This window comes from Oncorhynchus mykiss, chromosome 9 (genome assembly GCF_057628025.1).
Source record: "Oncorhynchus mykiss isolate SJ-2025 chromosome 9, ASM5762802v1, whole genome shotgun sequence".
In the NCBI taxonomy this organism is placed as follows: domain Eukaryota; kingdom Metazoa; phylum Chordata; class Actinopteri; order Salmoniformes; family Salmonidae; genus Oncorhynchus; species Oncorhynchus mykiss.
The window spans coordinates 30,909,468-31,053,646 of record NC_143030.1 but is presented as its reverse complement, the minus strand read 5'-3'; the positions used below and the strand labels follow the sequence as shown (position 1 = coordinate 31,053,646).

At 42.8% G+C, this 144,179-nt stretch overlaps 4 protein-coding genes across 23 annotated transcripts in view; 3 read left to right on the top strand and 1 right to left on the bottom strand.

Moving 5' to 3' along the window:
* Positions 1-22,112, bottom strand: part of ank2b (ankyrin-2) — a 252,259-nt gene extending 230,147 nt beyond the window's left edge. For all 18 annotated transcript variants that reach the window (XM_090183989.1, XM_090184002.1, XM_090184004.1 and 15 more), the window contains exon 1: positions 21,244-22,112. In XM_090183989.1, the coding sequence (XP_090040115.1) occupies positions 21,244-21,339 (96 nt within the window). In that variant the 5' untranslated portion in view covers positions 21,340-22,112. The remainder of the gene's footprint in view (positions 1-21,243) is intronic.
* An 8,524-nt stretch (positions 22,113-30,636) lies between these two features.
* LOC110531868 (zinc finger protein 16-like) lies at positions 30,637-43,950 on the top strand. Of its 2 annotated transcripts, none has more exons than XM_090183984.1 (3): positions 30,637-30,763; positions 41,284-41,505; positions 41,888-43,950. In XM_090183984.1, the coding sequence occupies exons 2-3, from the start codon at positions 41,286-41,288 to the stop codon at positions 42,592-42,594; spliced, it is 927 nt and encodes a 308-aa protein (XP_090040110.1). In that variant the 5' UTR covers positions 30,637-30,763; positions 41,284-41,285; the 3' UTR covers positions 42,595-43,950. The 2 variants fall into 2 exon arrangements, with proteins under 2 accessions (XP_090040110.1, XP_021471013.3); XM_021615338.3 differs by lacking the exon at positions 30,637-30,763 and adding an exon at positions 38,492-41,101.
* A 20,506-nt stretch (positions 43,951-64,456) lies between these two features.
* chi (myeloid cell lineage chitinase) lies at positions 64,457-69,474 on the top strand. The gene is given in 12 exon segments (NM_001124383.1): positions 64,457-64,519; positions 64,604-64,630; positions 64,874-65,078; positions 65,164-65,220; positions 65,339-65,504; positions 65,700-65,824; positions 66,215-66,338; positions 66,464-66,646; positions 66,733-66,849; positions 66,979-67,111; positions 67,225-67,483; positions 69,035-69,474. Coding segments are annotated over 11 exon segments (1,392 nt in total). The 5' UTR covers positions 64,457-64,494; the 3' UTR covers positions 67,455-67,483; positions 69,035-69,474.
* A 34,486-nt stretch (positions 69,475-103,960) lies between these two features.
* LOC100136672 (somatostatin receptor type 1 subtype B) lies at positions 103,961-115,861 on the top strand. 2 transcript variants are annotated; one of them, XM_021614367.3, is made up of 2 exons: positions 103,961-104,402; positions 113,006-115,861. In XM_021614367.3, exon 2 carries the CDS (start codon positions 114,142-114,144, stop codon positions 115,255-115,257), a length of 1,116 nt encoding a protein of 371 aa, XP_021470042.2. In that variant the 5' UTR covers positions 103,961-104,402; positions 113,006-114,141; the 3' UTR covers positions 115,258-115,861.
* Positions 115,862-144,179: the final 28,318 nt, after the last annotated feature.

The window sequence follows — 144,179 nt, the reverse complement described above, 5'->3', positions numbered from 1 at the left end:
CCTTTTGCAATTATGTTAGCACAGCTGAAAACTATTGGTCTGATTAAAGAAGCAATAAAACTGGCCTTCTTTAGACTAGTTGAGCATCTGGAGCATCAGCATTTTTGGGTTCGATTACAGGCGCCAAATGGCCAGAAACAAAGTCCTTTCTTCTGAAACTCGTCAGTCGATTCTTGTTTGGAGAAATGAAGGCTATTCCATGCGAGAAATTGCCAAGAAACTGAAGATCTAGTACAACGCTGTGTAATAGTCCCTTCACAGTACAGCGCGAACTGGCCCTAACCAGAATAGAAAGAGGAGTGGGAGGCCCCGGTGCACAACTAAGCAAGAGGACAAGTACATTAGAGTGTCTAGTTTGAGAAACAGACACCTCAGAAGTCCTCAACTGGCAGCTACACTAAATAGTACCTGCAAAATACCAGTCTCAATGTCAACAGTGAAGAGGCGACTCTATTGGCCATTTCTCAGACTGGACAATACAAAGAAAAATATTAAGATGGGCAAAATAACAAAGACACTGGACAGAGGAACTCTGCCTAGAAAGCCAGCATCCCGGAGTCGGTAGTGAACGGTAGTGTATACTGTATACAGTATATGTGCTAAGTGGGTCTGTGTGTAATGGTTTCTGTCTTCTATGGATTATAAGAAACATTATATTAGTTGTTAATATATTTGGTGAAATAAAAAAAGAACATAAATTGCATAAAGAATGGCAACTACCTTCTCGGAGGTAGTTGGCACCTCATCATGCTTGCTTTCGTAACAATATATTACACAACCAGAAAGATATTTTGTGATGGCTATACTCTCTTTTCCCTCTAAAAAGAGGCACATAGTCATTTATTGATGAGAGAGGAGTACTGTAGTTATATACAGTAGGGAGAAAATGGATGCAATTCACAGAGCCTGTCTTTTAGTGACATAACCCCATGTGTGTGTGTGTGTGTGTGCGAGCGTGCGGGCTTGCGTCCATCCGTCCGTGCATGACCTTGCATCCATGGCTCAGAGGGCACCCTGGATGTAAACGTCAGCAGTTAGCAGTTGGGCTAATTTCTGCCCTTTTTCGTTTGGAAAGCTTAAATTCAGTGATCCTCTAAATCAGGTTCAGCCCTGCATCTGATTTAATGCAAGAGGCCTAAGCCTCCTCTCCCCCTTTCTAGCCTACTAGGTTAATGTAAGTCTTCCAAACAGGCAACTGGACCTCTACTGATCAAATTACATCCATCTAAGATCTGTTATGTCATGCTAAGGAGGTAAAAACCTAAAGTCGGATACCAGCTCCAGAAGTGGCTGTATCCTTAAATCCTGGCTCAGCTCAGACTTGCACATCAATATTAACACACTCTCTGCCATATCAACGCTTTGCATAGCCTTTGCATTACAATGAGTACAACAACACAAATCTAGCAAATACACAGTATATACTGGATATACAAAGGCTGTGTAACATTTTGGTCACATTGATACGAACAAATATAGAAAAAGAAACGAAGAGATCTGTCTCTGTGTCTGTGACCCATAACATTCGTTGTTGTCTTGGGTCTGTGAGATGGCAAGCCAGTTTGAACAGGCTGCATATTTTTAATACAGTGAAAATGTTTTCTTCTTCATATTTCTACAATCAGTGCTGAGCTGCCTGAGCTGCCCATCCAAACAACTTCACTTGACAGTGATAACAAAGAGTCAGGACAAAGCGATAGACACATGGTTCTCATTTCTGAATTTCTGAGAAGCAAAGACCGCGATACAAAATAGCTTTTCTCAAAAATGAGTTTCACTCAGATGTCATCATGTTCAAACAAATTGAGACAGGGCCCGTCCTTTTTGAACAAATCCAAAAACACTCTGAAGAAAAAGAGAGAGCAGGAGATTTGTCATTTCTTCAAAGAACCTGGCCACCTGGGCAAGAATCCATATTAGAAATGATAGGATATAGACATCGGTCACTCTCAATCAGAGTAGGACGACTGCAATCACTGCATGATGACTTCTCCAGACCAGGCCCCAGATTCACAAAAACACTTCTTAAGCAAAAACTTAAGAAGCTTCTTAAGAAAAGATCTATAGTTAAGGAAAACATGGCAATTAAGAAGACATTTCTTCTTAAGAAGGTTTTGTTAATCTGGGCCCAGAGGTCAAGGTCGAAACAAACCAAACTACAAAGAGCTCTTGTATTTCAAACAGGGAGAGTTGGCTTTCTCACAAAAACACCTGTGCCCAGCTAGTGTTAGTGTGTGTTAGTGTTAGTGTGTGTTAGTGTGTGTGTGTTAGTGTGTGTGTGTGTGGACAACAATCCTCTCAATAGCAATAGAGAGACCAGAGACAATGAGGTACACAAACACACCCCTCTGTGCTCAGTGAGGGAGATGAGGGGATCAGGGCCAACTCCTGTAATACCGCTGAGTTAGCCAGCACGGACAGAGACACTGAGCCCACACACACACACACACACACACACACACACACACACACATTAGGCATATTACCAAACAAGGCACAAAATGAGGACACATACCAAACAAGCACGCACAAATTACATACCACAGCCAGACCAGAGACACAATCTGTACACCCCGTAAATATCCCTGGACCAGACAGAGAACACACACACAGCCCATGCTACTTGGAGTGGCAGGTAGCCTAGCGGTTAGAGTGTTGGGCCAATAACCGAAAGGTTGGTGGATCAAATCCCCAGGCTGACAAGGTAAAAATCAGTCATTCTGCCCCTGAACAAGGCAGTTAACCCACTGTTCCTAGGCCGTCATTGTAAATAAGAATTTGTTTTTAACTGACTTGCCTAGTTAAATAAAGGTTAAATAAATACTACTGCAGGAGCAATTACACCACGGGATGACTTAAAGCCTTTTAAACACATTTAATGAGCTGTAAAGCGTTTACATTTACAGTGTACTACTAGCCATGCCTGAGGTTGACTCGTGCTATGGTTCACCTCTCTGCTGTTCTCATGTGACCTGTCATATCACGTCAATTAAATACATGAGGATGTGATTAAAACAACAGCTGTAATATGAGTGTATGGGCACACCCAACAGCCATGAAATACCCAAAAACACACTTAACTGTCGTCGTAAGTCGCTCAAACGAATTATTCAGGACCGGACGTTTCGGGGAAGAACTAGTCTTTAACCTGTACCGTGTTGTACTGCAGAAAGCAGTTCAGAAAGTACACCACATGACCAAAACAATGTGGACATCTGATAGTCAAACATCTCATTCCAAAATCATGGGCATTAATCTGGAGATGGTCCCCCCTTTGCTTCTATTAACAGCCTCCACTCTTATTGGAAGGCTTTCCACTTGATGTTGGAACATTGCTGCGGGGGACTTGCTTCCATTCAGCCACAAGCGCATTAGTGAGGTTGGGCACTGATGTTGGGCAATTAGGACTGGCTCGCAGTCGGCGTTCCAATTCATCTCAAAGGTGTTAGATGGGGTTAAGTTCAGGGCTCTCTGCAGTCCAGTCAAGTTCTTCCACACCGATCTCTACAAACCCTTTCTGTATGGACCTTGTTTTGTGCACAGGGGTATTGTCATGCTGAAACAGGAAAGGGCCTTACCCAAACTGTTGCCACAAAGTTGGAAGCACAGAATTGTCTAGAATGTTATTGTATGCTGTAGTGTTAAGATTTCCCTTCAATGGAACTAAGGGGTTTAGTCCGAACCATGAAAAACAGCCCCAGACCATTATTCCTCTTCCACCAAACTGTACAGTTGGCACTATGCATTGGGGCAGGTAGTGTTCTCCTGGCATCCGCCAAACCAAGATTAATTGCCACGTTGAAAGTCACCGAGCTCTTCAGTGAGGCCATTCTACTGACAATGTTTGTCAACGGAGATTGCATGGCTGTGTGCTCAATTTTATACTCGTCAGCAACAGATGTGGCTGAAATAGCCGAATCCACTCATTTGAAGGAGTGTCCACATACCTTTCTATTTATAGTGTATTTACACCCCTTGATTTTTTACAACATTTTGTTGTGTTACAGCCTGAATTTCAAATGGATTAAAAACATATATATATATATATATATATATATATATATATATATATATACACCTCATAATTTCAATCTTTTTACAAATTCATTAATAATGAAGAGCTGAAATGTCTTTAGTGAATAAGTATTCAACCCCTTTGTTATGGCAAGCTTAAATAAGTTCAGGAGTAGAAATGTGCTTCCATTCAAGTCGCATAATAAGTTGCATGGACTCACTCTGCGTGCGATAATGGTGTTTAACATACAATTATCTGTAAGGTCCCTCGGTCGAGCAGTGAATTTCAAATACAGATTCAACCACAAAGACCAGGGAGGTTTTCCAATGCCTCACAAAGAAGGGGACCTGTTAAAACAGTTACAGTTTTTGAATGGCTGTGATAGGAGAAAACTGAGGATGGATCAACAAACAACATTTAAGTTACTCCACAATACTATCCCAATTGACAGAGTGAAAAGAAGGAAGCCTGTACAGAATAAGAATATTCCAAAACACGCATCTTGTTTGCAATAAGGCACTAAAGTAAAACTGAGAAGAAGAAAAATAAGGCATAGAAATTAATTTTAGGTCCTGAATACAAAGTGTTATGTTTGTGGCAAATCCAACACAACACATCACTGAGTACCACTCTCCATACTTTCAAGCATGGTGGTGGTTGCATCATGTTATGGGTATGCTTGCCATCAACAAGGACTAGGGAGTTTTTTATGATAAAAATAAATCAAATAGAGCTAAGCACAGGGAAAACTGGCTCAGTCTGCTTTCTAACGGACACTGGGAGACAAATTCACCTTCTAGCAGGACAATAACATGAACCCCAAGGACAAATATACACTGGAGTTGCTTACCAAGACAACATTGAATGTTCTTGAGTGGCCTAGTTACAGATTTGACATAAATTGGCTTGAAAATCTACATTAAGACTTGAAAATGGCTGTCTAGCAATGATCAACAACCAACTTGACAGAGCTTGAATCATTTTTTAAATAATAATGTGCAAATAATGTACAATCCAGAGGTTCAAAGCCCTTAGAGACTTACCCATAAAGATTCACAGCTGTAATCGCTGCCTAGGGTGATTCTAACATGTATTGACTAACATGGGTTGAATAATCAAGATAAGTTGTCTCTCTTTTTCTTTTCTTTTTTACACATTTTATTTAAAAAATCCCACTTTGACATTACAGAGTATTTTTTGCACATCATTACAAAAGCATATATAACCAACCGTAAGAGCAACATGAGTACTAGGCATGGCAATGCACTCGATTTCTTTTACTAATTGTGATTTACCTCTCTATGTCTTTCTGCCTCTCTCTGCTGCGGTATCAGCCATTCAGACTGAATATTGATGATGATGTAGGCTAAATCAAGTGTTATCAAGTGTTAATCACACATGATGCTGCAGTAGCAGTACTGTTGATATTTAAACTACGTAGCTACAGTTGAAGTCGGAAGGTTACATACACCTTTAATCCTAGTAAAAATTCCCTTGTTTTTAGGTCAGTTAGGATCACCACTTTATTTTAAGAATGTCAAATGTCAGAATAATAGTAGAGAGAATAATTTATTACAGCTTTTATTTCTTTCATCACATTCCCAGTGGGAAATAAGTTTACATACACTCAATTAGTATTTGGTAGCATTGCCTTTACATTGTTTAACTTGGGTCAAACGTTTCGGGGAGCCTTCCACAAGCTTCCCACAATAAGTTGGGTGAATTTTGGCCCATTCCATCAGGTGCAACTGAGTCAGGTTTGTAGGCCTCCTTGCTCACACACACTTTTTCAGATCTGCCCACACATTTTCTACGGGATTGAGGTCAGGGCCTTGTGATGGCCACTCCAATACCTTGACTTTGTTGTCCTTAAGCCATTTTGCCACAACTTTGGAAGTATGCTTGGGGTCATTGTCCATTTGGAAGACCCATTTTTGAACGAGCTTTAACTTCCTGACTGATGTCTTGAGATGTTGCTTCAATAAACCCACAGCACCCCCACAACATGATGCTGCCACCCCCGTGCTTCACAGTTGGGATGGTGTTCTTCGGCTTGCAAGCCTCCCACTTTTTCCTCCAAACATAACGATGGTCATCATGGCCAAACAGTTCTATTTTTGTTTCATCAGACCAGAAGACACTCACACCTGTGTTAACGAGAGAATCACTGACCTGATGTCAACTGGTCATTTTGTGGCAGGACTGAAATGCAGTGGAAATGTTTTTGGGGGATTCAGTTCATTTGCATGGCAAAGAGGGACTTTGCAATTAATTGCAATTCATCTGATCACTCTTCATAACATTCTGGAGTATATGCAAATTGCCATCATACAAACTGAGGCAGCAGACTGTGAAAATAAAAATTTGTGTCATTCTCAAAACCTTTGGCCACGACTGTACACGGGTAGAGCTCTATCTGAGCACAACATGCCTGGTACTAGGAAGACCACCCAGCAGATAGCGCACACACATTCATGAGGTTGTTCCAAAATGTTTGTTTGAAGAATTAATCTATTGCAAGAATGTTCCTAGAACACATTTTGTTATTACAGTACCTGTAAAGCTAAAAAATAACTGAATGTTCTGTGGTGGTTGTTATAGATGTTTTGCACATCATTTTAGTGAATGTTAGGAGAACATTACAAGGATATCTAATTTGAAACATATATACAACATTGTCTTATCAAAAACATGATTTGAATGTTTTTGCGATGTTATCATCCTAATGTGGATGACACCCTACACTCTTAGAAAAAACAGATCCCAAAGGGTTCTTCAGCTGAAACCTTTTTGGTTCCAGATAGAACACTGTTGGGTTCCATGTAGAACCCTCTGTGGAAAGGGTTTTACATGGAACCCAAAATGATTCTACCTGGGGAAAAAAATAGTTATTCAAATGGTTCTCCTATCGGGACAGTCGAAGAACTCTTGTAGGTTCTAGATAGCACCTTTATTTCTATGAGTGAAACTAGAACTTAATGGGAACGCTAGCTAATGCCCTGGGAATGTTCCCAGTTTGCTGGGTACACTACTACAGCCCTTGGCATCGAATTTCCACTAAGACAACAGTATGCTGACATGCAGGCCTACTTATTGTAAGTATTCCGAGGCAAGGAAACGGCACTAACTTTCATCTGAAAAGCCTCAAAACCTGTTTCCCTCAAAGGACTTTAGATTCAGATACCAAAGGCTGAAAAGCAGCTATTGAGATGTAAAACAGTGTTGTGCGTCACACAGACCACACTAAAACAGATTAATGAAGTAGCACACACAAAAGACAGTGTCCTGTGCCAGCATTGGGAAACAGTGGACTTGAGTTTTAGTCCACAACTCTACACACATGCATGCTCGTACACGCATGGACGCTTTGCGCGCACACACACACACACACACACACACACACACACACACACACACACACACACACACACACACACACACACACACACTATATCCACCAAGTTCTGAAATAATTTGTTTTTAACTGGAGCAACTGGACATTAATCATTGCATTCCATCCATTCCACTTAAACTGATACAATGGAGGAGAGAAAAAAAATTACTTTCAAATCCTCAGAGTCGTAATTTTATGCATTCAGTGCACAGAAATGTCCAAGTTTTCTGCCAAGTAATCCTTTACTGCACACACATCCCAGAACATACTCCCAGTTTGCCTGGCTACCCAGACTCCTTGCTCCAGCAAAATGCTATGCCACACCCACGGATGTTAGTTTCTTATCCGCAGTGAGTCTGGATCTGAGTACCTCCCCAATGCAAAGACATTCGGGGCCGTCTGATTGGCCCAGAAACAATTAGGTTGGGGCTAGGTTTGGGCGATATACCATTTGTACCAGGGGTGTCAAACTCACTCCATGGAGGGCCAAGTGTCTGATGGTTATTGGTTTTTCAATTAAATTAAGACCTAGACAACCAGGTGAGGAGAGGTCCTTACTAATTAGTGACCTTAATTCATCAATCAAGTACAAGAGTGGAACGAAAACCCGCGGACACTCGGCCCTTCGTGGTTTACATCATATACCGTGGTATTTCGAAATACCGACGGTATTGGGGGCACCCCGCCACGCGATGCATGCATGCTACTATAAATTAAAGCTGCAATATGACAATTTGTGTGCGGCCTGACCAAATTCACATGGAAATGTAAGTTATAGATCTGTCACTCTCATTGAAAGCAAGTATAAGAAGCTGTAGAACTGTTCTATGTGCACTATTTCTATGCTTCCTGGTCTTAAGTTTAGTTTTTGCATCTTTTACTTTCGATTTTGTACACCAGCTTCAAACAGCTGAAAATACAATATTTTTGGTTATTGAAAAGATATGTCACAGATGGTACAATTATTCTCTACACTATACATGCTTGTTTTGTCACAAACTGAAATGAAGCAAACTATTATAGTTTTCGCAACTAAATCAAATCAAATTTTATTTGTCACACACATGGTTAGCAGATGTTAATGTGAGTGTAGCGAAATGCTTGTGCTTCTAGTTCCGACAATGCAGTAATAACCAACAAGTAATCTAACTAACAATTCCAATTCCCTCTGCTGTTTCCTGAAGTCCACAATCATCTCCTTAGTTTTGTTGAGGTTATTTTCCTGATACCACACTCTGAGGGCCCTCACCTCCTCCCTGTAGGCCGTCTCGTCGTTGTTGGTAATCAAGCCTACCACTGTTGTGTCGTACGCAAACTTGATGATTGAGTTGGAGGCGTGCGTGGCCACGCAGTCGTGGGTGAACAGGGAGTACAGGAGAGGGCTCAGAACGCACCCTTGTGGGGCCCCAGTGTTGAGGATCAGCGGGGTGGAGATGTTGTTGCCTACCCTCACCACCTGGGGGCGGCCCGTCAGGAAGTCCAGTACCCAGTTGCACAGGGCGGGGTCGAGACCCAGGGTCTCAAGCTTGATGACGAGCTTGGAGGGTACTATGGTGTTAAATGCCGAGCTGTAGTCGATGAACAGCATTCTCACATAGGTATTCCTCTTGTCCAGATGGGTTAGGGCAGTGTGCAGTGTGGTTGAGATAGCATCGTCTGTGGACCTATTTGGGCGGTAAGCAAATTGAAGTGGGTCTAGGGTGTCAGGTAGGGTGGAGGTGATATGGTCCTTGACTAGTCTCTCAAAGCACTTCATGATGACGGAAGTGAGTGCTACGGGGCGGTAGTCATTTAGCTCAGTTACCTTAGCTTTCTTGGGAACAGGAACAATGGTGGCCCTCTAGAAGCATGTGGGAACAGCAGACTGGGATAGGGATTGATTGAATATGTCCGTAAACACACCAGCTAGCTGGTCTGCGCATGCTCTGAGGGCGCGGCTGGGGATGCTGGGGATTTTCTTTTTGTAATCCGTGATTGACTGTAGACCCTGCCACATGCCTCTTGTGTCTGAGCCGTTGAATTGAGATTCTACTTTGTCTCTATACTGACGCTTAGCTTGTTTGATTGCCTTGCGGAGGGAATAGCTACACTGTTTGTATTCGGTCATGTTTCCGGTCATCTTGCCCTGATTAAAAGCAGTGGTTCGCGCTTTCAGTTTCACGCGAATGCTGCCATCAATCCACGGTTTCTGGTTTGGGAATGTTTTAATCGTTGCTATGGGAACGACATCTTCAACGCACGTTCTAATGAACTCGCACACCGAATCAGCGTATTCGTCAATGTTGTTGTCTGACGCAATACGAAACATATCCCAGTCCACGTGATGGAAGCAGTCTTGGAGTGTGGAATCAGATTGGTACTAGGAAATGGCGGAGCGATTTCTGCACAGTGCATCTTTAAGTATAACTCCAATATAAGAAATCTAACATGATACATGATATCCAGCTCGGGGCTCCAGCTATGCATTTGGTTTGCTAACTTGCAAGCTGGGTGGTTAGATTTCAAGATCAAGCTTCTTGGTTGCAGCAGAAACAGTCAATCCCCTCCTGTTGGCAAAATTGTTTTGTGCATAAAAAATATTTATATATTGTGCCCCTTGTGTGCAATATACATTCGGTAATACCGTATTCCCCAGGATGGTACAAAAACGGTATGACGGTATGAAAATCTGGATACCGCCCAACTCGAGTTGGGCCAGAGCCTGAACACACGTGGGTAAAGCGGCGGATTGAAAATTCATTGGCTTTGATACTCTGATTGGTTAGAAACAATCCAATAGCTGATGACTTTGTTTTGTACAACGCTCCTCGTGCCCATCGTCCCCACAAACGACTTCAATAATGGCAGTCTCAGACTAAAATATGTATCAAACGACAGAGCAGTGGAAGAACTCCCAGTCGCCTTGGCCAAGCTCCAGGTATGGGATCCTACTACCACTCCATCAAAGAAGTAACGGAATGGGAGTGCTTGTCGGAGGTGTGCACTGCGTAGTGGTTACCCAGCTGAGATACTACACGCATCTCATCAGGTGTGCATCGATCCCTGGACCCCGTGACGCTCCAGAGAGCAGACAGAGAACCTCTTATAATAGATGCTCAAACACATTGGTCGTTCCCACTCACAACCTTCACTTCAAGGCCCATAACCTTCGCTTCAAGGTCCGCCACACGTCCATTACCACTCGCTGATATCCAGGGGGAGGGTCGTAAAATAACGCCTTAATACAGGGAGGGGTGTGTGCGTGCGTGTGTGTGCCTGTGTGTGTGTGTGTGTGTGTGTGTGTGTGTGTGTGGCCTTGTTGCTATTCAAAGGCAAAAAGGCATGCTGTGCACCTGCTCCTGTGATTGGGACGGTCAGCAGAATAGGTTCGGACAGATTAGCTGTACTGCAGCAGGAGATAATGGATAATGATGCAATGGAAAAGCACAGCCTGTACTTGAGCTTTGCGATGAAAAGGAAATAAACTGTTGGTGACATTCCAAAAACTGTTCACTGAAATCTAGTTGTATGGTTTATTGGCCAGTCCAAAGAAAACTGAATATGTTTAAAAGTAACCAAATTCTTCTGGTGTCTGTCTGTACTGTATGTGTTTTAATAGTTGTTTTTTTTAAAAACCTTTATATAAAGAGGGAAATTCCATTGAGACACAGGCCTCTTTTACAAGGGAGCCTTCACACAATCATACAAATTCACAATATGTACCGTTTTCAAGGCATTAAAAACACATGCAATTTCAGAAAAGTAACTTACAAAACAATATCCTGGAAAACCAACACATTCCACAGGAAAAAGGTCATCAACCAGCTGTCTGAACTGCCGTAACAGCACCATTCAACTTTAAGAGAATTCTGGTGATCATTCCACAAGTAAGGTGCAAAAAAAAAAAAAAACGCAGCTCTACCTAACTCAGTGGAAAGCGGAAGGACCTCCAGAGTTAGCCATCTCTGAGACCGGGTCTAGTAACTCATATAGGGTTAGGTTAACAAGGAAGATACGGTGGAAGTTTGTGCAAAAGGGCTTTATAATACAAAAATGGTGCAATGAATGTCGACTGAATGATTTCTACTATTTAACAAAAGTCACGGCCTATTTCTATACAGGAAGCCCATTTTAATTCTTAGCTTCTTAACTAACTCATCAATATGCTTTTTGACAGATAGACTTTCGCCAATCCATATACAGTATTTATAAGCAGGGACACGATCAATATGGGCAGTGGGCACCATACAATGTACATATGCATAAATCATCAAATCCATTTTTAAGCTGTTTGGACAGTAACATATTCTTAGTTTTTACCGGCATTAAGTACCCCTTGCAATTCAACAAAGGCTTTCTGCAAAGCGAAAAAAGAGAGCATTTTTGAAAGAACCTTGTCACCAACAGGGGCAACCAAACAGTTCAATCAAGGACTGTGAGCGCCTGGACTGGCAGAGCTAAGAGCATGAGAGAGTGTGTGTGTGTGTGACTTTTGAGTGATGCCAATGTAGTCTTAGCACTGATACAGGAAACACACACACAGGCATACCGATACACAGGCACACAGGCACACACACACACAAACACACACACAGTGCCCTTCTGTTTCCCACACACACTTCACAAAGTCATAATCACGTCCACTTGCTGGAGTCTGTTATGATAAGGACCTTTGCCAGCTCTTACAGCATGTGGAATTTCGAGGCGATCAATCAACTATTTCTGTAGGGCACTGCAGGATGGTTTTGAAGTTGCTTTCCTCACTTGCAAAAACCTCTGAAAGACACCATGTTGCTGTCAATGGGTTCCTATTAGCTCATTAGCATTGGAAGCTAGACCAACACATATTTCGACTAATTTTATCTAAGAACTGCCCTATATAGTTAAAAGTGCTGCCGTAGATCCAAAGAAACAGTACAGCATATCAGTGAACATGGAACTGACAGTTTTGCTAGGAGGACACACCCTACCTGATACATTACCAGAAGTCTACAGTACCCAATACCTTAAACCTTGACTGTCTGCTGTCTGTTCACCCCAGGCCTCCTAAAGGGCATGGAAAAGAAAATAGGGATGGATGACCCCTTCCCACTGATGGCCCAGATTCCTGCAGTCCACTTGATAACAGAGGCCTAATTTACAGTAGCTGTTGAAAATATGTTTAAAAGCAGCCAAATTCCTCTGATGTCTGGTATGGGTTATCAAGGTCTGCCAGGACTGGCAGAGCTACCAGCGTGAGATAGTGTGACCTTTGAGTGACGCCAAGGGAGTCTTAGCACTGACACGGTAAACACGCGCACTTCTGTTTCCCCACACACACACCTCACAAAGTCACTCCAGCCCACTTATTATATTGTAATGACAAGGACCCTAGCAAGTGGGGCTGGGACGATACCAGTATCGCGATACTCGTTAGTATCGTGGCAAGGCAACAAAACACGAAGAGGGTTTGACAGCCTTAATGTTGGAAACGAACACTATTATGTTGTCATCCAGAGTCACATTTATTTATTTTCCAACCTACAGCACACAATATTTTACAAACAGCAGGTGTTTTAAGGACCAACGAGTTTGGTCTGTTTCGTGTTTAAGTTATTTTTGCTATGGAAAAAAATATTGCGATACTGATATCGTCCTGGACCTGTTAGCAAGATCTTCCAGCACGTGGCATTTGAGGACTAATTTATCTGCTGCACTGACCTGGGGCTGTTTTTAGCACCTTGTTGTTCAGGGTAACCAAAGCAGAGCAGGCAGCCTTTGAGCTACTTTACTGTAATACTTATTATAGTGTTAGAGGCAATAATCGCTAAGATTTACTTATTTAACTTACAGACTTGAAGGCTTAATGTGGAATGTTGGGCTCTACTTTTGCAAAACTCCTTGGAAGCCTCTGCTGGTGCTAAGCCACACACACTTTACGAATAGGACTTTCGATGAAAACTGCTTGGATTCCATTCATGAAGATAGCCAACGCAAAGAGCACTTGATGCCTGTTCTTCTAAGCTAAATCCAACTAAAATCACCAGAAAAGAATTAACTCCACAACTTACACTTTTTAAATTACATTTGAAGTACGTAAGAGTCTGAGGTTAGACCTTTGAGGAGGGTAAGAGGGACTAAGAGACTGGCTGACCAGAGAGACCGAGCTGGACGGTAAAAGCCCTCTTTCTCCACACCAGCCTTTTCCTCTCCATGAGTCTAGAAACGCCAGTCACTGGTGGTTAAACCCAAGCTGTCAGACGTCCAGAAAACCCCAGGAGAATGTTTTCGAGGTCAGACAAAAAAAAACCTGGAGAGACTTAAGAAAAAAAGAGCTGTCCGATCAAATGCCTGATTGTATTTTATTGGGAAAGAGACAAACCCCTGGGGGGCACGCCTCTCAGCCATAAACACAAGCACTGTCTTTGTCCCATAGGGGGCTTCACAGGGGCCACATGCACACAGGCAGCCATTCAGGCACCGATCCACAAAGACACACACAGGCAGACACGCACACACATAGCAACAAGGGCCTCCGGTTCCCACACGATGCTATTGATCGTTGTTAGTGCATTCCGTAACATTGAACTCCCCTTAACATACCGCACCGTTCTCCACGTACACACACGCACGCACACACACACTGCAGCCGTCAGCTCTCAAGAGGGGGCAGAGCAAAGGCATTCTACGAATGTGAGAGATGTTCGGAACATTGTGCCTTGGGGGGTGGGTTAAATAGCCACTTTGATCGCACACCAACACAAATATGCTATTAGTGGTAACCCACAGGTCTCTGAGTGAATACATGAGTGGGAGAACAGGGTAGGAGCAAGCAGCAGACAGTAATATAGTGAATGTGAAGTGAATGGAAGTGAATGTGAAGTGAATGTGCCTCATAGAGGAAGCCCACATTAGACCTCACCTTCACCCATAACGGTATTCATCATAATCATCGTCATCCTCTTCATCTCACATCCCTTCATCCCATTGTCTAACCTGGGGTTTACCCCAGAATACTGTTTTATAGGACAATATTATTTGATTATTTTCATTCATTGCTCAGATGTTTTACTTTGGTCCAGTGTTTCTCCTACCTAAATGATTTAGGCTTCAATTGGTTTCAATTTCAATATTGGTGCCAGGGGTCCTGGATGTTGCTTTGGGGGCCTTCGGAGCCCCACCTAGAAATAACATTGGTCTGACGTTGTCCTAACTGACCCTCTGTTGCGGTCTCTCTCCCGCTCGCTCTTTGATCTTTTCATCAGATCAGTTTCAGAGTCATCATGCCTATTTCACACCTCACAGACAACTGGTCATCTCCTAGAATAGGAGGTATTTTTGTGTTTTTTATTGAACCTTTATTTAATAAGGAGAGAGCGAGAGAGGGAGAGAAATAGAGGAATGAATGGAGGGACGGATGAATGAACCAATGAATGAATGAAACCGATACCCACCTACCAGCTCTTTGCCATCAGTGGCATACTCAGTGGTATTGAAAATAGAGTGCGTGCTCCCTAATACGATATGAACGGGCAGCTCTCACTGTGTGTTCATAACCAAGGCTTGAGGAGTAACAGCACCACCACTTTAAACATTTTTTCATTTTTTATTCACCTTTATTTAACCAGGTAGGCTAGTTGAGAACAAGAACTCATTTACAACTGTGACCTGGCCAAGATAAAGAAAAGCAGTGCGACACAAACAACGACACAGAGTTACACATGGAATAAACAAACGTACAGTCAATAAAGTCATAAAGTAAAGTCATATACAGTGTGTGCAAGTGAGTTAGGATAAGGGGTGTTGAGGCTATAAATAGGCCATAGTGGCACAATTATTACAGTATGGCAAATTAAACACTGGGGTGATAGATGTGCAGAAGATGAGTGTGCAAGTATCGATACTGGGGTGCAAAGGAGAAAAATAAATCAAATAAATAATATGTTGAGGAGGTAGTTGGATGGGCTATTTGCAGATTGGCAATGTACAGGTGCAGTGATCTGTGAGCTGCTCTGACAGCTGGTGCTTAAAACTAGTGAGTGAGATATGAGTCTCCAGCTTCAGTGATTTTTGCAGTTCATTCCAGTCATTGGCAGCAGAGAACTGGAAGGAAAGGCGGCCGAAGGAGGAATTGGTTTTGGGGGTGACCAGTGAAATATACCCGCTGGAGCGAGTGCTGCTATGGGTGGGTGCTGCTATGGTGACCAGTGAGCTGAGATAAAGCGGGGCTTTACCTAGCAACAACTTATTGATGACCTGGAGCCAGTGGGTTTGGCGACGGATATAAAGCGAGGGTCAGCCAACGAGAGCATACAGGTCGCAGTGGTGGGTAGTATATGGGGCTTTGGTGACAAAACGGATGGCACTGTGATAGACTGCATCGAATTTGCTGAGTAGAGTGTTGGAGGCTATTTTGTAAATGACATCGCCGAAGTCAAGGATCGGTAGTATAGTCAGTTTCACGAGGGTATGTTTGGCAGCATGAGTGAAGGACGCTTTGCTGCGAAATAGGAAGCCAATTCTAGATTTAACTTTGGATTGGAGATGTTTGATGTGAGTCTGGAAGGAGAGTTTACAGTCTAACCAGACACCTAGGTATTTGTAGTTGTCCACATATTCTAAGTCAGAACCGTCCAGAGTAGTGATGCTGGACCGGTGGGTAGGTGTGGGCAGCGATCGGTTGAAGAGCATGCATTTAGTTTTGCTTGCAGTTAAGAGCAGTTGGAGGCCACGGAAGGAGAGTTGTATGGCACTGAAGCTCGTCTGGAGGTTAGTTAACACAGTGTCTAAAGAAGGACCAGAAGTATACAGAATGGTGTCGTCTAGGTAGAGGTGGATCAGAGAATCACCAGCAGCAAGAGCGACATCACTGATGTATATAGAGAAAAGAGTCGGCCCGAGGATTGAACCCTATGGCACACCCATAGAGACTGCCCCATGAGACAAGAGTAAAGCTGGGTACTCTTAACACTCAGCAGTGGTATATACCACACATGATATGACGAGTGAGTATGTGTCATCTTCAACAAACCTGTCACACCCTATGCTAATGTCTGCACCATTTTTAGTAACTTTCAGGCTAGTCGAGGCTTATTAACATAATGTCATAGGACAAGGGACAATCAAAGCAATTTTGCTGCACATCTGATGATATATAGCCAGGATTCTGATGAGGATGAAACAGTAAAGATAACTAAGACCAAAGGAAAAAAATGCATGCATTGTAATTTGCACCTTATTACCGTGCCGTGCACTGTACATCGTCTTGGCAACTGCTAAACTCAGAATGAAATGCTTTGTCATATCCACAGATTGGAGAGACACAGGAGGGAGCACACAGGGCTCCGGCCGCAGTAGAGAGAATTAACCCTTGAGCAAAGCACTTTAACCTGAGTCTGAACTCACTAAAGCTCCAGAAATATGGTCCAAACACGCAACCGTAGCATACGACGCACTCTCCCTCACGTCTCCTTGGATACGCAGCATTAGGCGAGCTGGAGACCAAAAACACAGATAATGACGTGACTGAAAAATGGCCCAGTCAGAAAGTATGGCCTCACACACTGATAAAATATACACACAAACATTGACACATAAACCCACACTCGTAGCATGGGTATGTGTGCACACATATGTGGAGTCCACTGAGCACACACACCCACACAAACACACACGTGTACACATAGTGGTAACTGCAGAGGGAAGCATGACTTTGCAAAACATCTACAGGGCAAAAAGAGAGGTAATGAGAGAGAGAGAGAGAGAGAGAGAGAGAGAGACAGAGAGCGAGACAGAGAGATACAGACAGAAACAGAGAGAGAGCAAGAGAGAGAGAGACAGAGAGAGAGACAAGGAGAGAGACAGGGAGAAAGAGAGAGAGACCAAGACAGAGAGAGAGAGAGAGAGAGCGAGAGAGAGAGAGAGAGAGAGAGACAGAGTGGAAGACAGAGAGTGTATTCACTAATTTAACCTGACACACAGCAGCACTGTTCTGTCTATACCACACCTGTCTGTCTGCACTCAAAAACTCTCTGACAAAATAGTTATTCCGATCATTATTGGGCTCAACTCCATCTGGAAAAGGTTTGGTTTCTACTTGCATTATGAAAAGACCTTGTCCAATTAGACTGACAGGAATTGAAATGGAATCGACCCTAACTCTGATCGAAAAACATGTCTTTGATCTTAATGACTGTTACGTTATAGCATACACCAATGCTATTCCATGTTGTCACGACTCCCGCCGAAGTCGGCTCCTCTCCTTGTTCGGACAGCGCTCAGCGGTCGACGTCACCGGCCTTCTAGCCATCGCCGCTCCACCTTTCATTTTCCATTTGTTTGGTCTTGTTTTCCCGCACACCTAGTTTACATCCCCTCATCACTCTGCGTGTATATTATCTTCTGTTCCCCTCCATGTCTGTGTGTGTAATTGTTCGTTACGTTTATTGTGCTGTTATTTTCGGGTATAGTTTTGAACCCGTTGTATTGTATTGTTCTCCTGCACCTGTTCTCCTGCACCTCTCCTGCACCTGACTCCAGTTGACCAGACCACCACATGTTCTCTGAGTTTTGGGCAACTGGAGATATTGCAAATACAGCTGATGTTCCATAACTGATTGCCAACCTGTTATGTATTTATTATGTTAAATAATGCATGGGAAGAAATATAATCTGAAGTAGTATTTATTTATTCCACATGGCAGTCTATGTAGCGGTCATGTTTAAAGACTGTGGCTGGGTGAGACGGGACATAGAGACCATGCTGTGACTGTTCTCTTGTGTCCCTGGTGGCTGTGTGGGGTGGTGACTGGTGGTGGAATCTGCGTTCCGCTAAAAGCATGAATCGACTCTGAGATTTCAATGACATCGTTTCAAAAGTCGTCTTGAGGTGAGATACAGACAAGGCTGTATCCTTAACCTCGCTCTCTCTATCTTTCCCTCCCTCCCCCTATCCATTCTCATCCATCACTTCTCCCCCCTTCCATTCCCTTTCTCATTTCTCTCCATCCCTCCTTATCAATCATGTATGCCTTTCTCTAGCTCCTTCCCATTCTCCTCATCAATTAGCCACTGAGGAAATGGAATCAGATTGGCTGCTATGGCGACCACGGCAAAACAACCGCCTTCTTTTCGAAAATAATTGATCCAGCATCACCAACACAATGATATTACCACACTCATCATAAGATATCTATCACGCTGTCGCCCCCTTGCCCTTGCCTCCTCTCTGTCCCCTTGTTTTATCTTTCTGGCTCTTTCTCTCTTCCCCCACACACACACACACGCCGCACACATACGTCGCACACATGTGCATGCACACACAAGAACACTCACACACATGTCACTGTGGCCATGTCCTGATTTTGTCACAATCTGGCCTTAACCGAGCCGGAAAGAGTGGCAGATGTCCTCCACATGAACAGATCTGGTGACAAACGTCTTTTACCTCCCTCTTCCGCCCATCCCATCCCGTCAGACAATCCTACTCATGGTGTTAAACGACCTACCATAGGGCCCTGGGTATAGGTACACCCATTACAATAAATGAATAAGAACAGTCTTATAGTATTTCTAAATGTGTGTGTCTGAGGGTGTGAGTGCGTGTGCACGCATGCACCAGTACGTGCATGGTGCATGTGTGCTTGCCTGTGTGCTAGTGCGTAATCCCACTGCCATATTCTCGACAGACTGCTCTGCCAAACAATCTGCTGCCATGGTGCTGGACAACTGTGCCTGCCCCCTGGGTGACACTGTGCCAGTTCTCTCTCTCTCTCTCTCTCTCTCTCTCTCTCTCTCTCTCTCTCTCTCTCTCTCTCTCTCTCTCTCTCTCTCTCTCTCTCTCTCTCTCTCTCTCTCTCTCTCTCTCTCTCTCTCTCTCTCTCTCTCTCTCTCTCTCTCTCTCTCTCTCTCTCCTCTCCTCTCTCTCTCTCTCTCTGTGTGTGTACCAGCATCACACTGTACTATACAGCAGGCAGCCTCACAGAGACCTAATGATAGAACAGAGCGACGATTAATATTCCATTATCTGTCATATTTACAGGCTCAGTGATTTTGTGTCATGTTTGTACACAAAATCCCATTGTCAAACTATCTTTGACAACCACACTCCCATAGGCAGCAATTAACACAGAAGGTCTAGTTCAGGCCCACTGAACTGAGCATGTGACATAATAGTAATGTCAATAAATAGCCACGCCTCTTGTTCGCATTGTTGTCATTGCATGTCATTTCACTATACTACTACTTTTAAAAGGTTGTTCACAATAACAGACAATGTCGAAAGGCAACTAAAACCAGATGCACTTCCGCAAAGCCCTCCGTCTCAGCCCTCAGCACAAAACTCTGGCTCCCAGGACACATGACATCAATGTTTCATGCAATGACTGCTTTTCACACAACCTCTCCAATTTAGCATGTCATGACAATACACAGGCCTAGTCCTGTAGAATGGTGGTGTAATCATTCAAAAGCGCATAACTAGTGGCGATCACTGACACTTTGGGGTGAGCTATTTGTGATAAGTTCAAAGGTCACCACCCTTTCTAGTGACTTCTGCTTTGTTTGACAGTCTGTGGTCAAAGTGTAGTGCTGCAGGGCAGCCTATTTCAGCTGTACAATGTGTCGGCCTACCTAGATGCAAATCAGGTGACCACAATTCAAAATAAAAAAGGTTGTCATTTGTAGGCTACGCCTAAAGAGCCGAAGCAAATGAGAGTAAATACTGATTTGATTTGCATGATATAGATATAGCCTGTGGTGCAAATCAGCTCAAAGTCTATTTAATTGTAGGAAATCTGTTCCAAAGAATCCCCACGCATAATAGAAAGATATAGGTCTATGTGATCTATAGCCTATGTAAGGAAGGTTTGAAATGAAAATGTTTTAGTCAAATATTACATTGTGTCGGGGCTTCCTGCGGTCAATATGCTGTTTATAAATCATTTGTAAATATGTTCCCGGGCCCCTGACCATCCGCTTAAGATGGTCACTCGATTCAGCGGCTTGTCGGCTGAATCTTGTTGATGGTCCCTGGGCTATAGGCTTGACATTCTTGCGTCTCTGTCACTCGGCAAAATAACGGGCTACACGACGTCACGGGCAAATTGCCAGCAAACCCTCTTTAGAACCAGTGACATTGATACCATGATAGACCTGTTTAGCAGACTCTAAACCTAAGCCTAAACAAATCCACTGTCCAAATGTCACCTGCCTAAACAACCATGCACACTGTCCATGGAAAACGTGCATTTTGGATAGTTTGGCTGTCTGTTTTGGATGTGTTGAATCTTCAACGAAAGGCATAGGCTTGCCTACTTGCAACGTGCAGAATCCTACAAATCACAAGTAACACATTCCTTAGTCGAGGAGGGAGTACATTGTACAGTGTAGCACCTAACAACCATTAGCGGTTCTGATGGGGGGGGGGGGGGGGCAGTGCCCCTGTGCCAACAATTTTGGACCCCCTTGTGGCCCCCCTAAATGTGGAGTATGAAATAATTTTTACATAACTAATTTTTGCTATCTTTTTTTTTACATCAGTTAAAAAACTGATGACATAGTGACAACATTAACGTCTAATGTAACTGGCCCCTCTAACAGTACAACTTGCCCCAGCTTGGCCACCCCCAGTTGAAATGGTCTAGAACCGCCACTGCTAACAACCACTGACACTAAACACTAATATTGCAACAAATAAACTGTAAGACAACTTTGTTTTCGACTGCGCTCGAGCCGAGCACCTTGAGGATTTGGTAACCAGGGGAACGCCTTCACCCTACCATCCTCACGCGAGCTATTCCACGTCAACCACGAGGATACATTTCAATAACATTGTTTCTTGCAACAATTTAGGGCTAAATCCGCGTATACAACCCACCTGACGGGTGTTGGTGGTGGGCTCTTCATTCGCAGTGGGCGACGGTGTCCCTCCTTCAATCGATGCTGGAGTGACTGGGTCAGGAGAAGAAGCCATGTTCCAGTCTCATTCACAAGCCGTTCTTGCTGTCACGTTTCTCGGGTCTCTTTACCATTCAGTCCTGGTGCAGCCGTGGAGACCGTGGCTGCCCTGTCAACGTCCCAGGCCGAAACCTTGAGTATCTGTCCGGCCTTACAATCTAGGTGCTGTCTCCCATACGTCCTGTGCGGTTGCTCGTTTGCAGCGTGAAGTAGAGTCGGTGCCCAGTCGAGTCTATTCAAATGACGTTTTCCGAAGTGTGTGTGTGTGTGTGTGTGTGTGTGTGTGTGTGTGTACTTCTGGGCGCGCGATGCAGCAGCACAAGCTCTCCCTCGCCAGCCACTGCCACTATTTTGTCAGAGATGGTCTGTTTCTTGTTTCTGTCACTCACCCCTTCTCCCTCTCCACTTCTCGTTCTGTCAACGCTGCTCTGCTGTGACTGGAGAAGAGGCTACAATGCTCGCGCACGCAAAACTGATCACAGAGAATCTGATCACAGCTGGGAGTGAGTTAGAATAGTTTAATAGCAAGCTGTGCCTGTGACATATTTCAAAATCCCATTCAGCTCGCTTTGTATGGCGAGGGAATACACCAATCAATCCTAACATAAATGTATGCACGTGTTATGCCCTTTCCGTCAATGTCAAACTATGCGCACATAGCTGACTGCACAGTCAATGTGACAAACATTTTGTATTCACTTGCGCTGAAGCCTTTTATCCAAATGAATAAATTCAAGGAGAGAGTTGACTTCATTTTGGCTGAACATCAGCTGGGTCAATAATTTGTGTGGCACTTGGCAGTGAGACGTACATCAGCAGTATTGGTCTACTGCAGAGTCTAAGAAAGAGCTGGAATGCAAGACAAAACACCCCATATACCTGCATGCACTATTCTATTACTGAAACATGTATTTTATGACTGGGCCTATAAGGTATTTGGGGGTTGGGTAACTCAAGAAGGTCAGCCTCAGCCTCTCAACCCCCAATTTGTCACTGGGGACACTGAATGGGTGGGGGGCTGGTGTCCCAGCTGGTGACCGTTTGTTTGGGTCAGGGACCTAGCAAGGCGTAGTTACATTGACAGGCCTCTCTCTCCCTTCGCCAATGTGAAAGTGTCAGAGGCAGGGGGATGGGCAGCACCCTAACGCTATAGTGTACATAGAGGAAGATGAGAGATGATCCCGCCCCTATCACCAGTAACGGAGACAGATGGACATATAGGTTACGTTATGTATGTGTGTGTTGAACACGAGCTGAGGGTAATAGATTACACGGTAAAACTAAATATTATTAAGTAACTGTTTCCACAGCCTTTTTTTTTTGGTTTACTCAACTTTTGGTCAAAGTGTTACCCGAATCCAAAGGAAAACGCCACCCCAAAACGATGTTTTTGGTATTTGTTTCATTAATCCATTGTTGGCATAAACCCTATTCGCACGGGACGAGTAGTATTAGAGACAGTTAATTATGTAATTATTACCACAGAATGTCCGTTATTCCAGAGGACGATTCAGACGGGATTAGTTTATCCAAACTGCCCTCTGTAATTTTTTTTTTTTCTCAATCAATTGACAGTTATGCCGGAAGCCTGGAGTTTTTTTTTCTAGGAGTGAAGATATTTCAATAAATCCAGGCGATAACAGGGCTACACCGATAAGCTTGGAGCTTGGTTCCCAAGTTTCTAAACCATACCAAACCCTACTATTTGAATTGTGGAAGCGTGATCATAATCAGTAGGTTGTTTTAGTGACCGGCAGTAGATGTCCTAAATGCCAAGCAGCCTTACGGTGTGTGCTAAACAGTGCACTTGCACTTGAGATGCTTTTTAAAGCTATGGATGAGAAAGTGAATGTATCATTTCCAAACGTCTAGGACAGTTGTATGCTGTATGCTGCTTTGCCATCGATTAACAGCAAGGTTACACTAAATAGTCAAAATATGTTTTACTGGTGCATTTGGCAATATTGAATTAATATGCACAAAACATATCAATTAAAGCATTAACTGTGAAAGGTGATACATGTAGACCCTTCATATAGGCTATGCAGAGCAATTTATCAAATCAGCTATGGTTTTCCTGTCAAACATTTCTCTCAAAACACAGGGATGTCGATTTTCACTGGATTATTGTTATCAGAGGACCTTGGAGTTCCCCCCCAGTAGGTAGTTTTGTCTGGAATTGTTACTGTCCTACCATGTAAAAATTACTGCCATGGCAGATTCGAACGGGACTAAAATTACAGATGAGGTGTTTTGTGCGCGCGCACATAATTACATTACCCCACCACCCCCAGTAAAACTAATCCCTTCCGAATAGGGCTATAGTCCCAAAATGTTTTGCTTGTCAGCAATCAAGTTATGTAACTTTCAAAATACAGAAATCATCCCGTATGACGCAAAACGCATCACACCGGGATGATTTCTGTATGTTTTTTTGTTGTTGTTGCTCTACGACCCCCACAAGCGTCTCGGGACTTGTCTGAAGTGAGTACAGCCGATCTGCCTACTTCTGTTAGAAGCATCTTTACACGTTGGGCTACAAGACTGTCTGAAGGTCCCGGAAAGTATGTATGTATGTATGTGTATGTACTTCCATTTTCTGGACCCAGTCTTTCAAAGATAATTCATAAAAATACAAATAACTTCAGATCTTCATTGTAAAGAGTTTAAAACACTGTTTCCCATGCTTGTTAGAGCACAGATGGTAGGCAATTAAGGTCACAGTTATGAAAACTTAAGACACTAAAGAGGCCTTTCTACTGACTCTGAAAACACCAAAAGAAAGATGCCCAGGATCCCTGCTCATCTGCGTGAACGTGCCTTAGGCATGCTGCAAGGAGGCATGAGGACTGCAGATGTGGCCAGGGAAATAAATTGACGCCTAAGATAGAGCTACGGGGAGACAGGACGGACAGCTGATCGTCCTCGCAGTGGCAGACCACATGTAACCACACCTGCACAGGATCGGTACATCTGAACATCACACCTGCAGGACAGGTACAAGATAGCAACAAGAACTGCCCTCGTTACACCAGGAACACACTATCCCTCCATCAGTGCTCAGACTGTCCGCAATAGGCTGAGAGATGCTGGACTGAGGGCTTGTAGGCCTGTTGTAAGGCAGGTCCTCACCAGACATCACCGGCATCAACACCGCCTATGGGCACAAACCCATCGTCGCTGTACCAGACAGGACTGGCAAAAAGTACTCTTCACTGACGAGTCGCGGTTTTGTCTCACCAGGGGTGATGGTCGGATTCACGTTTATCATCGAAGGAATGAGCGTTACACCGAGGCCTGTACTCTGGAGCGGGATCGATTTGGAGGTGGAGGGTCCGTCATGGTCTGTGGCGGTGTTTCACAGCATCATCGGACTGAGCTTGTTGTCATTGCAGGAAATCTCAACACTGTGCATTACAGGGAAGACATCCTCCTCCCTCATGTGCTACCCTTCCTGCAGGCTGCTCCTGACATGACCCTCCAGCATGACAATGCCCTCAACCATACAGCTCGTTCTGTGCGTGATTTCCTGCAAGACAGGAATGTCAGTGTTCTGCCATGGCCAGCGAAGAGCCCGGATGTCAATCGCAATGAGCACGCCTGAGACCTGTTGGATTGTCCATTCCCCCCAGAAATGTCCGGGAACTTGCAGGTGCCTTGGTGGAAGAGTGGGGTAACATATCACAATAAGAACTGGCAAATCTGGTGCAGTCCACGAGGAGGAGATGCACTGCAATACTTAATGCAGCTGGTGGCCACACCAGATACTGACTGTTACTTTTGATTTTGACCCCTCCTTTGTTCAGGGATACATTATTCAATGTCTGTTAGTCACATGTCTGTGGAACTTGTTCAGTTTAGGTCTCAGTTGGTGAATCTGTTATATTCATGCAAATATTTACACATGTTATGTTTGCTGAAAATAAACGCAGTTGACAGTGAGAGGACGTTTCTTTTTTTGAGCTTATAAGGGGTTAAATACTTATTAATTTTTTTTACAATTTTTTTTTCCTGACCATTCTTATGTCTCTCAGATATATGACAGACACTTCAGAACCAACTTAAACAAATCTACTTTGAAACAAAAGTATACACCTCACACACATGATTATGGGCTTTAACAAAAAAGAAGACACCTGTAACATTTCAGATATAGAGTTGAAATGTATTACATTTTGAGTTTGCATCCCAAAATTGCACTTTATATACAGTAGTTTGAACAGATACAAACCAGTATTTGGTTTGTCCTTCCAAAACATCCATTACAAAGTCACACATTATCATATGCATGCCATATCAGACACAAATACTCTCCATCCAACACATGTACCAAATAACATACTATCTTCCTATGGCTCCCTCCAGGGTGTGTTGTTGTGAGGAGTGTGTTTCCTGTGCAGCAGTCACCTGGTAACTCCTGTTGTGATGGAAAATGTGGAAGTGATGCAATGTGTACTTCCTCTCTAAAGGAAGGATCTTAATCTTTCACTGCCATGTGTGTGTGTGTGTGTGTGTGTGTGTGTGTTGATTCAGATGATTCCGATCTCTGAGCTTAGCTGTGGATGGGTCTCTGATTTCACCCTCTCTGAGCCTAAAGTATTTGTGCGTGTGTGTTTGTAAGGGTTTTCCTGTGGTGAAGTAGAGGCGGACCAAAACGCAGCGTGGTTATATTGATTCATGTTTAATAAAAAAAAGATAAACACGAACACTACAAAACAATAAACGTGGAAAAACAAAAACAGCCCTGTCTGGTGCAAAACACAGAGACAGGAACAATCACCCACAAACACAGTGAAACCCAGGCTACCTAAGTATGATTCTCAATCAGAGACAACTAATGACACCTGCCTCTGATTGAGAACCATACTAGGCCAAAACATAGTAATACCCAAATCATAGAAAAACACACATAGACTGCCCACCCCAACTCACGCCCTGACCATACTAAATAATGACAAAACAAAGGAAATAAAGGTCAGAACATGACAGTGTTTGTGTGTGTGTGTGTGTGTGTGTGTATTGATTCAGATCTCTGAAGTTTTCCGTGGACAGGTGGATGGATTCTGCATGCCCAATTTTACTCTCTCTGAGTTTTACAGATTGAATAAGTTTTTTCCTGTTTAGCATTGCGAATCACATCCCTTACAGAGCATTGGAAAAATACTCTCAACACGACTGTTGATGGCTCACTGCATTGGCAGAAACACATGTTGAAAGATGGGAACATAGACTGTATCAGTCTCGGGACCGCATTGTCACCTTCTCTCTCTTTTTATCTCTTAAATCTCAGCACACTTCCCCCAATATATTTTGTTTTCTTCCTCTCCGCTCCATCACTCTTTTATATATGAGCCACATCTGTATCGAGCAAAATGACAATATAGGAATAAGGTGGAATCATATTACACAGGCTCCGACACCTGCCACATGTGGCAGGGGCTACAGTCCATTACGGATTACAGCCATGATCTGCGCAACAATGCCTCTCAGACAAACTCGACGCATTTTATGCACGCTTCGACAATAACACCGTGCCGTGCGTGAGGGCCCCCACCGACCCAGAGGACTGGGTGAACTTGTTCTCTGGGACCGCTGTGAGTAAGGACTTTAATCTGGCGGTATTCCAGGGCGCGTTCTCAGAGAATGGGCAGAACAGCTAGCAGGCATGTTCATGGTCGTTTTCAACTTGCTCATCGTCACCAAGCTTAGGACCCCGGGACTGAACACCTCCCTCTGCAATTGAATCCTGGACTTCCTGACAGGCAGACCCCAGGGGATGAAGGTAGGCAACATCACCTCCGCCGCACTGGCCCTCAACACGGGGGCCCCACAGGGGTGTGTGATTCTGTACTCCTTGTTCACTCACAATTGCATGGCCATGCACGACTCCAACACCATCAAGTTTGCTGACGACACGACAGTGGTAGGCCTGATCACTGGCGACGATGAGACAGCCTACAGGGAGGAGGTCAGTGACCTGGTGGTGTGGTGCTGGGACAACAACCTCTCCCCTTAACATCAGTAAGATCAAGGAGCTGATCATAGACTACAGGAAACAGGGGGGGCACACCCACAGCCACATCGTCTGGGCTGCAGTGGAATGGGTCTAGAGCTTCAAGTTCCTTGGTGTCCAAATTACTAAGGCCTTAATATGATCCACACACATGCACACAGTCGTGAAGAAGGCGCGACAGCGCCTATTCCCCCTCAGGAGGTTGAAAAAGTTTGGCATGGGCTAGCAAATCCTCAAAAAGTTTAAGTTCATTGAGAGCATCTTGACACTCCACATGACTGCTTTGTATGGCTACAGCACCGCCCTCGATTGCATGGTGATACAGAGGATGATGTGGACAGCCCAGTACATCACTGGGGCTGAGCTCCCTTCCATCCAGGACCTCTATATCAGGTGGTGTGAAAGGAATCGTTAAAGACTCCAGCGACCCAAGCCACAGACTGTTCTCTCTGCTTCCGCACGGCAAGCGGTACCGGTACATCAAGTCTGACACCAACAGGCTCCTGAACAGCTTCTGTCCCCAAACCATAAGACTGCTAAATAGTTAACAACATGACCCCACGAACTGAGTTGACCCTTGTATTTTATTTGTATTTTTGTGTCTCTATGTACACTCACAGGACTCTAAACATTGACGCACAGGAACACTCCAACACACACACACACACACACTCTCACTTAATTTGCTCACACACACATAACATGCACACACATTAGTACTGACTCTACACACACGCACAGACACTGACATACAATCATCATTTACGCTGCTGCTACTCTGTTTACCACATAGCCTGATGCCTCGTCACCTTACCGCTCGCTATGTGTGTTGGAGTGTCCATGTGAGTCAGTGTTCAGAGTCCTGTGAGTGTGCATAGAGACACAAAACATACAAATAAAATACAAGGGTCAACTCAGTCCGTGGGGTCATGTTGTTAACTATTTAGCAGTCTTATGGCTTCAGTGCCTTCAGAAAATATTCAGACCCCTTGACTTTTTCCACATTTTATTACGTTACAGCCTTATTCTAAAATGTATTCAATAAATCAATTTCCTCAGCAATCTACACACAATACCCCATAATGACAAAGCAAAAACAGGAGTTTGGACATTTCTGGAAATGTATTAAAAACAAAAAATAGAAATAACTTATTTACATAAGTATTCAGACTCTTTGAGATTCGAAATTGAGCTCAGGTGCATCCTGTTCCCATTGATCATCCTTAAGATGTTTCTACAACTTGATTGGTCCACCTGTGGTAAATTCTATTGATTGGACATGATTTGGAAAGGCCCACACCTGTCTATATAAGGTCCCACAGTTGAAAGTGCATGTCAAAGCAAAAACCAAAACACGAGGTTGAAGGAATTGTCCGTAGAGCTCCGATACAGGATTGTGTTGAGACACAGATCTGGGGAAGGGTACCAAAACATTTCTGCAGCATTGAAGGTCCCCAAGAACACTGTGGCCTCCATCATTCTTAAATGGAAGAAGTCTGGAGCCACCAAGACTCTTCCTAGAGCTGGCCGCCCGGCAAAACTGAGCAATTGGGGGAGAAGGCCCTAAGTCAGGGAGGTGACCAAGAACCCGATGGTCACTCTGACAGAGCTCCAGAGTTCCTCTGTTGAAATGGGAGAACCTTCCAGAAGGACAACCATCTCTGCAGCACCCTACCAATTAGGCCTTTATGGTAGAGAAGCGTGACGGAAGCCACTCCTCAGTAAAAGGCACGACAGCCCGCTTGGAGTTTGCCAAAAGGCACCTAAAGACTCCCTGACAATGAGAAAGAAGATTATCTGGTCTGATAAAACCAAGATTGAACTCTTTGGCCTGAATGTCAAGCGTCACGTCTGGAGGTAACCTGGCACCATCCCTACGGTGAAGCATGGTGGTGGCAGCATCATGCTGTACGGATGTTTTTCAGGACTGGGAGGCTTGTTAGGATCAAGGCAAAGATGAACTGAGCAAAGTACAGAGCGATCCTTGATGAAAACCTGCTTCAGAGCACTCAGGACCTCAGACTGGGGCAAAGGTTCACCTTCCAACAGGACAACAACCCTAAGCATACAGCCAAGACAACGCAGGAGTGGTTTTGGGACAAGTCTCTGAATGTCCTTGAGTGGCCCAGCCAGAACCCTGACTTGAACCCGATCACCCCATTCCAACCTGACAGAGCTTGAGAGGATCTGCAGAGAAAAATGGGAGAAACTCACCAACAGCATGCTAAGACAAGCACCAAAGGTGCTTCAACAAAGTACTGAGTAAAGGGTCTGAATACTTGTGTAAATGTGATATTTCATTTATAATTTTTTTTAATTGATTTGCTAAAATTTCTAAAAACCTGTTTTTTCTTTGTCATTATGTAGATTGATTAGAAGGGGAAAAAACGATTCATATGGCTGTAGCGTAACAAAATTTGGAAAAAGTCAAGGGGTCGGAATACTTTCCGAATGCACCGTATATCTACATCTTATCACTCCAGTATCCCTGCACATTGTAAATATGTTCTTGGAACTGATCGTGTTCTTCTTATTAAAAAAAATGTATTACTGCATTGTTGGATTAGGAGCTGGCAAGAAAGGATTCTAACTGCACTTGTGCATGTGAAATTAAAACTTGAAACTGAAACTTGAAACTTATATCACTGCTGAAATGTCAAAGGGTAACCCCCTCACTGATCAGTCAGGCTTCCCATTACGTCCCATTGAGTTTTCAATGAGATTCCATTCAGCCGTTTTCTCTACTGGGCTACATAGCCATTTGTAATACAGTATTTGGGATGCAGAATGAATGTTGGTAAGTCTAACTCATTCAGACAGCAGTGACCCTACAGAGGTTACAGGTGATTCTGCCCTCTGGCAATGGGAAGCAGGTAAATATATTCCACTCCCAAGCACCTACAGTTGTGTGTGCCCACACTACCTTGGGTATTCAGTGTACACGCACAGCACACAAACCCAAAACCAGACCCACTTCTGTCACTTTCGATCCAGGGGACTCATCAATGATGTCTGTATTGAGATCCATGTGTGTTAAAGAGTTTACACACACACACACACACACACACACACACACACACACACACACACACACACACACACACACACACACACACACACACACACACACACACACACTTTCTCTCTCTATCCCATCCTCTCCTCTCCATCCCCAGGCCCATTGAGGTTAGTCTGTAGTTAGACTGTGAGGGCACCTCAGTGTGATGCTCACTGACAGGTGAACTGAGTCATTCCAACCAACCACTATGTAAAAATAGACCCTGTACCATGCCTCTCTCTTTCTGCCCAGCCCACTGCATCAGATACTGTATATGGACACAGAACATGGAGGTCCTGAGATGGACATAAATATTCTATGGGGGATGGACACGTGTATAGTCCAATGGACAACATGCAGTATATTCAGGTGAGCTAATGGTTTTCTGCTCAAGTCTCATAATATTTCAGTGGATGAGAGCCGAGAGGTCTCTGTCTAGTCAATAAGGATTGATTGGTGCCTACATATCTCTCAGGAGTACCGAGACATCTCTCTTTCAGGTTAGGTCGTCCTTTCCATGGTTTCCTTCTCCCTTCTTGCTTTAAAGTATATTAGATAATCCATTACTCTTCCAAATATCTCTCTTGCCCCGTTACAGCATAAGACCCTGTCTATTGGGCTAATAATCCAATCAGGTCCCTCCATTAGAGTGTCAGACCCAGCTCTCTGGGATAATAATCCAATCCATTCGTGCCTGTCGGTCCCATTGCACCACAGAGGGGGAGATTCGGTAGTTGCCCCTAACCACTGATACAGGACTAGATAACGTGGTTCTTTACAATAATGGGATGGCCGCAAGACCAGGACTCAGAAGGAAAGAAAACAGTCAGCATTACCATGGACATTCCCATTATGCCTGGTTGTGACCTTCTGCAATCCCACCATGATTCGATGATATTTGTATGGTTATGATGGCCCGAAATGTACTTTCTTACATAGTGCTGTAATGACCACATCAATCTGTACAACGTCCACCCAGTCAGCACAGTAGGGAGTAGATAGCAGAATTGTAATTGGATATAAGGCATTGGGAGGACATAGGCTACTACATGCAGGGCATAGCCACTGCAATATGAAACCCCAATACCTCCTGTGGCATCAGTCACTGGGGTGCCTCAAAGTGATTAATTTAACTTTGGAAATGTGGGTTTGAAATTGATCCAGTTCAATGTCAGAGACCCAGGGGATTCTAGAGCTGTGGGGAGAATGTTGTACACTGTAAAAAAAATACATAAAAAAATAACACAAATGTAGTTGTTTTAACTAATTATTAATAAGTAACTGGTTCCACTGGCTTTTTTTGTTTGTTTATTAAACTTTCAGTCCAAGTGTTACCGTTGCCATTTCCTACAGTCAAATGACCTAGTGGCCTCACAGGTGGAATGTTATTAATATTTTTCTGAATTTCAGAATTAATTAACATTAAAAAAAATGTAAACATGTAAAAAATCTGGTGTTTCTATGTCAAACGGTTTCGTTATAGTTCAGTCTTCTGTGATGTACAGTACCAGTCAAACGTTTGGACACACCTACTCATTCAAGGGTTTTTCTACATTTTTTACTGTTTTCTACTTTGTAGAATAATAGTGAAGACATCAAAACTATGAAGCAACACATATGGAATCATATAGTAACCAAAAAAGTGTTAAACAATCTAAATACATTTTATATTTGAGATTATTTAAAGTAATGATGACAGCTTTGTACACTCTTGGTATTCTCTCAACCAGCTTCATGAGGTAGTCACCTGGAATGCATTTCAATTAACAGATGTGCCTTCTTAAAAGTGAATTTGTGGAATTTCTTTCCTTCTTAATGTGTTTGAGCCAATCAGTTGTGTTGTGACAAGGTAGGGGGGTATACAGTAGATATTCCTATTTGGTAAAAGACCAAATCCATATTATGGCAAGAACAGCTCAAATAAGCAAAGAGAAACGACAGTTTCTTCAAGAGCAGTCGCAAAAACAATCAAGCGATATGATGAAACTGTCTCTCATGAGGACCGCCACGGGAAAGGAAGACCCAGAGTTACCTCTGCTGCAGAGGATAAGTTCCAGCCTCAGAAATTGGCAATTAACTGCATCTCAGATTGCAGCCCAAATAAAAGCTTCACAGAGTTCAAGTAACAGACACATCTCAACATCAACTGTTCAGAGGAGACTGCGTGAATCAGGCCTTCATGGTTGAATTGCTGCAAAGAAACCACTACCATAGAACACAAATAAATAGAAGAGACTTGCTTGGGCCAAGAAACACGAGCAATTGACATTAGACCAGTGGAAATCTGTCCTTTGGTCTGATGAGTCCAAATTTGAGATTTTTGTTTCCAACCGCCGTGTCTTTGTGAGACGCAGAGTAGGTGAACGGATGATCTCCGCATTTGTGGTTCCCAACGTGAAGCATGGAGGAGGAGGTGTGATGGTGTGGGGGTGCTTTGCTGGTGACACTGTCTGTGATTTATTTAGAATTCAAAGGCACTCTTAACCAGCCTGGCTACCACAGCATTCTGCAGTGATATGCAATCCCATCTGGTTTGCACTTAGTGAGACTACCATTTGGTTTTCAACAGGACAATGACCCAAAACACACATCCAGACTGTGTAAGGGCTATTTGACCAAGAAGGAGAGTGATGGTGTGCTGCATCAGATGACCTCACCTCCACAATCACCCATCCTCAAACCAATTGAGATGGTTTTGGGTGAGTTGGATCGCAGAGTGAAGGAAAAGCAACCAACAAGTGCTCAGCATATGTGGGAACTCCTTCAATACTGTTGGAAAAGCATTCCAGGTGACTACCTAAATTATACATGTTTTTAGAGGAATCAGCCTCCTACTGTTTTATGACTTTCACCTTCTTCCTAAGGATTTATAAGACTGTAGCTATTGTTGAGCATACAGTATGCACAGAATAAAGCTATAACAAACCTGTAAATCTGTCAATCAGCAGAAATGTGCACAAATCATAATAACGTAAGACAATACTATTAATTTGACCTGCCTTAATACACAGGATTGGCCAAGTTTAGCAAACCCATTATGATTGGATGCTAGTACTAGTAATTATATTGTAACTGTAACACCACTGATCATGTGACTTCCTTTCCAGAGTGTGTGTGAGGAGTGTCTGTCATGGAAGGTTGAAGTCAGGAGAGTGTGTCGAATTGTTCCAAGCGCTAGACATACGGTTGTGGTGGCTAGAAGGTGGAAAACTGTCCTCTCATTGAGAATGTCACAGGACAGGAGCAGGCTGGCCTGTCACTCAGTGGACAGAGTCACCTTTTAATAGTGAGTCTGACATTGACAGAGGACATGTGGGTTTGTTCCTATGTTACAAAATGGTGTCAAATCACCCTCAATCAGAATCTCCCCTGGACACATTCACATACGCACGCACACGCACACACACACACGCACAAACACTCGCTCTCTCTCTCTTCTATGTCTTTGTTTCTCTCTCTCTCTCCAACTGTGCATGAGTCACTCAATGTGTTAAATAGAGAGCCCTACATTAATATTTCACAGAATATTTCAACTCAAAAACTCAAAGGACAGCTTTATGTAAGCAGAATTTGATTCATGTATTGACAACACCAAACTATTTGATATGCAGAGGATTGGTTCCGGCATTGCATACCCTCTCTCCAAAATAATTTATTCATAATGACTACTACCAGGATGGGTCAGAAGATCTTCTTTAGATCTTATTAGCTAAAGCAAAGTTTTGCAATTAACACGTGTCATCCTTTCAATGGCACATCCCCACCCCTAGATGCCTTGAGGAGAACCAGTTGGATTCGTTTCTCTTACATGATCAATGGACCAATCACATTTAGTCTATTATAGGTTCCAAAGGGTAAGGCACTTATGGTATTGAATCAATACATTCCTATTTCTCATATTTCCATTTCTCACTTGGGACAGTGACCAGGTAAACAAAATCAAAGCATGGATTGCTGTCTCACCTTGGCAGGTTTTTTTTACAGGGTAAGGAAACCAATATGTGATTTTGTCATTTGGTTGAACTATCCCGGGTGTTTAGTGAAGGTGCCGAGGTGAACGACATCAACACTTGACTTTTGGAGTATCACAACATCGCCTTGGGTAAGAGATACTTTACAAGCTAACATACTGTATGAGTAGCCTAGATACCGTTTCTATTGACCACTGTTTGCCTGTCATGTCCCCCCCCCCCCCACATGAGGGCAGCAGGCAGTTGTTTAATCGGTGTAACAGATGGACAACTTTTAAACGTGAAACTCCTATCTCAAGCTCAGCCTGCATACGGAAATATAAACCTGATGTCAATAAATGTTTCTTAATGAGCGTATTGCATTTAATATTAGTGACATAAAGTTACAGAAATATTTACATTTGAGTAATTTAGCAGTCACTCTCATCCAGAGCGACTTACAAGGGCAATTGGGGTTAAGTGCCTAGCTCAAGGCCACATCGGCAAAATCTTTCCCCTCGTCGGCACATGGATTCAAACCAGCAACGTTTTGGTTACTGGCCCAAAAACCCTCTTAAATGCTAGGCTACCTGCATCCATCCAACTGCAGCAGTCCATCCAACTGCAGCAGTAAGATCAACCTAGCTTGTTAAACTATGTATGGCCAACCACCGGGATATATGTGTAGGCCTATGTATTAGACCTCGACTCACACTTGGTTGGTGGCTATTTCAGGATGGTGTGGGGAGAAGGGGGTGGGTACTCTGGTACAGTGACTGGGAAAAATCTCCTGATATAGAATGACCTATAATGCCTCCTAGACTCCCTTTAATGGCATGGACAGTTACATAATAGCATTATGAGGTGGAGATGAACCCAAATAATATTTCTGACAGGAAGGACTGGTAAATAAATCATAGTATTTAGGGCGGGTGTAAAAGACTAATGGATTCAAAAGGTCAACGTTGGCCTATATGGTTTCTTGGTCAACACTGACACCTGCTGGAAGCTTGAAGAAAATACATCAAGAAAGACTTGAAAAGGATGGCAGGAACTTCTCAAATCAAATCAAATTTTATTGGTCACATACACACGGTTAGCAGATGTTATTGCGAGTTCCGACAGTGGGGCAATATCTAACAAGTAATATCTAACAATTCCACAACAAATACCTAATACACAGAAGATGCAATAGATAGTATAGAATACAGTATATACATACAGTATATACATATTAGATGAGCAATGCAAGATATGTAAACATTATTAAAGTGGCATTTTAAAGTGACTAGTGTTCCATTTATTAAGTGGCCAATGATTTCAAGTCTGTATGTAGGCAACAGCCTCTCTGTGCTAGTGATGGCTGTTTAACAGTCTGATGGCCTTGAGATTTTCAGTCTCTCGGTCCCAGCTTTGATGCACCTGTACTGACCTCGCCTTCTGGATGGTAGAGGGGTTAACAGGCAGTGGCTCGGGTGGTTGATGTCCTTGATGATATTTTTGGCCTTCCTGTGATATCGGGTACTGTAGGTATCCTAAAGGGCAGGTAGTTTGCCCCCGGTGATGTGTTGTGCAGACCGCACCACCCTTTGGAGAGCCCTGCGGTTGTGGGTGGTGCAGTTGCCGTACCAGGCTGTGATACAGCCCGACAGGATGCTCTCAATTGTGCATGTGTAAAAGTTTGTGAGGGTTTTAGGTGACAAGACAAATTTCTTCAGCCTCCTGAGCTTGAAGAGTTTCTGATGCGCCTCCTTCACCACACCGTCTGTGTGGGTGGACCATTTCAGTTTGTCGGTGATGTGTACGCAGAGGAACTTAAAACTTTCCACCTTCTCCACTGCGGTCCCGTCGATGTAGATAGGGGGGTGCTCCCTCTGCTGTTTCCTGAAGTCCACAATCAACCACCCATTTGCACAGAAATCTGCACTTTGAATTCTATGGTGCATGACTGGATGTCTAAACCCAGATGCAATCAGAGGATTTCTATTGGAGAAGCAGTTTCAGTCTATGTTCATATTCTGTACCAAAGACAGTACCGTATGAAGATAGGCAGAAACTGCTTCTACAATAGAAATCCCAGCTCACACTTGTAGGCGATGTCATGGCGACATTGGCTAGCTAAGCTCATGAGTACATAAACCTAACAGACTATTACATATCGGGGTATTACATATCGAGATTCATTTTCAATTTGTCAAAAAGTTATGGTACTTATTGCTTCTTTTTTTTTTTTTTACACATATTGATAATTTCAAAATAATATTTCAGTTCTATCTTAAATAATGTGAGGAAGGGTTTGTTCTCCACCCACTTCATTTTATGGATAAAGAATCTACCATAAAAAAATAAACAAATTAACAATGAAAGTTAAATCAGTGTCCATATCATTTGATCAAAATAAAACATCATATCAGAGTCTCTCAAATTAACATTAATAGTTGTTTCTTTTAAAATAAAATCTTCTAACTCACTCCAAAATCTTCTGACATGAGAAAAGTTCCAAAATAAAGGTCTTTACAGGGTAGATTCTTTGAATGAGTTTGTATACTTATTTCACCTTATTAGATATTACAAATTACAATATTTGCCAGACAACAACCAGACTTTGTTCCGGTTCACTTGTCCTAGGGCTGCATTTCAGTAAATTTTAGCAGAGGGAATAGTAACATATTGACATAATTTTCTTATATACATGTTATTACATTTATAGTTTAAAATGTAACTTCCTTCTAGCTGTATTAAGTTACATCTTCTTCCACTGCCAGCCACTGGGCTTCCTCCCACCACCATATTTGGTAATAAGTGGAAACGCCAGCGGATGCTTCACATTTATACATCCGGTCAAATATTTGTCTCGTTATACAATCTGTGTCTCCCGCCAAAAAGCGCATGTGCAGGCAGTCAACTCAAAGACACTCCTTCGATATAAAGTTGTTTTTAACGAAAATGAAAACGTGTCCGTTTGTCACTTTCACGAGGTTGGAGTAATAACATGTTCAACTACTTAAAACATTCGCTCGAATCTAGGTTGTGCCTTTAGATTTCGAAAAAATTTAATTAACAACTAAGGAATACTTTTCACTTCTCTCACTGTCTTCTCAAATCCCAAACCCCAGCCTGGTCTGTTCGGTCTGTTTTACAAGCGTCTCGCGATGTTGCGCCTCTGGCTTTAGAAACTCTGACCGTACTGTCACAGCGTCACGACAGCAACACTAGCTGCAGCCTATCCACATTAAGACTTCCGCTTTTTGGATTTTGCCTTTAAAATAAAAGTCGTACAACTGTACGAAATCAACAACAACAAAAACTGCAGCGCATAGTGTTAAAGTTATGTATAAAAAAAAGATGACGAGGTAAAAATATGTCCTTCTGACCCTGAACAAAACCCACTGTTCGTAGGCCGTCATTGTAAATAAGAATTTGTTCTTAACTGACATCCCTAGTTAAATAAAGATTAAATAAAATAAAAATATAAGATAAAGAATATTATAAGGTGGAGCACGTTGAGAAATGGTTGGAGCTTAAGTAAATTAATGTCAAGAACATAACACCCGACTGGTAAAAAAAACAACAACAATATTACTATTGTTTATTTACTATTGTTCAAGGATTCAATTTTGAAATGTAATGTTTATTAAAAGTCTTATTGCATTTCTGTTGTATTGCACAAACAAATTGCACTCTACAGGAAAAAAAGATTGATTGTGTGTCCAAAACAAACAGGGTGCAGTCTACTCACTAGAGTTCCTAGAATACGAAACAGGTGAGCTTGACCTGAAAGCTAGGTCATAGCAAGTGTTGCTGGACTTTTACTATGGCTAAATAGGTTGCAAGGCCACCTGGACAATATACGGTACAAATATGGCACGGTAGTATGAAAACCTTACTACCTGCCTCAGCTAAAGTGCGGTGAGAATATAGGGTCTCTACTAACCAAATATGATTTGTTTTTTTGAGGAGGACTGTGTAAAAAATATCCACCAACACTTTGTTCTCCGACATTCCATAGCCCCCAATTTGAATACACTGTAATACACTGTGCATGGGATACATATTGGCTCTTAGAAAGAAAACTATTCTACCTGTCTCATCTAAAGTGGGGCAGGAAATACTCAGTGGGGTCTCTACTAATCAAATAAGATTTTTTTTTTTTTTAGGGGGATCATGTTCACCCTTATACTCAATGAATCTGATATACACGTTCTTAAATAACATTAATGCAAAATACGTTATCTCCAAATACGACCGCTTTAATGAACCAAAACATATTGGGACCACAACTACCTCCATCTACCTGAGCTTTGAAATTCCCACAATGATGAGAAAATTCATAATTCGGAACAATGTCCACAACCTTTTCATGTAATGCCAAATACTGTAGCACCAGATATTTCTGTAGTCAGTGAAGAATGACCTCCAGTTCCTTCTCATACTGCTTTAAGGAGTTCATTACCTTAACACTCAATGTTATACTATTGCGACCACATACTTTATTTTTCATGTTTATAGATATGGCCATCAAATGTTTTTTTAAATTCACAAGTATAATTACATTCTCAAAATGCCACCACTTGTGTGCTATTCCAGGTACCTTAGGTAGAACATCTATCCTCTCAGAACATTCTGGAACTGTTGGCAAACAGTTCCAAAATCAAGGTGCACATCTTATCCCTGAACCAATCTCTAGTGCTTATTTTATCAAAATCCTCAGTTAATGAAGACAGTTTCCCCTGAGTTGGCTTGGGAATGTCTTTATGTTTTGAGGAATCACATGCCTTGCATTTGACGGTGGTGCATAAGTGAATGACTTCTTTCAGACCCAAGTGGAGACTACACTACTTTTCCTGTCATATGTAACTAGACAAAATGTGGCTTTGTGCAGCCATTTGTTGATTCATTCTAAACTATTTCCTTTACACTACTGTAATGAAGTTGTTCCTGAACCATGGATTGTGAAAATGTCCCTGAATTCAATGCTTCAAACTGTGAAATGGCCTTTTTAAAGTGAGGAGACTGTTTCACTTGGTCAGCTCTAAGTATTCAGTTATAGCATTCAGAAACATTCAAATGGGTAACTAAAGCGTAACACTGTTTGACCGCAATAAAAGGCCACTAACACTCTGTATTATTCAGAGCCCCATGACACCATATATAGATTCTACAAACCCTACTGAGTACTCCCCCATCCCACTTTTATATCGGCACAAATAATACATGTTTCTCTATAAGGCAAATACACTGAGTATACAAAACATTAAGAACACCTGCTCATTCCATGACATAGACTGACCAGGTGAATCCAGGTGAAAGTTATAATCCCTTATATATGTCACTTGTTAAATCCACTTCAGTCAGTGTAGATGATGGGGACAGAGACAGATTAAAGAAGGACTTTTAAACCTTGAGACAATTGAGACATGGATTGTGTATATGTGCCATTCAGAGGATGAATGGGCAAGGCAAAAGATCAACATCGGCCAGCATCCCTGTGGAAAGCTTTCAACACCTTGTAGAGTCCATGCCCCCAACGAATTGAGGCTGTTCTGAAGGCAATATGAGTTTTAAGCTGTATGACCACATTAAAAGATACGTAACACTCCATATTATTCAGAGCCCAATGAAATCACACCAGATATAGATTCCACAGACCATACTGAGTACTCCCGAGCACTTTTACATCGGAAAAAATAATCGTTTTCCCTCTATAAAACAGTTTATGTCATGCATAACCTTTGACCTTGGAACATGTGCTAAACCACAAATGTAATTAAAATGTCCCTTAAATATGAACAAATATGAATCATTGTTAATGGTTTAGACAAATATTTTTCATACATTATGAATCAATTAATACAGGTTAATGGCACATTTTTACTGTTACGTGAGGTACTTGTACTTTGAACGTTCACCCGAAATTCCATGACCCGGAAGTTATTTTTTAAGTGTTGCTGACAAGACTCTCCTTCTAACCAACCACAGTAGCTAGTCTGTTAGCTAGCTAACTTTAAAGCCTCCAAAGACATGAGCCGCAAAAGAAACCACAGTTTCACCGAAACAAGCCTTTCTCCCGACCCCCAAAACACATTCATGGACACGCCGGGGCCTACGGCGAGAGCCGAAGATGATTTCTTGGAATTCGAACCCGACGAGGAGCTACTCTGCTCGGTGAGCGACATCACCGAACACCTTGGAAGAAACATAACAGTGGTGCTCGAAACAGCATTGTCCGAAATCAGGAAAATTGTCAGCGTCAGGATACGGGTTCTGAAAATTGAGCTAAGGGAGAAAACAGACGAAATTGAAGTCCTTAAAGCAAGGCTGGAGATACAAAGAGACGGTAGGGACCCGTACCCCAGCGGAATGACCACCGAGGCATCATCTGTATTCCGAAAATCAGACTTCCATTCGGGCAGCAAGCACAGCAACGACCCCAAGAAAGCCAAACCAGCCATGCCTGGCGTAAAGAAAGAAAACATCAATGCAATTTGCGATTATCTGATGAAAGATAAGAATTCACGGGGGGCTGAAGTGGACAGCGACCCGAGCAATCCTCCGTCTGGTAGTGACAGGGAGAGCCGCCACGAACCCCAGCCGCACTCCCTCAACCTGTGGCCGGACACCATCCCTGACGCGGGGTCTGGGGATGAGGAGTCGGACTCGAACACGGATGACCTATTCGGCATACTGCCATCGGGAAGCAAACGGATCTACGACTATGAATGGATGACGGGTGTGGAGTACACGTCGGATTTGAAAGGTAAACTCACCAATCACTGTTATGTGCATTGGCCATGGAGTAGGGTATACATTGGGAATTGATATGCTGGATGCTGTCCAGTCTTGCACCATTGCATGTGTCTATGTAAAGGCTGTATAGGCCCACTCGACTTTTCTGTAAATGGGCATCATAAAAGCCTAAATATGCATTTGTTTATGCAGGTATGAGGGAGCCTAAATGTGAGACGATACCAGATGAAGACGGAGAAGAAAAAGACGAGGAAGAGGGTGATGAGTCAAACGAAAGTCATGGTGGATTGGAGCATCACTCAGCACCTTTCTCCCATGACGCCCACACCCCTGACTTTCCCCTGGCCCCCCAGGCCTCTTCAGGAGGGGAGGGGGAAAGTTCTGTGGAGGACCATGTGGATCGACTAGAACCAGGTGAGGGGAGAGGGAGGAGACCTTTACGCTTTCATTTCATGTCGTCATTCATTTGTGAACTATCAAAAATAAAGTAGCACACTCCTTGTGTAATCTCCCAGCAATTTAATGGGTATTTACCAACGTTTCGGCATCACTGTGCCTTCAGGGTCATTCATTTGTGACATTAAAGGGTCTTCATCTTTGCACATTGATTTTTTTGTTGTTGCTTTTGCTCCATTTATTTAGCAAAATTACAAGTTTAAAAAAAGTTTTGCGGTGTGTTGACAACCTTTTGACCAATCCTTATTGCTGCTGCTTTGGCTGCATGCTTCAATTCCATGCTTAGGAACTCTAGTAGACTGAGTGCAATAACTGTAATCATTAATGTGTTGGTTCACAGGCCAGCAGTTTCCCTCCCACACATACCTCTGCCCGCTGTGTGGAACCTACTGCCCCGACTCCTTGTTCCTGGAGGAACACATCAAACTGATACACGGCAACACCACCGGCACCCACAGCGCCCTGCAGTCCACCTCCACCACACTCCTCACCCTGGGGGAGGGTAGCAGTAACTCAAAGCGGGGGTTGGGGGTGCTGGAAGGTGGGAGCATGGGGGCTGGGTCTGGGGGGATGAGCCTAGCAAGAGGAGGAGGCGGGGGAGGTACAAGGGAGAAGAAAGTGGAAGGGGGCTACGAGTGTGGCGACTGTGGCCGCCATTTCAACTACTTGGGCAACCTACGGCAGCACCAGCGCATCCATACAGGGGAAAAGCCCTTCATATGCCCCGAGTGTGGGGAGAGGTTCCGGCACGCTGCCCGATTGAAGAGTCACCGGCTGGGGCACAATGGCGGGCAGAGCCCCTTCCCTTGCCCCCAGTGTGGGAAAGGCTTCCCGGTGCTCTCCGGCTTAAAGAGGCACCAGCGGGTGCATACAGGGGAGAGCCCCTACGCGTGCCAGCAGTGTGGGCGGCGCTTCAAGGAACTTGGTAACCTGTATACCCACCAGAGGATCCATAGTGGTGCCACACCCTATTGCTGCCAGCAATGTGGGAGGAGCTTCCGTCACCTGGGCACCTACAAGAGCCACCGCTGCACCCCAATACAGTGACAGTGACACTTGTTACCTTGGACCTAGGCTGGCCTACTGCTAAGTGTAGCCTAGCCATCGCAGGAGCCTATTGATTGATATGCTGTTGAGGAGACTGAGGCAGGAACATTGTCTGTCTAAAGACAAGCACCATACAGACTCAAAAGGGAGGGTGCCACGCTGGGAAAGGTCAAAGTGCATCATGATAAAGAGATGAAAGCATGACCCTGTTCCAATACTTCAGAAACACATCCCTCCTTCTCATGTTTGTGAAATAATCCATGACTTATTCAACATTATAAACTAGGTGTTTTGAGCCCTAAATGCTGATTTGGCTGACAACCTTGGTATATCAGACCGTATACTGCTCTAATTACGGTGGTAACAATAATAGCGATAAGGCACCTCAGGCCTTATTGCTTAATGATAGTATAGGTGAAAGCAATATGTTTCGCCAACCCCGAGTGGCACAGCGGTCTAAGGCACTGCATCTCAGTGCTAGAGGCCCTGGTTCGATTCCAGGCTGTACCACAACCGGCCGTGATTGGGAGTCCCATAGGGCGGCGCACAATTGGCCCAGCGTCGTTCGGGTTATGGATTTGCCGGGGTAGGCCGTCAATGTAAATAAGAATTTGTTCTTAACTGACTTGCCTAGTTAAAGGTTAAATAACTAAAAAAAAGTCAGATCAGGGATTATTTCTAGGAAGGAAGGATGCATTTTAGTTGTATTCAAATAGGACCCATGTTGGCATATCCTGTTGGGAAGAGGTCTCACACTACTAAGAGAAGTGTGACTTTGCTGCCACCTTGTGGACTTCTTATATTACTGCACAAATGAAGTTTCACAGTGGCACTGCTGACTGTTTTAACCTCACTTACCTACCAGCGACTATTCTGCCCAGAGCAGATGAGTTGGCATTTTATCTTTTTTTATAATGACGTAACCTATATTACTGACACTATATTCTTTACACCTTTTTGGTATGTCCACCTGCATGATGATGACATCATCATGTGAGACATTTTTTGTTCAGTTCCTTGCTACCTCTCTGGCATCAAGTCAGAGAGTCAGCTCTATGGCATTTCTATCTGCAACGTTTGACAGCTGAACGCAGTCCTGATATCTGTAGCCCTTTCAAATGAACCCCTCTCTTAACAGACTAGTTATCTACACGGTTCAGGAAAACATTCAGTTCAAGGTGAATTATATGGGGGGAAAAAATGTCCCCTCTTGTCTCAATTCACCCCAATTGTGTAGCTGGAAAATATCCCCAATACCGTATGTGACTGTTGAACACATAACAAAAGAAGCACCAACTTGTCAAAAAAATGTCTGGTAAAACAATTCGTATTAAAACGGTAAATGTGAAAAGCTAATAATTGACCATCTGCATCCTATGTGGTGCTTTGTGTTGTGTGAGTGTACTTTCAACCATGCTAATACTCCCCCCCCCCCCCCCCTCCCATTGACGAAGACTTCCTGATGTGGACTTGGACTAAGATAAGGAGAGGGACGGGATGTAAGGACTGGCATACTTGGAATAGAACATGTTTAAAGGGTGTACATTTTGAAGGAACAGTCAGTGCCCAGAGAGCCTTGGTGACTCACTTGAGATGGTAGATTTGTGTGCGTTTGTGTACTTCTTTTGTATAACCAGCGGGCACTGCGTGTCTGTGCAGCTGTGTCTTCATCCTGCCCACTGCAGAGGGACAATCAAATAGGAGATAAACATTACGACACTCCATCACTGATCACGACAAGCCCTTTATATATACACACACACACACACACACACAATGGCTCCCATTAAAGACATCAGAATTGTTGGAAAGCCGCAGAGAGCGAGACCGAGCAGGAGATCGCTAGTAGCATTTTAGCCCAGTAGGCCTACATGCCAGAAACACTTCCGTCCAAACATGAAGGGCAATACATTTGCAACACAAACAGATTCATTCAAAACAGGCCGCTGACTGTGGAAATGTGGTCCTTTATTCTTTGCTATCCCTGATGATATCTAAAGTTAACAGACTCGGGCAGGAAGTATACTGAACACAAGTATAAATGCAATCATTTCAAAGATTTTACTGTGTTTACAGTAAGGAAATCGGTCAATTGAAAAAAATTCATTAGGCCCTGATCTATGGATTTCATGACTGGGAATGCAGATATGTGTCTGTTGGTCACCGATACCTTTTAAAAAAGTAGGGGCGTGGATCAGAAAACCAGTCAGTGTCTGGTTTAATCATAATTTGTCTCATGCAGCACAACACATCTCCTTCGAACAGAGTTGATCAGGCTGTTGTTTGTGGCCTGTGGAATGTTGTTCCACTCCTCTTCAATGGCTGTCGTACACGTTGATCCAGAGCATCACACACATGCTCAATGGGTGGTGACACATTTGGTGAGTATGCAGGCCATGGAAGAGCTGGGACATTTTCAGCTTCCAGGAATTGTGTACAGATCCTTGTGACACGGGGCCGTGCATTATCATGCTGAAACATGAGGTGATGGTGGAGGATGAATGAAACGACAACGGGCCTCAGGATCTTGTCACGGTATCTCTGCATTAAAATTGCCATCGATAAAATGCAATAGTGTTCATTGTCTGTACCTTATGCCTGCTCATACAATAACCCCACCGCCACCATGGGGCACTCTGTTCACAATTTTGATATCAGCAAACCTATCACCCCACAATGCCATGCACATGGTCTGCGGTTGTGAGGCTCGGTAGGATGTACTGCCAAATTCTCTAAAGCGACGTTGGAGAAATGAACATTAAGTTATCTGGCAACAGCTCTGGTGGGCATTCCTGCAGTCTGTGTGCCAATTGCGCGCTCCCAAATCTTGCATCTGCAGGATTTTGTTGTGTGACAAAACTGCACATTTTAGAGTGGCCTTTTATTGTCCACAGCACAAGGTGCACCTGTGTAATGATCATGCTGTTTAATCAGCTTCTTGATATGTCACACCTGTCAGGTGGCTGGATTATCTTGGCAAAGGAGAAATGCTCACTAACGGGGATGTAAACAAATGTGTGCACAAAATTTGAGAGAAATATGCTTTTTGTGCATATGGAACATTTCTGGGATATTTTATTTCACCTCATGAAACATGGGACCAACACTTGGTGCGTTTTATATTGTTGTTCAGTAGTTACAAGTGCGGTAAATGGATGACAGAAGAGAGAAAAGACCTCATCCTGTCCATGTTATTTTGTATTAAGGCCTGACAAAACTCCTGCCAAGTAATTGCTCTGGCTCTATGATGGCTGAACATGTCACTTGTTATTTCAAATCGTGAAAGAGAGAGAGAAAGTGTGTTTGTGTGCAATGTGTGTGCGTGAGAGAGTAAACAGGAACAACTAATCTTGGTCAACTCCTCTCACTCACTCACTCACTCACTCACACACACACACACACACCTGTCAATGGACCTGAGAGCTTGTAAGTGCTCTACAAGGACCAAATGTACCAGCAATAAAATACCAGGTTGTACATTAAAAGGAAATCATTATTGAATGATGGAAGAAAGTGTATGGACAAATAGGGGAGGTTAAGTATGCCTTGAATTGATTGATACGGTGTGAAAAGGCACCTGGCATTGAACAAATGTGTGTGTGCTTGTGTATGTCTGTGTGAGAAATGGCAGGCCCTGTTCACTGTCCCCTACTCCGTCTGGTAACACTGCAGGTCGTCTCACACACAGCCTGTAGGAGGCACTGACCTTCTGCTGTAGACAGCCTGTTAACCTGCAGTGTGTGTGGATGCGTGTGTCATGCACTACCTGGAAAGACCTTGGCTCAACCACAGAGCCGTGCAGAAAGTAAATGGGAATGCTTGTACTATACTGTAGCTGCACTCAAGAACTCTTTCTTCTACCTGCATGGCAATCAACATGCATCAAATGGAGATGTCCTGACTACACCTCTCCTTCCTTCTCCTTTCGTAATCTTCACATTCTCTATCTCCCTATCTTGCTCTCTTTCTCATGAGCACACGCACCCACAGTCTTGTTTAACTAACCTTGTTGGGGGACACAATTGATTGCCATTGAAAATCATATTTTCCCTAACTCTAAACATACCCCTAACCCTAACTCCTAAACCTTTAACTCCTAACCCTAATTCCAACTCTAATTCTAACCTTAACCCTAAACCCCTAGAAATAGTATTTTTTACTTGTGGGGACTAACAAAATGTCCCCAGTTTGCCGAATTTGTCTTAGTCTACTATTCTTGTGGGGACACACATACACTTGAATCCACCATTGTAGTGTGCTGTAATTCAGAGATGATACCCTTAGGGATTTCCATCAGTCACTGAGCCTAGCCATGCATCAACTCTCCAACTGCTAGAGAGAGACTGACATATGGAAACACAACTTTGAGTACTTCTTCACTAACATCCCCCATCAGGGCAGCCTAGAGGCCCTCAAGTTCTAACTCAATGAACGTCCCCCTAATGCTCTTCCTAGCCCTAATTGTATTTTATACAATGGGTGGGTCTAATCCTGAATGCTGATTGGTTAAAACCGCATTCCAGCTGGTGTCTATTCCACAAGTTGCCACCAGCAAAATCTATGACGTTAAAATGCCTATTTACTCTGTTCCATCTGACTGCAATCCACTGTCTCATCAGCCCAGCCAGGCAATTTATAAACTTGATCTCCACTATAAAAAGCATCTAGATATTATCTCATTTCTTTTAAATGAACATTTTGTTTTCAACAGCGGAGATGTATTTGCAACATTGTTTCAATATTCAAATTCGATCTCCTGCTGTCCCATAGTAATGAACGTGTTGGGACGAGACAGAAAGGCAGGCAGCGTTTTTGATCCAGTCTAAATCATGAATCAGCTGGCATCATTTTTATGGATATATACAAAAAAAAATTCAATTGAAAAAAGGTAAAACGAAACGCAGCTAATTTGCTCTCTTTCCAGCTTCAGTTTGCAGTGATTGTGTTACTGTAGCTGTGTTGTTGGCCAGCTCCTCTGAACAACAGTGTCCTGACGAGTGAGCACATTTTCTATGCCAGGTGAAATCGCACCTCATTAACTCAAATGTTATGGATGTACCCAAATAAACATGCAAATGCAGCTACTTTGCTGTTATTCTGGCTGCAATTTTTGACGTGACTAAGTTAGCCGTAGTTGGCTAGCTAGCAAGCAAGGGATAAGAACATTGCCAGCCAAACGAACGACTGGGTCGCATCCATAGATACAAAACAAAAAGACTGAATGACTGGGTCGCGTCTCTAGCAACCCTAGATTTGTGTCGGGACTATATCTTGTGGAAGGATGAAATGGGATGAATAAATTAATCAAAATAACATGGTCATGAAAATGTTTTTTAAAAGTTTGTTTTAAAAAATATGTTGGTAACACATTGTATAAAAGTGATTATGCCCTCAAAGCCGGTGTTTGGAGGATATATTGGCACGGTTTGCCAGACCTCGACGAACCAATATATCCTCCAAACACCGGCTTCTCTGGCCTTATCACTTAAGTGGACTGAACTGGTACTCACCTCCAACAATTTTCTCTTCAGAGGATACTTTTTCTTCCAGACCAAAGGAACAGCGATGGGGAGCACTATGGCTCCTAATTATGCTAACCTATACCTAGGAATGTTTGAGAAAGGTGTTGCTGAATCCAGACCTTAACCCCTTTCTCTCCCATATTCTCCTAATTCTGAGCTATATGGATGCCATTTTAGCGATCTATGCAGGGATCTAGGAAGAATGAGCACCTTCGTTTCACCATTAATTATGACCTACCCCAAATCAGTTTTCTTGATGTGATGGTTATTTAGGACAAAACCTCCCTCTCTATAGGAAACCTATGGACAGGAACACCCTCCTTAGAGGTGACAGCGTTCATCCACGTCCAATTATAAGTCTCCCTGGAAGTCAGATCAGCCACATAAGAAGAATATGCAGCTCTGATTCTTCTTACCAGAAACCGGCCACGGACCTCACATAAAGGTTTAAGGAAAGGGGGTACAAAGACAATTGGGTAAAACATGCCAATGACCGTTTTGATGGGCTAACACAGTTGGAAAGCCTTCAACCAAACACCTTCAACCCCTCATCCTTCACCCGATACTCACCACTGGGGAAAGAATTGTAAGGACATTATCAGAAAGCACTGGGACATTATTGATACTGACCCACAATTGAAACCTATCTATAAATATCCCCCACGTATGGTCTTTAAAAGACCCCAAACAGTGATTATCCACCAGAGAAAAGGGAAACTTTCTTGGACAAGGTTCTGGAGGGTAATTACAAACGTGGCCAATGTACTCGTGAAGCACGGGGGTGGCAGCATCATGTTGTGGGGTGCTGTGCTGCAGGAGGGACTGGTGCACTTCACAAAATAGATGGCTTCATGAGGCAGGAAAATTATGTGGATATATTGAAGCAACATCTCAAGACATCAGTCAGGAAGTTAAAGCTTGGTCTCAAATGGGTCTTCCAAATGGACAATGACCCCAAGCATACTTTACAAAGTTATGTCAAAATGGCTTAAGGACAACAAAGTCATAGTATTGGAGTGGCCATCACAAAGCCCTGACCTCAATCCTATAGAAAATGTGAGGGCAGAACTGAAAAAGCGTGTGTGAGCAAGGAGGCCAGCAAACCTGATTCAGTTACACCAGCTCTGTCAGGAGGAATGGGCCAAAATTCACCCAACTTATTGTGGGAAGCTTGTGGAAGGCTACCCAAAACATTTGACCAAAGTTAACAATTTAAAGGCATTGCTACCAAATACTAATTGAGTGTATGTAAACTTCTGACCTAGTGGGAATGTAATGAAAGAAATAAAAGCTGTAATAAATCATTCTCTCTACTGTTATTCTGACCTAAGACAGGGAATTTTTACTAGGATTAAATGTCAGGAATTGTGAAAAACTGAGTTTAAATGTATTTGGCTAAAGTGTATCTAAAATTACAACTTCAGGGTAGCCTAGTGGTTCGAGCGTTACTAGTAACCGGAAGGTTGCAAGTTCAAACCCCCGAGCTGGATTGAAAATAAGAATTTGTTCTTTAACTGACTTGCCTAGTTAAATAAAGGTAAAGAAAAAAAGTATATATATATATATCACTGTAAATATTGATCCCATTCCTTGTGTATGATCATATATTTCTATGCATTGAATGTTAACATTGTGAACTAATGTTATATATTTTTACCTCACTGAGTACTGCCCCTATATATAGGACCTTCCACCCCCCACCTGGGATATGGTTGCTTGATGAAGACCCAAGGTTGGAAACTTTGTCATAAATAAAATCACTTGGGAGCATGCGCAACAGTGTGTTGGCGATTACCTACATCTCCAGCACCTGTGGAAAGTACCTGTGTATGTTCTTCAGCTTTTGTACACTCCTTCTGTTCCTCATTAATATACACGACCTTGTATTTGACCTTTTACTTTATTTTTCACAGTATTATATTTCCCAATCTCTCTCTCTTTTCTATCTCTCTATTCCCTTACCAAGTCCCCTTCTGCTATCCCTCTATCTTCTCTCCCTCTCTCTCTCCTTTACTGTTTCGTTCTATCTGTCCCCCTCTCTCCTCACTCTCTCATTCCTCAGCACTATAAAGGAGGCTAAGACACCATAATAATTGCAACAGGCAACATGCAGTGGTGTAGGCCTATAAAGACATGAGGAGAGACCTCATCACTGCGACTACAGACTTGGTAATGATAACCATTAAATAAATGCTTCTCCCCCCTGGGCCTTTCTCAAAGCCATCATCCCTCCCCACGTCCTCCCTCTCCTCCTCTTCTCCACCATCGATTTACAACGGTCATTTACAAAGGCTTCTGTCTGCATAGCATTTGAACCCCATTGCCTGCCATGTGTTCAATAAGCCAACAGACGCAGCAGGCAGGTGGGCACTAACCATTTCTGATGAAAGAAGCCTACCCTGGCCCCGGATAGTTTCCCCTGTGTGTTGTGATGATGACTTGTATAATGCGTGTTAGGTAAGTACTGTTTCGGAAGGTTGGCGGGGGGGGGGGGGGGGGGGGGGGGCATGCTGCATTCACATGGAAATGCCAGGATTTCTAATTAAACTCTCACCTGCCAGCGGGTATATGCCACGCCAGGTAGACACCGGGTACAGATCTGTGGGTGAGAGGATGGAGATTGAGGCATTATTATTCAACATGTATGCACTAGGTTGTAGATGTCAACTGACATTTACCCCTCAGAGTAGGTCTATACAGGGCTGTGCCTGTAGCAATCCCCCAATTAACTGTGCTGTGCTTTGTGGTTCTATGATACTGTGTTCTACTGTACCGTGTTTTGTAGCACATTGCCCATATCCACAAAGCATCTCAAAGTATGAGTGCTGATCTAGGATCAGTTTGGCCTTTTAGATTATTATGATTAAGATGATATGTACAGATTTGAGATCAGCACTCCTACTCTGAGATGCTTCGTGGATATGGGCCCAGGCCTTATTTAGGTGACACTGTACAGTGAATATGTAGCACAATGACTATGAATTATACCTCCTGGTAATGCATACCTCTTCATGTCACATGTAAAAGGCCACCTCAGACACGTAATAATAAATATTAAGTACGCTCTGACATTTAGCAGATACCAATAACTGAAATGTGAACCCTTAGGATGGCCATGACTATGAAAAAGACCTGTCTTTCTAGTCCGCCGGATACTGTTTAGTGAACGCTTTCTTCCGTAGCATGACTTCCAAGCCCCTGACACAGAAGGAGATGCCCAGGTGTGAGCTCTCCCTTTATCTGTAAATCCTTGGCAAAGCCCTAAAACGTTCTCCAAGGTGAATGCGGGAGATGGAATTTAGATGTGCCTATCTTCAAGTAAAGGTCAAGTGGTCGTTGGGGAGGGGTGCGGAGGGATACAAAAAAAAAGTCTGGCTGTAACAAATGTGTATACTTACTGTACACACCCCTACGGAGGATGCTTCTCTCCTCGGGCGCCAGTTGCCGCTGCAACATCACCGTCGATAAAGAGTATTTTTCGGTCCTAATGCCAGGTTCGGCAATTTACTCGTCTTATATCAGCTCGATTGTGCTAAGGGGGTGGAAATATTAGAGGTGTGTCCTTAAAAACATGATCCAAAGTGCTAATTTCAGGCAGTGCTGATGAGGATATTTAAGACCATCCAAAAGCTATATGCTCATGGAATAAGAGTAGCCTAACGTGCTTTTGGTGCATGTATACTTCGTATTTAGAAACATTAAAAACATTTGTTTTCCCCATTTAGTTTGATATGATTAAAAACCAAGCACAGCCTCCCCTCCTCTCAATGAAGGCTTTTGTTTGTCTGCCCAAAGCAGTAGTCAAGACTGGCTCCTGAGACAGCTTGGAAATCCATTTTAATCACCAAAGCTTTATTAAAATATCACGTTTGAGAGGAGTTAAACAGTGAGCCCACATTCCCCTTTTCATCTATGTATTGTAGGCAGGCCCACATTATTTTAGCCATGCAGGTCCTGTTTTGGACGTGCTTAAAACCCCCTCCATGATGTCGGCTAGGTGTCCATGTCCATCATGAAACGAAAGACGACAACCTTGATGAATACCAGTGAACCTCGTATTCAGAAGTTATCTGTAACCTGTAAAAATACCTTGTTATCCAATTCCTATGTTCAAAAGCCAAGCCCTGCCTTAGGCCTAATATAATGAAAGCTGGTTCAACAGCAATGCGTGTCTTTTTTTTACTGGCAATTTTATTATATCATTACAGTTTACGTTACATTTTGTTGTTTAAAATAAATAAATACTGATTGCTTGTTTTTTGTTTAATCGTATTACAACCAAACTTATTAGAATGATTCACCTTCCTGGTTTTATGGTGACAACGTCCATGGTGCTTTTGCAATGCAACTTCTGTGATGTGTGATTGTCATCTGATCTGTAAGACGGCTCCGATTATGTTCATAAAACATACAGTTGCAAGAAAAAGTAAGTAAACCCTTTGGAATTACATGGATTACTGCATAAAATGGTCATCAAATTTCATCTGATCTTCATTTAAGTCACAACAACAGACAAACACAGTGTGCTTCAACTAATAACGCACAAATTATTGCATTTTTCTTGTCCATATTGAATACATCATTTAAACATTCACCATGTAGGTTGGAAAATGTATGTGAACCCCTAGGCTGATGACTTCTCCAAAAGCTAATTGGAGTCAGGAGTCAGCGAACCTGGAGTCCAATCAGTGAGACGAGATTGGAGAAGTTGGTTAGAGCTGCTTTGCCTTGTAAAAAACACTCACAAAATTTGAGTTTGATATTCACAAGAAGCGTTGCCTGATGGGAACCATGCCTTGAACAGAGTGTTTGTGTATTGTTGTGACCTAGATGAAGATCAGATAAAATTTTATGACCAATTTATGCAGAAATCCAGGTATTTCCAAAGGGTTCACATACTTTTTCGATTCGGGAGCAGTATAACAGCGAGTGGACATTCTATTTATATTGGATCTTTGTCCAGCTACTGTGAGAAGTTTGGATCAGCGGAGTAATTATTTATTGCTATTATTTTTATTTATTTTTATTATGCCCAGCTCACGTGGCCCCTTGATGATGTGAGGCCTAAGGGGCAATTGCCTCTTCTGCCTAATGGTAAGTCCGTCACTTACGGCTCGTGTTCACTAGCAAGTGGTAAATTGCTGCGTGCTGTTTAGGCCGCCAAGTGTGGCTCGTTTGTGGGCGTGCTGGGAGCATATGGCAGCATGTTCGATTGTGCGTCAAGAATTCAGCATAGCAAGTTTGTATGCCCTAAAACGCTCTGGTGACAAACAAACTTTGCAGCCCTGATTCCAATCATCCACATGGCTGGGAAAACCTATTCAAGTAAGTAAATACACTTAGAAAATTTAAAAAACAACAACTATGGCTAACTAACGTAAACTCACGTAAACTCGTACATCACCTTGGTCCGTACAATTGCCCTAATTTTAGCGCCTCAAAACGTAATACTTCCAGATCAACTGTAATGTCAATACCATTGTAAAGCACAATTTCTCCCCTTTCCAACAGAATCAATTACATGACATAAACGCTGTCCGTTTCTGCATAATTCAAGCAAGGCAATGAGCCCCGTCGGGTCTTTAAAAAAAATGGCGGGTGGGGAAGCGAAACTAATGCGTGATAGTGAGAAGGAGAGATGTTGTGTGGGAAAATTGCTTTTTTTCACTCGATCTGTCCAACTTATCACCTTATTGCCTCTAAAATGTAAATAAAACACTATAAAGAGTTTATATAATGTGTCATTACATACCTATTTTAAGGTTTGTGTCGAATTTGAATCGGGTTTTTAGGGCGGTGCTAAAGTGAACTTAGAAATAAACAGCGGCTTTGAGAATGATGGTCGCATGCAATGAAGACCCAAAAAATGACTAGGTATCCCCCCTTACCCCCGTCACTGTCCATTTCTTGTTTTTAAAGGATGAGAGAAGTGCTCCACCTGGTGGAGAGAGATTGTAAGACAGAAATAGTTGCTTTATGCGTGCTGTACGTTATGACATGACACGTCACGATGTAACGGAGGGTCCGTTTTTTCAACTTTTCTCCAATACTATAGAGCTATTACCATGTCGATCAACACTTGAATAGAAACCTAGTTCACACCCCCGATTTTGAAGTCAACACAGTCGCTACAGTCCCATTAGTTTTCTTTGTAGCCCTGTTTGAATGTTGAGGTTGCGCACATTTGTACGGAATGGGGTGAGTTTACGTTAGCTACAGTGCAGGCTAACTCAAATGAGCTGCTAAGGTAGCTAGCTAGCCAACTTTACATACTGTATAGATAGCTGGCTAAGTGAATAAAATATCACCAGCTACTGTACCTAACTTCATGTTAGCTAGCTATCTTAATGTATTTATCACTGTAAAAAAAACTACAAATGCATTTGTAGGTAGCTAGCTAACAGCCATGGAGGAGGGTGAAAGGACAGCAGCTCCAACTGTCAAAGTGACAAAGTAGGTTAGAAGTGAGGACGGATATAATAGTAACATGATATTCAATGCGGTCTAATTTGAATATAATGAAGTCTGTTTCTCGTGAGGTGTTCTGTCCTCAGATACAAAGAGCTTTGAAAGCCTGTCTACAGATGAATAGGTCCCAATGAAGAGCAGTGGTTCTCAGTCCTGGTTCTGGGGACTCAAAGGGTTGCACATTTTTGTTTTTGTCTTAGGCTATTTGAATTTCTTTTGAATAATTAGACACCCTATAACCCACACCTACACACTCATGTATCAATCTGATTGATGGATTGTGTTGTGCAGTAAGCAGCCTCAGGTGTACAACTGTGGCTCCTTCTACCTTCATAGAATATGCAAGAGTGTCAAGCATTGAAAATAGTAAGACACTTCATTATTTCTATAATTATGCTATATTGTTTGTCCTCGTCTGTCCGTTCATGTTTTTCAGCATATAGTATTCTGCATCCACTTCCAACAGGAAGTATTATTAAAAATATGCTTTACATTGAAATACAGATAGAGATGCAGTAGTCCCAGAGTTAATGATCCAAGGTCAGTTTTGCATTTCACCTCCTAATTATGACAGTGTCAGACTGACAGTGTCGGAATAAAAAAAAAACACAAGGCTTAAACATGCTCTCTCTCCATCTGTCTCTCGTCTGTAGGTATGTTTTGATGTGAGAGAGGATGCCAACCCCCAATCCCGTCATCGCCACCTCACCAGCTCTTAATTTAACCTTCGGGCTGACTAGAGACACTATTATGTAATTGTGATGAACTGAGAGAATATTCGGGTAGCACTGTGATTCATTAACCATATTCTGCCTTCCCTGCTCCTATGTACTTACCTCTTTCCCTTTCTGTCTTTTACACCTCTCTTGCCACCTCTTTCTTCCTCTGTTTTTATAATGCAAAACAGATGTGCATTGAAGTAAAGATTGAATTTACAATTATAACATTTGTAGTGCATGTATTTATAACACATGGATAATGAACTTCTTTCAGTAAAGCATTTCACATTCTCTACTGGTTGAAATTAAGTCTCTCATTTGATGAAATACTACACCTATCCTGTGTTTATCAGATCAATGCAGATTAAGGAAATTAGATATTGAGATTAACCGGTTTTAGAGTATTTACATGATGCATAGGAAGTGTAGTATACTGTAAATTCTATTATTGTATATTTCAATTACAAATCAGCCTTTAACTAGTTAAATCATGTGTAACCATTGATGTCCCAGGGCCAAGATTGATAAACACTGTTGAAGTGTATAATTGTAATACATACTGTACATGCAGACACAGCATTTCAAAGGCTGGAATTTGATACTCCTGGTATTGGATATGACTGAAAAATTTAAAATACATGAACTGCACCTTTGTGGCCAAAAGTTTTGAGAATGACACAAATATTAATTTTCACAAAATCTGCTGCCTCAGTTTGTATGATGGCAATTTGCATATACTACATAATGTTATGAAGAGTGATCAGATGAATTGCAATTAATTGCAAAGTCCCTCTTTGCCATGCAAATGAACTGAATCCCCAAAAAACATTTCCACTGCATTTCAGCCCTGCCACAAAAGGACCAGCTGACATCATGTCAGTGATTCTCTCGTTACCACAGGTGTGAGTGTTGACGAGGACAAGGCTGGAGATCCCTCTGTCATGCTGATTGAGTTCAAATAACGGAGGAGGGTGGAGGGTGGTGCTTGGAATCATTGTTCTTCCTCTGTCATCCATGGTTACCTACAAGGAAACACGTGCTGTCATCATTGCTTTGCACAAAAAGGGCTTCACAGGCAAGGATATTGCTGCCAGTAAGATTGCATCTAAATCAACCATTTATCGGATCATCAAGAACTTCAAGGAGAGCAGTTCAATTGTTGTGAAGAAGGCTTCAGGGTGCCCAAGAAAGCCCAGCAAGTGCCAGGACCATCTCCTAAAGTTGATTCAGCTGCGGGATCGGGGCACCATCAGTACAGAGCTTGCTCAGGAATGGCAGCAGGCAGGTGTGAGTGCATCTGCATGCACAGTAAGGCAAAGACTTTTGGAGTAAGGCCTGGTGTCAAGAAGGGCAGCAAAGAAGCCACTTCTCTCCAGGAAAAACATCAGGGACAGACTGATATTCTGCAAAAGGTACAGGGATTGGACTGCTGAGGACTGGGGTAAAGTAATTTTCTCTGATGAATCCCCTTTCTGATTGTTTGGGGTATCCGGAAAAAGGCTTGTCCGGAGAAGACAAGGTGAGAGCTACCATCAGTCCTGTGTCATGCCAACAGTAAAGCATCCTGAGACCATTCATGTGTGGGGTTGCTTCTCAGCCAAGGGAGTGGGCTCACTCACAATTTTGCCTAAGAACACAGCCATGAATAAAGAATGGTACCAACACATCCTCCGAGGGCAACTTCTCCCAACCATCCAGAAACAGTTTGGTGACGAACAATGCCTTTTCCAGCATGATGGAGCACCTTGCCATAAGGAAAAAGTGATAACTAAGTGGCTCGGGGAACAAAACATCGATATTTTGGGTCCATGGCCAGGAAACTCCCCAGACCTTAATCCCACTGTGAACTTGTGGTCAATCCTCAAGAGGCGGGTGGACAAACAAAAACCCACAAATTTTGACAGACTCCAAGCATTGATTATGCAAGAATGGGCTGCCATCAGTCAGGATGTGGCCCAGAAGTTAATTGGCAGCATACCAGGGCAGATTGCAGAGGTCTTGAAAAAGAAGCGTCAACACTGCAGATATTGACTCTTTGCATCAACTTCATGTAATTGTCAATAAAAGCCTTTGACACTTATGAAATGCTTGTAATTATACTTCAGTGTTCCATAGTAACATCTGACAAAAATATCTAAAGACACGGAGGCAGCAGACTTTGTGAAAATTAATATTTATGTAATTCTCAAAACTTTTGGCCACAACTGTATATTAAATGTACAGGCTACAATGTGGGGATCTCATGCATGGTAATAACTACATGTATATACGACTTGCATCCTTGGCACAAAGTTATATTATATTCTACTCAATCCATAGGCTTCATTAATGTCATTCATAATGTTTTGAAGTTGATACAACTAGCTATGATAGCTGGGGTTCATAGCTAGGTCCTGAACTAATATGCATACCAAACGTTTTAGGGTCCATACACAGATCGGCTACATAGCTAGCTACACATCCATAGGCATACAGGTATTTGTATACTCCATTGCACAATAATGTTAGCTAGTCAGCTAGCTTGCTAAATCGCAATTTTCGTAAATTAATTTTATGAATAAAAAAATATGCATAATCGTTTGTCTCTACATTAACTAACATATTGCTCTCAACTCTACATTTTTTCCATGATTCGTTATGACGTTATAATCACTTTCATTTGCTTCCATCCTACTATTTTTTCAGACATCTTTGCTGAAGAAAGTCCCTAGCCTTGGGTTGCATAGCGTCAAATTCGTCATGGGAACCACTCGATATGATTGGTCATCGCCCAGCGGTGATAAAGTTTATATTTATCACCGCCTCCCACGCCACGTTCGCACCGCCCAAAGGTCCCCCCTGCCTTCTCCACTTCTCACCGCTTTCCGTCCATTGAAAATGAATGGGAAGCGGTGTTTCACTGCGCGGCATCTTGTGCTAGTGTACACAGAGCCTACCTATCTACAACAGTCAATATTACTACCTTAGAGTACTTCTACTGCTATTATGCCTACTTCTACCCAATGTTGGGATTAGCTATTTGGAAAAGTAATTACCTTCAATCAAAGTTCGGAGATTAGGATTGAATCATTCCAAGCAGAATTAAAATAGTGCGACCAGGTCTCTGTGACAATAGCTTGTAGCCTAATAAAACACCAATATCTGAAATATTTATTGTTCTTATCAAAGCAATGATAAATTAAATGTCCATCACCGGAGAAAATGTTTTCGAACTTTTCTGAAATGGCCTGGACTTTAGGCTACAATATAGGTTTACTTGCAGCCTCGAAATTCAATTAATAGCCCGGGCGTTAATTTGATTAAATCACTGAACACAACAGGTGCTTATTAGAGACAGGCTTCTATTTGAGCCAGGCATCTATTTCCTTAATCGACAAAGTTTTTGCTAATTTGCATAGTTAATAGTTTAATGCTTGCAGTTTCTTACTGTCGACAAAAATTGATTATTTCCATATTGTTTTTTTGAGTCACTAGTGAATTTTTTAAATGTAACAAAGCAAACAGTAAACCTCGTAAACAATTCATGATAATTAATGGTAACAATTCATTTAGACCAGCCGTTTACTTCAAATTGGTGTTTATTTGTTGAAATGTGTGCCGTTGCCCGGCTACTAAAAGGAACAGGCCGCTATTTGAGACTCACCGTTTAATCGAAGTTGTACAGTAAACTGTAAAAAAAACATTAGAATGCTGACATAACCACAATGAATTGACTTACTGTGGCAACATCGTTTCAGAACATAAGGCTACTTTGAGCAATCAATTTATAACAGGAAACGAGTTACAGCATGAATTTGGTAAAGACAATATATATAACACGTTACATTACTCCGTTATCCCCCAACACAAAAAATATTCTATTCATAAATTTTCAGTTTTACAAACAGACAGATAATTAACAGCAAACAATACATCAATAATACCCCCCACCCCATTCACTGACAGAAGGCAGAAAAAACAAAAACAGAAAGGAAAAACTGAAGACAGCATTGCTCTTCAGAAATCGGCACCACCCTTTATTGATATTTGACATACTGTATAAGGAATATGTGTGCTGATACCAATTATACTTTTTTTTGCATAAAGTTATTGCCTGTAGGGGATTTCATTGATGAAAAAATAAGCGCGGGAAGAGAGGTGTTGTGTGTATCTTGTTCAATAGCGAGCCATTGAGGGAAAGAGGGATCTACCACACCAGGACATGCTGGCATGCAGGCATGCTGTCAAATAAACCAGTGCTCTAACATTTGCTGCTATAATAATGCTGAAAATGTGTCAGGCTTAGGCCCCTCAACTTAGTGTTTTTTTTTTTTAGATACGGTGGGTGTATTTTGTTTCCCCTCCACAAAAGGCAGGATGATATAGAATCCAAGGATTTGAAAAAAAGCTTTAGTTAAAAAAACAGGCAGATTCTGAAAGCGATAAAAAGGACTCTGGGGAGCGTAACCATAGAAAAAGGCAACACTCTCCAGATCTCAATGTTGTGCTTCAACTTTTCTATCACGTTGAGATAGTTCCATTTATAAATACATTTTGAATCCTTAGGGAGAGCAACAGCTAAATATTTGATTTTGTCTTTTGCGATTTTAAAAGTTTTATTTTTAATAAAGTCTAGGTTTAAGTTGCCTTTAGGGGGCAGTTTACGGTGTACCCAGAGAGTTCTCCAAATGATTCAATGAGCTCCAACAGTGGTGGAAGTGACTTTTCGGGGAGTGAAAGGAACAACATGATACTATGATATGATAAAGCGGCCATTGGGGTCGCTTATAGTTGAAATATGTTTGAATGGGACATTGTTTCGAAATAATATGGCCACGTACTGATGACAAAGTTGATTGATGAATCTGCAAAACCCAACTACATCTTAATCTCAATTTTTCAGTATGCTTCATGTGAGTTTCTTGTAAAAGTATAGCCTCCGGATAAAGATTTAAAATGGCCAAGTGGTAGAGCTACCAGAGCCATAAGAAAGTATTATGTGGTCCTCAGCTATGAGTAACATTGTAGCAATATGGCGTAATATGAAAAGAGCGAAGGACATATGAAAAACCCATCCTCCACCTCCCAAAACGCAGTAGAATATACAGTTGAAGTCGGAAGTTTACATACACTTAGGTTGAAGTCATTAAAACTCGTTTTTCAACCACTCCACAAATTTCTTCTTAAAAAACTATCGTTTTGGCAAGTCGGTTAGGACAAGTCATTTTTCCAACAATTGTTTACAGACAGATTATTTCACTTATAATTCACTGTATCACAATTCCATTGGGTCAGAAGTTTACATACACTAAGTTGATTGTGCCTTTAAACAGCTTGGAAAATTCCAGACAATGATGTCATGGCGTAGAAGCTTCTGATAGGCTAATTGACATAATTTGAGTCAATTGGAGGTGTACCTGTGGATGTATTTCAAGGCCTACCCTCAAACTCAGTTCCTCTTTGCATGACATCATGGGAAAATCAAAAGAAATCAGCCAAGACCTCAGAAAGAAATTGTAGACCTCCACAAGTCGGGTTCATCCTTGGGAGCAATTTCCAAACACCTGAAGGTACCACGTTAATCTGTACAAACAACAGTACGCAAGTATAAACACCATAGGACCACTCAGCCGTCATACCGCTCAGGAAGGAGACGCGTTCTGTCTCCCAGAGATGAATGTACTTTGGTGCAAAAAGTGCAAATCAATCCCAGAACAACAGCAAAGGACCTTGTGAAGATGCTGGAGGAACAAAAGTATCTATATTCACAATAAAACGAGTCCTATATCGACATAATCTGAAAGGCCGCTCAGCAAGGAAAAAGCCACTGCTCCATAACCACCATAAAAAAGTCAGACTACAGTTTACAACTGCACATGGGGACAAAGATCGTACTTTTTGGAGAAATGTTCTCTGGTCTGATTAAACAAAAATGTTACTGTTTGGCTAAAATGACCATCGTTATGTTTGGAAGAAAAATGGGGACGCTTGCAAGCCGAAGAACACCATCCCAACCGTGAAGCACGGAGGTGGCAGCATCATGTGGTAGGGGTGCGTTGCAGTAGAAGGGACTGGTGCACTTCACAAAATAGAAGGCATCATGAGAAGGAAAATTATGTGGATATATTGAAGCAACATCTCAAGACATCAGTCAGGATGTTAAAGCTTGGTCGCAAATGGATCTTCCAAATGGACAATGACCCCAATCATACTTCCAAAGTTGTGGCAAAATGGCTTAAGGACAACAAAGTCAAGGTATTGGAGTGGCTATCACAAATCCCTGACCTCAATCCTATAGAACATTTGTGGGCAGAACTGAAAAAGCATGTGTGAGCAAGGAGGCCTACATTCGTGGCCAAAAGTTTTGAGAATGACATAAATATTAATTTCCACAAAGTTTGCTGCTTCCGTGTCTTTAGATATTTTTGTCAGATGTTACTATGGAAGACTGAATTATAATTACAAGCATTTCATAAGTGGCAAAGGCTTTTATTGACAATTACATGAAGTTGATGCAAAGAGTCAATATTTGCAGTGTTGACCCTTCTTTTTCAAGACCTCTGCAATCCACCCTGGCATGCTGTAAATTAACTTCTGGGCCACATCCTGAATGATAGCAGCCCATTCTTGCATAATCAATGCTTGGAGTTGTGGGTTTTTGTTTGTCCACCCGCATCTTGAGGATTGACCACAAGTTCTCAATGGGATTAGGGTCTGGTAATTTCCTGGCCATGGACCCAAAATATCGATGTTTTGTTCCCCGAGCCACTTAGTTATCACTTTTTCCTAATGGCAATGTGCTCCATCATGCTGGAAAAGGCATTGTTCGTCACCAAACAATTATTGGATGGTTGGGAGTAGTTGCTCTCGGAGGATGTGTTGGTACCATTCTTTATCCATGGCTGTGTTCTTAGGCAAAATTGTGAGTGAGCCCACTCCCTTGGCTGAGAAGCAACCCCACACATGAATGGTCTCAGGATGCTTTACTGTTGGCATGACACAGGACTGATGGTAGCGCTCACCTTGTCTTCTCCGGACAAGCTTTTTTCCGGATGCCCCAAACAATCGGAAAGGGGATTCAGAGAAAATGACTTTACCCCAGTCCTCAGCAGTCCAATCCCTGTACCTTTTGCAGAATATCAGTCTGTCCCTGATGTTTTTCCTGTAGATAAGTGGCTTCTTTGCTGCCCTTCTTGACACCAGGCCATCCTCCAAAAGTCTTCGCCTCACTGTGCGTGCAGATGCACTCACACCTGCTGCCATCCCTGAGCAAGCTCTGTACTGGTGGTGCCCCGATCCCGCAGCTGAATCCATTTTAGGAGACGGTCCTGGCGCTTGCCGGACCTTCTTGGGTGCCCAGCCTTCTTCACAACAATTGAACGGCTCTCCTTGAAGTTCTTGATGATCCGATAAATGGTTGATTTAGGTGCAATCTTATGACCTCACCTCCACAATCGCCCAACCTCCACCCAATTGAGATCTTTTGGGATGAGTTGGACTACAGAGTGAAGGAAAAGCAGCAAACAAGTGCTCAGCATATGTGAGAACTCTGTTGGAAAAGCCTTCCTCATGAAGCTGGTTGAGAGAATGCCAAGAGTGTGCAAAGCTGTCATCAAGGCAAAGGGTGCCTACTTTGCAGAATGTCAAATATGAAAGAATTTGGTTTGTTTAACACTTTTTGGGTTGCTACATGATTCCATGTGTGTTATTTAATAGTTTTGATGTCTTCACTATTATTCTACAATGTAAAAATAGTCAAAGTAAAGAAAAACCCTTGAATGAGTAGGTGTGTCCAAACTTTTGACTGGTACTGTGCACACTTTGACACACACACTAAGCACCATTCATTTGTATCTCTCTCTCTTAGTCTAATAAATGGGATGCCAGTGAGATGTTAAACTAGTACGGGCTCAGTCATGTGTGTCAATGCAATAGAATCCTACTCTGATGTGTTCTGCCTGCAACAAAATCTCCTGCATAGTTAGTTTTGCTTCGGTATGTTGCATTGAAAGTGGCTCATATTGCGTTCACTCGATCACTATTGCCACAGAAAAGGGAAATGTTGATAGTGTTAACAGGGAAAACTCTAGAAAGTTGGGTGAAGTTCACTCTCGTGCTTCTCTCCGTGGGCTGATATTTCTTCTGCATGGGGGCAGTCTCGGGGCTACTGCACAACTTGGAAGGAACATTGCTGATGACTGTATTACAATCATGTTGGTTAGGCTTACTTGAGTTAAATTGTGTTATGTTTTGGTATTGAAATACTTTCTGTAACTGGTGATGACACTCCAAATAATAATGGAGAAATGGTAGAAGAGTAACTAATAGCGACAATTACTGCTTAGTACATCATGGTGCGCTAAAAAATGTGAAAAAGCCCAACGGGCGTCTATTACCAGAATGCTAGCAGAATTAGCACAGGTAATAGCAAATTTCCATGTAGGCTACTAGCTAAATGACATTCAGTAGTTCCTATCCTATATATGTATACCTTTATGACCTGGATTACCTGTATTTGCAATTTGTTTATTACAGTTTGCGCTCTTTAGCATATTTAGCTAGTAGCCTATATGGAAATTTGCTATTACCTGTGCTAATTCTGCTAGCATTCAGGTAATAGAGAATCTGTGGTATGAATGAAAGATTACTGTACACCAGCAGAGCCCATCCAACTTGAAGGAGCTGGAGCTGTTTTGCCTTGAAGAATGGGCAAGAATCCCAGTGGCTAGATGTGCCAAGCTTATAGAGATATACCCCAAGAGACTTGCAGCTGTAATTGCGGCAAAAGGTGGCTCAAAAGGTGGGGGGGAGGGGGGGAGGGGTGAATAGTTATGCACGCTTAAGTTTTCAGTTTTTGTGTCTTATTTCTTGTTTGCTTCACAATAAAAAATGTGTTGCATCTTCAAAGTGGTAGGCATGTTGTGTAAATCAAATGATACAAACCCACCCAAAATACATTTTAATTCCAGGTTGTAAGCAACAAAATAGGAAATATGCCAAGTGGGGTGAATACTTTCACAAGCCACTGTACAAATATTTCCAATACAATGACAGAACTGTTTCTGGGAAAGTCAGATGATTTACCCGGGTTAATAATTAGTCATAGAGAGCGGAACAAAAAATCACGGTTGTCATTTCGCCTTTTTCTTCTTCCTCTTTTTAAGACGGACATAAATAAGCCCCCTGACCTATCTAGCAGAGAAGCAGGCACAATGAGCAAGCTCACTTTACTTGCAGGTAAAAACATTCTTAATATGTTCACATATATTCTGTTTGTGTGAAATTCTTATTTTTATTGACTCTAAATATGTGCTTTTGAAGGTCTGTGCTTCGCCCTGTGCCAATTGGGTGAGTTTCCACTTAAAAAAAAAACATTATGACATTTCCCACACATTATTAAATCAACATTTTATGATTTTTTTAACTTGAATTGTCACTCAGTATTCATCAAGAGAATTATGTTTGTTTGTATCAGTCATCTAATATTGTGATATACAAGAACGATGCTACCATGAAGTTGTGTCACCCTGGGAAATTCTGACTGTGACTCTGCAAAAACCATATATGATAGACATTCTGTTCCTGTCTAAGGCTCGACCTCCCAACTGGTCTGCTACTTTACCAACTGGTCCCAGTACAGACCTGGAACTGGGAAGTTCCTGCCAGCTAATGTTGACCCTCACCTGTGTACTCACCTGATCTACGCCTTCTCCATTATCAACCCTGCCAATGAGCTTGCCACCTATGAGTGGAATGATGAGACCCTCTACAGTTCCTTCAATGGACTTAAAGACAGGTTTGCATCTTTTACCAAGACATTCTGAGATGTTCAGGGGTAATTATTTACTGACAATAGTAATTGTATTTTTGTCATCTAACAGAAATCCTCAGCTCAAAACACTTTTGGCTGTCGGTGGATGGAAGTTTGGCACACAACAGTGAGATATCTAATTTCTTATATTTACATAGGTAAAAGGTAGTTTATTTTTGAAGGATTGATAATATCTTTTATATTTAGTAATGTCAACTTGTTTGAGCATCCCTAATTCTCCCTAGGTTCAGTATCATGGTTTCATCACCTGACAATCGGCTGAAGTTCATCCAGTCTTCGATCAGTTTCCTTCGGAGGCATAGTTTTGACGGGCTGGACCTGGACTGGGAGTACCCTGGAGCACGGGGCAGCCCTCCAGAGGACAAGCAGAGATTCACACTGTTGTGCAAGGTGATGGTTAGGGTTATGGTTAGGCCAGGATGTGGACATGAAGCCATGATTACGGCTAGGGTTATGGTTGTGCCGGGGTGTAGCTAGTTTTGGGAAACAATGCTACTAGACTTTTATTTAGGGATGTTCAGACCTTTCCATATGTCAATACATGTAATGCCATATGAGTAAAAAGACATCTGTTGTTTTTTGTAGGAGCTCCTCGAGGCCTTTGAGGCTGAGGGCAAGGCAGTCAGCCGCCCCAGGCTGCTGCTTACGGCTGCCGTGGCTGCTGGGAAAGGGACCATTGATTCTGGCTATGAAATTGCAGAAATTGCTAAGTAAATATGGATTTTAACATTATAACCACCTTAGTCACATTTTAGAAAACCATAATACAGTGAACAGGATCCCATTTGGATTAATGGATGTGTATTAATTAAACTTGTCTTATGGGTCATTCCATATCATTTCAATCACTTTTTGACTGCACCTCTTTTGATTTGAACGAAACCTTTCATTCGTGTTTACCCATGGTGGAAGTGGTCAGAAAGTGACTTTGGACCTGAATGCCAAAACATTTAGGAGCTAGAGGTGCTCAAAGTTGACCACTTTTGCATACCCCACCCTACCATGAGACATTCATGTCTTTATCACTAAAAAAGAGAAACTGTTGAGTTTGATATCATTTTAAAGCTGAAATCATATGGAAATGACCTTTCTGTCTTTAGATACCTGGACTTCATTAGCGTGATGACCTATGACTTCCATGGATCCTGGGAGACCTTCACAGGACACAACAGCCCTCTCTACCAGGGATCCCATGACACAGGAGACCATATCTACTTGAACACAGTGAGAAAGGGGCTTTCAATGAATAAAACACCATAAATCACACTTCTAGTCTACATGTTAAATAAAGCCCATCAAATGTGAGTGTAAAGAAAGTACTGTGTACATTCATGCAATCTCTCTGGCAGGATTTTGCCATGAAATACTGGCGAGATCAGGGAGCCCCTGTTGAGAAGCTGATGATGGGATTTGCTACGTATGGACGTTCGTTCCAGCTCGCCTCTGTAGATAGTGGGGTCGGAGCGTCAGCCAACGGTGCTGCTGCAGCTGGACCTTTCACCAGGGAAGCTGGTTTCTGGTCTTATTATGAGGTAGCAAGGCTTAATTGCGTTTGAAAGGTATCAAATTGATAGTTAACTTTTCGATTGAGGTAACCTGTTGCCCCTCATGTTTCCAGATCTGTACTTTCCTCCAAGGAGCCAGTTTCCAGTGGATTGAGGATCAAAAGGTTCCCTATGCCTCTAAAGGAAATCAGTGGGTAGGATTTGACAATAGGGAGAGCTATGACACAAAGGTATGCAGCAGTATTCCTGGGTTATGTTCCAAAATGTTGGACCAAACATCTATTTTTCAACTAAGCTAAGAAATTGCAAAAGACTCAAAGACATACTCCTGTTATTTTCTTATGCTCTCCCTTCCTAAGGTCGGCTACCTTAAGGAAAATGGCTTTGGAGGGGCCATGGTTTGGAATCTGGACCTGGATGACTTTGCTGGACAGTCATGTGGACAGGGCAACTATCCCCTGATCAGCCATCTTCAAAAACTCCTCAACATTGGTAAATCACGTTTAAACTTTCTTACTTGTCCAAACATATACAAACATGTCAATGTTTTTTTTTGTGGTCGAGTGCTATTCTGAATAGACATATTAAATTGTCTTTTCACCCAGAACGACCTCCCCTGCCACCTACACACACCCCAATGCCAGGGGAACCACCCACAGTCAAGGCCACAACTAAGGCCAGTGGTAGTTTCTGTGCAGGCAGGGCTGATGGGCTGTATGTCAAAGCAGATTCCCCGAGCTCTTTCTATAACTGTGCTAACGGCATCACCTGGATCCAGAGCTGCCCCGCTGGCCTCGTCTTCAGTGACAGCTGCAAATGCTGCAACTGGCCCTAGGACTGTTATTTGACCTATGGGAGAGTTGGGTATGTTGAACCATTTTTTTAAAAACATTCAGCATCACTACGTCAAGGGAAATATAATAGTCTTCCTAACAAAGATATCTACATATATTTCAGGATCTTGTGTATCGCTGGAAATAATCAGAATGTATGTAAACATACTTTACCATAGCCTCTCTTTTGTAAAATGTACATGTTCGTTTTCTTTTTTGTCAATGTACCTTTTCAGTGTCACAGTCAATTGTTTCATTCCTTGCTGCTGCTCAAATGAACTTCTCACTTCCTTGGTTGCTTTCTCAAGAACCTCAAGGGGGGCTAGATCACTGCTTGTTTTAAGTTTGTGTACATAGGTCACTACCTTGAGTAGAGGTCGACCGATCAATTGGAATGGCCGATTAATTAGGGCCGTTTTCAAAGCAATCGGAAATCGGTATTTTTGGACACCGATTTGGCCGTTTTTTTTTTAATACATTTGGAACATCGTTGGGCGATTAGGCCTTTCTCGTAGTCAGCGTTCCAATTCATCCCAAAGGTATTCGATGGGGTTGAGATCAGGGCTCTGTGCAGGCAAGTCAAGTTCTTCCACACCAATCTCAACAAACCATTTCTCTATGAACCTCGCTTTGTGTACGGGGACATTCACTGGAACTGAGGGGCCTAGCCCGAACCATGAATGCCCCAGACCATTATTCCTCCTCCACCAAACTTTACAGTTGGCACTATACATTGGGGCAGGTAGCTTTCTCCTGGTATCGTTCAAACCCATATTCGTCCGACGGACTGCTAGATGGTGAAGCGTGATTAATCTTTCCAGGGAACACGTTTCCACTGCTCCAGAGTCCACTGGCGGCGAGCTTTACCCCACTCCAGCCGAGACTTGGCATTGCGCATGGTGATCTCAGGCTTGTGTGCGACTGCTCGGCCATGGAAACCCATTTCATGACGCTCCCGACGAACAGTTATTGTGCTGACATTGTTCCAGAGGCAGTTTGGAACTCGGTAGTGAGTGTTGCAACCGTAGAAAGATGATTTTTACGCGCTACTCGCTTCAGCACTCAGCGGTCCCATTTTGTGAGCTTGTGTGGCCTACCACTTCGCGGCTGAGCCGTTGTTGCTCCTAGAGGTTTCCACTTCACAATAACAGCACTTACAGTTCACCGGGGCAGCTCTAGCAGGGCAGAAATTTGACAAACTGACTTGTTGGAAAGGTGGCATCCTATGACTGTGCCACATTGAAAGTCACTGAGCTCTTCAGTAAGGCCATTCTACCGCCAATGTTTGTTTATAGAGATTGCATGGTCGTGTGCTCACTTTTATACACCTGTCAGCAACGGGTGTGGCTAAAATAGCTGAATCCACTCATTTGAAGGGTGTCCACATACTTTTGTATATACTGTAGGTTTAGGACCTCATATTGTAGCTTAACTGATGTACAAAACAAATTTTAAACTATCTACTTTGGTTTAGATACGAGCATGAAACCTATAACACAATAAATTAATTTGACTTTGTGAAAATCTGTTTTTTGTACCTAACTTGCTAACCATTCTTTCCATGTGGTTTCTTCCTTCACAGACTCCATGAAATGATGACCTCGGCTCGTCCTAAATATTTGGTCACATGATTAATTCTGTGTATGGAGTTCTAACTTGAATATACTTATTCCTGTCACTATATAAGGCCTTATCAATTATGTCACGTGGATAATGAATGTATATGTTATTCAAGGGTGAAGAAGAGTTTTGTTTATGGAAAGTTACTGTGAGAGAAAAGGGGAACAGAGACTATAACCAAAGTCTGTTCACTAATGTGAACAGAAGGTCGCTTGTAAACATCATGGAGTAGTGATCGGATAAAGAGCAACAGCGCAACATTTAGGCAGTATTGGGCAACAGATAGCAGTTTGGAGAAGTTACACCCCTAACCTCATTTTGACATATAAATGCCTGTTTGATCATGTGCAAAGTGTGCTTGCAGCTGAAGCACCCAGTTTGTTGAATAAACGTGGTTTGAGCTTTTTCTAGTTGTCCGTTTGAGTTTATACTCTGTTCAGAACCTAACAATGGTTTCCTAGAAACACGGGGTGGCTCAACTAACCCTTTTGCTCAATTTACCCCACTCTCCTCTATGTACAGCACTGAGGGGCAATTTTCACATTTTTATGAATGACACTATATACAGTGTATCTTCCAAACACACAGGCTATATTAATCATACAAAGTAAATATCCTGTTATTTCATTTACTGGCTGTGTGTCATCTCACGAGCTAGGTTTCCATCCTATTTGCAATAGATTTTCATCCAAATATTCAAGACTCTGAATAAAACAGTTTGCCCATTCTTCCACCAGATGTGTTTCCATCAAACATACTTTTTTCTGGATAAAAGGCTGCGGGTGATGACATAGTGCACATACAAATAACTTTTGCTGTTAAATTCCCATGTACCAAATGAAAAAATACAAGTTAAAGGAGAATTTCACCATGGCTCTGCCACAGCATATAGTCCTTACTATATTAACCACATTGCGTTTTTGTCGTGAACATTAACATTATCCAAACCAAAAGCTAGAACGAGCACATTGTCATTTCACTGGTAGAATCGGGAAGTTTCGACTTCCTGTGTATTTATCTGTTCATAGTGGAACAAAGTCCAGCATTCATAGCGAATGCAGATATCGCCCCGCTAGCTAGATGAGGCATGCTCACAAACATGGTTTGTCACGTTGTTTAATTTCAAATGACCAACACACAGTAATCTAAGAACTTCTCTAGGCAATTTACTTTTTCAACGTTTGTTTTTCACTCACATTTGTCATCCAAATCCAACTTTATTTGCAACATGCGCCGAATACAAGTGTCGACTTTACCGTGAAATGCTCACTTACAAGCCCTTAACCAACAGTGCAGTTTAAGAAAATATTTACCAAGTAAACTAAAATTAAAAGTAACACTAACAATAATAACGAGGCTATATACAGGGAGCACCATTCCCGAGTCAGTGTGTGGGGGTACAGGCTAGTTGAGGTTATTTGTACATGTAGGTGGGGGTGAAGTGACTATGCATAGATAATGAACAGCGAATAGCAGCAGTCAGTCCCTCGAGGATTTCGCGGAAAAAAAATGTGTGATTTCTGCAGCTAAAAACACTTGATTTTGTGGCAGCTTTTCTGAAATTCTGCAATACATTTTGCAATGGGTTTTTTTCATGGTCATTTCATATAAAGCAATACAAAGTCATGTGTGCTCAGTTTTAGGACGATTTTAAGCATGGCATCTAAAGTTCTCAATTCTGTTTATTTTCCTGAACAAACAGCTCTGTCATAATCCACTCACACATTCACTCACACACACCTCTCCTCACCATCAGGCTTGGGGTTTGCTATCAACACGAGATACACCTCCAACTCACACACTCTCTCTCTCTCTCTCTCTCTCTCTCTCTCTCTCTCTCTCTCTCTCTCTCAAAAAAAACAAAGCTGATCAATCGCTTTCAATTTGATGATTGACATTTCTTTCGCATAAATTGTCTTCAAAATACTTGAGATTGCGATTTTTTCTGAAAGGGTCGTAAGGGAGATGAAAGAACAGAAAACGTAAAAATAGAGTTTTGTGGTTGATATGAACTTTTAAAACAGTATTACTATTTCTAAAATAAAAATATCCAGAAAGATGGTGCTTTCGGGATCCGTATGAATTTTGACAGAGTCTAAAACGGCAAAGCTGACAAATTGCACTCAGTGCTTTGAAAAGCGCTCTCCATAGACAGACTAGGGAGAACAGAGTGCCGACCACCCTACTAAAGCCAAGGTTAGCGGAGTAAAAGTTTGATTAAAACGCCACTCACCTTGATTTCTTCAGCGCTTGCCACAGTCTTCCCTGCTACCACTTCAGTGGTACCACTTCAGGAGAGCTGCTGCTGCTGTGGGAACTGTTCTGACATTCTCATATGCTTTGCTGATTCCAAGTGACTGTTGATTGTCGACTTTCTCTTGTTTCCAAAAACATTTGGAAACTGTTTCGCTTGGTCTTTAGCTGTTATTTTTGTTGGCAAATGAGATTGATTTCTGTTCATTGTACTGCCTGTCAGCCATCAATAATCACCCATCACCCATCTTCGCACGTGAATACGCTGACAGGCCAGGGAGAAAAACTTTGTTGACGTGTGGTTGTATTGGGCCCTTTTTCACAGTAACAGTGTAGTAATTCGGCAAAATTACGAATCCGATTATGATTGGACCTTTTTATGCACTTAATGTGCGGGGATTGGTCAAAATTGCGAGCTGTCAAATAATATGCGCTGATTGGTTGATTTTGCATTGCATTATGCGTTCGCAGAATCGCAGAATCCTGGAGGGACTGAGCAGTGTACAAAAAGGAGGGGGGGTCAATGTAAATTGTCTGGTGGCGATTTGTCTTATGGCTTGGGGGTAGAAGCTGTTGAGGAGCCTTTTGGTCCTAGACTTGGTGTTCCGGTACCGCTTGCCGTGCGGTAGCAAAGAAAACGGTCTATAACTTGGGTGACTGGAGTCTCTGACAATTTTATGGGCTTTCCTCTGACACCGCCTATTCTATAGGTCTTGGATGGCAGGAAGCTTGGCCCCAGTGATGTACTGGGCCATTCGCACTACCCTCTGTAGCGCCTTATGGTCAGATGCCGAGCAGTTGCCATACCAGGCAGTGATGCAACCGGTCAGGATGCTCTCGATAGTGCAGCTGTAGAACTTTTTGAGGGTCTGGGGACCCATGCCAAATCTTTTCAGTCTCCTGAGGGGGAAAATGTTTTGTCGGGCCCTCTTCATGACTGTCTTGGTATGTTTGGGCCATGATAGTTTGTTGGTGATGTGGACACCAAGGAACTTGAAACTCTCGACCCGCTCCACTTCAGCCCCATTGATGTTAATGGGGGCCGGTTTGGCCCTCTTTCTGTAGACCACGATCAGCTCCTTTGTCTATAGTCCACGATCAGCTCCTTCGTCTTGCTCACATTGAGGGAGAGGTTGTTGTCCTGAAACACTCTGCCAGGTCTCTGACCTCCTCCCTATAGGCCGTCTCGTCATTGTTGGTGATCAGGTCTACCACTGTGTTGACATGGTGTTGGAGTTGTGTTTGGCCACGCAGTCGTGGGTGAACAGGGAATACAGGAGGGCACTAAGTACACACCCCTGAGGGGCCCCAGTGTTAAGGATCAGCGTGGCAGATGTGTTCTTACCTACTCTCACCACCTGGGGCGGCCCATCAGGAAGTCCAGGATCCAGTTGAACACAGTATGAATGACAGTAGAACTGTGCCAGCATAATACCATTAGGGTAGACTAGTTGAACATGCAGACATGTTCATAGGCATAGAGATTACATTGTTCCCACCTACAAAATAAAGTTCCGAACTGGTTTGAACCCCAAAAAAGTACCGGCTTATACTGTTCCCTTCTGTTCCTTTTAAACCTCTGAAATAATAATTAAAAAAAAAAAAAAACTTTACCAAACAGTGTGGATAGAGCAGCTTGCTATTGAGCAGGCAAGCTATAGCTAGTTGTTTCCATACGCAATGGACAGGCAAGTTTAGGGCACGTTGCGAGATGCGACTGAAATTTTGCAGGTGGGGAGTGAGTGAAAGAGTGTGGAAGGAGGAGACTTGGCTTGAATCGCTGGGCATCTTGTTATGACATGTATTATCTGAATTAGACCTACAGAATTATATCTAAGGAGGAGTGGATTCTATAGAGGAACTTTGAATGTCCTTGAACTTCAGAGAGTTGGTTTAACGTTGGACCAGAGGTAGCTAGCTAGCTAAGAAGCTTGCGTGTGAAGAGCAGAACCAGAATTAAAACAGGAAGCTGCTTGTGTAAGTGTGTACTGTTTTACCAACTTTTAAGACACAGTTTAGCCATAGTGATGTAAAGAGATCATTACTTGTAAATAACCTGTTTTTGCATGGACATTGCCATTGAGGGCTTCCACCATTTTAAAGTAGTCAACTGGATCGGGATTCATATGGTTTGGGAGCAATCAGCCATTGATCGGAGCATTGTCTTCTTCTTCAAATTGGTTTGCCTAGTTTACAAATGGCTTTTTAGCTATATCACCACCATGTAGTGGCCACAATAAATTAATGATACACAATATTTGACTCCAGCACTGCAGGTGGCGTGAAATCACCAATATTAGCTTTACACTTTTTTTCAAACATCAAAAGAAGATAATGTACTACTTAGAATGAGCTTTTGAAATATTTTCTCAATTCGTATAATATCATGCATTTTGGGGTGGATCTCCGAATAGTCTAAATATGTGTCACGAATACCACCGAAGGTGGATCCCCTTCCTGCTCGGGTGACGCTCGGCGGTTGTCGTCACCGGTCTATTAGCTGCCACCGATCCCTTTTTCCTTTTCGTTTGTTTTTGTCTACTTGTTTTCACCTGTTCCTTGTTGGGGTTTTGGGATGGGTGTTATTTAAGTTTGTTTTGCCCGCTGGTGTTTGTGCGGGCTTGTTGGTTGTTACGTTTGGTGATGTATCGTGGTTTGTTTTGGGTTTTCGCTGTCCAGTGTTTGTATCTAGGTTTTGGGTTTGTTTGGCGCCAGTGTTTTAGGGCATTCACCCATGTTTTGGACCTGTTACGTTTTGAAGGACATTAAAGCGTTTTCCCGTTCATTTTGCTCTCTGCATTTGACTCCTCACTCATTTCACTCACCCGCCGTTACAATATGTGTGTTTTTTTGTGAAACTTTTACACAACTTTTTTTCTAAACACCACTTGTTTGCTGCATGACTCGGAAAGCTCTGTTTGCTGCTGAAGCAGGGTGGGGGAAGGGTATGGGCCGGTGTAAGACGGGAGGGAGGAAGAGGGAGCGAAAGTAGCCTCACTCGTGCTAATTAGACAAACTTGTTGCTGCCTTAGGTTATCCATCATACCATCTGACAGTGTCTGTATTGACTACATCAAATCGATGTAAAGAATCTAGCTAAGTTAGCCAACTACAGTGCCTTGCGTAAGTATTCGGCCCCCTTGAACTTTGCGACCTTTTGCCACATTTCAGGCTTCAAACATAAAGATATAAAACTGTATTTTTTTTGTGAAGAATCAACAACAAGTGGGACACAATCATGAAGTGGAACGACATTTATTGGATATTTCAAACTTTTTTAACAAATCAAAAACTGAAAAATTGGGCGTGCAAAATTATTCAGCCCCCTTAAGTTAATACTTTGTAGCGCCACCTTTTGCTGCGATTACAGCTGTAAGTCGCTTGGGGTATGTCTCTATCAGTTTTGCACATCGAGAGACTGACATTTTTTCCCATTCCTCCTTGCAAAACAGCTCGAGCTCAGTGAGGTTGGATGGAGAGCATTTGTGAACAGCAGTTTTCAGTTCTTTCCACAGATTCTCGATTGGATTCAGGTCTGGACTTTGACTTGGCCATTCTAACACCTGGATATGTTTATTTTTGAACCATTCCATTGTAGATTTTGCTTTATGTTTTGGATCATTGTCTTGTTGGAAGACAAATCTCCGTCCCAGTCTCAGGTCTTTTGCAGATTCCATCAGGTTTTCTTCCAGAATGGTCCTGTATTTGGCTCCATCCATCTTCCCATCAATTTTAACCATCTTCCCTGTCCCTGCTGAAGAAAAGCAGGCCCAAACCATGATGCTGCCACCACCATGTTTGACAGTGGGGATGGTGTGTTCAGCTGTGTTGCTTTTACGCCAAACATAACGTTTTGCATTGTTGCCAAAAAGTTCAATTTTGGTTTCATCTGACCAGAGCACCTTCTTCCACATGTTTGGTGTGTCTCCCAGGTGGCTTGTGGCAAACTTTAAACAACACTTTTTATGGATATCTTTAAGAAATGGCTTTCTTCTTGCCACTCTTCCATAAAGGCCAGATTTGTGCAATATACGACTGATTGTTGTCCTATGGACAGAGTCTCCCACCTCAGCTGTAGATCTCTGCAGTTCATCCAGAGTGATCATGGGCCTCTTGGCTGCATCTCTGATCAGTCTTCTCCTTGTATGAGCTGAAAGTTTAGAGGGACGGCCAGGTCTTGGTAGATTTGCAGTGGTCTGATACTCCTTCCATTTCAATATTATCGCTTGCACAGTGCTCCTTGGGATGTTTAAAGCTTGGGAAATCTTTTTGTATCCAAATCCGGCTTTAATCTTCTTCACAACAGTATCTCGGACCTGCCTGGTATGTTCCTTGTTCTTCATGATGCTCTCTGCGCTTTTAACGGACCTCTGAGACTATCACAGTGCAGGTGCATTTATACGGAGACTTGATTACACACAGGTGGATTGTATTTATCATCATTAGTCATTTAGGTCAACATTGGATCATTCAGAGATCCTCACTGAACTTCTGGAGAGAGTTTGCTGCACTGAAAGTAAAGGGGCTGAATAATTTTGCACGCTCAATTTTTCAGTTTTTGATTTGTTAAAAAAGTTTGAAATATCCAATAAATGTCGTTCCACTTCATGATTGTGTCCCACTTGTTGTTGATTCTTCACAAAAAAATACAGTTTTATATCTTTATGTTTGAAGCCTGAAATGTGGCAAAAGGTCGCAAAGTTCAAGGGGGCCGAAAACTTTCGCAAGGCACTGTAGCTAGCTAGCAAGGCTAATTGAAGCTATTTTGCTGCGCTCCACGTCCTTGTCTACAACTACTCCATTCAGGTTAAGCAACAGCCTACCTGTTGGTTGCTCGTTGTCTAATCCTTCACACTAAAGTAACATAATTACATAATTTATATTCCATTTTGCAATATTTAGAACTATCCTACTTCAGCTGCTAGTCTACATATGGAGCCTCTGACTGTAGTGCTGCTTTGATTGCCCACATTAACAGCAGCTGTATTTTTTATGTTATGCACGTCATTCAAATAAAAACTACATTCAAAAGTTTGTGTTTTTAAAAATAAGGGGGATTAGAAATGATGCCAACATTTAATTTGATAAAATGTCAAAATCTATCTGCAATATTAAAGCTGAAAATGAAATTGCCACGAGCAGCACTGCAGATATTAAGATGAGTGAGATGCAAGACTTCACAATCACACATGGTATCTGAACATGTGCATGGGTTCACTTCACGCTGTTCACAGTGTGGTAGCCAGGCCAGGGCACTAAAACAACAGACTCACTGAGTCTCCCTTTAAGAATGTCAAATGTCATGGTGTATAGAAGAGCTGGGACCAAAACCCGAAAATGACCGTCACTGACATGGTCTTCCTCTTGCTGAAGCATTTTGCTTGTGTTGTTCATTTCCGGTGATTTTTCTACACAAGGTTCCTGTAGATTGTTCAAAAAACATTATTTGGTCAAGTAATAGCCTATTCATTATGCGGTAGGTAGTCTAGTGGTTAAGAGCATTGGGCCAATAACTAAAAGGTCGCTGGTTCAAATCCCTGAGCAGGCAAGTTGAAAAAGTCTGCTGTTCTACCCTTGAGAAAAGCATTTAACCCCCAACAACAACTGCTCCCCGGGTAAAGTCGTCGATTAAGGCAGCACCCGCACCTCTCTGACTCAGAGGGGTTGGGTTAAATGCGGAAGACACATTTTGGTTGAATGCATCCAGTTGGGCAACTGACGAGGTATCTCCCTTTCCCATTATTTTGATTACTGCTATGAAAATACAGTATTTCCTGTCCCTGTTTCAGTTTCGGCTGCTGTGTGAGTGAGCCACTCTCAATTCCTTTCTCCACTGTGCGCATGGACCATTGCTCAAAATGCAATATCTATAAATATAGTTTTCAATGCAGCTACTGTTACTGGTTACATAGAGGAGACTCACAGCTTTCTGTGAGTATATCATTCATCTCTCACCTTTCAATATTGGCACCACTTTACAACCATGCAAGCGGAGCGGAGTTGAGGATATATAATTGCTTTGCAGTGCAATACATTTACTGATAGATTAATCAATTGGCCGACATGGCTATCTACTGTAGCAACAATATCATATTTAGAGTTATCAATCTAGCTAAGTGATTTGAGTTCCCACTTTCTCAAGGGGTGGTGAATAATATAGCCTAGGCCAATATGCACGAAGACAGGTTGCACAGGTTGCACATCAAAATATCAATCATGCATTACCTGGATATGTTACATGAAATAGCTGACTTTTTAAATCATAGACTACCATCTCAGTTGTCTTACTTGACACTGAAGAAATTATATATCTACAGCCCTGCCGCAACTGTCAAGTAATTCACCATTAAAACACAATTTTTTATCGATATATTTATTGTTTTCGAGCAAAACAGTTACATTTATCGCAATAAGACTTTCTGCCCGTATCACCCAGCTTTAGTGTCTACTTGTATGTAGTACTGTAGCAATGTCATATCGATAATTTGATTTAATTCAGACAAGCCTTTTCATCGTTATAATATATAAATATATCTAAGTTTTTAAATGTACACTCCCGCAAGTCGATTAATCGATTAACCGTACCCATCCCTAGCCTCAATGGCACTGCCCATGCTAACGCAGAAGCCATAAGAGCACAGATACAAGTTGAGATCCCTATGCATCTCTATGGGTAAAGCTCTTTACTGAAAAGGACCAAGGGTTGCTTTTATACCTTTCTGTCGGTTCTCCACTAAACATGGTCCCCAGGGAAACACTAACAACAACTATAGTTCCTACCCTGCCACATGCATTATTCCTATCTCCCCACACACCTCTGGGAAGAAGGGTTGTTGCGCTCCCATCCCTTAGGTCTGATGAGCTGACTGGAAGTTAACTTTTAGAGTATGCTATTGGTCAACAACTCAGATTTTGAATACAAACTAGTCAGATGGTTATAAAAGGGTCGTAGATTCACTGCTCTGTCTCTGGCTGGACCTACTAAGACAAAAAAATACAGGGATAAAGGAAAAGACAACTGATCACTAAACAGACCAATAGGAGAAGCCTTTAACCACATGGACACTCCTCGCTCCACCATACTGAACACTACGTAACCTAAACCCTTACCCTACCTCTAACCCTTGCACCCCCTTTTTTCTGTTTGCCTACGGTTAATTCCACGATAACAGAATGATGCTAAGACTCCGATTTTTTTCACTTTAATATGTATGTCAATCAAAAACCAATGATTGCAAAGTTAGACAAACATTTGGTGACAGAATGACAGCATAAACAGCGGCAGCCTAGTGGTTAGAGTGTTGGACTAGTAACCGGAAGGTTGCAGGTTCAAGCCCCCGAGCTGACAAAGTACAAAATCTGTTGTTCTGCCCCTGAACAGGGAGTTAACCCACTGTTCCTAGGCTGTCATTGAAAATAAGAATTTGTTCTTAACTGACTTGCCTGTTTAAATAAAGATAAAACAAACTGTCATTCTGTTACCAAACTTTGCATCTGCACTGTTCTTCAAGTAAATGTGATGTAGTCCTTGAGCACAGAGTTGTGTGGTTGGTTTAACTTTCATTGTCCTTCACCATTCATTTTAGATTTCAACATTGCCAATGCTGCCATTATGAAATGCATCAAATTTAAGCAAGTGCATTGCAACACCTGGAGAGTAAGGAACGTGAATCTGAATAAATCAGCTGGTTCTCTTGAGCTGACAGCCTTGGAGCAATTTTCGCCCTTATTGGTTATGCACGGATAAAAGACAGTATAGAGAAGGCCATGAAGAATAGACTAGTATAGACTTATATCCACAGAATGCTGGAGAGCCTTGTAATATGGTGGACTGGTCTATATCTGTTTTTTTTCTATATAAATCTTGAGTATCAAATACAAATTATGTGAATAAATGGCTTTTCACTCTTTGAATCCTTTAAAAATATCCTTTCAAACAAAGAGTTCATGACATGACATGAATGATTATTTGTCCTATACTGTTCTCTATACTGTTTCACACACTTATCAATGGAACATTCCTGGTCATCCTTAGTGCCTCTGATCTGGTGGACTCACTAAACACATGCTTTGTTTGTAAATGATGTCTGAGAGTTGGAGCATGCCCCTGGCTATCGGTAAATAAAAAAATCTAAGAAAATGGTGCCTCCTGTTTTTCTTAATATGACGAATTTGAAACTATTTATACTTTTGATACTTAAGTATATTTAAAACTAAATACTTTTAGACTTTTACTCAAGTAGTATTTTACTGGGTGACTTTCACTTTTACTTGAGTCATTTTCTATTAAGGTATCTTTACTTTTACTCAAGTTTGACAATTGATGCTATTTCCACCACTTCTGGCTAGCTAGCTAACAAACATAGTGTGCAGATATATTATTCTAATTCATTATTTTACACAATATGTGATCACAGTACTGGCAAACCATGGTTGACTAAATTCCTGCCCAAAATGGCTGACCTTAATCCCATCATAAGAAGGTTCATGTCCATTCTAGTATTCACATTTCTAATTATATGGTTGGCCCCAAGTGGAATGTATTCATGCATGCCAAGGGAAGCCAGGCTTCCCCAAAAATGTGACCAATAAAAAAGGAAAAAACTTATAAAAACATTTATCTTTTGTCTCTCTGTATTTCGTAGTTTTTCTTCAATTTGCAAGTGGCTGAATCCATCTCACCGGAGAAAGCATCCGAGCGAGCAAAACAGCGTCCTTCTGTCTATGTATGTGTAGCCTATCTATCTGATGCTGTCTGGTCAAAAAGAGTATGATATTGTTACCGCCCGTAGCATTGAATGCAAGGGAAGCCAGCAAGCATTTGGCCTTACTTGATAAAAAAAAATTACACAATAATAGTCAATCAGCGTTGAGCTAAACTGAGTGAACTCAACTTTGAATGATCCAAAAAAAAGTGTAAAGGGAAGCCAGTTTGGATTTGGCTTCACACCAATCACATCAATAGCCAAATGTCATTGACAGAAAAAAACTTGAATTGTTGCATCTCGTTGTGTTGTTGCCCTCCTGTGGTTAACTAGCTAGCTAAAATTGCCCCTTTCCTAAATTAGCTATGAGTGGAGAAGAGATTAGGAGTTGTGGTTTTACTTAATTCTTTGTCCTGACCAATTACTATAAAGGCGATTCTGATCCTATGATGAATTCATACATTGTGCCTCTGGCCTGAGAGGATGGAAGTTCAATATGTAGCTAGATGTAGTAGGCTAATGTTAACTAGCTGGCTAATCATTGTCATGAAAGGAAGTTTAGCTAGCGAGCAAGCATTTTAGCCAGGTAGCCTAGGACAACAAAAACGAAAAGCGTGTACTGTATGACAAAGTCATAGAACGTTTCGGCAACATGAACGAGAGGAAGATGGCACTGGTATTTCTCTTCTTGTTTTTCGCAACATGCTTTTGCCACTTACGCACATACAGAAATCAGTACCATGGACAGCCACATGATATTTAGCTTACATTGATTGGACTAAGCACAGGTGATTTGATGAAGTTGAAATGTTGCTGGGATAGTAGAGGCAGCTCCTGTTTTCTTTGTAACTTGATGTAACTCTCCGGTGTTCTAAATCAATAGTTGTTTAGTAGTCCGGAAATGTCGTCAACATGAACTTGATTGACCATGTTGTAGGTCATGTAACTGTTTGTTACATGCTATATGCTTTGTGGACTCCCCCGAATAGATGTTGCTCTCCGGGTTTTGTGATAAAACAAAAGTGTGGTTGAATTTATTCTGCCACTGTGTGTTCTTATTGTCTCTGCCTTAGGCCTATATATCAGTGGCAAGGCATAGGTTATAGAGCAAACAACGCACTTATCACAACACATAGGTTGTAATATGGCTTTTTTTTCCTGGATCCGCTTCCCCAGTGATTTTACCCACGCACTGCTACTGTTGGCCCCCTCTGTCTGACATGGACAATAGATATACCATACTCACAAGGCCCGGGGGGCTTATGTCAAGTCCTACAGAGACAAAATACATGTTTTTGGATTGCCCCGGTTAAGACAAGTTTAATGTTACCTCACATGGAAGTCCGTCTATTGCTGTTGACATCACATGAGCCTCTCTGAGCCAATGAAAATGTAGCAGACACGCTTTTGAAACTATGTGGTGTAGTACCACTTACACCCACTGGATGGTTTAATACACATTGTTGGAAGCACAGCAGCGAGCTGAATCCAGCCATATGTCAGACTTCTATAGTTATATAGTTTTTGTTTTAATCAACAAAAAACAAACTTTTTGGGGGAGGGCTTAAACATCCAAGTGCCTAGTGCCCAGTTATTTAATCTCAAGAGGTTAAAGGTAATACACCATCTGGCATGGAGGTGATATATTTTTCCATCTAAACATTCGTTTGAATGAATACATCCTTAGCCTATAGGCCTACGTGTGAGTCTTGATGGAATATTGACGTAGACTGTGAAACCGTTCATGAAAGTGCATGATATTCACCATCTATATTTATGACCGAGGTAATTAAAGAATTTTACTTTCTTTAAAAAATGTCATGTTAATTTGCTAGTGTATAAGAAGAATATGCATATTTCAGTGTGTGGTGACAAACTCTACTGGAAAGGAGATGGCGTACCGCTCGCTCACAAACTTTACACATTTTCACTCAGAGGTTGGATAGATTCAATTGAAATGACACAAAAGTTGTACCAGTTTTTTTTTAATCGCACTAAAACAGATCAAAAACAAAAACGTACTTTCAGTAGTACTGACATGAATAGTCCCCTCTAGACTGGAGCTATATGGCAACTATCTAAAAGTCATTCACATCCAAGGTCATGAGAAAGCATTCAGGAATAACTCACAATCCATCATTTGTGGTTTGTGGACATCCCTAGAAATATGGTTTGACAAATCCTCATAAAACATCTCAATTGAACTGCACTAGTGGATTGACCAATCCATGACAATCATTCATTACCTTGTCAGCTGACAAGAAACAACTGGGAATGAGTTCAGGAAGAGGGAGTATTTATTTTGATCAAGGAAATGAAGAGTCCTTTCTGTCCATGCTGATCAATAGCCGTTGTTGTCTGAACCAAGTCATTTCTCTTCAGCTTTTTCAGATATGCCTTAAGATATAACAAGGTGGAGAGAGATATAGCGGCTCACCTGGCTTTATTTTCTGCATTAGACCAACAACAAAGTTCCCCACTGGGCACAGTTGTCAATTCAACGTCTATTCCACGTTGTACCCGCGTCATTTCTTTGAAATGACATGGAAACAACGTTGATTCAACCAGTTTGTGCCCAGTGGATAGCCTGTCACACTTCTCTCGCACACAAATATGTTATGTTAGGTGTCCATACAACATCTCTCATGGTCTTCAGAGGGTAGGAGAAAAGTCTATATTTCATTTCACCACCGCGGTCAGACAGTGTCAGTCATGACGGGTATAGGTGGGTGAAGTGGAACATAATTTGAGCGGCAATAACCTAGTCAGAGCTCTCAGTTGATTGATGGAAGAACAAAGACAACAGTTATGTATGTACATTGAGTGTACAAAACAGTAGGAACACCTTCCAATTATTGAGTTGCACCCCCTTTTGCCCTCAGAACAGACTCAATTTGCATTCCACAGGGATGCTGGACCATGTTGACTCCAATGTTTCCCACAGTTGTGTCATGTTGGCTGGATGTCCTTTGGGTGGTGGACCATTCTTGATACATACTGTTGAGCATGAAAACCCCAGCAGCGTTGCAGTTCTTCACACACTCAAACCGGTGCGCTTGGCACCTACTACCATACCCCGTTCAAAGGCACTTAATTATTTTGTTGATCTTTTGTCTTGCCCTTTCACCCTCTGAATGGCACACATACACAATCCATGTCTCAATTGTATTCATGCTTAAAAATACTTATTTAACCTGTCTCCTCCCCCTCATCTACACTGAAGTGGATTTAACAAGTGACATAAATAAGGGATCATAGATTTCAGCTGGACTCACCTGGTCAGTCTATGTCATGGAAAAAACAGTTGTTCATAATGTTGTACACTCAGTGTATATTTTAGAGGCTATTTATACATATTTTTTCCTTAAAACCCATATAACTGCATTAGTATTATGCCTCTACTGCCATTCATTCCAATTAGACTTTGGGTTTCTCCCTAATGAACGTGTCGGGATGTGACAGAAAGGCAGGCAGCGTTTCTCAGCCAGTCAAAAACACGAATCAGTTTGAATCATTTTCGTGGATATATACAAAGACATTTCAGTTGAAAATAAGGTCAAACGAAACAAAGTGCAGCTAGGTTGCAGTCTTTCCAGCTTCAGTTTGAAAAGATTATGTTAGATGTGTTGTTGGCTAGCTCCTCTGAACAACAAGAGAGCACATTTTCTGTGACAGGCAAAAAAGAGTTTAAACAAAAAATCAAACGCGGCTTGTTATTCTGTCTGCACTGTTTGACCTGACTGTAAATTAGCCGTAGTTGGCTAGCTAGCTAGCAAGGGAGAAGAACGTTGCCAGCCAGCATGGCAATGGAACATTTAGAACGAACAACTGGGTCGCATGCATAGATACAGATCAAAAAGACTGAACGACTGGGTAGAAACCCAAGATTTGTGTCGGTACTGTATCTTGTGGAAGAATGAAGTAGCATGAATAAATGAATCAAAATAATGTTTTTTTTTAAGGAAAATATGTCAATCATTATTTGAATAGGTTGGTAACCCGTTGTATAAAAGTGATAGCCTCGGGCATTATCACTTAATGAATAGGATCTCTATGGTTAACCTCCCCCTCCCTAGATAGGATATGAACACGTCACAAGCTTCGTAAATTATGTTTAGAATTGCAAATGATTCGAATTAATATGTACATTATACAAACAAACAAGCATTTTTATTATCAATCACACAACACTGAACATGTATGCAAGGCATTGAGGTAATTACTATGTAGATGTTTCTCTAGCGTCGCCCCATGGTGGTTATTAACCCCATAATAAGTAGGCAAGCAGTTGTCTGCTCTGCCTGAAGTGTTCATTCGATACTGTCAATACTGTATATAGTTGAACAGTGGTGTGTGTGTGTGTCTGTGTGTGTGTGTGTGTGTGTGTGTGTGTGTGTGTGTGTGTGCTTGCGTGCGTGCGTGCGCGTGTGTGATGAATAGTCTACATTAGGCATCAGAGAGATTTGCACTATGGGATGCTTCCATAAGAGGCTGGCTTTTGCACAATACAAGAGTTGCATGAAAATGCAGCCAGAGACAGTCAAGTGGCGTGACGAAAATGCACCTGTATGTTTTCCTTTTGATTAGGATCGGATAATGACCCAGGACCCGCCGCTTCCCAGATAACATCTCTCAGTGCTATTCATTAGCTGGGATTCATAATTGAACATTTCACAAGAACCAAATTATAGGCCAAATAATGGAATTCTAATTGTGGTGGCAGGTGACACGCAAGCACTTTTTTCATATCTGCCATAAAAAGGGCTACCAAAACAGTGGCTCTTTGATCATCTTGCCGTGTATCTTTAGAAGATGCAAACAATTTCCATTAGAAATAAAGACTTTAAAAAACATGTTTTTGACAAGCTGTCTGGGCTACTAGAAGGATTTTGCTTTAGGTAGGCTCAGCTCAGTGTGAGCTGACCCTAAAATGTATTGTGTGTGTGAGAGGAGGTCTGTCCACTTTACAGCAGTCTGTGTGAGTCAGAGGGACATGTCAACAATAGAGCACATGAGCAAACACAATACAATATGTTAGGAAGCCAGACAAGATGAGAATCAACATAAATTCAGCAAGGAAAGAAACGTCCCTTTCAAAGATAATTCGTAAAAATCCAAATAACTTCACAGATCTTCTTTGTAAAGGGTTTAAACACGGTTTCCCATGTTTGTTCAATCAACCATAAACAATGAATGAACATGCACCTGTGGAACGGTCTTTAAGACACTAACATCTTATAGACGGTAGGCAATTAAGGTTACAGTTATGAAAACTTAGGACACTAAAGAGGCCTTTCTACTTTCTCTGAAAAACACCAAAAGAAAGATGCCCAGGGTCCCTGATCATCTGCGTGAAGGTGCCTTAGGCATGCTGCAAGGAGGCATGAGGACTGCAGATGTGGCCAGGGAAATAAATGACAACGTCCGTACTGTGAGATGCCTAAAACAGCGCTACTGGGAGACAGGACGGACAGCTGATCGTCCTCGCAGTGGCAGACCACGTGTAACAACACCTGCACAGGATCGGTACATCCGAACATCACACCTGCAGGACAGGTACAGGATGACAACAACAACGGCCCAAGTTACACCAGGAACGCACAATCCCTCCATCAGTGCTCAGACTGTCCGCAATAGGCTGAGAGAGGCTGGACTGAGGGCTTGTAGACCTGTTGTAAGGCATGTCCTCACCAGACATCACCGGCAACAACGTCGCCTATGGGCACAAACCCACCGTCGCTGGACCAGACAGGACTGGCAAAAGTGCTCTTCACTGACGAGTCACGGTTTTGTCTCACCAGGGGTGATGGTCGGATTCGCGTTTATCATCGAAGGAATGAGCGTTACACCGAGGCCTGTACTCTGGAGCGGGATCGATTTGGAGGTGGAGGGTCCGTCATGGTCTGGGGTGGTGTGTCACAGCATCATCGGACTGAGCTTGTTGTCATTGCAGGCAATCCCAATGCTGTGCGTTACAGGGAAGACATCCTCCTCCCTCATGAGGTACCCTTCCTGCAGGCTGCTCCTGACATGACCCTCCAGCATGACAATGCCACCAGCCATACTGCTCGTTCGGTGCGTGATTTCCTGCAAGACAGGAATGTCAGTGTTCTGCCATGGCCAGTGAAGAGCCCTGAGCTCAATCCCATTGAGCACGTCTGACACACACACACACACACACACACACACACACACACACACACACACACACACACACACACACACACACACATAAACACATCAATCTTATTGTTGGGCAAACCAAACCAAATTATACTGTACTGGATATGTTCCTAATATCTTTCAAGTTTCTATACACTAGGGTTCACTATGGTTGTGTCCCAAATGGCACCCTATTCTCCTGTGCTCTATATTGGGAATAGGGTGTCATTTGGTTAACAGAGATAACTTGAGCTGAGTCCGAGCAAATCCGCTGATATAACTTCAGATTCATGACTAACAATCCAATCAGAACTCCCTTTCATGAGTCTCCACTTTATAGCTCTCTATGGATAGTACCCACTAAGCAAAAACTGGTTGAATCAATGTTGTTTCCATGTCATTTCAATCCCCCAAATCTATGTGATGACGTTGAATCATTGTGGAAAACTGATTGGATTTGCAAAAAGTCCTCAGCTTAAAGGGCATTTAGTATTTTTTTCACCCAACTTTTTTTCACGGTAGGCAGGGTAGGCAGGGTAGGCTGTTCTTACCCTGTGATAATCTAATAAAAAAGCTGCTATGAAAAGCCAAATCAAAAAATGTAATTATATATTTTTTAAATCATCATTTTTTGTAATTTAATGTTTTTACTCATTGATCCAGTTTTTTGTTGTTGTCTCTAAATCTTAAAATGTCCTAAAAGTGCATCCAAACCTGGTATTTATGCCTTCCTTTCCATCTATTGAAATAAATCCATTAAAATCGTTAACTCATGAAGCCATTCCTGACTTCAGTCCCTGTTAATGGACAGGGTCAGCGTAGGTGTCGCTGCTTTGCCTAGCTTGAAGTAGCTTCATTTGTTGTTGCCTAAACATATTGTGTGGGTAAATCTGGAATAAGCCCTGCATATTTCGGCATGTCTACATAATTTGGTGCTCCCATCCCTTGAACTGAAGGAAGCTAGCTTGCTAGTTAGCAAAAATAACCTCACAAATGTATAATCCAGCTACTGCCATAATTCAAGGAAAAACCAACATAAAGTGTCTTAATAGGGCGTTGGGCCGCCACGAGCCACCAGAACAGCTTCAATGTATCTTGGCGTAGATTCTACAAGTGTCTGGAACTCTATCGGAGGGATGCGATGTTGATGGATGGTGGTGCAAAACACTGTCTCAGGCGCCGCTCCAGAATCTCCCATAAATGCTCAGGTGGGTTGAGATTTAGTGATTGAGACGGCCAGAGCATATGGTTTACATTGTGTTCATGCCCATCAAACCATTCAATGACTACTCGTACCCTGTGGATGGGGGTATTTGTCTCCCTAGCAAGTGGTTCCTTCCAAGGTGCACCACAGCGCAAAGACACACAGGCTTTGATTTGATTTTAGATTCCCGTTATGGACAAGACCCGCAGGAGGTACGTTTGTACATTAAATGGATAAAGCTATGTAGACTATTGATTCCTTCTTAACGAATAAATAGAACAAAAATGTTTAGTTGTTTCTCTGTAATACTAGCCACCTAGCCATTCAATGAAGGTTGCTAACGGAGTAGGCCCGAAAACCGTCCGACTTCCAGCTTTCCTTTAGTTTTCGTTTAATTCACCAGCTAGATTGGTTTCCTATCCTCATAACTAGCTACCAAGCCATTTCAGACCATCAATCAAGTTAGAGTAGCTTGTCTAACTATCTTAGTTGGCATGCCTGCTGGCAAGGTTGCTAGACTTAAATGTACTGAATAAGACTCACATTCCTTTCAATCTTTTACTCAGATTTTAGCAGCGATGCAGAGAAGTATATATATATATATATATATATATATATATATATATATATATATATATATATATATATATATATTATTTTTTTTTATTTTTTTTAAAGAACCAGCAGTCAGGAGGCTACAGACAGCTCAAGAGGTATTCTTAGACATGCAGACAAATACTTGGTTTAAATATAATCTGGCACCTTATGATAATATCATAATGTTTGTGGAATAATGTTGGTGCCATGATATGTGCCTGCCTGTATTGATGATGTGTGGTAGATCCCATGTACTGTGTTGTAATTTGGATGTAATATCCTAGGCATGATAGTGCAGTAGATTGAGATGTGTGATTTACAAAAGTCAGAATGACACCCTCATTAAAATGACAATTGTGCAGGTAAAGCACTATGCTTAAATGATCTATGCAGAAAAAATGTAAGTTTTTATTTGTTTTACATAGATTTAAGCCTAATGATTATGGCTCCCCCCTATCCTTACGTACTTTGTGCCCCCTCAAAATAATGGGTGCTTATTGCCCCTGAGTGCTTGTCTACTTTAATTGGATGTGCTGGCTGGCTGGCTGGCTGGGTAGTTGTGGAGGTCTAATTGACCTTGCTGCAGTTTCTTTCCCTCACTTCAGCTCAACTCTTATTGATCTTGTCTCACTTTGTCTCATCTGGTCTCACCCAGTGGCATACCACAGTTTCACCAGGTCTGAAAAAGGGCCCTTTTTTTGCTTTCTATTTCTTGGGGAAACAGCTAACCATGGGGCAAAGATTTTAAAAAATGCAGTTTCATGGTTATTCCCATGCTATTCTACACATTTTGCCATGAGGCAGAGAGAAAATTTTGCTGTTTTAGAGCTAATTGCCTGAAATTCTAAACTCAGCATAAAAAGAAACGTCCTCTAAATGTCAACTGAATTTATTTTCAGCAAACTTAACGTGTACATATTTGTATGAATATAACAAGATTCAACAACTGAGACATAAACTGAACAAGTTCCACAGACTAACAGGAATGGAATAAATCAAAAGTAACAGTCAATATCTGGTGTGGCCACCAGCTGCATTGAGTACTGCAGTGCATCTCCTCCTCATGGACTGCACCAGATTTGCCAGTTTTTGCTGTGAGATGTTACCCCACTCTTCCACCAAGACACCTGCAAGTTCCCGGACATTTCTGGAGGGAATGGCCCTAGCCCTCACCCTCCGATCCAACAGTTCCCAGAAGTGCTCCATGGGATTGAGATCCGTACTCTTCGCTGGCCATTGCAGAACACTGACATTCCTGTCTTGCAGGAAGTCACGCACAGAACGAGCAGTATGGCTGACAACAAGCTCAGTCCGATGATGCTGTGACACACTGCCCCAGACCATGACAGACCCTCCACCTAGATCCTGCTCCAGAGTACCGGGCTCATTCCTTCGACAATAAATGCAAATCCGACCATCACCCCTGGTGAGACAAAACCATGACTTGTCAGTGAAGAACACTTTTTGCCAGTCCTGTCTGGTCCAGCGACGGTGGGTTTGTGCCCATAGGCGAGGTTGTTGCCGGTGATGTCTGGTGAGGACCTGCATACAACATGCCTACTAGCCCTCAGTCCATCCTCTCTCAGCCTATGCGGACAGTCTGAGCACTGATGGAGGGATTGTGCGTTCCTGGTGTAACTCGCGCAGTTGTCGTTGCCATCCTGTACCTGTCCCCCAGGTGTGATGTTCAGATGTACCAATCCTGTGCAGGTGTTGTTACACGTGGTCTGCCACTGTGAGGATGATCAGCTGTCCGTCCTGTCTCCCTGTAGCGCTGTCTTAGGCGTCTCACAGTACGGACATTGCAATTTATTTCCCTGGCCACATCTGCAGTCCTCATGCCTCCTTGCAGCATGCCTAAGGCTCGTTCAGGCAGATGAGTAGGGACCCTGGGCATCTTTCTTTTAGTGTTTTTCAGAGTCAGTAGAAAGGCCTCTTTAGTGTCCTAAGTTTTCATAACTGTGACCTTAATTGCCTGCCGCCTGTAAGCTGTTAGTGTCTTAACGACCGTTCCACAGGTGCATGTTCATTTATTGTTTATGGTTAATTGAACAAGCATGGGAAACAGTGTTTAAACCCTTTACAATGAAGATCTGTGAAGTTATTTGGATTTTTACCAATTATCTTTGAAAGACTGGGTCCTGAAAAAGGGACATTTACTATTGCCATGCGGCAGAGAGAAAAATGTGCAGTTTTATAGCTAATCTCATTCTATTCTACACATTTTGCAAAGAGGCTGAAATAATTTAACATTTTTAAAGCTAATTTCCTACATTTGTACACATATTGCCATGGGGCTGAGAGGGACATGGGTAGTTTTATAGCTAATCTCTTGCTATCCCACATTTTGTCATGAGGTTGAGAGAAAATTCTGCAGTTTCACAGCTAATTTCCTTTAATTCTAAACATTTATGACATGGCTGATGACGTGTTCATATCCTATCTGGGTGGAAGTGGGGACATCCAATTAAACTACTAGAAGGGCTATGTCAAAAACCCTCACATTTCCAGAATGGATGTGAAAATGGCAGTCATATTGGTCAGGGAGGAATCCAAACCAGTCTAAATGGAATGAATGGCAGTGGAATCAAAATCCTGATTTTACTTATGCAGGAAAATAAAACAAAGGCATGTGATACCTCAGAAATTGTGTAATATAATTATTGTTTGCCTACTATATTGTCATATAATCATTTTATATGGGGTTTCTACACATTTGTTAGCCTCTAAAACACACTGTACACTGAGTGTACTAAACATTATGAACACTTGCTCTTTCCATGAAAGAGACTGACCAGGGGAATCCAGGTGAAAGCTAGGATTTTTAAGCCTTTAAACAATTGAGACATGGAATGTATATGTGTGCCATTCAGAGGGTGAATGGGAAAGACGAAAGATTTAAGTGCCTTTGAACGGGGTATGGTAGTAGGTGCCAGGCACACCGGTTTGTGTCAATAACTGCAACGCTGCTCGGTTTTTCACGCTCAACAGTTTCCTGTGTGTATCAAGAATGGTCCACCACCCAAAGGACATCCAGCCAAGTACTGGAGTCAACATGGGCCAGCATCCCTTTGTGTGCGTGTGGGGGGGGGGGGGGGGGGTAAGGTGTTCTTAACATTTTTTTTTACATTTGGTGCTTGTAAACAGGCCATAAATGTCTACTTTTTGTTTTCTTGGAAAGCTGAGAGTGCTATTATATGATACAATATCAGTACTTGTCTAAGTCCCATCGTCTACTGATTTAAGCCAGTGTAATGGCTATAGAGTGACTGCATTGTTTGAATGGAATGTTGGCATATTGGCAGTTAATTTGAAACATTTCTGGAATCATACAGTGCAGATAAATTATTCAAATTCATTATTTTACACAATATCTCATCACAGCACTGGCAATCCATGGTTGACCAACTTCCTGATTGAAATGGCTGACCTTTATCCCATCATAAGAAGGTATTCTAATTCCTAATTCCTGTGGGCCCCACCTTGCGGGGGTGTGTGGTACGCTAGTGCTCTTACCTCGCTCGACCGTTCAACTCCACTATTTTATCTCAGTCACCAGCCACTGAGTCAGGCCTTTAGCCCGTTCTGGGGAAAGAGGGAATAGAACCTGATTAAACACATGATTCCTGGCGTCTCTGTCTGTCTGTCTGTTGTTTCTGATCACTTTTTCTACAGCTACATAAAAAAACGTAGAATATCACATTCTGAGAGGAAAATCAGAATTCCTGAGTGTTTGTCTGCATTCCATTGATACTGATGTGGGTTCCCACTGAGTTGGAGATGAGTGGGGTGCTACTCCTACTTCAAAGAGGAGAGGATCTGGGAAGCAGGTGGAGAGGGGAGGGGATGGTCTCTTGAGACACTGCAGGGCCAAATGAAGAGTGTGCATCACCAGGGTGAATACCGAGAACTCATAACTCAAACCCAAGAAAATTATATTTCAGTGCCACTCAAATTGAAATGTAACTCTCCAAATGCTTGTAAAAAAAAATACATTTCAAAAGAGTAGACATCCTTTGACACTTTCAAGGTGATCTTGGCAGACCTAGTGGGTGATATGGATTCACAGGGAGAGGTGAGTCACCCACGGATAAAGGTTTTATCTTTCAAACGAAAGTAATGGAGATGATATATAAATGTTATTTCTTTACTTTAGGAAAAAAATCCATCTATGAAAAAAATTCTCACCAAGTAATAATTTCCTGTTCATTTAGGAATCAGTATCCAAGGTACTAAGCCAACATATGGAACTCTTTTAAGATGGTCATACCATGGATCATTCATCTATTTGATGTTGAATTTTGGACCCTTTAAAAAAAAATGTTTTAATTATTTGATTGAATATTGAATTTGGTCTTTACTACTATACCCCATAGAAAGTAATTGAATAACATAAATACATCTATTGGGCTTTTATGTTTTTCTGGCCTGTTTTTCTATCCTTGAGGCTTCCGAGTGGCTCAGCGGTCTAAGGCACTGTGTCTCAGTGCTAGCAGCATCACTACAGACACCCTGGTTCAAATCCAGGCTGTATCACAACTGGCCGTTATTGGGAGTCCCATAGGGCGGTGCACAATTGGCCCTGTGTTTGTCTGGTGTAGGCCGTCATTGTAAATAAGAATTTGTTCTTAACTGACTTGCCTAGTTAAATAAATGTTACATTTGAAAAAATTAAATAAAATGTGCAGTAGCCTATATCATAGGCTATGTATTGGATAAAGACACAATCATTTGGTATTATTTGGGCTTGGGCTCATCAGGCTCAGGTAACATCAAAGCTCTAACCAAATGTTCTTTATGTCAAACGGCTACTATACAAATATAGCTGTACAGAAGGAGGACAATTCGTACATTTTCTGTCTGAATATTTTGTATCAAGATAAGCATTATATTGTTAGATTTTAGGAGTAACTCTGGTCGGCCTGAAACATTCTTCCTCACCCAGTGCTTAATTTGAGCACCTATTTGCCCTGTTCCGGTACCTCTCGCGGCATGATTTATTAATTGTTTCACACTGTAAACATTTGAATAAAATCGATCAGCGCTCAATTACGTTGCCTCCTCGTTATTTCTCCCGCCCACCTGAAAGACCATCATGTAAAAGCGTGGTGATCTTCCTGTGTCATCATCCTCTCCTGCCAAACTGATTCCAGACCTGCTCGCATATTTGTACATAGAGGTTATGGGGAGGGCCAATGGGGTATGTAACTGATCTTGACACAGGTCTTGGTAGTGGTGACCAGCTCGTGAAGAGGTCCCTACTTAACCATGTCACGTAACCTAGGCTAGTCGTCTCCCTACTGAATTTGAAACGTGGGAAAGCCAAATAAAAAATTGATAATAAAAGGCAATCCGGTTTGATTACATTTTTCAAGTATAAAAATCCCGAGAAAGATGGTGAATTGAAGCCAGAACGAGCCAGAAACATGTCAGTGCCGGAAGAGAGGGGCAAACTGTTTTTGATGGTGATGCCCTAGCTTGCAGTGCTGATAATCCCGCCCGTTTAGCATCACAACCGGCACCTCCTCTAGCTAGTAGGCTTATTAGCGAGTCAGACACAGTGGGAGAGGGAGACGGGGAGCTGGAGTGGACAGTGCATCATCCACAGACACAATTTGCAGTTCAACAACAAGAAAACATATAACCCCTGGCTGGTCATGCACAATTCAAAGCTGGGCTGTTTAACATGCAAAAAAGGTAGGGAGCTTGGGTCTGGAAAGGGCTGCAGGGATTAAACTAGAAAAAGGGTGGGTGGAATGTACAGTAGCATCCTCTGCCTCAGACTTAAAAACAAAAAACAAAGAGCCCTCAGAAAAAAAAGGTTTTTGAACGTCCCCGAACCAAGGCACATTCGTAGACAAGGCTTAAGAGGACATCCAGGTTATAGTTAACACCCAAAATGATCAAATGAATACAGCCAAAGTCTTCCCAACATCCTTAGGAGGCTAAATGTCACAGCCACAAGCCCCCTCATGGCTTTGAGCAAGAAATTGACTGTCCGGAGTTAAAAGGACGGGAAGAGTCATTGTGGGAGGTTTTGAAAACTAAGGTAGGATTTCCCCCCCAAAAATGTACAACCTTGATCTGAATATTTGCGTCATATTATCACAAATGCAGGAGGACTATTTATTATCGTATGTGTGTTCTGCTGTAGCCTACATTGATTTGTTTTACTTGACGTTACATTCCGATATTGTGATATTTGTTCTACTAATAAGTTGATGTCTTGAAAATGACATGAAATGTGGGTATTGTGAACCCCACATCTGAGTATGTGTGTACATGCATAAGGCCAATGTTCTGCCAGTGACATCTAAAAATGTCGCTGTACATTGATGTCTAGAAAATTCGGACTTACGTAAAGCCCCACAGCTATGCTCAAGTATGTAGGCATACTGCAGTGACGTCTAAAACGTTTTGAATGAATCAGCACCTTGGAGAGTGCTGTCCGTTTCAACACCATATATAGTAGGCTACTTGGCTGTTTACTCCGTCTGCTGCGCCGCTACGTTGTGTTTGACTTTTTATTTCTCAATGTGTTCCGGTCCCTCAAAGCCCCCCCCCCGGATAACCCCCTCGCACTCACCATGTGTTCCGGGACCTCACGAGTTACAAATTAGGCACTGTCCTCACCTCAAGTTAAACTTTTGGAGTCATTTGGAGCACCGCTGAACACTATCCTTTGTATCATAGACATGCAGTAGCTAAAGCTTAATACTAATCACACCAAACCTTCAAAAAAAGTTCATAAACTTTATTATATTAGGGTAATATCAAAAGTAAGTCAAGCCACTGGTTATAGGGAAAGTACGATCAGGCTATTATATTTTGGCAAACACAGCATTACAGTTGCAACTTAATTTTGCCAAAGGAAATGGCTCAGCAGAATGAAACACTTGCGAGCTGGTTTAAACCTTTTGAGAAGCCTATATTGCAGGAATTACCAAAGGCAAGTGACTACCCAACAAATTACAGAAATCAGCTAATGTTATTTATTTTACAACAGACCTACTTATAACCTTAAACTATACTAAGCAAAAATATAAACACAACATGCAACAATTTCACTCAGTTACAGTTCATAAAAGGAAATCAGGCCCTAATCTATGGATTTCACATGACTGGGCAGGGTGAAGACATGGGTGGGCCTGGGAGGTTATAGGCTCCCCCACCTGGGAGCTAGGCCCAGCCAATCAGAAGGAGTTTTTCCCCACAAAGGGGCTTTATTACAGACAGAAATTCTCCAGTTTCATCAGTTGTCTGGGTGGCTGATCTCAGACGATCCCGCAGGTGAAGAAGCCAGATGTGAAGGTCCTGGGCTGGCATGGTTACATGTGGTCTGTGGTTGTGAGGCCAGTTGGACTTACTGCCAAATTTTCTAAAACAACGTCGGAGGCTGCTTATGGTAGATACATTAACATTCAATTTTCTGGCAACAGCTCTGGTGGACATTCCTGCAGTCAGCATGCCAATTGCACACTCCCTCAAAACTTGAGACATCTGTGGCATTGTGTTGTTTGACAAACCTGCACATTTTAGAGTGGCCTTTTATTGTCCCCCAGTACAAGGTGCACCTATGTAATGATCATGCTGTTTAATCGGTTTCTTGATATGTCACACCTGTCAGGTGGATGGATTATCTTGGTAAAGGAAAAATGCTCACTAACAGGGATGTAAACAAAATATATGCACAGACATTGAGAAATAAGCTTTTCATGCATATGAAACATTTCTGGGTTCGTTTATTTCAGCTCACGAAGCATGGGATCAACACTTTACATGTTGCGAATTTAATTTAGCAAATGAAAAACGTGTCACGTTGTATAAAGGATTGGAGACAGGTGCAGGAATATGTAATAGGGGGTTTTAATCCTCCACCAAAAAATACACCATGCCATGAAAGGCACGGGGACGAAGCCCAAAACAAACACATATACAAAAACACAGGGATGTAACCCAAACAAAAGAGCGAAGTTAAACCTAATAACAAGTGCACAACAATACATGGGACAGGACCCGTAATAACGAGTACACAATAAAAGCACAGGTACTCACAAGACCAACTGACCTCCGGAACTGGTGCACGGAATGAGCAGCAGTACCGGGAGAATGCGTGACAAATGTCTCAACAGAATTAAACAAAACAGGTTTTTGCACATTTAAAGAACTTGTTTCGATTAATAGATAGGCTTACAATAATAACAAATATATACAATAATAATAATGATAAAACAAATTATAAATACACGTAATTTCAAAAATTGCATCCTACCTGAATAGGGAGTTGCACAGTAGCCTGCATTCTTCTCATCTTAGTCCAATACAATATTAATACATATTACATTCCCCTTGTAGGCTTTTTACTACATCCATACTCTTTTTCATCTAACTTTTGTTTCATTTCAATGAAAAAAAGCCTCCATCTTCGCAATCAACAGTAACCTAGGCCAATGCTCCTCTGTTGCTCTCTTTGTCCTCAGCAGCAGGCACACGTGAGTTCAAGGCGTGGGAGAATGGTGCTGAAACGTGAATTCAGACAGCCTCTCCAGGACAATTTGGCCTGCTACAATTTTATTTATGGCTTTTCATTTTTGACATTATTTTTTAAATGCCAGCAATTGCAGTTAAGATAAACCCTTTAGCATTTTCCCATCAGAGTTGTGTTTCCATCAAATTGACTTGATGCAGATAGAAGTCTGTGCGTGAATACAAAGTGCACATAAAAACACATTTTGAGATTAAATTCCCATGTACCGAATAAAGAAAACAAGTAAAATGGGTTTCAATCGCATTTTCCACTCTTATGGTTTTGTCACTAAAAATGTTGCATAGTTATAGCGACTGTGCCCACTCTGGTATTGGCGCGTGCACTTCAGCCAACAACTTGCAGATACAGTGCAGGTATTACCAACTACATGATGAGATTATTATGGACAAAAAAAAAGTCAAATGGCTACCAAGCATTGATCATCATGTCACCAGAATAAGAGCCTCAATATTTATTGAAAGGAGCACCAACCTCATCACTGCACGCTTTCACCACCCTGTGAAGTTCATCATAATTTATTTAATCTGTAGCCTAGAAACTGCATGCTTTCCCATGATGTGGTAACATTTCTTTATCAGACATGTAGGCTACTTTACTCGCATAAAAAGGTTCGATGGAAACTTGATTAATGTCAAGCCATTTTGAGGACGCTGGAATTAAATATTGGATGAACATGTGCATGCCCACAGGAGACTTCTGAAGTAGTCCAATCAGATTAAAACATTGTGACTGGTTGTGTTTGTGCCACATAAAAAGGTAATACATTTTAAAAAGTAAAATTATAAATATCTAAGCGTGAGGTTCTAGGTTAGTGAGGAATAGCCGCTCGGATTGGAGAGGAGGCATGTGGCCACATTATTCTAGGGCGACTTGGGAGAATGACGATCTGCAACAGACTGAATTTCATGTCAGAAGTAAAAATACAGCCAGACTGGCCTACTTTTGTGCCTTTCTAGACCTAATAAACTGTCAAAAGTAGACTCACAACTGATCCAAATCGAATGAAACATTCAAATCACAGGGCTTTTGCACTGTTATTCAAATTACATTTTCAATGCAGCCTAGGGATGTTGTACTTACTTGAAAACAATAATGCAATTATTCATTGCATTGTGGTGTTGTAGGCTAGTCTAGGTAGGATAATTATATTGTCCCTAAACAAGATCAATAGGGGAGATTTTTGAGCTGTGCGTCTCATGTCTTCACTGTTCTTTCATGCGCAATGATGCACCTGGCTTCTCCGCTGCCTATCAGCTATTCCTTTGTTCTTGTCGATTCATATAAAAAAATTTATGCAGCTTTGAATGTTTTTATGTGTGGTATGATTGGTAGTTAGCCTAATGCAGATTTGAACAAACGATTCACTTACCGCTATTGTCATCATGAATGGTGGATAGAGGGCAGGATAGACCGTTAGACTGGTAGACTGACCTGTGGTATAGTAAAAGTTAGGACACTGAAAAGCGTAGTGCATAAGGGAATTACCAAAACACCTTCATAAGGGAGGCGCTGTAATGAGTATGATGGGAGACAGTTTCAAGCGCAGGGCACAGCAGGTGTTTATTTAGTAAAACCTGCAAAAGAGCGAATGTAAACCACTGAAAAAATGCACTACCCTCCCCAAAGCAAAAAAAAAAAAAGTTGGAAAACCCCTGCCCTATTTTGGACCACCCCTCCCACCCAGTAAATTGTGATCTGTCCCTAAGGTGCAGGGTAGAGTCCCGGTTCGTAGCCCGCGAGTGACAGTGACAAAGGGGCAAGGTACTGGGCAGAGGACTGCTAGTGGTGACTGTTTAACCTTTTAACAGGCTGATGGCCTGGAAATAGAAGCTGTTTTTCAGTCTCTCTGTCCCAGCTTTGATGCACCTGTACTCTCTCTACCTGCTACGGTATAAGGGTTAACAGGCCAAAGTTCATGTGTCTGAGGTCCTTGATGATGTTCTTGGCCTTCCTGTGACACCAGGTACTGTAGATGTCCTGGAGGGCAGGAAGTATGCCCCCAGTAATGCGTTGGGCTGACCGCACCAACATCTGGAGAGCCCTGCGATTGCGGGTGGTGCAGTTCCCGTACCAGGCGGTGATACAGACTGACAGAATGCTCTTGATGGTGCGTCTGTAGAAGTTCATGAGAGTCTTAGGGGCAAAGCCGAATTTTCTCAGCCTCCTGAGGTTGAAGATGCGCTGTTGTGCTTTGTCAGTGTGGAGGGGCCATTTCAGGTCCTCAGTGATGTGCACGCCGAGGAACTTGAAGCTTTTAACCCTCTCCTGTCACGACTTCCGCCAAAGTCGGTTCCTCTCCTTGTTTGGGCGGCGTTCGGCGGTCGAAGTCACCGGTCTTCTAGCCATCACTGATCCACCTTTCATTTTCCATTTGTTTTGTCTTGTTTTCCCACACACCTCATTACTTGCCGTGTATTTAACCCTCTGTTCCCCCCCCATGTCTGTGTGTGAAATTGTTTGTTGTTAAGTGTTGACTGATTCTCTGACTGGTTCGCAACAGGTTATTTTGTACCCATATTTTGTTGTTCTGGGTGCCGTTGGTTTTGCATATTAAACTGCTCCGGTTATTACCCAGTTCTGCTCTCCTGCGCCTGACTTCCCTGCAGCCAGTCACGCACCACTTACATCTCCACTGTGGCCCAGTTGATGTGGATGGGAGCGGGCTCCATCTGCTGTCTCCTCTAGTCCACGATTAGCTCCTTCATTTTCTTGACATTGAGAGAGAGATTAATTTCCAGGCACCACTTCGCCAGGGCTCTCACATCCTCCCTGTAGGCTGTCTCGTCACTGTTTGTAATCAGGCCTACCACTGTTGCGTCCTCAGCAAACTTGATAATTGAGTTGTAGACGTGCGTAGCCACTGAGTCATGGCTGAACAGGGAGTGCGGGAGGGGGTTGAGCACTCGCCCCTGTGGGGCCCCCATGTTGAGGATCAGTGTGGCGGATGTGTTGTTGCCTACAGTGCCTTGCGAAAGTATTCGGCCCCCTTGAACTTTGCGACCTTTTGCCACATTTCAGGCTTCAAACATTAAGATATAAAACTGTATTTTTTTGTGAAGAATCAACAACAAGTGGGACACAATCATGAAGTGGAACGACATTTATTGGATATTTCAAACTTTTTTAACAAATCAAAAACTGAAAAATTGGGCGTGCAAAATTATTCAGCCCCCTTAAGTTAATACTTTGTAGCGCCACCTTTTGCTGCGATTACAGCTGTAAGTCGCTTGGGGTATGTCTCTATCAGTTTTGCACATCGAGAGACTGAATTTTTTTCCCATTCCTCCTTGCAAAACAGCTCGAGCTCAGTGAGGTTGGATGGAGAGCATTTGTGAACAGCAGTTTTCAGTTCTTTCCACAGATTCTCGATTGGATTCAGGTCTGGACTTTGACTTGGCCATTCTAACACCTGGATATGTTTATTTTTGAACCATTCCATTGTAGATTTTGCTTTATGTTTTGGATCATTGTCTTGTTGGAAGACAAATCTCCGTCCCAGTCTCAGGTCTTTTGCAGACTCCATCAGGTTTTCTTCCAGAATGGTCCTGTATTTGGCTCCATCCATCTTCCCATCAATTTTAACCATCTTCCCTGTCCCTGCTGAAGAAAAGCAGGCCCAAACCATGATGCTGCCACCACCATGTTTGACAGTGGGGATGGTGTGTTCAGCTGTGTTGCTTTTACGCCAAACATAACGTTTTGCATTGTTGCCAAAAAGTTCAATTTTGGTTTCATCTGACCAGAGCACCTTCTTCCACATGTTTGGTGTGTCTCCCAGGTGGCTTGTGGCAAACTTTAAACAACACTTTTTATGGATATCTTTAAGAAATGGCTTTCTTCTTGCCACTCTCCCATAAAGGCCAGATTTGTGCAATATACGACTGATTGTTGTCCTATGGACAGAGTCTCCCACCTCAGCTGTAGTTCTCTGCAGTTCATCCAGAGTGATCATGGGCCTCTTGGCTGCATCTCTGATCAGTCTTCTCCTTGTATGAGCTGAAAGTTTAGAGGGACGGCCAGGTCTTGGTAGATTTGCAGTGGTCTGATACTCCTTCCATTTCAATATTATCGCCTGCACAGTGCTCCTTGGGATGTTTAAAGCGTGGGAAATCTTTTTGTATCCAAATCCGGCTTTAAACTTCTTCACAACAGTATCTCGGACCTGCCTGGTGTGTTCCTTGTTCTTCATGATGCTCTCTGCGCTTTTAACGGACCTCTGAGACTATCACAGTGCAGGTGCATTTATACGGAGACTTGATTACACACAGGTGGATTGTATTTATCATCATTAGTCATTTAGGTCAACATTGGATCATTCAGAGATCCTCACTGAACTTCTGGAGAGAGTTTGCTGCACTGAAAGTAAAGGGGCTGAATAATTTTGCACGCCCAATTTTTCAGTTTTTGATTTGTTAAAAAAGTTTGAAATATCCAATAAATGTCGTTCCACTTCATGATTGTGTCCCACTTGTTGTTGATTCTTCACAAAAAAATACAGTTGTATATCTTTATGTTTGAAGCCTGAAATGTGGCAAAAGGTCGCAAAGTTCAAGGGGGCCGAATACTTTCACAAGGCACTGTACCTTCACCACCTGGGGTCAGCTCGTCAGGAGGTCTAAGACCCAGTTGCACAGGGCATGGCCCTGAGCTTAGCTTGGGGGACACTATGGTCATGAGGAGATGGAGGATTAGCTGTAGTCGATGAACAGCATTCTCACATAGGTATTATTTTTGTCAAGGTGGGATAGGGCAGTGTGCAATGGCGATTGTGTTGTCCGTAGATCTGTTAGGGCGGTATGCAAATTGTAGGGGGTAATATGGTGCTTAACTAGCCCCTCAAAGCACTTCATGATTACAGAAGTGAGTGCATTTAGTTCATTGGCCACTTTAATAAATGGAACACTAGTCACTTTAATAATGCCACTTTAAGAATGTTTACATATCTCACATTACTCATCTCATATGTACTGTGTATACTGCTGCACTGTCGGATTTCGCTACACTCACAATAACATCTGCTAACCATGTGTATGTGACCAATAAAATGTTGATTGATTTGATTTGATTTTGGGTACAGGAACAATGGTGGACATCTTGAAGCAAGTGTAGACAACAGACTGGGATAGGGGGAGATTGAATACTGTATGTCCGTAAACACTCCAGCCAGCTGCTCTGCACATGTTCTGAGGACACGGCTTGAGATGCCGTCTGGGCCGTCAGCCTTGTGAGGTTTAACACACTTGAATGTCTTACCAACCCGCATACACGCGTGCGTCCGCCTTCGCGAGCAAGTATATTTTTTTCACCCACACCAGACGCGATCAGGGAATGCAGATTGAAATATCAAAACAAACTCAAACAATTATATTAATTTGGGGACAGGTTGAAAAGCCTTAAACATTTATGGCAATTTAGCTAGCTAACTTGCTGTTGCTAGCTAATTTGTCCTGGGATATAAACATTGGGTTGTTATTTTACCTGAAATGCACAAGGTCCTCTACTCCGACAATTTATCCACAGATAAAATGGTAAACCGAATTCATTTCTCATCATTTCTCTTCCTTCCTTCAGGCTTCTTTTTCTTCTTTGGACGTTTAATGGTGGTTGGCAACCAACTTTACGGTGCATCACCACAAAGATTAACTGAGTGTGGACCTCAGTTCATCTTTCAATCACCCACGTCGGTATATGCTCCTAAAAACAAATGAGGAGATGGGAGAGCAGTGTGGGTGCAATGATTGAATAACATGTATGTGTCATTCTTTTTTGCAGCGCGAGCAGTGTGGTCAGCATATTACTCACCTCGACCACAGAGATCGGGAGCACAAAGTCCTTGTGATCGGTGGGTGCCCATGTCGTTGGCTCTGTGTTGTTTACCTCGAAGCGGGTGAAGAAGATGTTTAGCTTGTCCGGGTGTGAGGCGTCGTGGGGGGCTTTCCCTTTATACAATCCGTGATTGTCTGGAGTCCCTGCCACATGCGTCTCGTATCTGAGCCATTGAATTGCTACTCCACCTTTTACCTGTACTGTCTTTTTGCCTCTTTGATTTCCTTACGGAGTTCATACCTGGTCCCTGTTACCTTGCCATGGTTAAATGCGGTGGTTCATGCTTTCAGTTTTGCGTGAATTCTGCCATCTATCCACGGTTTTTGGTTTGGATCATTTTTAATCGTCATAGTTGAAACAAAATCCTCCATGTCTTCCTGATGAACCCAGTCACTGAGTTAGTGTATACGTCAAGAGTATTCCCGGAGTCAACCTGGAACATTTCCCAGTCCGCGTTATCAAAACTGTCCTGAGGTATAGATTCCGATTGGTCAGATCAACCGTTGAACAGTCCTTATCATGGGTGCTTTCTGTTTAAGCTTCTGCCTATGGGTGCTTTCTGTTTAAGCTTCTGCCTATAGGTCGGGGAGGAGCAGGATAGAGGTGTGATCTGATTTGCCGAAGGGGAGGTGGGGAGGGCTGCATGTAGCACAGGAGATGTGTTGGGAGCATTTTCCTTAGATTTCCTTTATTAAAGTCTTCAGCTTCAATAAATGAGGCCTCAGAGAGAGAGACGGGGTCTGAGTCTGAGTGTTACAGTATAGTGGTAGGCTCCCTCATCCTATGCCTACCTGTGGTTTCCCACATCTCCTGCTAGTCCACCTGAATGCATGAGAAGTAAGCAACCTCTCAGAAAAAAAATACAGACACATGGGGGGTAGAGAAAGCAGCGCGAGAGAGAGTGGGCTCACTCCAACAAATGTGAGCTGCCAGTGGCAAAAATACCCACTGATGGGCTGAAAGCCACTCAAAGTAAATCAAATGTATTTACAAAGCCCTTCTTACATCAGCAGATGTCACAAAGTGCTATACAGAAACCCAGCCTAAAACCCCAAACAGCAAGCAATGCAGATGTAGAAGTATGGTGGCTAGGAAAAACTCCCTAGAAAGGCAGGAACCTAGGAAGAAACCTAGAGAAGAACCAGGCTCTGAAGGGTGGCCAGTCCTCTTCTGATTGTGCCAGGTGGAGATTATAACAGTACATGGCCAAGATGTTCAAAAGTTCATTGATGACCAGCAGGGTCAAATATTAATAATCACAGTGGTTGTAGAGGGTGCAACAGGTCAGCACCTCAGGAGTAAATGTCAGTTGGCTTTTCATAGCCGAGCATTTAGAGTTCGAGACAGCAGGTGTGGTAGAGAGATAGAGTCAAAAACAGCAGGTCCGGGACAAGGTAGCACGTCCGATGAACAGGTCAGTGTTCCATAGCCGCAGGCAGAACAGTTGAAACAGGAGCAGCAGCACAACCAGGTGGACTGGGGACAGCAAGGAGTCTTCAGGCCAGGTAGTCCTGAGGCAAGGTCCCAGGGCTCAGGTTCTCCGGGAGGGGAGGGAGAGAAAAATAATTAGAGGGAGCATACTTAAATTCCCACAGGACACCGTATAAGACAGGAGAATTACACCATAACAGACTGACCCTAGCCCCCGACACATAAATTATTGTGTGTGGGAAAGAGTGACAGAGATAAGTGTGTAGTGACTTGGGGGATGGTAAGAGAGAGAGAGAGACAGAGACAGAGAGTAGAGCATGTTAGTGCGTAAGCTACGAGACCCACAGATTGAAAACGAGAGAGAGGGAAGAGCGCTGGAGACCGAAACAGCGACTGAGGATAGCGGCTAATGGACGGAGTGAGAGTGAAGACACACTTCTCCACAGGTCTTCCACCTTCTTATCCATCACTGGAGAGCGAGAACAAGAGAACGGAGGAGAGGAGTTTTTTTTCTCTTTCTGTTTTCCCTCTCCCTCATCTCCATCAGTGACTTGAACAGGCTGACTGGGATGGGACTCTGACAGTGCTCAGCTACCTGGATACGGTGAGTCTCTCCTCTCTTATGCTTCCAGGAAAATACTAGAAGTACAGTATGTTGCAGTTACATTATGTATATACACTATAGCCACGTTTATACCTGGTTCTAACATGCATAGTTTGTCCTGATCTTGTCCTCATTCTGATTGTGCCCACATTTTCTTGACAGATGAAGATTATTAAAACACGCACTGTGAACTATTTTTTATCAGATCTTACAAGTGAAAACTGGAACGTTCAGGACAAGATAAGGATGAATGATGCATGTAATCAGGCAGGTGTAAATGGTATAAATCAGCAGGTTTAAATCATTATCAATGTAGGGAGGGAGGATTTAAATACAGTTTGGTACTTGTATTCATATGATGCTTTAACAGTCAACAATTGTAAGATGTTTTCTGTATGGTTATAGTAGAATTATACAGAGAACTGTCAATATGATGCAGTCATCACATAAAAGGAAGATGCATGCATTAACATATTCCTGTGCAAACACAAACCCGCAAGCGATGCAAACAATAAGCCGCCATGTCATATTATGTCATATCGTGACCTTGCCCGCTGGAAAAGGTATAGAGCACAGTATGATTTCCACTACTGTCTGTCCGTCTGTCATATTCTGTGTTCTTTGAAATCACTTTCATTCAATTTCCAAACCACTCAATTAACGTTGTTTTAATATTACAAAACATGAGCATGTGTTTTCTGTGATTTATCATAATGCTAGATTTTTTTTAGGGGGGAAAATGTGGCTGGTAAAACTTTGTAGTGACTGGTAAAATTTGGGCATCCACGAGCCCCTGCGGCTGGTGGAACAAAAATATAATTTCCCACCCTGATCTAGTTACACCAGACAAAAGGAACCAGTTCATTCGCTTTTCTGTAGCTGTCAATACAGTTTAATAAATGATTATTCCAGATGACAACAATGTTGTTGACGATGTTGACAGTAACACCCGCACACACAAATTAAATGCAAATGATGGCCATTTGGTTTGTTCATTAGGACTGAAATAATTAGGTAATGAGAACAATCCCCCCCCCCCACCCCCCATGTTCTTGTCCCTACAATAAACATTTCTTAACACAGACAAACATTATCAGAAAAACAGAACATTCATAGCATGTGCTATTCTCATCTGCAAAAAAAAATCCATGATCGATCAGTCAAATAAATCCATAAATGATGACATGTCGTCAGCCTCTCAGATGCACGTGACATCATGATAAATGGATGTACCAATACCCAACACATGTGAATGGTCAAGGCTAATACTGCTGCATTACCCAGACACGGGAACCGAATCAGACACTCAACCAACATATGGAGTGGCCCCTTCATGTTATCGTGTCCCTACTTTGACGCTAGTTATGGACAGGGCCAAATAAGCAAATTGTTTATTTATTTTAATAATGAATTATTCAAAATCCTTCAAGTGATTCTGGACAATCTACACAACGTCAGAGGGATGCTTTCAAAAAGGGAGGAGAAGGGAGAGAGAGAGAGAGAGAGAGAGATAGAGAGAGAGAGACAGAGAGACAGAGAGACAGAGAGAGAGAGAGAGACAGAGAGAGAGAGAGAGAGACAGAGAGAGAGAGAGAGAGAGCGGGGGGAAGGGGCAAAAGGTTAAAAATACTCTATGCGTCTCTTTCGTTGAATACTTATCTGTATTCTCATTCCTCATATACTATCCACTATTTAATTTACTCACAGCTAAGTGGATCCTTTCATTTGGATGTACGCACTGTAGGCTGCTTAAATGCCCCTTTGCAACTGAACCAGAAATGTACTATTTTAAGATAATTGATCAATTGATGCCTCACAGTTATTGATTGATTAGGTGCACTGTGCAATACTTGCTCACTCAACAACAGAGGAGCTGTCCCCATTGTATAACATGGTGGGGGTTACTTATTTCCGTAGGCACATCCTTGATATGATGAACACTAGCAGGCACAATCCAAAAGGGACTGTCCACATCATAGCGTATGATCATGCAGACATTATGTAGCCTACAGTAGCTCTGTGGGCAGTTGATTATACGAATGATTGCGGACGTAGTTCCAAGGCTAAGACTGAACCTGCATGGGTTCTGATAGTGAGCCTGGAAATGGGGAAGTTATGGTCCATGGACTATGTAATATGATTATGAGACTGATGATCTACACCACGTATACCTGTGGTCAGTGACAGTGAATTTGTGGTCTGTAAACATGAATGATGATTTACTGTTAGTGTCTATGTCTATAATAATAATAATGTCTACATTATTATGTCTGATTCAGTGTCCATGGAAATTGGAAATGGTTTATGACAGAACTGTAGTTTGTAACATAGGGCTGCTCGTGTTGAGTTTGGTTTCTGTGACATGACAGTGAATCTATGGTGTAGGATACTGAGTTTGAGCTCTGTGACGTTAGAGTGAGTCTACGGAAGTCTGTGGTATTTGATACTGTGTGGGTAGTTTGATATGGTGCGAGCGTCGTCAGTGAGGAGCTGAATCAGTGACAGTAATATATGGGTCTGTGAAAGACAGCCATGCTGCGGAGTGAAGAGCTTGACTGGGTAACGGTGTACAGAACACTGTAGATAGACAGCAGCTCAAACAGCAAGACAGGCTCAAGCTACAGTGTCTTACTTCTGACAGTGTCCTAGAAAAATCCATGGTGTCGTGCGCATAGATATTACTTAAAAAGAGTGAGTGAGACCTGCATATAGTGTTTGTTTTTTGAAATGTTTTTTGAAATATGTTTTTTACTTTATTTACACAGTTATGAAATGCTCTGATCAGAGACCTGTATAGCTACATCTATCTTGAAGGTACCCTTCTCAGACCATCAACTTGACTTGGTATATAGCTTCTCTATTTGCCTAACTACAGTACATAATATGTGGTTGGTTAGCAAGGTTAAATGTCATGTTTGACATCAAATGAAGGTGCCACTGCACCAAAATATGAAATTAAGGGGCATTTCAGGGGCATTTCATTCATTCTACAGCACATCTAGATAACTTATCTTCTGACTAATATGACTTTGGAATCAGAAAATCCTGTACTGGAAAATGTACAGCCCAAAATAATTTCAAAGTCATTTCAGTATGTAACGCAATTCAAGACAGAGAGGAATTGGAATTGATCTTGGCGGTCCAAGATTTTTGGCAAAATTGTCAACCACATCTCTCACAATTCAATCAAGAATTCAGTTATATTTCAATTAGACTGTAGTAATGATAAATACCCCCAAAAATAACGCATTGAAAAAGGTACTTTGCGTTTATACATGTGGAGTCTTGCAAATGAACCACCGACCTGCATGTCATGTGACAACTCTTCCCTGTGGATGGGGATATGCTCCAGACCAATAAGAACAAGGAGAATGAAGAAAATAGGATTAAGCCAATACTTCACTGTGAGAGAGACCAGTTCCACTTCAACGACTATGTCTCATGTTGTCATGTCATGTCTCCATTTCAAGACTTCAACTTGTCACCGGCCTATTAGAATGAAAGCATGTATAACAGGAAGGAAGACAGCGTGTGCTCTCCGGCTCTCTTTCATTGTCTTCTTAGTGCTTGTCATTCGACGGCGGGATGAGGGAGAGAATGCAATTTCCTTGTCAAGACCCTGATCGCCAACCAGCAGCACAAAGGATGCGGGCGCGTGCACAGACATGCACTTCTAAACACACAGACGCATGCCCGCAAACAGACTTTTATGAAATAACACAATGTCAGAGAGGCTTTCTCACGCCATGTATTTCTCCCTTTCTGATTGCTCTATAAAGACATCAGAGGATAGTGTTTACATCGATTCCACGTCCTTCTAACACTGTAGAGAGAGTACCGGACACAGTAACCCTTTAAAAAGTCATTCACAAACCTTATGTACAAGTAAGCTACGTGTTTGTTGAGGGACTTCGGGAATGTGACTGGAAAAGTGCCTCAGGCCTTGAAATTAGATATCGGTCCACAAATGTTGTGGTCAAGGCTACGCCGACGCAGGGGCAGTGAGTGGAGTTTACTTAAGTGATCAAAAGCGCATATCAGACCGAGAGCCTAATGCTGAATAAATAGTTCTTTATGAGTTTTAGTTTAGAAAACAATCTGTCCTCAGAAGCGACAGTTACATCGATGGTAAGAACAGCTTGATTGCCGCAGCGACATCAGGGAACCTGGGCAGAAGAGATTCAAATACAACAGTTCTGCAACATCTTTTATTGAGCCTCTCATTCTCCTTAATTGGTGGCATCAACATACTGTATTACAGAAAGAGATGAACTGTATCGGAAGCTCTGGGGACAGGTCGTCTGGACAGACAATAAATTGGCAGATGCAAACAGATTATCATCTTTAGTGGGGGGGAGATGAACTACGACCATGCGGGGGTCCAGAGAAACTGCGTTACGCCAGTGACCTGACTGAGCTTTTATTTAGTATTTAATATAATTATTATTATTATATTCATTTTTTTTTACCCTTTTTTCTCCCCAATTTCATGGTATCCGATTGGTAGTTACAGTCTTGTCTCATCGCTGCAACTCCCGTACGGCCTCGGGGGAAATACCATACACCTGGCGACCGTGTCAGCGTGCATTGCGCCCGACCCGACTCGAACCCAGAATCTCTAGTGGCACAGCTAGCCCTAGACCACTGCGCCACTCGGGAGGCTGAGCTTTTTTTCTATATTGAATCACAGCACTTTTCTGTGTTGTGAAATGCAGATATTGTATATGAGATGAGAAAAGGCCCGAGGCTCACAGAGTACCTTAAGCCAGTGGAACCATGCGGCGTGTACAAATGAAGGTCCCATAATATAGTTATTTTCTCCCCACAGTTCGTTTTCCCACTACTTTGTAATCTGCCCACCTGATTATAACAAAATACAGGGAACATTTATGAAGGAGCAATTTCGTATGTACTACTATGATGTGGCTAGAAGCCAATTTGGTCCTAAATTGAGTAGTAGGAGAAAAAAATGAAGGGGGAAAATCATTAAAGCAGGAGACATGACCTTCTTTAGCATTTATTTTCCAAAGCAAATAGAATTATGCAAGACGCGAAAGGAAATAAGCCTTTAGAGCTGCTATGGAGGTATGGTAATGAACCAGTGTGTGTGTGTGTGTTTGTGTCACACAACTCATTTAGCATTTCAAAAGCACTATAGACATGACTAACGATGTACTGCTCAATGAAAGATCAACATGGACTTTGACGGTATTGGTATATTTGTATCATCTGTGCTGTGCCTTGACCAGCTAGCCATTGCCAAATCCTGCACTGCCTTTCGGATAGTTTATTATAATACAATGTCCATTCGGGAACATAAAACACCATTACATTGCCTGTCAACTTCAAAGGTGGTCATTTTAGCACACTCCGATGGACACACAATCAGAGATCTGTGCTACTGAGGGATTCTACTGCCCGTCTCCTGGGAGTCAAGGTGGATTGAACTTCCAATTTCAGGAGCAGCGTCACTCTGCTTTGACACACACAGAGAGAGAGAGAGAGAGAGAGAGAGAGAGAGAGAGAGAGAGACAGAGAGACAGACAGACAGAGAGAGAGAGAGAGAGAGACAGACAGACAGACAGACAGACAGACAGACAGACAGACAGACAGACAGACAGACAGACAGACAGACAGACAGACAGACAGACAGACAGACAGACAGACAGAGAGAGAGAGAGAGAGAGAGAGAGAGCGAGAGAGAGAGAGAGAGAGAGAGAGAGAGAGAGAGAAAGGAAAGCACGAGACGAAGGAAACGGGGAGAGAAATTGAGTGTTGGAAGAAATAGAGGAACAGGGAGACAGATGGAAGAGCAGGGGAAGAGAGACGAGGTGAGAGAGGAGTGACGGAGAAATAGTAAGGGGTGAGCAAGGCAAAGAGAGAGAGAGAGTGAGAGAAACAGCAGGAGAGAAATTCTTATATGCAATGGTTGTAATGTATCCTGCACGGGGGTAGTAGTGATAAGGTAGTAGATGCATGACTTTGTGTCGACCCCAGTGTAGCAGGAGAGTCTCTGAGTTCTACTGGTCATCAGGAATAGTGTTGAAGCCCTTGTCTAACTGTGGCCCTCTACTATCGTGTCTCAGAGCTTGGGGTTTAATCCACGTTGGGTTCTACAGCATGTGAGATATTGTCCAGCTGGGACCTGATGCTGTTCATTTCTTGCTCTCTTTCTCTCATTCTCTCTCTCACAGCCTTTCTCTTTCCCTCATGAAAAAAATATCCTTTGCATGTCATTCTGTACTGCTGTTTGTCTCGCTCTTGCTTGCGTTCTCTTGCTCAGCCATTCTCTCTCTCTCTCTGCCCTCTCCCTCATGCATTTACACCATTTGCATGTGTCTTTCTCCTGCTGTTTTAATCTCACCCTCTCTCTATTTTTCTCTGTGTTTTCTCTCGCTCTCTTTATTTTTCTCTCTCGCACTCTCTCTCTCGCTCTCTGTCTTCTATCATTGCTCGACGCAGGCTTCTTATCCTCTCTTCTCCAGCTGTCTGTCTGTCTCCCCTCACTCTCTCCTCTCCTACATTCATCAACATCTGTCTTGCTGAGTGTTCAGAGAACAAGCTCGGCATAAAGACTCTCTTTGCTTTCGAGCGCTTGACGTCAGTCTTCCCCTTCAAAGCCCTGCATACACCCTTAGAAGAAATACACTCTGGTGCTATCTGGAACCAAAAAGGGTTCATCAGCTGTCCCCATAGGAGAACCCTTTGAAGAACCCCTTTTGGTTCCAGGTAGAATCCTTTTACACAGAGGGTTCTACTTGGAACCCAAAATAGTTCTCCCTGAAACCAAAAAGGGTTCTATCTGGAACCAAAAATGGGTTATCCTACGAGGACAGCCGCAGAACCCTTTTGTAACCCTTTTTCTCTAAGAGAGTAGAGCCTCTATTGCTAATCCAAGATCTTAATTATTTCTCGTCCTGTTCTAGTTAACCTATATCTACTCTTCATCCCAGACAGTGCATCATGTTCTACCACTCCGCTGTGGGTACAAGATCAGATTGCCCTGCCCAAATCCTAACCTTAACTATTAGATTAAAAATAACGTACTAATTTGAAATCAGTCTAGGGGCAACTTCACCCTATACCTTCAGCTCAACCCTGTTAAGCAGGCTCGACAGTCTAGCACCACATTGAGTAGATATCATCACCATTGACAAATTGGCACCATGACTCAGGCAACACGGAAGGGAAGAAGGTGACACTAAAATAAACAATAAATGATTTGAGACAGTTGGTGATAAAGATCAGCAATATAACAAGCCCCAGTGTTTATGCTCTCTTCTTATCTGTACTGATCCTTCTCTCCCTGCCACTCACACAGACACTAGACAGTCATAAATAGGTAGACACCTAAATATATACACACACACACACAACGCAGTGTCACACACAGTCTCACACACACACACAGCAGATGTACAGTGAGTATACCAAGTATTAGGCACACCTTCCTAATATTGAATTGCACCCCTTACTTTGGATGTCGTTTGGTGGACCATTCTTCATACACTGTTGAGCGCCAAAAAGCGCCTGTCATGGAAAGAGCCAGTGTTCCTAATGTTTTGTATACTCGGTGTATAGCTTCAGCTTTAAAGCCGCAACAGGTGACACAATCACAATATCCATGCGGTTCACGCTCCTGGACATATCAGACACATTGTTTACACATTTCGCTTTACTTTCGGTATTCTGTGGTATTCTGTGTCTACTAAACGGCATATTTATCTATATTTATTTATTCTACTCACAGTGCTTTCAGTTGACTTTTAGATGAACCATGATTGCCCCCTCCCCTGACTACCGTAATAGAGGAAAACTGGCATTCAAACAACGTTTCCTATTCCAGCCACGAATGCAATTAGCTTCCTGCTTTCTATTAGACTGGGCCCGTTTTTGATGTTCTGTTGTTTGGAGAATGGAGGAGAGGGATGGAAAGGAGGATGGAGAGAGAAGGAGGCGGAGAGGGTGTTTGTTCAGTCCATATTCCCATATTTTTCTCCTTTTTCTTGTTTAGACAGCCGTGAACATCTCAACCGTTTTATTTTTTGCCTTTCTTTTTTCCTTAGATGTTTGCTCATTGTCAGAAAGTAAATAAGTGTCAAAGGTGTCTCTCTGCCTCTCGCATCCGGCTGTAATTGGACGAGGAGAGCAGTGACCTTGCATAGGTTCACACACACACTCACATACTAACAAGCCAAGCGATACATGTGGCAGATGTATTCCCCCCTCATACCATTTCTGCTGGAACCTTTTTCATTTTGTACAAACAAAACAGGGAATTTTTTGAACGTCATGCTGGTGTCACATCTGGGGAATACGGAGGCGAAATGGAATCCTAGTTTCTGTTCCGTTCAGGTGCAGAGAGACCGCAACGCCTCAGTATTCAATCAGCTATCGAAGGGCAAAACGTGTCTTTCAAATGAATCACAAACTGCAAGCGAAACATGAATGGAAAGAACAAACAATGCCATTAATTGCTATTGACACGTGATAGCTACCTCTTGTGAAAACCCAGCGTTCTTAGAGCCAGAGCTCTTCTCATGTTTTGTTTGGAGTTCCTTTCGAGAATAAACAAGTGATTGCTCTTTTGTGTTTTCTTACAGGCATCCTGGAGCCGACTCAAAGAAAATGGGAGTGTAAACGTATCCCGGGGATGAGCTCGTATCAAAGCCAGGAATTGTCATGTACTTGTTCAGCCGGGGTGTAGCGACTGAATGACCACCCGTGAGAACCCGCTCCCCTCTATCTCCACGGAAACAGAAACATGGAATGGTGAAAGTGTAGAATTCCCCACAGCACCTCTTACCAAAGACCACTCCTGATGAGTGTGCCATTCGGGTAGCTGGGATCAACCAGACAGAACAGGGCAACTCCCAACCACTCCAGGTCCAATTCCTTCCAATAGGACATTCTAAATCAAGAGAAATGAATGTTCTCCCTTGGCGAGGTTCCTTGTGTTTGAATGAGACCCAGAAACCTCGCACTGCTTTCACCACCTGCAAACAGATGGGTAGTAAGATGTGAGTTTATTTGTGAATGAATATGGAATGTTACACATTTGGCTGCCAAGAATTCATCCGTGGATGAGGGCGTTTCAGCCTAAGGACACAAATTGCTTCAGTCAGTGGAGAGTAGAAACTACCAAGGCTGGGCTCTATAATGAGAAATCCATGAGAAACAGAGCAACAGGAGAATTGAGAGACTCAAGGACTCTGATTTGGTTTAGGTTAACCCCCTCTATGTTGCATGTGGACCGTGAGGTTGGAGAATAACACTTTACAGACATTACATTCCCTCCTGTCTCTTCAGAGCTGCACCTCTACAAAAAAGAGGATCTTTCACGCTCCCACTGCTCCTTCATCACTCCTTTTTGACCCATTTATCAAAGGAATATAACGGAAGTCAATGACACTTTAGCTATTAACACCAGAAAATCAGAACAAAGCAGAAGTGAACTTCAGGGTTCCATAGTGAGAAAAACTCTGCTCTATCCATTCTTTTTGAACCAATTATGAAAGGAGTTTAACAGAGATCCATGATACATTGTACTAAAGCAACACTTTGGTGTTAACAGAGAGCCAGCTAAGAGCATTGAGAAGAGTACTATATTCTATAATGGGACTGAGAGACTCAAATCCGTAGGTATGACAGACTGGACTGAATAGGAAAACATACACACAAAGTCGCATCTTAGTTCCAAGGGGCCTAGGAGAGGCAAAAACTGAGGTAAACTGGTCAAATGGAAAACATGGCCACCAACCGGTCCGGTGACTACCCAGAATACCCCACCGGCCTTCCCTACAACTCCAGCCTAGACTATGAGGACTACGACCAGGAACTTGATGCCAGTAAGATCATCATCCCCTCCATCTACGCACTGGTCTGCTGTGTGGGTCTTACAGGCAATGCCATGGTCATCTATGTCATCCTCAAATACGCCAAGATGAAAACTGCCACCAATATTTATATATTAAATCTGGCAATTGCAGATGAACTGTTTATGTTGAGTGTTCCGTTCTTGGCGACTTCAGCGGCTGTACGTCATTGGCCGTTTGGCTCGCTCATGTGCCGTCTGGTGTTGAGCGTGGACGGCATCAACATGTTTACATCTATCTTCTGTCTGACGGTGTTGAGCGTGGATCGATATGTGGCCGTGGTTCACCCTATCAAGGCTGCCCGCTACCGCCGTCCCACCGTGGCAAAGGTGGTCAACGTCTGCGTGTGGGGCCTCTCGCTCCTCGTCATCCTCCCCATCATCATCTTTGCTGACACGGTCCCGGCGCAGGATGGCGGCGTGGACTGCAACTTCCTGTGGCCTGAGGCTGCATGGTCAGTGGCGTTCGTGGTGTACACCTTCCTGCTCGGCTTCCTGCTTCCCGTAGGTGCTATCTGCCTCTGCTACTGCCTGATGGTGGCGCGCATGCGTGCGGTCGGGCTCAAAGCCGGTTGGCTGCAGCGAAGGCGCTCAGAGAAAAAGATCACGCGGATGGTGTTGTGCATTGTGGCGGTCTTCGTGCTCTGCTGGATGCCCTTCTACATCGTCCAGCTGGTCAGCGTGTTCCACCGCCCCCCGGACGCCATGGTCACCCAGCTCTTTGTCATCCTGAGTTACGCCAACAGCGGCGCCAACCCCATCCTCTACGGCTTCGTGTCCGATAACTTCCGGCGGTCGTTCCAGAGGATTGTGTGTTTCCGTTGGCTGGAGTCTGGGCTGGATGGAGAACAGGTGGACTACCGTGCCGTAGCTCTGAAGAGACAGGCCACCAATGGACAGAAAGACTTCCCTAAGGAATGCCTGGCATCTGGTATGGTGTTCCAGAATGGGACATGCACGTCACGCACGACTACACTGTGACGGGAGTCAATAGTTGTAGATGATAAAATACAATGCCACACGGCGAATGATGGGATAGCAACGTATGACAACGAATGACACCACACATGAACAATGAGTGAGGCCCGTGGTGGATGAGAACGACACGTGTCTTTGAAAATAAAGTGGCATGTTCACATACTCCCTGCTGCTCTGAAGTGCGACAGTCATATGGTCTTTGTTTTTCCCGCTGGATAAAGAGCATTATTTGACTGTGTGGCACAGGAGGTTGTATGCACAAAATAGAGATGCTAGATGTCAGTGTGATGGTTGACTGACTACAAGCCAAGTCCAATGAGGTTTCTCATACTGAGGTGGTGCAGCTATGACAAGTTTATCATTTTGACTTGGTCTTCTACCCGAAGTTTAGAGCACATGTGTTTGTTTGACCTATGTCCTTCTGTCTGTAAACCTATTTATTGTACTGTATATGCTATATATGTAATTATGTATTTATTTATTTGGGGTTGGATCTTTGGGGCTGCTGTGTTCTCTCTGTTGCTTTCACTTGCTCAAACACATACATGCAAGCAGCCCAAAGGGACAACTGCAAATAGCCAAGCTGAAATAAATGTTTAATTTGGAAGTGTGGTGATCATGTTTTGAAAAGAACAGTTCACTGATGGTTTTGACGTTCAAACTCTGTCAGTAGCACAGAAAAATACTCTCCACATTTTTTTTCGAAAGGAACTGCAGTCAGTCAGCTTAGAAAGCAGTTGTGATCATTTTTCACATGGGCTCTGTGAGGCAGAACGCTCCTCTGACACACACACACACACACACACACACACACACACACACACACACACACACACACACACACACACACACACACACACACACACACACACACACACACACACACACACACACACACACACACACACACACTCTGCCTCTGACAGACACTCACAGATGGTGTCACCCACAACTCAGCAGCAAGATACCATTCCTACTGATACAACACAGGTATGGGGTAGAAAGAAGTGAAAAAGGCCTGTTCCACATTATACAGTGATTGTGAATACTGAATTGGCCACAGGGGCAAATGAAGGCATGCAATGCCTGTTGTCACAGACCGTTCTATGATTATAATGGATAACAGGCTTGAGGCTTAAACGATCCCATATTATCTGTCCAATCGATTTGCCTCACATCGCTTATGGAACGATATCGCCGTGGAGATGGCACAATGAATTAATGAGATTGTGTCTGGCTATTAACCCTGTGAGGTACAGACCACAGGTCGACCTGGCCAATCAGGAAGCTCCATCCACGTTAACGCCATCTCCTCCCTCCAACAGGTAATATCACTGCATCTAATCTAGTTTAGCCATGACAGCAGAGCAGAGCCTCGTCCTCACGTCCTTACGCATTTTGGTAGGCCATCATTCTAAATAAGATTTAGTTCTTATGTTGACTTGCCTAGTTAAATAAAGGTTACATAAAAATGAGCACACACACACTTTAAATTCAATGAGAGCAGCATTGATTCAATGAGAGCAGCTTTGATTGGAACGACTGTAAATAACGTGCCTCTGTGTTTTGGACAAGCACCGCAGCGACTCTTCATCTGCGTGTTCTGTCATAATTAGACCCTACAAAATGCTCTGCGTCATGTTTTTGACAATATTACAGAGGTTTTGACTAGGGCCTGACTAGGGCCTGGTCAAATGATCAGGAAAAACTGACCCACATGATGACTTATGACGAGGGCCTGGAGTTTTTCCAAGCCATGTGACCTGACTAGGAAAAACTTCTGGTCGTTAAGTCATAACTTGACCTAGAGCTATTACATGTAATGATCGTTAACGACTACTTCAAAACTACGCCCAATACATTTATGATGAATCTGTGAGAGGGAGACCAAGCAGGGTCCACGTGCTAGTTTTATGGCAACGTACCATATGTTAGACACTGGTCTACAGTAAAAGTGGATAACAACGAGCAGAGTAACAAATTGAAAAAAAAAACGAATCAGATGCACGTCATGTTCGGAGTGCTCTTACAGTTTCCAGGTTGTAGACAATGGAACGAGAGACACACTGTGTAATAGAATGTGAAGTAGACTACATAAGAACCGCATGTCTCAATCAATTGAAATAATCAATTAATAAAGATAAACTTCATCAAAACAACTTTAGGATTATCAGCATCCTTGATTTTGTTAGTGAAGGTTTTCAAATTATATGAATTTTGTGTCTTTCAGAAAACTCTATGGGTTTAAAACGAATATGGGCAATTCAACGGTAACGGGAGGAAACGGAAATACGTTTTGACTCAGTTTTTTCACTTTAAAATGTATGCCAAACAAAAAAAATTGCTTTCAAAGTTTAACAAAAAAACAGTTTAAAAAAAAAAAAATTCCACTGAATAATTTACAAAAATGAATTTAGTGGAAGAACTGTGCTGATGTAAACTTTGGTAATGGAATTATGGTAAAATCTCAACCTCAATTTTTATGTGACCACGTTTTCTAAGAACTGTTAAATATCTGCTCTGAACTAAAATTCAAAGGTGTCTGTAGAAAGAATGGGGTATCAGCTATGAAATGGCACATTGAGAATTGAAAAATATATTTTGGTTATTAAACTATAGGAAGGCCCCGATTCAAGACTAGAATGTATGGAGACAACGATTCAGAATATAGACCTCAATGAAAGAAATCCATCTAAATATATGCATATTCGTCTTTGTTTCAGAGTTAAAAATACACTTGTATATTATTTAGGTAGAGTTTAGTGTTAAGAAAGTTTGTATGAATCCTAAGAGCCTTTAAACACAAAACAAATTGATGAATCGAAAATAAAGGGGTTTGATTCATCCTGAAAGTTGCCATATTTAAGTTCAATCCTTTAAATATTGGAAGGTGGGGAAAAGTGTACAATAGGGGTTGAACAATAGTTCTATAAATCTACCTTAATCCTCACTAATCATGGGACTGAATGACAAGTTGTATGACCATGCTCTAGGCTCCAGGTTTGAACTGCCACATGTTGGCTGAGTTCCATAATGATTCAAATAGGCTATATGTCCCAAATTATTGCACAACGTTAGCCTAATGTGATCCACTAATTCTAGCGACCGTCAGGAAAAACTACAAAAAGGACGTGACAGAGGGAGGAAAGGTCAACTGAAAGGAATAAATGCAAAATGTAGGCTGCCCACGTAACTCGGCCAATGTGCTCTCAACCGGCCTCTGCGTCGTGGATGTTTGGTGATGATCCATTTGCTAGCCCCGGCCTGCTATCTCCCTGAACGCCGTGTCTACTGCTCGCTCAACGTAGTAAACGACTACCGAACTGTTCCCAGTTTCATCTACTGCTGCTCATTGGACACTATGATCATTCGGCTACACAGCCGATGCCTGCTGAACTGTCCATTAACACGAACCGGAACCCCCAACAGAAGCTAGAGAGCTAGCTAGCTACTAGCTAGTAGTCAGTTAGCCACTGCTAGCGGTCATCAGCTAACCTTAACCCGGTTTACTCCTGCCAGTCTGCACAGCGTGATTCAACCCAGCGCATACCTGACTGCTTTTTCTCCATCAAATCTCCAAATCTCCGGATTCCTACCGCAAGCTCTGAAACTTTTCACCTGGATCATCACAGCTAGCTAGCTGCTATCCAAGTGGCTCTTCCTGGCTAATGTCTCTGTCCCGAAGCAAGCAACAGTTAGCATGGAACTAGCCTCTTGCTAGGCCCATCTCCCGGCCAGCTGAAGAGGTCCTTCAGCCACTCCTTGGGCTACAATACCTATTTTGCCAATTGGCCTGGATCCCTTTTACTGCCGACATGGAGCGCCACCAATCCATCACGACTGGTCTACCGACGTAATCCGCCCGAGGGTGCTACAACATACTTTTTTGTCCTGACGTCCCCCTAAGGCCCTTCTGCTAGCCTGCTAACCCCGGCCCGCTAACTGTCTGAATCGTCATGTCTCCAGCTCGCCTAGCTATTCACTGGTCTCTATGAGCTACGCTTGCCTCTCCCCAATGTCAATATGCCTTGTCCATTGCTGTTTTGGTTAGGGATTATTGTCTTATTTCACAGTAGAGCCTCCAGCCCTGCTCAATATGCCTTAGCATATTTGTCCCACCTCCCACATGCGGTGAGCTCACCTGGCTTAAATGGTGTCTCTAAAGACAAAACCTCTCTCATCGTCACTCAATGCCTAGGTTTACCTCAACTGTACTTACATCTTACCATACCCTTGTCTGTACATTATGCCTTGAATCTATTCTTCCGCGCACAGAAACCTGCTCCTTTTACCCTCTGTTCAAAAAGCACTAGATGACCAGTTCTTATAGCCTTTAGCCGTACCCTTATCCTACTCCTCCTCTGTTCCTCTGGTGATGTAAAGGTCAACCCAGGCTCTGTAGCCCCCATCTTCACTCCTATTCCCCAGGCGATATCATTTATTGAGTTCTGTAACCGTAAAAGCCTTGGTTTCATGCATATTAACATTAGAAGCCTCGTCACTAAGTTTGTTTTATTCACTGCTTTAGCACACTCTGCCAACCCGGATGTCCTAGCCGTGTCTGAACCCTGGCTAAGGAAGGCCACCAAAAATCCTGAAATTTCTATCCCTAACTATATCATTTTCGAACAAGATAGAATTGCCGAAGGGGGCGGAGTTGCAATCTACTGCAGAGATAGCCTGCAGAGTTATGTCATACTATCTAGGTCTGTGCCCAAACAATTCGAGCTTCTACTTCTAAAAATTCACCTTTCCAGAAACAAGTCTTTCACCGTTGCTGCTTGTTATAGACCACCTTCTGCCCCCAGCTGTTCCCTGGAAACCATATGTGAATTGATTGCCCCCCATCTATCTTCAGAGCTTGTACTGTCAGGTGACCTAAACTGGGACATGCTTAACACCCCGGCCATCCTTCAATCTAAGCTAGATGCCCTCAAATCTCACACACATGATCAATGAACCTACCAGGTACAACCCCAAATCCGTAAACACGGGCACCCTCATAGATATCATCCTGACAAACCTGCCCTCTAAATACACCTCTGCTGTCTTCAACCAGGATCTCAGCAATCACTGCCTTATTGCCTGCTTCCATAATAGGTCCGCGGTCAAACAACCACCCCTCATCACTGTCAAACGCTCCCTAAAACACTTCAGTGAGCAGGCCTTTCTAATCGAACTGGCTCGGGTATCCTGGAAGGATATTAACCTCATTCCGTCAGTAAAGGATGCCTGGTTATTCTTTAAAAGTGCTTTCCTCACAATCTTAAATAAGCATGCTCCATTCAAAACATGTAGAAACAGGAACAGATATAGCCCTTGGTCCACTCCAGACCTGACTGCCCTTGACCAGCACAAAAACATCCTGTGGCGTACTGCATTAGCATCGAATAGCCCCCGTGATATGAAACTTTCCAGGGAAGTTAGGAACCAATATACACAGGCAGTTATGAAAGCTAAAGCTAGCTTTTTCAAACAGAAATTTGAATCCTGTAGCACCAACTGCAAATAGTTTTGGGACACTAAAGTCCATGGAGAATAAGAGCACCTCCTCCCAGCTGCCCACTGCACTGAGGCTAGGAAACACTCACCACCGATAAATCCACAATAATTGAGAATTTCAATAAGCATGCTTTTCACCTGGCCTACCTACCCCGGTGAACAGCCCTGCACCCCCACAGCAACTTGCCCAAGCCTCCCCATTTCTCCTTCAACCGAATCCAGATAGCTGAATGATCTGAAAATGTTGCAAAAGCTGGACCTTTACAAATCAGCCGGGCTAGACAATCTGGACCCTCTTTTTCTAAAATTATCCGCTGCAATTGTTGTAACCGCTTTTACTAGCCTGTTCAACCTCTTTCGTATCGTCTATGATCCCCAACGATTGGAAAGTTGCCTTGGTCATCCCCCTCTTCAAAGGGGGAGACACCCTAGACCCAAACTGTTACAGACCTATATCTATCCTACCCTGCCTTTCTAAGGCCTTCGAGAGTCAAGTTAACAAACAGAACATTGACCATTTCGAATCCCACTGTACCTTCTCTGCTATGCAATCTGGTTTCCGAGCTGGTCATAGGTGCACCTCAGCCACGCTCAAGGTCCTAAACGATATCATATCCGCCATTGATAAAAGACAATACTGTGCAGCCTTATTCATCGACCTGGCCAAGGATTTCGACTCTGTCAATCACCACATTCTTATCGGCAGACTCAACAGCCACACACTGTATATACATTTTTTGTATTGTGTTATTGACTGTACGTTTGTTTATTCCATGTGTAACTCTGTGTTGTTGTTTGTGTCACACTGCTTTGCTTTATCTTGGCCAGGTCATAGTTGTAAATGAGAACTTGTTCTCAACTGGCCTACCTGGTTAAATAAAGGTTAAATAAATAAAAATATATTAAAAAATAAAGTGACGGTTTTATAAATGGATATGGGTATTACTGATGGTGGCTCCCCATAAGTTCCTTGGTGTCCACATCACCAACAAACTATCGTGGTCCAAGCATACCAAGACAGTCGTGATGAGAGCACAACAAAACCTATTCACTCCAGAGGGTAGTGCGTACGGCCCAGTACATCACTGGGGCCAAACTTCCTGCCACCCAGGACCTCTATACCAGGTGGTGTCAGAGGAAGGCCCAAAAAAATTTCAAAGACTCCAGCCACCCTAGTCATATACTGTTCTCTCTGCTACTGCATGGCAAGCGGTACCGGAGCGCCAAGTCTAGGTCCAAGGGGCTTCTCAACGGATTACTGAATTACCCAGCTCTTAATAAAATAGCTTTCATCAATTTATAAATTACATTGCATGGAGAATGCTGTTATTTCTATAGAAAAAAAGAAAGTAGGTGCTTTTTCCACTTGTAAAGGGCAGGTTCGCTAGACCTTATTTATGGTTTCCTCACACATAAAGGTGGTGTAATTATGAGGGAATTAAAGGAAAACTCCACCCAACTCTTTTTGTATTTGTTTATTTCGTCCATCGTTGATATAGTCCCAAAATGTTTTGCATGTCAGCAATCAAGTTTTCAAGATATGTAACTTTCAAAATGCAGAAACACAGCCGGTATGATGCACGTAAACAAGCCCCTGTCTTTACCATGGTGCTACTGATGAATAAAGACTCCATTACATACACACAGACAGAGAGGGGGTTAGACAGAGACAGGTCAGGGGGTGCAAAGTCAGTATGGGGGCATTGTTCTACTGCATTGGACTAACCGTCTTACCATCATCCACTTTAACCACTGCCTTTAGTCTGAAACAGTGATATTCTTTGGTGGTTTGTAGGAAGCCATTTTAGTGGTGAGAATTAGTCCAACAAACACAGTCAGCAGAAAATGCAAGCGAGGCAGTGAGAATCTTCCCTGTACTGACTAAGTGCTGCAGGCTAACACACCAGGGCCAATTTGACTGATTTATTGAAAGCTTTCAACACTGTTGACCATGCCCTGTTGCTGCATAGATTAGAACAAATTGTTTTTGGTGCTGGAGCGTTGGATTGGTTTCAAAACTACCTCTCTGACAGAAAACCCAGTGTGTGGCACAGGAGGGCATGAAATCAGTTTTGACAGCTCATGAAAAGAGTCCCATTTTAGGGACAGTCCTTTACACTATTTATTAATGATGTTGATGGAAAAAAAAGAACTCTGCAAAACTCCACCTAAATGCTGAGGACACAACTGTCAACTACTTCTGTGCCTCTAAATTTGAGAAGGCTTTTCAGGATAGGTACCTAGGCATCTGGTAAGATGAAAAATTGGACAAAGAAACGGAAGTTGATTTTAAAAAAAAAAGAATGTTTATGTCAGTTAGGAAGGGACATTTTTATCTGCGTTGGGTTATGGTGACATTATTGACGTGAGCCTTTGCCAGTGTGGTGTATTATGGAATGCTTAGGTTCATAACAAATGCACTCACCCATCACTGTGAACCAGTGGTTCCCAAACTTTTTAAAGTCCCGTACCCCTTCAAGCATTCAACCTCCAGCTCCGTATCCCCTTTAGCACCAGGGTCAGCGCACTCTCAAATGTTGTTTTTTTTGCCATCATTGTAAGCCTGGCATACGATACATTGAGTAAACATAAGAATGAGTGTGAGTTTTTGTCACAACCCGGCTCGTGGGAAGTGACAAAGAGCTCTTATAGGACCAGGGCACAAATATGAATATAATAATAATCAATAATTCTGCTCTTTATTTAGCCATCTTACGTATAAAACCTTATTTGTTCACCAAAAATTGTGAATAACTCGCCACAGGTTAATGAGAAGGGTATGCTTGAAATTATGCACATACAGTGCCTTGCGAAAGTATTCGGCCCCCTTGAACTTTGCGACCTTTTGCCACATTTCATGCTTCAAACATAAAGATATAAAACTGTATTTTTTTGTGAAGAATCAACAACAAGTGGGACACAATCATGAAGTGGAACGACATTTATTGGATATTTCAAACTTTTTTAACAAATCAAAAACTGAAAAATTGGGCGTGCAAAATTATTCATCCCCCTTAAGTTAATACTTTGTAGCGCCACCTTTTGCTGCGATTACAGCTGTAAGTCGCTTGGGGTATGTCTCTATCAGTTTTGCACATCGAGAGACTGAACATTTTTTCCCATTCCTCCTTGCAAAACAGCTCGAGCTCAGTGAGGTTGGATGGAGAGCATTTGTGAACAGCAGTTTTCAGTTCTTTCCACAGATTCTCGATTGGATTCAAGTCTGGACTTTGACTTGGCCATTCTAACACCTGGATATGTTTATTTTTGAACCCTTCCATTGTAGATTTTGCTTTATGTTTTGGATCATTGTCTTGTTGGAAGACAAATCTCCGTCCCAGTCTCAGGTCTTTTGCAGACTCCATCAGGTTTTCTTCCAGAATGGTCCTGTATTTGTCTCCATCCATCTTCCCATCAATTTTAACCATCTTCCCTGTCCCTGCTGAAGAAAAGCAGGCCCAAACCATGATGCTGCCACCACCATGTTTGACAGTGGGGATGGTGTGTTCAGCTGTGTTGCTTTTACGCCAAACATAACGTTTTGCATTGTTGCCAAAAAGTTCAATTTTGGTTCCATCTGACCAGAGCACCTTCTTCCACATGTTTGGTGTGTCTCCCAGGTGGCTTGTGGCAAACTTTAAACAACACTTTTTATGGATATCTTTAAGAAATGGCTTTCTTCTTGCCACTCTTCCATAAAGGCCAGATTTGTGCAATATACGACTGATTGTTGTCCTATGGACAGAGTCTCCCACCTCAGCTGTAGATCTCTGCAGTTCATCCAGAGTGATCATGGGCCTCTTGGCTGCATCTCTGATCAGTCTTCTCCTTGTATGAGCTGAAAGTTTAGAGGGACGGCAAGGTCTTGGTAGATTTGCAGTGGTCTGATACTCCTTCCATTTCAATATTATCGCTTGCACAGTGCTCCTTGGGATGTTTAAAGCTTGGGAAATCTTTTTGTATCCAAATCCGGCTTTAAACTTCTTCACAACAGTATCTCGGACCTGCCTGGTGTGTTCCTTGTTCTTCATGATGCTCTCTGCGCTTTTAACGGACCTCTGAGACTATCACAGTGCAGGTGCATTTATACGGAGACTTGATTACACACAGGTGGATTGCATTTATCATCATTAGTCATTTAGGTCAACATTGGATCATTCAGAGATCCTCACTGAACTTCTGGAGAGAGTTTGCTGCACTGAAAGTAAAGGGGCTGAATAATTTTGCACACCCAATTTTTCAGTTTTTGATTTGTTAAAAAAGTTTGAAATATCCAATAAATGTCGTTCCACTTCATGATTGTGTCCCACTTGTTGTTGATTCTTCACAAAAAAATACAGTTTTATATCTTTATGTTTGAAGCCTGAAATGTGGCAAAAGGTCGCAAAGTTCAAGGGGGCCGAATACTTTCGCAAGGCACTGTAACTGCAATGTTGGGTTGTATTGGAGAAAGTTGTCACGTTCTGACCATCGTTTGTGTGTGTTTTTCTTGTTTTAGTGTTGGTCAGGACGTGAACTGGGTGGGCATTCTATGTTGGATGTCTTGTTTGTCTATTTCTATGTCTGGCCTGATATGGTTCTCAATCAGAGGCAGGTGTTAGTCATTGTCTCTGATTGGGAACCATATTTAGGTAGCCTGGGTTTCACTGTGTGTTTGTGGGTGATTGTTCCTGTCTATGTGTTTTTCACCAGATAGGCTGTTTTAGGTTTTCGTTACGTTCATCACGTTCTTTATTTTGTAGTGTTTGCATTGATTCGTGTTTTACGTTTGTTCATTAAAACATGGATCGCAATCTACACGCTGCATTTTGGTCCGACTCTCCTTCTCATATAGAAAACCGTTACAGAATCACCCACCACAAAAGGACCAAGCAGCGTGTCAACAGGCAGGAGCAGCGCGAGGAGACGCGCAATAAGGATTTCTGGACATGGGAGGAAATCCTCGACGGGAGAGGACCCTGGGCTAAACCAGGGGAGTGTAGCCGCCCAAAGGTGCAGCAGGAGAAGAGGCAACAGGAGCAGCCCAAAGAGGAGGTATGGACATGGGAGGACGAATTAGAAGGAAGAGGACCCTGGGCTCAGCCAGGAGAATATCGCCGCCCCAAAGAAGAACTGGAGGCGGCGAAAGCGGAGAGGCGCAGATATGAGGAGGCAGCACGACGTAGCGGATGGAAGCCTGAGAGGCAGCCCCAAAAATTTCTTGGGGGGGGGCTAACAGGGAGTATGGCTACGCCAGGTAGGAGACCTGGGCAGACTCCCTGTGCTTACCGGGGGGCTAGAGAGACCGGACAGGCACCGTGTTATGCAGTGGTGCGCACGGTGTCTCCAGTGCGGGTGCATAGCCCGGTGCGGTATATTCCAGCTCCGCGTGTCGGCCGGGCTAGATTGAGCGTCGAGCCTAATGCCATGAAGCCGGCTCTACGCAGCTGGTCCCCAGTGCGTCTCCTTGGGCCGGCTTACATGGCACCACCCTTGCGCTCGGTGTCTCCGGTTCGCCTGCATAGCCCAGTGCGGGCTATTCCACCTCGCCGCACTGGCAGGGCGACCGTGAGCATTCAACCAGGTAAGGTTGGGCAGGCTCGGTGCTCAAGAGCTCCAGTGCACCTGCACGGTCCGGTTTTTCCAGTACCACCTCCACACCCCAGCCCTCCGGTAGCAGCTCCCCGCACCAGGCTTCCTGTGCGTGTCCTCGGCCCAGTACCACCAGTGCCAGCACCACGCATCAGGCCTACAGTGCGCCTCGCCTGTCCAGCGCTGCCAGAGCCTTCCTCCTCTCCAGCGCTGTCGGAGTCTCCCGCCTGTTTAGCGCTGTTAGAGCCTTCCTTCTCTACAGCGCTGCCGGAGTCTCCCGCCTGTTCAGAACTGCCAGTCTGCATAGAGCTGCCAGTCTGCAAGGAGCTGCCAGTCTGCATAGAGCTGCCAGTCTGCAAGGAGCTGCCAGTCTGCAAGGAGCTGCCAGTCTGCAAGGAGCTGCCAGTCTGCAAGGAGCTGCCAGTCTGCAAGGAGCTGCCAGTCTGCATAGAGCTGCCAGTCTGCAAGGAGCTGCCAGTCTGCAAGGAGCCGCCAGAGCTGCCTTTCTGCAGGATGCCGCCAAAGCTGCCAGTCTGCAAGGAGCCGCCAGAGCTGCCAGTCTGCAAGGAGCCGCCAGAGCTGCCAGTCTGCAAGGAGCCGCCAGAGCTGCCAGTCAGCATGGAGCAGCCAGGGCCGCCAGTCAGCATGGAGCAGCCAGGGCCGCCAGTCAGCATGGAGCAGCCAGGGCCGCCAGTCAGCATGGAGCAGCCAGGGCCGCCAGTCAGCATGGAGCAGCCAGGGCCGCCAGTCAGCATGGAGCAGCCAGTCAGCATGGAGCAGCCAGAGCAGCCAGTCAGCATGGAGCAGCCAGAGCTGCCAGTCAGCATGGAGCAGCCAGTCAGCATGGAGCAGCCAGAGCTGCCAGTCATCATGGAGCAGCCAGTCAGCATGGAGCAGCCAGAGCAGCCAGTCGACCAGACTCTACCAGATCTGCCAGTCGACCAGACTCTTCCAGATCTGCCAGTCGACCAGACTCTTCCAGATCTGCCAGTCGACCAGACTCTTCCAGATCTGCCAGTCGACCAGACTCTTCCAGATCTGCCAGTCGACCAGACTCTTCCAGATCTGCCAGTCGACCAGACTCTTCCAGATCTGCCAGTCGACCAGACTCTTCCAGATCCGCCAGTCGACCAGACTCTTCCAGATCCGCCAGTCGACCAGACTCTTCCAGATCCGCCAGTCGACCAGACTCTTCCAGATCCGCCAGTCGACCAGAATCTTCCAGATCCGCCAGTCGACCAGAATCTTCCAGATCCGCCAGTCGACCAGAATCTTCCAGATCCGCCAGTCGACCAGAATCTTCCAGATCCGCCAGTCGACCAGAATCTTCCAGATCCGCCAGTCGACCAGAATCTTCCGGATCCGCCAGTCGACCAGAATCTTCCGGATCCGCCAGTCGACCAGAATCTTCCGGATCCGCCAGTCGACCAGACTCTTCCGGATCCGCCAGTCGACCAGACTCTTCCGGATCCGCCAGTCGACCAGACTCTTCCGGATCCGCCAGTCGACCAGACTCTTCCGGATCCGCCAGTCGACCAGACTCTTCCGGATCCGCCAGTCGACCAGACTCTTCCAGAACCGCCAGCCAGCCAGGATCTGCCGGATCCAACCACCTGCCTGAGCTTCCTCTCAGTGCTGAGCTTCCTCTCAGTGCTGAGCTTCCTCTCAGTGCTGAGCTACCCATCAGTCCCGAGCTACCTCTGTCCCGAGCTGCCCCTCTGTCCCGAGCGGTCTTTAAGGAGGGTAACCTATCTAGGGACGCTAAGGAGGTGGACTAAAACTGTTATGGAGTGGGGTCCACGTCCAGCGCCAGAGCCGCCACCGCGGACAGATGCCCACCCACACCCTCCCCCATAGGTTTAAGTTGTGCGTCCGGAGTCCGCACCTTGGAGGGGGGGTACTGTCACGTTCTGACCATCGTTTGTGTGTGTTTTTCTTGTTTTAGTGTTGGTCAGGACGTGAACTGGGTGGGCATTCTATGTTGGATGTCTTGTTTGTCTATTTCTATGTCTGGCCTGATATGGTTCTCAATCAGAGGCAGGTGTTAGTCATTGTCTCTGATTGGGAACCATATTTAGGTAGCCTGGGTTTCACTGTGTGTTTGTGGGTGATTGTTCCTGTCTATGTGTTTTTCACCAGATAGGCTGTTTTAGGTTTTCGTTACGTTCATCACGTTCTTTATTTTGTAGTGTTTGCATTGATTCGTGTTTTACGTTTGTTCATTAAAACATGGATCGCAATCTACACGCTGCATTTTGGTCCGACTCTCCTTCTCATATAGAAAACCGTTACAAAAGTCTCAGTCTTTTTCCACACAGTCTGTGCCTGTATTTAGTTTTCATGCTAGTGAGGGCCGAGAATCCACTCTCACATAGGTACGTGTTTGCAAAGGGCATCAGTGTCTTAACAGCACGATTTGCCAAGGCAGATACTCTGAGCGCAGCCCAATCCAGAAATCTGGCAGTAGCTTGATTGAATTCACTTTTCACAGAACCCCTTGTTGCAATTTCGATGAGGCTCTCTTGTTCAGATATCGGTAAGTGGACTGGAGGCAGGGCATGAAGGGGATAACGAATCCAGTTGTTTGTGTCATCTATTTCAGGAAAGTACCTACGTAATTGCGCACCCAACTCTCTCAGGTGCTTCGCTATATCACATTTGACATTGTCCATAAGCTTGAGCTCATTTGCACACAAAAAATCATACAATGATGGAAAGACCTGTGTGTTGTCCTTGTTAATGCAGACAGAGAAGAGCTCCAACTTCTTAATCATAGCTTCAATGTTGTCCCGCACATTGAATATAATTGCGGAGAGTCCCTGTAATCCTAGATTCAGATCATTCAGGTGAGAAAAAACATCACCCAGATATACCAGTCATGTGAGAAACTCGTCATCATGAAAGCGGTCAGACCAGTGAAAATTATGGTCAGTAAAGAAACCTTTAAGCTCGTCTCTCAATTTTAAAAAACGTATCAAGACTTTGCACCTTGATAACCAGCCCACTTCTGTATGTTGTAAAAGCGTTACATGGTCACTGTCCAAATCATTTCATAGTGCAGAAAATACACGAGAGTTCAGGGGCCTTGCTTTAACAAAGTTAACCATTTTCACTGTAGTGTCCAAAACTGTAGTGTCCTCTCGGGGGATGCTTGAGCCATCAGTACAGACACAACACAGTACAACCACCAAAGTCCATTTGATGTCACAAAGCTGTCCAGTACTTTTAAAATATCTTCTCTTGTTGTCTTGGTTTCCAGTGGTTTGCAGAAGAGGATGTCTTTCTTAATTGACCTCCCCATAAACGTAACGGACATATACCTGGAGCTGTGCCAGGCCCGCAACGTTGACATATCTAGCTGTAACGCATAGAATTCACTGGCTTGTATGCGAAGCAGTAATTGTTACAAAACATCTCCTGCCATGTCACTGATGTGTCGTGAAACTGTGTTGCTTGATGAAGACATTGTCTGTATATTTTTTGGGGCGTTTTCCCCCAGCATTGTCCCAGCCATATCCGCGGCAGCAGGAAGAATGAAGTCCTCCACAATATTATGGGGCTTGCCAAGAGTCTTCTAGACCCTTCATATTAATGGAATCTGTTGCTTTTATACATGTCTTACTACACAAAAGTTGTCTTAATTCTCAGCCAAAAAAACTTGCGTGGCTTATTTTTTTAAATTGGCATGTTTTGTTTCTAAATGTCTGCGCAAGAGTGAAGGTTTCATCGAGTTGTGAGAGTACTTTTGCACATATTACACACTGTGACTGAGGAAAGGCACCACTCCAAATATAAGTGAACTCCAAATCAATGTAGTTCTCATCCTATTTGCGCCTCTTCGATAGTCCAACGTCCCTGTCTGTTGTTCGGTGCGTTCCCGGGTAAGGGGGCAGTAGCTCTTTGGCTGCATCAGAATCACAACGGTCAGTGTCCATATTAGCTGGGCTAACAAAATGCAGACTTACTGATGCTGGCATTGAATGTGCTTGTGGAAGCAGAACAACTTCTGTCGTTGACAGGTGCAGGTGTAGTACTGCTGGTAGTATCAGTACTACCAGTAGAGCTAGTATGTGTCTCTATGGACGCGGGCCTTACTTTTTTTGAACCATTTATCAATTTTCGACCGTCAGTGGAATCCCCGCGAGAGAGTAACGGTTAATGTGATTGGATGTGATTGTGTTGTTATTTCGCTGAACACTAGGTGGTTTAATTTTATTTTTGGCAATGAAACGAGGCTACTCAGGCGAGAAAAAAACCTCACCCAAATGTATAGCCCCGTTGGAAAATAGAAATGGACTGTTTGAAAATGTGAAGAATTAAAAAAAAAAAATAATAATAATAATAATAGGTAGTTATTAATTTAAAAAAAAATGTGAATCACATGTTTATTTGGCGTACCCCTGACGGCATTGAGCGTACCCCTGGGGGAATACCTGCTGTGAACAATAGAACATGGTGAAGTGGCCCTCCCTCCATACCAGAAGGCTTAAGCACTGGTACATACTGTATTTGTGTACAAGGCAGTGCTTGGCCTACTCCCTACATATCTTTCCAGCTCACTAACAACAACATCACAATCCTACAGCTTCCACTCTCAGTCAGTGCTCTCATTCTCAGTTCCTAGGGCAAGGACTACAATGGGGAAACTATCCTTCTCCTATAATGCTCTTTGGTCTTGAAAGCAAACTACAAAATACTTCAAAAAATAATGAATTTAACGAGGTACAGTGAATAGAAAAGCCATTTCCACTGTTGGCGAAACTATTCTTGGTATAATATATTTCAGGGATTCTTGAAAGTCCAGACAATCCTTGTAAGTAATTTTTGTAAGGAAGGCACAGATTATCCATTATATTGACCAGATACTCGAGTGGGCGCTCTAACAATAAAAATAAATGTCTTCAAAAAATTGAAGGCAGTCCGGAGGTGGCAAGATCAGATGGGACCATTCTAGCCAGCGACAGGGCAGATACGAGTGTGAACAACAGGCACAACTCAGATATAAAGTGTCTTCTATTCGATCAAATAAGACACAATAGGCAAATAAGCCATTAGATTTGTTGTTAACCAAATTTGACTTCCATACAAAAACTCCTCGCTTGGTGAGCAAATTCATTTATTTTAAATGCCACCTGCTGGAGAAGACAGATGTTGGGCCCAGTTATCTCTCTCGCTTCACCTCTTCCTCTTTGATGGAGGTCAATGAGAGAGTGTTGAACGCAATTGATCATTTGCTATGCGAGACTTATTTGATTCATAGAAGTCTCATAACGGTTAGGTTGTTACGAATGCACTGATATAAGTGGACACATGGCATTTTGGCAACTTAGTATCTGTTGTCAACTTCGTCACTGGCTTGTCGACTCCGTCACTGATGGCTAAACAGCACCTTTGAAATTCAATTCACAGAGCTACGACACGTTCATAGACAAAAGGGGAATGGACTAACAGTGTATTTTCTGTGAAGCACAAACTAAGTCTCTCTGGATAAGAGAGTCTGCGAAATGACTAAAAAATGTTAATGTAAAATGTGAAGGGTTCAGTCAATGCTTTTGTCTCAATTTGAGCTTGAAGCACACGTTCACAATGCTGTTACATATTGCAATTGTCTACAGCAAAAGGTGAGAGAGCACATTGTTCACAGCATACAGAGCACATATGAATGGTATGAGAATGGGGCGGAGGGGACGGCCGCTGTTTTAACCACTGGAAATCACTGGGAAATGTACTGGATGAGCTCCGTTCGAGACAATCCTATCAACATGATCTGACGAACTGTAATATCCTATGTCTCACTGAGTCTTGGCTGAACAAAGACATGGAAAATATACATCTAGCTGGTTTTTACGATACATCGGCAGGACAGAACAGCTGTGTCCGGAAAGCTGAGGGGGGCGTGTCTCTTTGTCAACAACAGTTTTGTGTGCCGTATCTAACATTAAGTATGTCTCAAGGTTCTTTTTAGATGAGTTAGAATACCTCATGATAAGCTGTAGTTCACACTATTTACCAATATTTCTCTTAGCTGTCTATTTACCACCACAAAGCGATGTTGGCACTAAGGCCGCACTCAACAAGCTGTATAAGGCCACAAGCAAACAAGAAAATACTCACCCAGATGCGGCAGCTTCTAGTGGCCGGGGATTTTAATGCAGGGAAATTTAAATGCGTTTTAACTCATGTATACCAGCATGTCTCCTGTGCAACTAGAGGCGAAACAATACTTTATCACCGCTACTGTACACACAGAGATGTATACAAAGCTTTCAGGCAACATCTGCACTGAGCTAAAGGACAGCGTTGCCGGAGCAGGACACAAATTCGGACACAAGAAATCCTACTAAGCCCTCCGATGAACCCCCAAACAGGCAAAGAGTCAATTGCATCACTGCTTGGTATGGCAACTGCTCTGCATTCTCTGTTTCAAGGCGCTACAGAGGGTAGTATGTACGTTACTGGGGCCAAGCTCCCTGTCATCCAGGACCTCTATACCAGGTGGTGTCAGAGGAAGGCCCAAAAAATTGTCAAAGACTCCAGACCCCAAGATACAGCCTGTTCTCTCACCTACTGCACTGCAAGCGGTACCGGAGCGGCAAGTCAGGGACAAAAAGGCTCCTGAACAGCTTCTACCCCCATACCACTGCTGAACAGTTACTTAAACAGCTACCTGGACTTTCTGCTTTTCACCCCCTACCTACAGTGCATTCGGAAAGTATTCAGACCCCTATTTTTTCCCCTCATCAATCTACACACAGTAGCCCATAATGACAAAGCAAGAACAGGTTTTTAGAAATGTTTGCAAAAGGCTTCAGAGTGGCCTGACGGAAAGCACTCCTCAGTAAAAGGTACATGACAGCCCGCATGGAGTTTGCCAAAGGGCACCTAAAGACTCTCAGACCAACTCTTTGGCCTGAATGCCAAGCGCCACGTCTGGAGGAAACCTGGCACCATCCCTACAGTGAAGCATGGTGGTGGCAGCATCATGCTATGGGGATGTTTTTCAGTGGCAGGGACTGGGAAACTAGTCAGGATCGAGGCAAAGATGAACGGAGCAAAATACAGAGAGATCCTTGATGAAAACCTGCTCCAGAGCGCTCAGGACCACAAACTGGGACAAAGGTTCACCCTCCAACAATGACTCTGAGCACACAGTCAAGACAACGCAGGAGTGACTTCGGGACAAGTCTCTGAATATCCTTGAGTGGCCCAGCCAGAGCCCGAACTTGAATCCGATCAAACATCACTGGAGAGACCTGAAAATAGCTGTGCAGCCATGCTCACCATCCAACCTGACAGAGCTTGAGAGGATCTGCAGAGAAAAATGGGAGAAACTCCCCAAATACAGGTGTGCCAAGCCTGCAGGGTCATACCCAAGAAGAAACGAAGGCTGTAATCGCTGCCAAAGTTGCTTCAAGAAAGTACTGAGTAAAGGTCTGAATACTTACGTAAATGTCATATTTAATTTTTTTATTTTTAAGAAATTTGCAAACATTTCTTAAAAACAGTTTTTGCTTTGTTATTATGGGGTATTGTGTGTAGATCGGGGCGGCAGGTAGCCTAGTGGTTAGAGTGTTGGACTAGTAACGAATTCCAGAGCTGACAAGGTGAAAATCTGTCGTTCTGCCCCTGAACAAGGCAGTTATCCCACTGTTCCAAGGCCGTCATTGTAAATATGAATTTGTTCTTTAACTGACTTGCCTTGTAAAATAAAAATAAAAGATTGAGGGGGAAAAAAACAATTTATTCAATTCTTGTATAAGGCTGCAACCTAACAACATTTGGAAAAAGTCAAGGGGGATGAATACTTTCCGAAGGCACTGTATATAGCCTCGTTATTGTTATTTTATTGTGTTACTATTTTATTTTGATCTATTACTAAATGTTCTTTCTTTTTAACTGCATTGTTGGGAAAGGGCTCGTAAAGTAAGTGTTTCATGGTAAAGTCTAAACTTGTTGTACTTGGCGCATGTGACAAATGATTATGATTTGATTTGACATGCAGCATCAATAGAATAAGACATCCCATGACAGAGCACATTATCCAGCGATGAAAGCCACTGTTCTAACACAGATGTTCTCTCTCTAGTCATTTGTTTAGTCATTCCCATTCTATGTTCCATTGTGCTCGTTATAGAAAGGTGAACGGCAATACGACAAGGTCAGGGTAGAGAGGCTGAAAGAGGAATATTTCACATTTTCACCTGTGTGCCATTTCTTTCACATGTACATGCCCAGGTCCAAGGTTATCTAAGGACAGGGATATAGCTAGGCTCTGTCTAGGGAAAGGTTGTAATAAGACAGGTCGATTCACAATATTGTATGGCATTTCTATCTGATCCTTGTCTCTGATCCCCAAGGGTTTGCAGAGAAAGTGTATTCTGAAGGAAGGATACACACAGCTAAGAGCTCATATAGAATGGAAGCATGGATGTGTGATCTCCACAGACTGAATAATTTCAGACAGAGAGAAAGGGAGAGACATCTGTGTGTGTGTGTGTGTGTGTGTGTGTGTGTATGTGTGTGTGTGTGTGTGTGTGTGTGTGTGTGTGTGTGTGTGTGTGTGTGTGTGTGTGTGTGTGTGTGTGTGTGTGTGTGTCAGTTAAAAAAAAGAGTGATAAAAACACATTGTGTGGAAAATAATTGGCATAGATCAAGAACAAGAATCAGCCACCTACCTGTACACAAAACATATCCTCCTAAAAGCATTTTACAGGACTGTACTCATCGCCTCAAAATTCAGTCACAGCAGCAGCCAAGGGGAAAGAGACTTCTTCAAAAGAAAATTGAACAGATAGATATGGGGACTCTTTTATTCCAACAGCCATTAGGCTGTTTAATAGATAGTCTGTTGGTCCCTCGAGTATATGGCATTTTGCACTTCCACTTTAAATGTGTGGCTATAACATTTTGACTGAACTCTATTGTGTCGTTTCTGTGTTTTCATGTTTTATGTACCGTCTTTTTAAGCACGTGACCAAATGAATTTCCCCCTGGTGGGATAATAAAGTTGATAAAGTAAGAAAATCGCTGTCTTGACTGTCATGTATTGGGAAACCGCAACTCTCATGTAGCATTTACTTTTCCTAATCTCAACTATTTTATCTGAATACTGTAACTGTACTCATACTTTGATATCTTCTTTTTTCTTCTTATTTGGACTGTTTTTGTTTCATTTTTTATTTGTATTTTGTATTTATTTATTTTTCATTATACAAAATTATCAACAACTTACATCCCTACATCAAACATGTCTATAAAAAATACACAGGTATAAACAAGAAAAAACTAAATATATATATATATATATATATATACACATAAGACAAATCTAGTGCAATTGTACTCATATCTTTTACCTGTGCGTCAACAACGTTCTGCATCTCAAAATGTTTTGACAAAGATCGCTGCTCGCCTCTAGCGAGGGAATTTCAAAGGCCTTTAAGAATTTTCGTAGTAAGAAGAACAAAAAAAAAGGACAAAAATCTTTGCCGGAAAGTTTCGAAGTAAGGGGCTAATCAACTGTTTTGTATATTCAAACAGGCTTTAGTGTGTGACTGGAACTAAATAGTCCAGTTAGCTCCGGTATTGGCAACGTTAAACAGAAGGGAAGCAAACAGGTGAGCAAACAGCAATTGGATTGAGTTTTGTTTGAGTTTTTGTTATTAGTGAGTTCTACGGACATACAGTATTGTGAAATTCACCTCAGCTAACGTTAGTCTTGGTATGTTAGCGCGCTGCTTGACAAGTGCATTTCTTGACATAGTATGGCGACAGCATGGGTTTATTAACGTTATGCCAAGGGTGCACGCGTTGAAGATACGCAGCAACAACTAGTTGGTGCCATTGGCGGTCACAGAACACTCCTCTTCTGCTACAGCACGGTGGTCATGTGCGTATTGAGCGTGCTGATTGGTTGAGTTATAAATTATCAGCACATTTTCATTCATTGCTGTGTAAAAAGTATTCTAACAAATCTGCGCGATATTTGACTAGGTAACCCCACTAGCTAGTTTTTCACGCCATAGTACATCGTGCTTGCTATATAGAAGAATGCAAAGCAATAATAGCACGTGGGCTAGCTAACATTATCCAACAAGCAAACTCCTGTTGATTGAGTTACAATTGAGTACTCTGTTTTCAGATTTGGATGTATTTGTTGAATCAACCTGTGGCTTCATCTAATGTTGTTGTAATGTAATAGGGTTAAATTCCAGTGAGAGATGTTGATCCTAATCTCAAATGTCTGGCCTGACAACTGTATGGGATCTTGTAGATGACCTGGAGCCAGTGGGTTTGGCAATGAGTATGAAGCGAGGGCCAGCCAACGAGAGCGTAGTCAAGACAGGGGTGTAAATAAATCATGTTTTTATCTTGAATGAATATAAATGAAACAAGGTTTTCATCACTTGGATGTTTATTGATTTGAACTGAACAAATTGGAAGGACAAATTTTACATACAGTACTTTATGGAAATGATAAATGTGCCACATTGAACACAAATGAAGGCCGGTCTACTGCAAATGTATTTCTTGCACATGATGCATATGTACTGTGTCTTCCTGTCCTTGGGTCCACACACATTGCAGTGCTTCTTCTTGTTGATACCAGCTGCAATCTAGAAGGATTAAAACACTTAGTTTATTTGTTGTGTCCCTCCCCCAATTTGCACCTGGCTGTTTTATTTTATTTTATAATTGTTACGAGAATTTTTATCCCATGGTTGAACTCAACTATCACTATATCTTTGACCAATTCCCAGAAGTTTGTAAGACCCTGGTTAATGAAGAATTAGACAAAGCCCACAGTCTGCAATAGGTTGGTTCTTTATTCAGAGAATGTTCTGAAGTAAAAAATTCAAAAACAGTAATTTTATAACTCCCACCCCCACCTACTTAGACACACACACACACACACACACACACAGTTTTATCACTTTTCTACCAGCCTTGGCAGTTTCTTGCCGTTCCACTCCTCCCTAGATTAGAGAGGCCTCGGAAGGGCCCTCTTTCCTGTTGTCAGTTTTCAGAGTTACAACAAGGTCATCTGTAGTTCAGTTGTCCTTTGTTGTCTCAACTCTCACATTGCTACATAGTAACACAATGGTCTAGTCACACACACATTATGGAATTATGACTCTAACACATTTCATGATTCATGATTTCAGGGTGGAATCCTTTAGTCATTACTTTAAACATATAAATTCCTTTATCAATAATGTATCGAAATAATGTTTTGTAATAACATTGTGCAGGTTCCCGCATTACATTGTGTAGTTTCACACACTACAAAGGGTAAAGACTGCGAGAAAACCAGGCGACAGACAGGTTCTTGGTGCTATGTTTAAACAGCAGGCAACAGTTTCATTTTTACTTGCTTTCACTTACATACACACTTATTGCCCTCGGGTCCAGTGGACCGGAACACCACATATGTAATATAAATGTGTAGGGCTGTTAAGGCTGTGTAAGGGAGGCGAAGTCAGGTGCAGGAGAGCAGAGTAGAGTAAACAGGCGCACTTTTATTCCGGTCAAAAAATAGGCACAATACGACATCTAAGTGCCCAAAAAATACGGAACATGATACAAAAGTATAACGCATGAACATACATCATTAACAATAAATAATTACACACAAAGACATGGAGGGGAACAGAGGACTAAATACCTGCAGTGTGATTATGGAATGAAAACCAGGTGTGTATGAAACAAGACAAAACAAATGGATATATGAGAAATGGAGCGGCGATGGCTAGAACGCCGGTGACGTCGATCGCCGAACTCCGCCCGAACAAGGAGAGGAGCCGACTTAGGCGGAAGTCGTGACAAGAGCGTGAACGGTGTGCACTCAATGTGTTATTTTACATGTTCTTCACAGAAAATGAGCAAAGGCCAATGAGTCTCAGGTTGAAAAAAATAATTTGTATCATTTTTATTTTAGTAAACATTGAAAATGGGTCCCACAGACCTGAACACCACACATTGATTCATGTGAGGCTCCACAATGTTGTCACGATAGTCATAATGAATGTCGGACCAAGGCACAGCGTGCGTAGAGTTCCACATGTTTAATAAATGAAACTCACCAAAACAATACAGAACAAACAAAGCGTGAAGTAAATGCAGTGCTCAACAGCAATGACACAAAAACAAGGTCCCACAACAAACAGGTGGGAAAATGCTGCATAAATATGATCCCCAATCAGAGACAACGATAGACAGCTGCCTCTGATTGGGAACCATACCAGGCCAACATATAAATAACAAAACTAGAATGCCCACCCTAGTCACACCCCGACCTAACCCAAAATAGAGAATAAAGGATCTCTAAGGTCAGGGCGTGACAATTGTCCCGTCATTGTCTTGTTAATCGCTGTATAGCCTCAAACAGACAATGTTTCCAATAGAAAACCCTACATTCTTTCGACGTTATAAATGTTTTCATTTTATTGATGTCTGACCTAAACCATGTCCAGTGGGTGTTATTTTTGACCACACACATTTTTAGAGCTGTTCTGCTCTTCAGTAGAACTCAATAGAAACAGAGATGGCTCTTTCTGTACTGCCGCTGTCAGTCAGCTGCAAACAATGTGGTATGCATAGTGAGGTAAGCAAGAGTTGAGATTTGGTATGCACTGGAAATAAAGCTGGAAGGTATGTTCTGACATGAATGTAATATAACAGTTGTTGTTTTTTTCTATCACGGCTGTCCAACTGGCGACAAATTTTCATGTGAGTATTAGAAAATCAGCATGAAAACAATTTTATGGAGCACACCAGAGATGTTTCCATCAATTTGACCTGTTGCGGATTAAAGGCTGTGCGTGATGAAGTAGTGCACATAAAAATACATTTTTGCGGTTCAATTCCCATATATATATTTTTTTTAAATGGATATCCAACGCATTTTCAACTTTACTGATGGATTTCAAAAAAAAATAAAATGTTGTATAGAGAGATTGCCCACTCCGGTATTGGCACGTGCTCGCACGTATAGCCTACATAATGAGATTATTATGGACAAAAGAGCAAGATCATTTTTATTTGTCAAACGGTAACCAAGCATCGATGATCATGTCACCAGAATAAGACCCTTGGTATTTACTGGAAAGGATCATCAAGCTCATCACCTTGCACTTTCACCACCCTGTGAATTTCGTCAATATTTATTTAATCTGTAGCCTAATGAACTGCATGCTTTCCCAACCAGTCGTATTGGGAGGATCACACAACATGTCATCAACATTGTCATGTCTACTCGATGTCTACTTGAGCTCGATCAACCCACCTGACCTGGCAACCCATATTGCGCACATGTGCTCCCCATCGTTAAGCACACCTGGGACTTCATCATCACCCTAATTACTCTCCCATCATATAGTCCTCAGTAAGCCCCAGTCCTCAGGCAGTATTGATTTTTGGTTATATCCAGGATGCTGCTTCTGTTTTTGATCATGATGACACCTTCGGCACCTGACTCCCTGCGTATACGTTGCAGCGTGACTCCAAGTTTACGTAGATGTTGATTTATTATATGAACATTTGCACAGTTAAAGTATAGCAATTCAATATGCAGCAGTAAAAAATGTATGAAATGAAGGTTGAAAAAATTGAGTTTGCATAAAACCATTAGGTTAACTACAAGTAATTCAAAATGATTAGGTGTTCCTTACTTTTAAGTTTGTTAACGTAAAATCTTAGAGGTAATTGGTTTCCTTAACAACAAAAAATGTTCACAGAACTTATCGAGATTTATAGTGTGAAGGTGCGTTCTTGCTTGCATGTCCTTCTATGCAAATTAAACTTCTTCACCATAGAAAGCACAAATCACAAAATACTTCACCCAATAATACCACCTTCAAAAAGAGCTGAGTCTTCGGATGTCAAAAAATAACCAGCGCTGGCCAGATCGCCTAAGGTGTCAGAGTTGTAATTAAACCAAGACGGCAGCCATTACGATCCAGACAATTGTTTTTAACTTCCTGAGCAGCAGCTGTAACACCCATTTTTTAATGACAACATTTTAAATCACCTTTTGTCTTATGGTAATGTTGTTTTGGTGGCTGGGAGCTTGTTTATTCAAAATTCTGCTGCACGACGGCAACTAAGCCTTGCTGCTGCCCATTGGAGGGAGAGAGAGTGGGAAGCCCACTGGGCACGCTTTCATTTGTCAACCTATTGTGACATGGAATCTACATGGGAAACACATTTTGGATTTATAAAAAGTCATCAACCAGTACAATTTTAATATCATTTCAACCAGCGGTGTAAACATTGAAATTAGGGCTAAACTTAAACACATTGACTTAACCTGACTAACAGGTTGTTACATCAGTCTGATTTCAACTTTCAATTTTCAGAACTCTGTATACTTGGAAATTGCATTGACAATTCCACATAGAAACATAGAAAATAAACACAAAAAATAATTGTATTTATAGGGCTAATGATAAGTACTTCTAAACTTCCAAAGATCCAATCACCCATAGATGAATGATAGTATATCTAGCTACACATTGTAATGATGGTGTCTTTTGGGCAAATCATCAATGTAGCCTACATAAACGCAACCTCAATCTGAATTGACTTTCACATACAGCTTGTGTAAGAAAAGTTAAAGGGGCTACTTTAAACTATTCAATGTTATTTAGGTAGGCTACATAAATGAGTATGGAAGCTGTCTAAATGTGTTGACATGATAGCTCAGGTGAAACGAACACAGCTTACAAAGCTAAGCAGGGTACGTAGAGGTAGGAAACTAGACGGTAGACTCGCTCACTGAGGTGCATTTACCCGTCATATACCAGTATATGAAGGGTAATGCAACCAACCATGCTATTTTGTTAGTTTTTTTTGCATTGTTCATAACTTGTTTGTACATAATGTTGCTGCTACCGTTTCTTATGACCCAAAAGAGCTTCTGGACATCAGAACTGTGATTACATACCTCAGATTAGACAAGTTTTTCTTCAATGAGTCAGATGGGAGGGAGATACTACAGACACCCGACCGGGTCCAGATCCCAGGCATTCGCTGGAGAAATAAACTGAGATTTCGCAGAAAAAGATCAGGGTGCCTTGTGAGGTGGTTAATCTGCCTTTGCCTTCCGTCCTGTTAGCTAACGTTCAATTGTTGGAAAATAAACGGGATGAACTGAAAGCACGTATATCCTACCAACGGGACATTAAAAACTGTAATATCTTATGTTTCACCAAGTCGTGGCTGAACGACGACATTAAGAACATACAGCTGGCGGATTATACACTCTATCGGCAGGATAGAACAGCAGCCTCTGGTAAGACACTGGGCGGGGGCCTATGCATATATGTAAACAACAGCTGGTGCACGAAATCTAAGGAAGTCTCAAGGTTTTGCTCGCCTGAAGTAGAGTATCTCATGATAAGCTGTAGACCACGCTATCTACCTAGAGAGTTTTCATCTGTATTTTTCGTAGCTGTCTACATACCACCACAGACCTCATGCTGGCACAAAGACCGCACTCAATGAGCTGTATACCTCCATAAGCAAACAGGAAAATCCTCATCCAGAGGTGGCGCTCTTAGTGGCCAGGGTCTTTAATGCTGGGAAACTTAAATCTGTTTTATCTCATTTCTATCAGCATGTTAAATGTGCAACCAGAGGGAAAACAATTCTATTCCACCTTTACTCCACTCACAGACTCGTACAAAGCTCTCTCTCGCCCTCCATTTGGTAAACCTGACCCTAATTCTATCCTCCAAGCAAAAATTTAAGCAGGAAGCACCAGTGACTCGGTCTATTAAAAAAAGTGTTTAGATGAAGCAGATGCTAAACTACAAGACTGTTTTGCTAGCATAGACTGGAATATGTTCCGGGATTCTTCCGATGGCATTGAGGAGTACACCACATCAGTCATTGGCTTTATCAATAAGTGCATCGAGGACGTCGTCCCCACAGTGACTGTACGTACATACCCCTACCAGAAGCCATGGATTACAGGCAACATTTGCACTGAGCTAAAGGGTAGAGCTGCCGCTTTCAAGGAGCGGGACTCTAACCCGGAAGCTTATAAGAAATCCCGTTGTGCCCTCCGACGAACCATCAAACAGGTAAAGTCTCAATACAGGACTAAGATTGAATCGTACCGCACCGGCTCCGATGCTTGTCAGATGTGGCAGGGCTTGCAAACTATTACAGACTACAAAGGGATACACGGCCCAGAGCTGCCCAGTGACACGAGCCTACCAGACGAGCTAAACTACTTCTCTGCTCGCTTCGAGGCAAGTAACACTGAAACATGCATGAGAGCACCAGCTGTTCCGGACGACTGTGTGATCATGCTCTCCGCAGCCAATGTGAGTTAGACCTTTAAGCAGTTAGACCTTTTAACATTCAGACGGATCACCAGGACGTGTACTCCGAGCATGCTCTGACCAACTGGCAAATGTCTTCACTGACATTTTCAACCTCTCCCTGTCTGAGTCTGTAATACCAACATGTTTCAAGCAGACCACCATAAAGCCATCAAACACCATAAAGCCATCAACACCATTATCCCAGAAACCCTAGACCGACTCCAATTTGCATACCGCACCAACAGATCCACAGATGATCTCTATTGCACTCCACACTGCCCTTTCACACCTGGACAAAATGAACACCTATGTGAGAATACTATGCATTGACTACAGTTCAGTGTTCAACACCATAGTGCCCTCAAAGCTCATCACTAAGCTAAGGACCCTGGAACTAAACACCTCCCTCTGCAACTGGATCCTGGACTTCCTGATGTGCCGCCCCCAGGTGGTAAGGGTAGGTAACAACACATGACATGGCCTGATCACCGACAACGATGAGAGCCTATAGGGAGGCAGTCAGAGACCTGACCATGTGGTGCAAGGACAACAACCTCTCCCTCAATGTGATAAAGACAAAGGAGATGATTGTGGAATACAGGAAAAGAAGGACCAAGCACGCCCCCATTCTCATCGACGAGGCTGTAGTAGAGCCGGTTGAGAGCTTCAAGTTCCTTGGCGTCCACATCACCAACAAACTAACATGGTCCAAGCAGACCAACACAGTCGTGAAGAGGGCACGACAAAACCTATTCCCCTTCAGGAGACTGAAAAGATTTGCATGGCAAGTGGTACCAGAGCGCCAAGTCTAGGTCCAAGAGGCTTCTAAACAGCTTCTACCCCCAAGCCATAAGACACCTAAACAGCTAATCAAATGTCTACCCAGACAATTTTTTGCATATGGAGTTGGTCCCCCTTTGCTGCTTTAACAGCCTCCACCCTTCTGGGAAGGCTTTCTACTAGATGTTGGAACATTGCTACGGGGACCTGCTTCCATTTAGCCACAAGAGCATTAGTAAAATCGAGCACTGATGTTGGGCAATGAGGCCAGGCTCACAGTTTACATAACAATTCATCCCAAAGGTGTCTGATGGGGTTGAAGTCAGGGCTCTGTGCAGGCCAGTTAAGTTCTTCCACACTGATCTCAACAAACTATTTCTGTATGGACCTCGCTTTGCACACGGGTGCATTGTCATGCTGAAACAGGAAAGGGCCTTCCGCAAACTGTTGCCACAAAGTTGAAAGCACAGAATTGTCTAGAATGTCATTGTCTATTGTAGTGTTAAGATTCCCTTCACTGGAACGAAGGGCCCTAGCCCGAATCATGAAAAACAGCCCCAGACCGTTATTCCTCCTCCACCAAACTTTACAGTTGGTACTTTATTTGGGCAGGTAGTGTTCTCTTGGTATTTGCCAAACCCAGATTCGTACATAGGACTACCAGATGGTGAAGCGTGATTCATCACTCCATAGATTGTCGCTGAGCTTTACACCACTCCAGCCGATGCTTGGCAATGCACA

Coding starts and splice junctions, on each gene's coding strand:
- LOC110531868 (XM_021615338.3), top strand. CDS start 40,366: ATGAGCCGCAAAAGAAACCACAGTTTCACCGAAACAAGCCTTTCTCCC. Junction 41,102..41,283: donor GTACACGTCGGATTTGAAAG/GTAAACTCACCA, acceptor TTGTTTATGCAG/GTATGAGGGAGCCTAAATGT. Junction 41,506..41,887: donor TGTGGATCGACTAGAACCAG/GTGAGGGGAGAG, acceptor GTTGGTTCACAG/GCCAGCAGTTTCCCTCCCAC.
- LOC100136672 (XM_021614367.3), top strand. CDS start 114,142: ATGGAAAACATGGCCACCAACCGGTCCGGTGACTACCCAGAATACCCC.